General features: G+C 36.1%; 4 protein-coding genes and 1 long non-coding RNA gene across 9 annotated transcripts in view; 3 read left to right on the forward strand and 2 right to left on the reverse strand.

Moving 5' to 3' along the window:
• The first annotated feature begins 8,351 nt into the window (after window positions 1-8,351).
• Window positions 8,352-96,830, forward strand: LOC142874877 (uncharacterized). 2 transcript variants are annotated; one of them, XM_076009445.1, is made up of 6 exons: window positions 8,352-26,445; window positions 33,828-33,894; window positions 45,341-49,062; window positions 67,521-67,721; window positions 87,524-87,692; window positions 93,757-96,830. In XM_076009445.1, exons 5-6 carry the CDS (start codon window positions 87,672-87,674, stop codon window positions 94,240-94,242), a joined length of 507 nt encoding a protein of 168 aa, XP_075865560.1. In that variant the 5' UTR covers window positions 8,352-26,445; window positions 33,828-33,894; window positions 45,341-49,062; window positions 67,521-67,721; window positions 87,524-87,671; the 3' UTR covers window positions 94,243-96,830. The 2 variants fall into 2 exon arrangements, 1 of the variants encoding a protein (XP_075865560.1); XR_012922459.1 differs by lacking the exon at window positions 87,524-87,692.
• KCNRG (potassium channel regulator) lies at window positions 75,553-80,478 on the reverse strand. Of its 2 annotated transcripts, none has more exons than XM_012737331.3 (2): window positions 79,901-80,478; window positions 75,553-75,803 (listed from the first exon to the last, which is right to left on the reverse strand). In XM_012737331.3, exons 1-2 carry the CDS (start codon window positions 80,476-80,478, stop codon window positions 75,566-75,568), a joined length of 816 nt encoding a protein of 271 aa, XP_012592785.1. In that variant the 3' UTR covers window positions 75,553-75,565. The 2 variants fall into 2 exon arrangements, with proteins under 2 accessions (XP_012592785.1, XP_075865558.1); XM_076009443.1 differs by lacking the exon at window positions 75,553-75,803 and adding an exon at window positions 77,307-77,477 and having other exon boundaries at window positions 79,894-80,478.
• Window positions 82,193-83,431, reverse strand: TRIM13 (tripartite motif containing 13). Its single transcript, XM_012737321.2, has one exon. The coding sequence runs from the start codon at window positions 83,429-83,431 to the stop codon at window positions 82,208-82,210; it is 1,224 nt and encodes a 407-aa protein (XP_012592775.2). The 3' UTR covers window positions 82,193-82,207.
• A 3,966-nt stretch (window positions 96,831-100,796) lies between the features above and the next one.
• On the forward strand, window positions 100,797-117,660 carry LOC105855996 (uncharacterized). 2 transcript variants are annotated; one of them, XR_001146877.3, is made up of 4 exons: window positions 100,797-106,912; window positions 107,853-108,101; window positions 115,251-115,509; window positions 116,903-117,660. It is a non-coding gene; the product is annotated as an uncharacterized LOC105855996 (long non-coding RNA). The 2 variants fall into 2 exon arrangements; XR_012922460.1 differs by lacking the exons at window positions 100,797-106,912; window positions 107,853-108,101 and adding an exon at window positions 114,764-114,850.
• A 15,656-nt stretch (window positions 117,661-133,316) lies between these two features.
• The window catches only part of SPRYD7 (SPRY domain containing 7), a 17,418-nt gene continuing 6,555 nt past the window's right edge, over window positions 133,317-144,179 (forward strand). Inside the window, exons 1-3 of one of the 2 annotated variants that reach the window (XM_076009444.1) lie at window positions 133,317-133,593; window positions 140,243-140,359; window positions 142,512-142,678. In XM_076009444.1, the coding sequence (XP_075865559.1) occupies window positions 133,488-133,593; window positions 140,243-140,359; window positions 142,512-142,678 (390 nt within the window). In that variant the 5' untranslated portion in view covers window positions 133,317-133,487. The remainder of the gene's footprint in view (window positions 133,594-140,242; window positions 140,360-142,511; window positions 142,679-144,179) is intronic. The other variant, XM_012737320.3, reaches the window with a different exon arrangement.

Raw genomic sequence — 144,179 nt, forward strand, 5'->3', positions numbered from 1 at the left:
AATTTCAGTTTCATGAGGGAAACTAGCCAGTAGTTTTCTTTTCTTGTAATGTCTTCATGTAGTCTGGGTATCAGGGTAATGCTGGCCTAAAAGAATAATCCTTCTTACTCAGTTTTGTGGAAGAGTTTGTGTACAATTGGTATATTTTTTTCCTAAATACTTGGAAGAATCTGCCAGTGTTTCCTTTGTGGTAATGTTTTTAACTACTATAAATAATTTAATTATTAAAAAATAGATATATAGCTATTCAGGTTATTTCTTCTTGAGTAAGCTTTGGTAGCTCATGATTTTCAAGGAATTTGACCATTTTATCTAAGTTGATGAATATATTTGCTAAAAGTTTTTTATAATATTTCCTTATTTTCTTTTAAATATCTGTGGGATTTGCAATATGTCACCTCTCTCATTCGTGATACTGTGCTCTCTCTCACACATTTTTTCCTGATCAGTCTGGCTAAAGGTTTATCAATGTTACTGATCTCAAAGATCCAAGTTTTTGGTTTCACTGATAGTGTCAATTGATTTTCTATTTTCCATTTCATTGATTTCTACTTTGTTCTTTATTATTTCCTTTCTTTTGCTTCTTTGTATTTAATTTGCTCTTCTAGTTTCTTAAAGTGGAAGCTGAGGTCATTGATTTGAGACCTTTTATTTATATTTTCTAATGTGACATTTTGTTTATAAATTTCTCCCTACATACTGCTTTAGTAGCATGCCGTAAAATTTTATATCCTTATGGCTGGGCGCAGTGGCTCACGCCTGTAATCCTAGCACTCTGGGAGGCCGAAGTGGGTGGATCGCTCAAGGTCTTGAAACCAGCCTGAGCAAGAATGAAACCCGTCTCTACTAAAAATAGAAAGAAATTCATTGGCCAACTAAAAATACATAGAAAAACTTAGCCAGGCATGGTGGTGCATGCCTGTAGTCCCAGCTACTCGGGAGGCTGAGGCAGAAGGATTGCTTGAGCTCAGGAGTTTGAGGTTGCTGTGAGCTAGGCTGACACCACGGCACTCTAGCCCAGGCAACACAATGAGACACTGTCTCAAAATAAATAAATAAACAAACAAAATAAAATAAAAATTTCATATGCTTAGTTTTTGTTTTCATTCAGTTCAAAATACTTTCTAATTTTACCATATGTTCCTTCTTTAATCAGTGAGCTATTTAGAAGCATGTTATTTTGTTTCCAAATATTTGGGATTTTCCAGACAGCTTTCTATTATTGATTTCTGATTTAATTCCATTGTGGTCAGAGAACATACTTTGCATGACTTGAATCCTTTAAAATTTATTGAAACATGTTTTATGGCCTAGAACAGGAGTTGGCAAACTTCTACATAAAGGGTCAAATAGTAAATATTTAAGTTTTGTGGGCCACATGTAGTATCTGTCACATATTTTCTTTCTTTTTTAAAGAAATCTTTCAAAATGTGAAAACCATTCTTAGTTCATAGGCTATATAAAACAGAATAGATTTGGCCCTCAGGGATATAGTTTGTTAACCACTGGCCTAGAATATGGTCTATCTGGGTAAAGTTTTTATGTACACTTTAAAGAGAATGTGTATTCTACTATAGTTGAATATCCCTTATCTGAAATGCAGGGAACCAGAGGTGTTTCAGGTTTCAGATTTTTTTGCTTTGTAGAATATCTGCATATACATGAGATTGGACTTAAGTCTAAACATGAAATTCATTTGCTTTACATACACCTTATACACATAACCTGAAGATAATTTTATACATATTTTTAATAATTTTATGCATGAAACAAAGTTTGTGTTAAGTACTTAAGTGTGGAATTTTCCACTTGTAGCATTATGTCGGTACTCAAAAAGTTTTGGATTTTGGAACATTTCAGATTTCGGATTTTTGGATTAGGGATGGTCAACCTGCATTATTAGTGGAATATTATAGAAAAGTCAAATACATAATATTGGTTACAGTGTTGTTTGAGTTTACTATATCCTTGGTAAGTTTCTACTTGTTCTAGCAATTATGGAAAGAGGAATATTGAAATCTCTGACTATAATTGTAGATTTGTCTGTTTCTCCTGTAGTTCCATCAGTTTTTGCCTCACATATTTTGAAACTCTATTATTTGGGCCAGAAACATTTAGAATTATTATATCCTTCTGATTAACTGGTTCCTTAATAATGAAAAAATTACCTTCTTTATCCCTGATAATACTCTTTACTCTGAAATCTTATTTCATGTTAATATAGCCATATCAGTTTTCTTTTGACTACTGCCATCATTTTCCATTCTTTTACTCTCAATGTTTTTGTGTCTTTGTATGTAGTGTATTTCTTATTGACAGCATGTAGTTGGGCCTTGCTTTTTATCCAATCTGACAATCTTTGCCTTTTAGCTGGGATGTTTAGATAATTTACATTTAATGCAATTGTTAATATGATTATAGTCTGTCATCTGCTACTTTCTATTTGTTCCACCTGTTATTTGTTCCTTTTCTCCTCTTTTTCTGCCTTCTTTTGGATTGCATATTTTTTATGATTCTATTTTATCTTCTTTGTTGGCTTATTAGCTATAACTGTTTTGTTAGTCTACTGGTTGCTTTATGGTTTATAGTATAGTTCTTCAACTTACTACAGTCTACCTTCAAGTGATGTAACACCACTTTACATGTAACAAAAGAATCGTATATACTCATGCAGTTACCATTTCTAGTGCTCTTTAATCCTTTGTGTGGAGCTGTATAGTTCTATCAATATCATTTTCCTTCTGCCTAAAGGATTTTAACATTTCTTGTAGTATGGTCTAATGGTGAAGAGTTATTTCTATTTTTATATATCTAAAAACATCTTTATTTTGCCTTTTATTTTTTGAATTTTTTTTTTCTGAGTATAGCATCCTAGGTTAACAGGTTTCTTTGCTATCAGCACTTTAAATATGTTCCATTGTCTCTTCACTTGCAATGTTTCTGATGAGAAATCTGTCATCCTTATCTTTGTTCCTCTATAAACACATATATTTTCTCTGGCTGCATTCCAGATTTTTTCTTTACCACTGGTTTTAAGCAATGTGATTATGATATGCCTTGGTGTGTTTTCTTCTTGTTGAGCTTCTTGGATCTGTAGGTTAATAGTTTTCACCCAACTTGAAAATTTTTGCCATTATTTTTTCAAATATCTATCATATCTGTCTCTCTCCTCTCCTTTGGTGCCTCCAATAACATGCATATAAGGCCTCTATATGCATAGATTCTTCCCACAGCTCACTGATGCTCTTGTCATTTTAAAAAATTCTTTTTTCTCTCTTTCATTTTTAATAGTTTCTTTGGCTATGTATTCAAGTTCACTATTCTTTTCTAGTGACAAGTCTAATCTGCCATGAATCCAATTTAGTAGATATTTCATCTCAGATATTATAGCTTTCATCTCTAGAACTGTACCTTGGATTTTTTAAAATGTCTTTCATGTCTATACTTTCTGAACACATTATGGGCCATTTTTCCAGCTTCTTTATGTGCTTGGTAATCTTTGATTGATGCAAGGCATTGTGAATTTTATCTTTTTGGTGCTGGATAGTCTTCTATTCCTACCAATGTTCCTGAATTTTGTTCTGGGATGCAATTAAGTTACTTGGAAAAGTTTGATCCTTTGAGTCTTACTCTTATCATTAAGGATTTGATCCTTTGAGTCTTACTCTTATCATTAAGGAGTGCTCAGTCTATAGCTCACTATTCAAGAAACAATAATGCAATAGCTGAATAATACACTGCAGGACAGTCTTTTAAGTTTAGGATTTAGTTTTGCGAAAGACTTCCTAAATGGCTTTAGCAACATATTTAATTCTCTTTCTAGTAAAAAAAAATGAAGATAATAATTTCAGAAAAAATACTCACTTTCATTAAAAACTACAAAGCACTCTGAAAAAAAAAAGAGAGTGAGGAGAGAAATTGAGGATAATGGGCATCCCACGTATTCTTTTTGTGAATAAAGGTGACTTATGTTTAAGAATTGGTCTATAATATTAATATATGAATGTGTTTCATTCTGAAGAGAGTGGTTAAAAACATAGACATTTGGGAAAGACATACTTGTATACACATCAGACTACTCCTGTCATTGTAACTCAACCCATCTGAGCCTCAGTTTTCTCACCTGTAAAATGCCAGATTCATTTACAAAGCTATCTAGAAGAGAGAAAACTGTTAATTAAAAGTAATTTTAACATTCCCTGGCAACAAAGTAAGTTATACATCTAAATTGGATATTTCCCCCTTTCCTGTCAAATGGTTTTAAATGAATCAACTGAAACATTCACAATTTTAAAAAACACATCCCTACTGGGGTTATATAATTCAAACCCTACACACTTATTTATGATCCTTGCTGGTTCCTTATAATATAGCCATTATTCTGCTTGTATCAGCTTATTAACACTTAATTCGAGAGCTCCATATTTTTCTTTCTTTTTTTTATTTTTCTTACCCCTGTGATTCCCTTCTAGCCCCCACTTACTCAGTATCTCCATTACCCTTATTTCTAGCACCATAGATTAATTTTCCCTGTTTGGAACCTTATGTAAATAGAATCATGTAATATGTGCTATTAATACTTGTGTCTCACTTCTTTTAATTTTTTTCAGCATATTATGGGGGTACAAATGTTAAGGTTACGTATATTGCCCTTGCGTCCCCTCCCCCCTCGAGTCAGAGCTTCAAGTGTGTCCATCTCCCAGTTGGTGCACATCGCACTCATTATGTATGTATATACCCATCCCCTCCCCCCACCTGCCTGACACCCGATAAATGTTATTCCTATATGTCCACTTAGGTGTTGATCAGTTAATACCAATTTGCTGGTGAGTACATGTGGTGCTTATTTTTCCATTCTTGGGATACTTCACTTAATAGAATGGGTTCCAGCTCTATCCAGGAAATACAAGAGGTGCTATATCCCCATTGTTTCTTATAGCTGAATAATACTCCATGGTGTACATATACCACATTTTATTAATCCACTCATGTATTGATGGGCACTTGGGTTGTTTCCACATCTTTACAATTGTGAATTGTGCTGCTGAGAGCTCCATATTTTTCAACTGAATATGAAAGATAGTGCTATCTCAAACAGATACCAAGCTAAAATTAAATTCCATGTAACTCCTTTATATACAGACACCAAACTATTGAACAGAAGCAATCTAAAGTGAATTAATGTTTGAACCTATAACTGACACGTCTGTTATTCTTGAACAAACCTCATTAGACAAGATCAGATCAAATCTTTTCTATCCCTAAAGTATATATTAACTTTAATGGCCAATTATGTCCTTTTCAAGAAGACAGTACAAAAGTTCATGAATCTCTTTTGTTTTATTCTACCAAACACTGTTTTAACGTTGTTAGAGATTAGCAATGTTTGTTTTGCCTAATAACAGGAACTGAATAAAATAGGGTCACTCTACACCCAGCCCTTTAACTTATTTTTAGATGTTAAAAAAATAATAAAACTCCTAATTCAGTAAATATTTTAGAATACCACTAGAAAGGAATCCTCAAGAATCAGAACCTCTGATAACTCATTTTGTGACCTTTCTTTTACCAATGAAAGGCTTCTACCAATGAAAGGCTTCTACCAATAAAGGTTTAGTAAGTACTGATTTGCTTATTTTTATTCCAGTCTTTTCATGTTCTAGCAGCCTCTTACATGTATCCTATATATTCCTTTCTAAAGTTACTGTTCTGAGCTCTGTGCCTTGTGTGCTAAGTTTGAGAAACAGGAAAATTCTAATAGTCTAATTTTTTTAACCTATTAATTTTGAGAACTAGGGGGTTTATGAGTTACCCAAAAAAAGAGGTAAGAAGGAAGAAGAAAGGAAAGATGAAAGGAAGGAGAGAAAAATTCTTCTTTAAGGATAGGTTAAATTTTTTTTTTTAAGCCAGGAAGAAGCAAGCACTACTCTTGTTATATGTAACTTTTTCCTTTTGGTTAAATTTGACAGACCCTTAACTGGGAGTTAAGAAACCCAAATTTTAGTTCCAATTTTGCCAGTATTCTCCAATGTGGTGTCCAGTCTCCTGAAACTGGAGCCAGACATGAAGAATATTACACCTAAAAGACTTCCAATTCTCAGTAGTCATAATGCATAAATAGTTGAAAAGTAGGCCCTCTTTGGAAAGGTGGGCTATGACCCTAGCTGGAACATTAAATCATTCACTTTATTTACACAATAAGACTGTCTCATGGCATTAATAATGGTGAACTATGACTATTAGGGCAAATATAATATGAAAGAATTCTTTTGAATTTTCATTATGTGAATTTTCAGTTTCTTTGATACTCTTATGTTCAAAGGAGGTGAGCATCAATTAGTCTGCTCTCTGCCATATACTACTATAAATAGCCTTGGCTAAACTGTAAAAGAAAACTGAAAAGAAACATGATCTACAACCATAAAATAGCCTAGAACCTTGCCTCTGAAAGTCCAGCTTGGGCAAGAGGGACTTTTGGTGTGCCCAGGGGGTTAAAAATAACTAAATAAACCTGGGGCATCTTCATAGATATCAGCTTTACTCAGAGATTTTGAAAAAATATATAATCATCATATAATATTTATGCTAAATATAGTAATATTATAGTATATAATGTAACATATATATTAATTTTAAGACAAAACATGAAACTAAAGAAAACTCTAGCTTGAGACCAGCCTTTTAATACACTTGTTCATTCTTTTCTGCTATTAACCTTACTTCCGTGGAAAATTTTGAGGTATAGTGACATTGACAATTATTCAAGATTGGTACATTAAAACTTCTAATAGTTATGGAGATGGATGGTGGTGATGGTTACAACATTATGAATGTATTCAGTACCACTGTACTATACACTTAAAAATGGTTCAGTTGATAAATTTTATGAGTGTTTTAGCACAATTTTAAGATTTTGGGGGGAAAAACCTCTATTAAAGTTGAATATTATCAACAAATATATATTATTCCAAAAGGTTTTTTATTTAATTTGAATATACATTTCTGAATTGACCACTGTAGCCTGTTGTTCAGCTCATGAATCATCTTTTTCTGTGCTCATGAAAAGTATACTTGATTCAAGTTTTAAAAACACCCATCATTCTTCTTGTGAAGAAGGACCTTTACTTACCAGTTCTCACTTTTGTGGCTATCATTGTCCCTGCATCAGTCAGTACCTGCAACACTGTTCAATTTTCTGATTCCAATCCAGGATGGTATAAAAATACACATAAACAAGGATGTTAGAAATAGTCCTAAAATAAAGAAAAATAGGCTGTCTATGAAGACCTTACCAAAAAATGTACTTAAGACTGCATCCTAGGGCAAAAATCTAGCTATTAGATTTTCCTTTTACCAGTAGAAAAAATTTGGTTGGAATCAATATAAAGGCCCCCAAATAAAGAGTTGCTTGAATTATGGTGCAGCCTTACATCCTATAATAGAATATTCATTCAGCCATTAAAGTATATAACTCAGCTGGGTGTGGTGCCGCAAGCCTATAGTCCCAGCTACTCAGCAGGCTGAGGTGGGAGGATTGCTGGAGCCCAGGAATTCAAGACTAGCCTGGGCAACAAAGCAAGACCCCATCTCTATATAAAATAAATAAAAATAAAGTATATAACCAAATATTTACCACTAGGAAAAAATATATATGTGTATATAAACAACAAACAGGTATGAAAGTTTAATACAAGGAGTTGATAGTAATTATTTTGGGGTGATGGGATTATTAATTTTTTTCTACATCCTGCCTATTTGTATTTTCTTTAATATCAATTGTTTGTCATAAGAAAAAAAACCAAAGTTTTCAGAAATACTTATTCAATATGTGGTTATCATTGCTTATTCATTAATCCAACAAATATTTTCATTTGTTGAATTGGTTAAAACCTTGTCCTTGCCCTCATGGCTCTTAATTTATGAGGGGGAAAAAAGGCATGATGAAACAATCTTGGAATTCCTCTCTTTTATTATCATTACTTAATTGTCCAGTCATTCCCTTCCTTCTTCAGAGGGCCAAGCACTTTGGTCCTCTGCTTACAGTTTCTGCCTTCCCTGCATTTTCTGCCATCCTCATCTGCCATTTCCGTGTTCATAACCATGAACTCTGTCTGACTCCACCAGCTTCTACAGCCACTTCACTCAGCAATCCATACCCAGATCCACACCCTGTACTTCTGATCACCAAAAAATTACTCCACAGCCTTAGAGTCCAATATATTGATCTTTGACTACAACCACTTATCCTTCCAGTTTTTCATTCCATTACTCCCTAAACACCTTGCTTTCTTACCTAATTTTGACCTCCATTCCTCAACTATTCCCCCTTCTTTTAAACCACAATCTTCCCCCTTCTTTTAAACCACAATCTCCCACGTAGCTTTGTATCTTCTCCTATGCAGCTTATACCATTCTCAGGTATATAAGCTTCTCCTGCTAATAACCTTTCTCCCTCTCCCATTACCTAGCGTATATGTTTTATACCATTTTACTTCAACTCAAACTTGCTACTTCACCTTAGCCCTTATTTTTTTTTATGCTTCCTTTATCAGAAAAAAATCAGAACTATCAGCTATGAACTCCCTCAACTTCCTGCTCTATGTTGCTATTACTATCTTCACCTCTTTCCTTCTAGTCTCAGAAGTGTCCTTTCTCTCTTTCCAGGTGAATTCCTTTACCTTCACTCTTGATCCCATACTCCCTCATTGCCTATAGAATCTTGCTTTACCTTTATTTCTTCTCTTTTTAATGTCTCCTTTCTGCTAACTTTGTCCCCACATTTTATAAATTAAAATTAAAACTTTTTAAAAATTAAACTCTCTTCTATGTAGGGTCTTCTCTATTCTGCAAACCCCTCCCTACAATTATCATCCTTTATTTCTGTCTTGAAGAAGAAATGAAGAGCCTTGAAATAATATACCTTTATTGTAACCTTTCTCTATTTTAATATATTCTTCAACACAAACAAAATTCTGCCACCATCAATCCATTGAAAATGTTCTTACAAACCTTACCAATGATACAACTGCCAATCCCATGATATTTTTCAGCTTACTTAACCTGTCTTTACCTTCTGACACTGGTAACTTCTTTCCTTTTGAAACCTCTCTCCTACTGGCTCCTTGAACACTGAGCTCTGGTGGTGCCCTTCCTTCCCTCTGTCATTCCTTCTCAACTCTTTTGTTGCTTCCTCTTACTTTGCCTGTTTACTAATTTTGGTTCTCGTTTCCTCTCACTATATTTAGTCTCTATGAGCAATGGCATCCATTTCCCCTATAATCTCAACTACCACCTATTTTGTGATGGCTATTTCCAGCCTAGGTCTTTCTCCTAAGCCTCAGTCGCATATATTGAGCTACCTACTGAACTTCTCTACTTAGATTCCAGTTGGCTTTTTTTTTTTTTTTTTGAGACAGGCTCTTGCTTTGTTGCCCTGACATGAGGGCAGTGGAATAATCATAGCTCACTGCAACCTCAAACTCCTGGGCTCAAATGATCCTCCCATCTTAGCCTCCTAATTAGCTGGGAATACAGCCATACGCCACCATGTCAAGTTTTTTTTCTAATTTTTGTAGAGATGGGGTCTCACTGTGTTGGTTCAGCTACTCTTGAACTCCTGACCTTAAACAATCCTCCTGCCTGTACCTCCCAAAGTGCTAGAATTACAGGCATTAGCCACCATGCCTGGTCACACATTGGCATTTAATCTTCCATATTTAATATGTCCTCCCTGAGCTTATCTCCCTCCCCTTTCCCAGTCCTCCATGCCACACCCTTAGACACATACACACACACACACACACATACTCTCAGACTCACAAAAGCCCTGATCCTCCACTTGTCCCTATCCTGGTTAATAATACCACCACTGTACTGTACAACCAGGCCAGGGACCAAGGAGTCATTCTAGACATTTCCCTCATTTTATCCCAACCATCACTGCCCTAGTCTAAGATGACTGTAAAACCACACAAAAATACTTCCATTTATTTAAAAAATAATAAATCAAAGAGCACGTTTACATTTCCCCTAGTATTTAAGTTATGAAACAACATATTACCTTATTAGTACACCATGAAGGTTATACAAAAACATATATAGTTTGCACTATTCTAAGAGTTCAGAAACCTTGTGTATACCCAATACCTAACAGTGTTCAGCTTATAGCAGCTGCTGCTTAACTATCTGTTCATATTTGAATAAAGTGAATGTGGCATACTTAAAAATATCTATAATAATTATTAAACAGCATATTGAACAGTTTAATAAATAATAGCATTTATAACAAAATACAGTTTTCACACCTTGTTAGTTCATCAGAATTTATTTAAAACACATACCACCCACATGCCTACACATACACACACACATCAGGAATTAGATTCCCTATAAACTTGAGTTTCCTTTTCACTCCCCTTCTCCTGTCATGGACAACAGTTAGCCTATCTGTGCTCCCTCAGTTTCTAACCATTCCTCACTCCCAAAATGATTAAAGTAAATGCACCCTCATAGCCACCCTTAAAATAAGAATAGTGTATCCTTAGGTGAATCAGAGGGACTTTGCTCTCTGGTGCCCGAAAGGTAAAACCTTCTATCCCACAAGATACCACACTACAGTTTTCTTGAAGAAGAGAAACAAAGTACACTAGTTAGTAATGCTAAATAGATGAAATTCAATAATGTTAGTAACTAATATAGGGCCTTCCTTGGTCAACTGGGAAAGGAGATGAGGAGAGAGGTATATTGTTAAGGGGCCTTAAGAAGTAATGCTGCCATAAGTCATCCTGTTTAATTTAAAAATAAAAAAAATAAAAAAAAAAAAGAAGTAATGCCTTCCAGTCAACCCTGATTTTTTTCTCAGTTTTCTTTAATGCACATGTATTTTATAAGTAAGGGGAAAATGTTCAGAATCAAGTCCCCAGGTCTAGTTTTAAGAGCAAATAAAAGCTATGTACAAAGTATTTTTACATTAAGTGGTTTAGAAGAAACCTTGAACTTTAAGTTAACAACTGTATGTACTAACATTTTTTACATCTAGAACTTTAAACTTTAGGAATTTCAACTTTATATAAAAGGAAGGTAAATCTGAGCATAAATAAAAGTAGGAGGGGAACTGTTAGATTTAGTCACATGCTATAAAAATTCTTGTCAGGAAGAGGTTTTATATCTATTAGTAGTCTTGCAACTTATTAAAAGAATTACAGGCCTGGCATGGTGGCTCACTCCTGTAATCCTTGCACTCTAGGAGGCCGAGTCAGGCACATCACTCAAGGTCAGGAGTTTGAAACTAGCCTGAGCAAGAACGAGACCCCATCTCTACTAAAAATAGAAAGAAATTAATTGGCCAACTAAAAATACATAGAAGAAATATCAGCCGGGCATAGTGGTGCATGCCTGTAGTTCCAGCTACTTGGGAGGCTGAGGCAGAAGGATTGCTTGAGCCCAGGAGTTTGAGGTTGCTGAGAGGTAGGCTGACACCACAGCACTCTAGCCTGGGTGACAGAGCGAGACTCTGTCTCAAAAAAAACAAAAAAATTATAGTTAGGTCATATTGTTTTGCCAATGGCATAAACATCTAATTGCTTTAAAAGAAAAACCTCTGTGCTTATAAAAATACATCTGCCAATAAGGGGGGAAAGTTCTTTGATTAAGTATGCATGATATTTTCTACATGGACAGTTGAAATGAATTTAATCTTCTGCTTTACATTAAACGTATCTTTTTTTTTTTAAGAGTTTCTTTAAAATTAGGTATACAGTCTGTATATACTGTCCTGAGTTCACTGGGTCAAAAGTTAATAGTATGGAGTCATTAAGTAAATTAAATGTTAATAGCAAAAATTAAAGGTCTTAAATTAAAAACATAGGGCCTAATCCTATGATGAAAAAAGTAAGTAAAAAGAATTCCCATAAGAACTATAAACTGCTCACCTATTTAAAATAAATTACTTCTTCAGAGCTGCCTTGAAAGGTTAATTTGTTTTAAACATGTAAGCATTTCTTAGTCAAAAGGGAATGTGATGTATTTTATCCTCCTTATTTCCCCATAGATTTGTTCTGTAAGAAATAAATTGTATATATTAAGAATAGATGTAGCATGAAGCTCAACTATCTTAAAGAACTGATCATACATCCTCAGTCATATCTCCTAGAGACCAGTGTCTCAATTTTACTTCTGTTAAGTAAAATAAATAAGAATGATGGCCGGGCGCGGTGCCTCATGCCTGTAATCCTAGCACTCTGGGAGGCCAAGGTGGGCCGATTGCTCAAGGTCAGGAGTTCAAAACCAGTCTGAGCAAGAGCGAGACCCCTGTCTCTACTATAAATGGAAAGAAATTAATTGGCCAACTAATATATATAGAAAAGATTAGCTGGGCATGGTGGTGCATGCCTGTAGTCCCAGCAACTGGGGAGGCTGAGGCAGCAGGATTGCTTGAGCCCAGGAGTTTGAGGTTGCTGTGAGCTAGGCTGATGCCATGGCACTCACTCTAGCCTAGGCAACAAAGTGAGACTCTGTCTCAAAAAAAAAAAAAAAAAAAGAATGAATGTTAATAGATTCCTGGTTCCCTATCTTCCACAACTTCCAGGACAAGTTTCATCTCAAGTCAATAAAGCTTCTGAGAAAGTCACAAGTTATAATTTTTTTTTAACTTTTTTATTCAGTGTAGTTTATTTTTAAAGTTCTTCAATTTTCTTTTGACAAATTGTCAAGAATAGATCCATTTCTATTATTTATCAGTCTTTTTTATTATCTAAAATTGTTCTCAAATACAAGAATTTTAATGGACAAGACAAAAAGTTAATACCAACACTTGGTATATTTCAGATTATATATAGTATATGATATACCATTCTAGATGTCACTGTTTGAGAAGGACCCTGTTAAAGTGGAGATTAACCAGAAGAAGGAAGCCAGAATGGTGAAGGGTTTAAAATCATAAAACCATTAAAGAAGCCATTAAAGGATATTTGGGGTTGGTGATTCAGTTGTTATCATGACTGAAAATAACAGTGGTCTTATGTAAAGGGTTATAACAAGTAGGTGGGAATAAATTTATTCTCAGAAACTTCAGGGGACACTTAGATAATGGGTGGCACTAAGAAACAGGCCTATTTTAACTCTTAAGATTCTGATTTCAAACTTGAATAGGCTAAATTTCCTTTTTTAAGCTCTTAAGTTGTATTATTTTAAAAACAATGCTTCAAAACACTATACTTAATATTTATCTTAGGCCAGCATTTTCACACTGATCTTAGTGTGAAAACAAACAGGTCTGTCCCTTTCCAGGAATCCTTATTGGCAGATGAAAAAAAAGTTCATACTTCTTCAATAAATCGTAACCATTATTAATTGTAAATGGATTTTAGTTCAGTCCCGTGATTTCTGGCCAAGAATATGGAAGCAAAGTAACTCCTCATACAGGAAAAAAAACCCTGTAATCATAAGAGAATCAACAGAGTTGAAAATGCTATTATATATATATGAATCCGTTTTAACCATTTCTAGAAATAGGAGCTCTAAACTATGCAATGTAAATTTCCCCAAACAGAAGTACATTTCCTAATACATGTATAAATTTTCCCCCATGGAACTAATATTGATATCCTCTAAAAATCACAAAGACAAAGTTTCTTGTTCATAAAACATCTATGGATAATAAAGTACTTATATTGATCTTTCATATAAGAATCTACCCAACTGCAAAGTAAATCTAGGTTTCTAAACAGTATGTTCTCTTAAGCTTATACCTAATTAATTATAGCATGTAGTTATTTAAAGTATCCTCTGAGGAGGATTTTCTAATTGTTTTTTAATGTGTCAATTAGCTACAGGGAAGAGAAATTATCTAAGACAATTGACAGAAAAATGATATCAACATATACAATAAGTCGAAATGTTGCATTTTATTTGTCTTTTTTTTGTTGTTGTTGTTTGTTTCTTTTTGAGACAGAGTCTCACTCTGTTGCTTGGGCTAGAGTGCCATCCCTTCAGCCTAGCTCACAGCAACCTCAAATTCCTGGGCTCAAGCAATCCTCCTGCCTCAGCCTCCCAAGTAGCGGAACTACAGGCATACGCCACCATGCCTGGCTAATTTTTTATATATATTTTTAGTTGTCCAGCTAATTTCTTTCTATATTTCTTTTAGTAGAGATGGGTCTCGCTCTTGTTCAAGCTGGTCTCAAACTCCTGAGCTCAAAGGATCCTCCCACGTCAGCCTCCCAGAGTGCTAGGATTACCACACCAGGCTAAAATGTTGCATTTTAAAAAGGGAATGTAGATGGGTAAATTTGTAGGAAAAGCTCATCACATTTCTACCAACAAATTTCAGTAAATCTTGTGTAGGTATATAATTTCCGTAGTAGACAAGATGCTAATTAAACAGTTGTACATCTTGAAGTCTGACACTTCACATACTTTTAAAGAAAGAAAAAAAAAGTACTTTTTATGGATGTTAAATAAAAAAGTACAGAAAAATATCTACGTGGTATTAAAAATATAAAATATATACTTATTACTACCATAGCTATACATCATCAGTACACATACAAAATGACTGTTCACATATTATATTAGTTTCCTAACACTATAAAATCACCACTTAAAAAAATCACCATAAACAAATTACGATAAACCTAGTAGCTTAAAACAACAGAAATTTATTCTCTTACAGTTCTGGAGGTCAGAAGTACAAAATGGGTCTCAGTGACCTAAAATCAAGATGTAGGCAGGTGGGTGTGGTAGCGCATGTCTATAGTCAAAGCTACGTACGTGGTCAGAGAGGCTGAGGCGTGAGCATTCTTTGAGCCCAGGAGTACTGAGCTGCAGTGAGCTGTGATCACGCCACTGCACTATAACCTGGGTGACACAGCAAGACTTCTTCTCTAAAAAATTAATTAAAGAAAAGATGTAGGCAGAACTGTGTTCCTTTCTAGAGGCTCTAGAAGAGTCTGTTTTCTTGTCTTTTTCAGCTTCTAGATCTCATGAACCTCATGAACCTTTGGCTCATGGTCTCCTTTCATCTTCAAAGTCAGCAATAGCTGGTTGAGTCTCACATTTCATCACTGACTCTTCTGCTTCCCCTTTCCACACTTAAAAAAGACTATATAATTACATTGAGCATCCTCAAATAATCAATCCAGGATAATATATTCTTAGGTCATTGGAGTAGCAACCTTAATTTCTATGTGCAACTTGAATTCCCTCTCACCATGTAACATAATATATTCATAGATTCCAGAAAGACAGGACATGGACATCTTTGCTAGGCCATTATTCTGCCCTACCATATGTATGAATAATTTTTTCTTCAGTTTCCTTCAGGAACTCTGTGGACTGTCATCCATCTCTGAAATTATATGCAAACTGTTTGTATATATGCATTATTTTAGAAGGAGGGTCTGTAGCTTTCAACAGATTTACAAAGGTTTAAAAATCATTGGATTAGATCCAATGATGATGGTCATGATTCAATGATGGTCAGATCCAATGATGAAGAACACAAATGTTACCTAGCATAGTTTGGCAGTGTCAACAATGCAGAATTTCAGAATAGCTTTTTATCATGTATATGTTTAACTATAATCATAAAACCTTGATATGAATTGAAAGTGTTTATTATAGTGTTTTTCCTGTGTGTTTTTATAAGGACTATATATGGGGTGGGGAGGGAAAGAGAGAGAGAGAGGACTCACCCATGCACAAGAGCAAGCAAATGATATGGATGTTCCTAGAACCATTTTTAGTTTTGTAACTTTTTATAAATATGAAATCATTTCCAAATAAAAAGGTTTTTTAAAAAAGTCGTAAGTCGGCCGGGTGTGGTGGCTCACGCCTGTAATCCTAGCACTCTGGGAGGCCAACGTGGGCGGATTGCTCGAGGTCAGGAGTTTGAAACCAGCCTGAGCAAGAGCGAGACTCCCATCTCTACTATAAATAGAAAGAAATTAATTGGCCAACTAATATATATATTTAAAAAAAAAAATTAGCCGGGCATGGTGGCACATGCCTGTAGTCCCAGCAACTCGGGAGGCTGAGGCAGCAGGATTGCTTGAGCCCAGGAGTTTGAGGTTGCTGTGAGCTAGGCTGATGCCATGGCACTCACTCTAGCCTGGGCAACAAAGTGAGACTCTGTCTCAAAAAAAAAAAAAGAAAAAAGTTGTAAGTCCACTTCAGAGAAACAAGACCAACAGGAAAATAGAAAGAACTTGAAAACCAGTGGCTCATGCCTGTAATCCTAGCACTCTGGGAGGCCCAGGCAGGAGGATTGCTTGAGCTCAAGAGTTCAAGACCAGCTTGAGCAAGAGCGAGACCCCATCTCTACTATAAATAGAAAGAAAATTAGCCAAACAACTAAAAATAGAAAAAATTAACCAGGCACAGTGGTGTGTGGCTGTAGTCCCAGCTACTCAGGAGGCTGAGGCAGGAGGATAGCTTGAGTCCAGGAGTTGGAGGTTGCTGTGAGCTAGGCTGACGCCATGGCACTCTAGCCCAGGCTACAGAGTGAGACTGTCTCAAAAAAACAAAGAACTTGAAAACCCTACTAAGTAAATTGTTTTTAAAACATTCACTAATATATACTGTTTTCAAGTTACTATCCAAAATGTTTTCCTCTTTAAAAGTCTGCATTCTTTCTTGAAAGATGAACAGACCTATAGCTTTCACAGTTTTATCTAAATAAGTTAATATGTTGAAGCCAACATTCCATCAGTTGTAGCTTACTCATTAGCAACAGCAGGAGGGGAAAAAGCATTGAAATTACAAAACCTTGGTTCTCCATACTACCCATATTTACCATTCATTTGCTAGTGACTGCATTCCAGTTTCCAAAAGCAAAATCCCACATTTTAAATTATAATTTCAGTTCTACTCTTATGAGAAGTAAAGAGGAGTTATGCAGAGACACAAACTGGCTGGGTAGAAAGGAGTGGGGGAGGGATGATTAACTTTTTACCATAAAGAAGAAGGGTGAAAACTTCTGCCCTAATTTAGTACCTAAATAATTTAGTTCTTTTTTCTTATAAAGTACATCACTCTGTGGAATATTAAAGTTCTAGGCAAGAATTCTTACTAGTTTTTCACCTATGAATTGGATGGTCTGAAGTAAAAGCACTTTTTCTTTTTCTTTCAAATTTAACTCAGGAATTTGCACCCTCTTGTGGTCAAATATAAAATTCTTAGTTTTCAAAAGATCATTTTTTTCCAATTGGGCTTTCTGTACAGGCATAGGAACTACTGTACATTACTTGATTTTGTTTTCTTCTGTTTTAGAGAAATCAAGAAATTTTCACGAAGGATTTTAGGCTTATTAAATAAAATTTTAAATAAAATGGGACTTAAATCTTCTAAAAGTGACCTCCACATACACTTTAGCCTGTGCAAAATGGAGATGATAATTGCACCCACTTCATAAATTATATGAGGGTTCAATGGAAAAATGCACATACATGCTTAGCACAATGCCTGAAATAGTAGGTCCTTAAGAAATATTATTCTTTATAAACATCATCATCACTTAGAATTCTTTTGACAGAGTAGATCTAAAAGGACACTAGATCAAAAATTCTAGGCCGGGTGAGGTGGCTCACACCTGTAATCCTAGCACTCTGGGAAGCCAAGGCGGACGGATCGCTCAAGGTCAGGAGTTCGAAACCAACCTGAGCAAGAGCGAGACCTGGTCTCTACTAAATAGAAATTAATTGGCCCAAACTAAAAATACATAGAGAAAAAAAATGAGCCGGGCATGGTGGTGCATGCTGCAGTCCCAGCTACTCAGGAGGCTGAGGCAGAAGGATTGCTTGATCCCAGGAGTTTGAGGTTGCTGTGAGCTAGGCTGATGCCATGGCACTCTAGCCCAGGCAACTGAGTAAGACTCTGTCTCAAAAAAAAAAAAAAAAAATTCTACCGTGAGGAAACCAGGTTGTGTTATTTACCTATGCATGAAGTTCTAGTACAATCTTGCACATAAGTTCCCCAAATATACCACTTATCCAGACTTTGCCTGATTCTTCCCACAGGAGGCACATTATATTTTTAAAGTACAAAGAATTTGTGATTATCTCTGGAAGGTAGAAATTTGGATGGTTCTTACTTTCTTTATATATTTTAGATTGCCCTAGGGGGGTTTTTTTGAACTATAATAATCAGAAAGAGCAGTAAAAGTATTCTATTTCCACATATTACTCTTATGAAATGGTAAAACTAATTAACATCCTTATTCACCTAACAGGAATCTTTACTCATGTTTGGCTAAAATCATTTGTCAGGCTGATTGTCATTTTAAAGGGCTCTTGAATAATAATGCTAACCCCTAATGGCACTAACTGTAGTAAGATTTTTTTAAACACCCATTAAAGAAGCCATTAAAAGATACATTAATGACTGACTCACAATAGCAAACATTTACTAAAATGCTAAACACTGTTGAAATGCCTTTAATATAAATGTATAGGCTTATGTACATCCTTTCAACAACCCAATGAGGTACTAATGTTAGTTGTTTTAGTAAAGGTCCCACAGATAAAGTAACTCACCTAAGATCACACAGTAAGTAAGTAGCAGAGCTAGGATTCAAACCCAGGCAGTTTGGTTCCAGAGTCCACCCACTTAAGCAGTGCACAAAAGTACCAGAGAGACTTAAGACAAATACATTGCTGTGCCATGTTACCTCTTGATCTCAAGGTGCTAAAATCCATTTCTTTTCCAGTGTACCTCAACAATGCAAACTATGCTACCCTTCTCCCATTTCCTAACTATTTTTTTTCTTTTTTCTTCTTCATCCCTCAGTACAGCCACCATTTCCTTACTTATTAATACTTGAGGCACTTTCATACCCATTATCTTATTTAACCTTCACAAGGAAGGTGTTAAAATACTGACAACTTTATCATTTATTGTCCTATCATAGCACCCAGTTTTTGAGAGTGGACACAGGTTTGCCTAGAACTTGTGCTTCTACTTACCAGTATAAGACTTTAAGGTGGGTTGCTTAATCTGAGCCTCAGGTGTTCTCATCTGTAAAATGAATATAATACCTACTTCACAGGGTTGTTGTAGGCAATAGACACGATTAGGCCATGAAGCATTTATTGAGCACAGTGCCCAGCACACAGTACACAGTCAATACGAGGTAGCCCTTGCTTGTTATTGTTAATAGTTTATCAATGTGTCACACAAACAAGGGGAAACCCGTCTTTGCTGGATTTAGTTCACTTACCACACCATTTAAAAAAAACAAAAATCACCCTATGTGACACCCAAAGACTGCCCATTCCTATCTCCAAAACCGAGCAGAAAGTTTAAAGATAAGACGGTAAGAGAAACTGGATTTGAAAGCGTCTTCACAGCAGGCAGCCTAGGACAGAGAATAAGTGCTCCCGCAAACTTAAGTAATCATTAACTCTAGGCAGGCGCGCGCGCTTGCACACACACACGCACACACACACGCACGAATATTTGACGAGAAAGGAGGAAAAGAAACCACGCCTCCTGTGTGTGCTCAGGTTAGATCGCAGAGCGAGGAAGAAAATGGCCCAGGCTGCAGAATCTGACAGATGTGGACTAGTCCACTGCCTTGCTACCTGTACTGCCTTAGGCAAATTACTTAACGTCTCTGAGCCTTGGTTTCCTAGTCTTCAAGCTGAGAATAATACTCGTTCCTACCTCGTAAAGTTATTCTCGGGCTTAAGAGCGAAAGCTCCCGTAGAGCGTTGGCGAACGGCAAGAGCCTTACGCGCTGGCGGGGCTGTTTTGAGTACACGTGTCTCACAGACACATTCCGTTGTTGGGAAATTAAGACCCTGGCTGTAAGACGTTTTCCTTTTCGCCTCAGCGGCGCCCTTATTTGTTTACCCCCAGAAGTATGGTAAATGCCTGCCGAATGATAGGCATCTGTGCACCCTTGGTCCCACAGTCTGTATGGTCACTCCACCTCCGCGGCTGTGCAAAGGCGCTACACGCACGCGCAAGAGAAAAGGCAAGCGGACTGAGACCGAAGAGGCGAAGGGAGAGCCGCGAACAGTGGTGATTCTGCGCATGTGCATGGCATGGGCCGAGGGGTGGGGGGAATTGAAGTTTGCGCCTGCGCAAAAATGTCAGGAAAGCAGGAGAAGGGAGGTTAAGAGGCGGTATTGACAGCTGCGGAGGCAGCCCGCGTTCCCGGCATGCCCTGGGGCGGCGGGGTTGGCTCTAACGAATTTGAATGAGGAGCCTCAGCGCTTTCGGCGCCATTTTCGAGTGATGCCTGATCTCATCAATCTAGCGGGAGAGACGGGATAACCTGTCCGAGAGTACAGTGCCACTAGGACTCCGCCAGAAAAAATCACTAAAAAATTCGCCAAAAATCGCTTGGAGTAAAGGGCAGTCGGCGGTGCTTCGCCAAGGTTGGCGCAGTCGGTAAGACCCTGGAGAAGTAGCAGAGCGGGACTCGGGAGGTGGCAGTGGTGGGACCCGCAGGCGGTGGGGGTGCAGGGAGCGGGCGCTGGGTCTGCCCTCACTTTAATCGCGAAAAAATCCCAGGAAATAGGGTTAGGGGTAACTTGGGCGTCTGCGAGTGGGCAGCGGCGGGCGGAATGTGGCGGGCGCGCTGAGAGACAGGGCTGTGGGGGGAGGGGAGCTGTAGTTTGAGCGGGACGCGGACCGGCTGCGGCGGAGCGGCCGCCGCCCAGCGGATCTGTCAGCAAGACCCCCCGCCCGGGGCCGGGGCCGGCGCGCAGCCGGGTCTCCGCAGGCCGCGGATCTTGACAGGAGCAGGGGGCGCGCGCTCCTCTCCCACATCCGAGCCGAGCCGCCTTTTTTCGCAGTTTTCCCGGCCGGCTGATGGCCGTCTTCGCATGACAAGAAACTTAAGGTCGACAGAAAATTCAGGACCTGGAGTAAAGGGTCCCTCCGGTCGGTTGTGGCAGACAGTGTACCCCTCGCCCGGCACCCAGCCATCTATAGTGGCGTCTCTTGTCGCCGAAGCGAGAGGTGTCCTAGGAATGAGAGGTTCCCAAGCCCTCGCCGCCCTCCCGCCTGCGCGCTTCGGTCCCAGTGAGGTCTTTTTAGGTAGGGTCGTAGGGACCGCGTCTGACGCTTCCAAGATGGGGCAGGGGCAGGCTTTTGAGGCTGTAACGGGCTCTTAGGAAAGATGCTGGACTTTCACTTCTTACTGGGGATTTTTGTCATTTGCTCTTTCAGCGTTGCGCTTTCTCAAGGGGGAGGGGTGTTCTTGAATGAGATGAAAGATGGGGCTTCGAGCTAGCGATTTCCTTCTCCTGGCTATTTCCTCCGAGTCGCACTTTTCTTAAAAGACTTTCTCCTTCTTCAGTCTTTGAAACACGTCGCAAGGAAAAAAGCAACCTGCGAAACTATTGATGTTTTCCTCCCGAAAAGTCTATACCCAAACAAAGTAACGGTAATTGGCAGTCACCTTTTCTTGGGAACTCTCGACGCTGAGGCAGAGGGGAGAAGGGGTGTTAAATTGTCTTTCCCTTTAGTGATTTTTTTTTTCTTAACTAGTACTATGAGTTCTTACTCGACAGCTCTTCAGTGATGTGAGCCAGTAACTGCTTAACTTTAGGTAATACTTTGTGGCCTTTGTAAAAAAAAAAAAAAAATCCGCATTAAAGGCATACTAGATCTTAAGACTTTTCCGCGCTGAAGGCACCACTAGATTAACCCTTTGCTGGTGATGTTTTGCGTGTGGAGCGCACTGCTCTGGGTTCCAAATATTCTGGAGATGCTTTTTGCAGCAGCTGTTCAATTGTTTGCAAATAGGAATAACGCTGCCTGGGAATCGCAGTGACACCCTTTTTAAGGACTGCCTGCAAACGTTGTTTTTCCGCCTACAATTGATATAAGGATTGATTGATTTCTTATATTTCTATGAAGACTGGGGGACCCGCCCTCACTTAGAATCTTTCTGGGAGGAGAATGGGAGAGCGCAATGTGATGTTTTTCAAATTGTGTCTAACGGAGCTTCCAAAACACTGGACTTGTTACCCCCTGATTGGCTGGAAGGAAGCGGGACTGGGGGGTTTGAATGTTGAACGCTAGATTATAATTCTCGACTTTCCGAAAAATTATACTTTTAGTCACAGAACCACGGAAATAGTTATGAAACGTTAAGACGGGAGTTTAAAAAAAAGTTGGTGTTTAATAGTTTTTTTTCTCCCATAAAGGACTTTCAGGTGGTTCTGAAATGTATATTAAAAGCAAAACTGACGAGGCTGTTTTTGCAAAATTCTATTTCTGCTGACTGAAATTACAAGACACATATTTGACGCTGTTCTTTATTGGTTAAAAACTGATTGAAGGAGTTTTTTTCTTTTGATAGGAATTTTTCTATCTTAAACTACATATATTTGTCGGATGCAGATTACGGGAGAATTATTTCTTTTATTTTGATTAAAAGAAACATTAATTTTCTAAATGTTAACAAATGATCTTTTCTATATTTTCCATGAAAATTTAATGTGTTTTTTAAACTTTTCACATCCAATCTAAAATATATAGATTTTGCTGATTCAGTCATTGCAGTGAACTTAAAACTTTATTATACAAGACATTTATATTTCTTAATTTAGACAATACAACAGGTAAGTAAGCTCAGGTGCGTATATATGGTTTCATTCTTTTGATAAATTCATTATGAAGAAATATATCGTATACCACAGTGTGGGTGTGTTGTGTTTTTAGTTGGTTTTTGTTTAATGTTGCTTAAGAAAGCCGTCAATATATTTCTATTTATTACCAAGCTTGTCATTCCATTAATTGCATCTTGATAAAAGGCGGGCGTGGTTTTCAAAGAAAAGCCATAAACTTACTGATAAACAGCTTTATATGCTTTAAGAAGGATAGTTTCATTTAATAGAAGTTTATGTCGTTTTTTGAATGTAGTTGAAATTTTGAAACTTATAGTTTATTTTCACACTAAGTCCAAAATCCATTGTTAGAAAATTTTCAAATGAAAAATCTTAATGACTTTTACAAATCTTTGTAGGGCTGTAAATATAATTTATATTAAATAGTGAAATAGCTGAGTTTATAATTGATACTATTTTGTATTGCCTTCATAACATGAATTGTGATCACACAACCCACGTTCCTTTTTTCAAAGCTGTGTATTTTGGACCAGCTCATGAAAATTTCATAAAAGGTGTAATTATCCTCTCTATAAAATTTGATTTAATGAAATTGTAGATCTCATTTCTATTTTAAATGTAATTATATCTAAAGTACCAGAACCAGTGGGTTTTGCTTTTTACTGTTGATTTTTGGTTTTGGTTTTGTATTTTAATTTTCATTCAAATTATATGACTCGGAGAATTTTGGGGGGTGTGGGGGCAGGCTTTAAATTCTACCAGTCTGGTTAAGTTTCACCATACTTTTTTAGCACTTTGGTTTATGGGATTTTTTTGTGTGTTTTGGAAATGATGAGTAAAGGATTGTTTTTGTTTAATAAGCCATTTTTAAAAGGATTTCTTTATTTAAAATGTTTTACTTAAAGCTTGAGAACACACTAGCACCTAAATAAAATCCACAGCATTAAAAATATTTTCCCTTTTGTGTGATACTACATAAGAGGAAGATTTTGGTTTTATCAGCATATAAGTTCCAACAAATATATATATTTTTAATGTTTATATGCATGTATCCATATTTTTCTGTAGAAATTGATAGTTCTAATTTATATTGTAATGACTAGAGAAGTCATTTATTATCACAGAAAAACAATGGTGGGGTATAATGTGGCTACAGTAGCTCACCTCTTTTTGAAGCTATATTTATATACTGTGGGGCTAGGGAATGAAAGAAGGTAAGGTATCAGTCTTTCTGGTAGCATTGATTTTCATTTTGTTTGCCCTTCATACTATTTTTAAAAATCCAAGTGAAAAGTGCAATTACAGGCTTTTTTTTTTTAATGCTGTTAACTTGTGTTAGTTGTACAGTGCGTTTTTTTCCTAATCAGATTTAATACCAGTTTTAATGTTTATCAAGAACTACAGCTAAGGATGAAAATGTCAAAGTAGCTTCCATATTCTCGATGCCTTGTTTCATCATGATTTATTTACTACATTTTGTTTTGTGCAAACGTGCATATTTTTGTTTGTTTATTGGTATGTAGTAACTATTCAGAATGTCAGGGAATACTTCAATCCAGAAATATTGGTCAGTTGATTTGGCTTACAAAATGAAAAAAAATTCCTAGAGACTATATTAGATATTTTTTCTACATGATACGTTAGCTTTCTTCAATTAAAAAATCAAGTAAAGTATAAATTTATACAGTTTTTTAAAATTGTCTTATAAAAATTTGTCTCTCTTTAAAATATTACTTAAAATTGGCTCTTCCCTTTTTTTTCTTTTGTCTAATGAAGCTTAATAATCCCATTGTGATTTCTTTTTAACCCCTTTTTAGAAGAAACAGATATTGGTCTGATTATAACTAGAAAACACATCTCAGAAAGAATTGTCATATAAGAGTATACATGTAGTTTTGTGGGGTTTTTTTTTCCATTCAGCAAACTTAGAAAATTGCGTGCCAGGCAACTAATTCTGGCACATAATTAGAACTCAAACTATGACTTGCTAAAATTTTGTAGCCCAAAATCTTGTAACACCAAAGGAAATCAGTAATAAAGTACCACTTTATTTCAAATAAGCATTGAAAATGAGATTAAGCATTTAATTTTTAGAAGTGACAATATTAGAACTTTAAAGTTGTGATTGTCTTAATAAGAGTAACAATATCGATTTTAGAATATCACATTACTAATATATGTTTATATATTTATCTGATTATTTGCATGTACAAATGACCGTGGATCCTTCATATAAATATTGTTTTCTGGTAGGGAACTGATTTTTTTTTTTTTGGCCTGGAGTTTTGGGGTTTTTTTGTTATTTTGGTCTGTATTATAGATGCTTTAAAGGATCTTCCTTTTAGAAAAACAAGTTTCAAATACTGGAATTGATATTAAATATATATATTTGAATTTTATCCTTAATATTTACTTAAAATTATGAGAAGTTTAATATATTTTTGTTTAATCCTGCCTTATTTTGCTAAAGAATGTTTGCACTGAAAGACTTATGATGGTTTCTAAGTATAAATAATAAGCTATATGTTAGATTTTAGATTGGAGTTTTACTATTTGAAGGTTTTTTTAATAATGTCATTTTTATCATGCACATTGGTTTAATATTTACTGTATTTATGTCCAAACCTCTTTTGCTTATTATAATCTAGTATTTTTTCTCCCTGCTATTTAAAAACTTAACATTTTTTACTATTTTCCTTCTATGATTTCTAAACTTAAGATACCTTAACTTTCAGAGTGCTCAAATGTAGAAAACTTATCTTTTGAGGAAGACTATATAGAAATTATTTTGATATTTTTACAGTGTTGTGGTATTTGGATTGGTATTTATGAATTATGTATGATTGTGTGGTTTTTGTTATTAAACAATCAAGTATTTGGTCGCAGAAGAATAAAGGTGCTTTTTTTGTTTATTTTCATGTTTAATTTTTCTAAGCCATTCTTTAAAAGTGGGCAGCTCATTCAGATCATTATAATTCATATGTAGTATATTATAAACCTTTGGTAATTTAATATTTTTATATAGTTGATTCCTACATTAAATCATTAAGATTCAGAAAGGTGAAACAAATGAAAAAGCCACTTATATACATTCAGTTATATCCTACCTCTACTTGGAAACATGAAAAAACTATTTGGTCCAGTAGTGGTCCACTTATTACTTGTAAGTATTTTAATTTATTCAAAAAATAAGTTCCACATTTTGTCTGTGAGAACTGTAATATATTAAAATATTTGGAAATGTTGGTATTATTCACTCAGGCTTCACAAAATGACTAAAGTTGAAAATAATAGTAATTTCTGTTATCATTAAAATGTTTGATAACTTGAAAAAGATAAGTTAAATTTTGTCCCTATACCTCCAGTAATCTTAAACTGTATGTATTTTATGAGTTTTAGAAGCACAAACTATATATCTGATATTTTCCTTATGAAGTCCCCTTCTACCAGTCCTCTAACAGCTAGCTACCTGCATACACACTCATCCATACACCTTTGAAAATGAATGCCCTAAAGAGAAATGAAAGCAGAAACATATTAACATGATTTGTTTGAAGAAGCTTCAGATGATAAAGCATATCACAGGTGTTTCTAATCAAGTTATTTCTATTTTTAAAACATTATTTTCAAGTTAGCTTCTTTGAACACTGGCAAGATTGGGGTCATTTTGAAGACCTAACCTCTATCTTCAGGGATCAACTATGAAACTACAAGAGATGAAAATCTGTTGAGTGTCTTCATGCTATAATACATGACATTTTTATTGCAGGTTTTGACCTTTAGGAGAGAGCCAATTCTGGAGAACAACCTAACTTCTTTGATTGAATATTCCACATAATATGCTGGAACATGATAGGAAATTAAGGTATGCTAATGAATTTTAAAAGCATATAATTTTATGTCTTTGCAATATAATTGGACTAGACAATTGGTAAAGCTGAAACTTTTAGACAAACTAAAATCAGTAAATAATTAACAGAAACCATCCTGTCAAGTGGCCAAAGCTAAGTTGTATTGCTTATTAAAACTCCAAATTTTATGTTATACAGTTAATGTTCTCATTGTCTAGTATTAGGTCCAACTCAAACTGAATTTATTTATAACAAAAATAAGTATATATAGTATTTTTTTCTTTTATGTCCTTAAGGTTGTTATTACAGTGTACTAAGTAAACAAATTAAATAGTGGACTTTTCATCTTATAAAATGGAGGTTTTAAATGAAATGGAATTTATTTGGCTATTTGACAGCAAGAATAGTAGGTAGAGCCTACAAAATTCGATAAGATTAATGAGACTATTTTAAGACAATGTAAAGTATTCCAAGTACCATCCTAACCAAAAGTGGCAATGTGGTTGAAACTGAAAAACCCACTTTCTTAAACAGAAACTACTAGTATCTTACTCATAGGTACTGAGAGTAAAATATTTAAGTTGTTCATATCAAAAGTTACAAATTCTAAAAATAAAATTATAGAATGCCTAAACTTCAGTGACTTTTATTGTCTTAACCTCCAAAATACTTTATCACAGAGCCACTTTTCTGGCATATTTATCTTTTTTGATTTTTATAGTTTTAGTTGAAAATTTCACATGGTATTTAACAACACAATTTTTGTTTTCTAAATGGTGATCTGGTATTGTGAAAATGAATTTATTGAACAGTATTACTAAATTTTACTTGACTAATTATCTTATAGTAAAGTATTAATCTCATGGTAAAGTATTAACCATAACACATTTTTTTAAATCTCTTTGCTAAAGTGAGGTTTATAAAATTTACTACAATTTAAAAATTTTTTTTCACCTAAAAATATTTACTTTATATATTTAAGATATAGGAAGTCCTAAAGGTCTGTTTTCATGAGAAAAGTGTAATTTAGTCCTAAGAGTGATGTGTAATTATCATCATGATCATAAAACTGCTTTTAACTTTAAACAATGTAAAATCTTTTAAAATAAATTCTTAGATGTTTTTAATAATGTTTGAATGTTAAGATATATATGTTTATATGTATTTTTAAAATTTTTTTAAACTGAAATTTGGTATTTCTATATTAAGGCATATTAAATAAATAATACAGGAATGTGAATCTATTAACAGTTGAGGTTATATAAAATGTTAAAATTTAATGGGAATCAGTTTAAGGGTGAAGTTCAGGTAGTTTTATATTGGTGTCATTGGTGGTTGAGATGAATACAAGGTATAGAATGTCTTTCTAACTTTGATTTGAGAATGTTATGGAAAAGCAGCTTAATTTGAATAGGATGAAAATACATACAGTTTTTCTCTTACTGACTTAACCAGTATTTTTCAGGTTACAAAACAGTAAGATGAAAAATGAAAAACATGGTTTACCTGAGTGTCTGAGGGAAAAAAATCCAGGTTCAGTTTATCACTTTTAATCCAGATATCTGTAGACACAGCCTTAATGAGTTAAGTGGGGGAAGAGAGACAGCATTTGAGTTTATATTGTAAATAAAGATGTAAATCCACAAAGTTTTTCCTAATTTAGAGAGTTTATGATTTGTGATTTTCGAAGGTGTCAAAACTTAGTGGTTGGACACAAATATTTAACATCATATAATTATCCTCTGTATGATATATACTGGCTTATAGATGTCTAAAAATTCACCTTAGTAAATATCTAAAACATCAGTACATATATTAACAGTTTTCTAGTATTTGGCTAATTATTACAGGATTGAAAACTTTAACCTAATTAGTAGTATGTATTATTTTAGGAGGCAGATTAATAATGGCTTTTACTGCTATGTATGATTGGCCCTCTTTTAACTACCTCTTAAAAGGCATTCTGTAAAGATTTTGACTATTTTAAATTTACAAACCTGATTTTTATATCTAACACCCTTGATAGGTAGATCATTGTGCAGAAGTTGCAGGAAGAGATTTATTTTAATTTTTATCTTTTTTCAGTGATTTGTATCTTATTTGTGTAAGTGCATCATCAAAGTTAAATAACATTCACTTTCAGGAAAAATTCTTAATGATCCCTAAAATACAGTTGTCACTGTTCCTGTCTAATTGAAATAGTTGTTTTTAGAGTAGAAAAAAATGTTTTAATAAACTAGAATAGAGGTACCTTAACATATCTACATATGAAGGAACTTGAATTATTCATTATTTATCAGTGGTGTATAATGCTAGTTTATAAGGACTACTTATATTTTAAGCAGTTTGTCAGCTATGACAATTTAACAGAGGTTTTAAAGTGTTACTGAGGGTTTGTTAAATAAGATACAATTAACTTTTTTAATAAAATTTTTAAATATTTACTGAAGCAGTTTTGTGCATGTGTGTATTTTGTTTTTATTTGAAATAGCAAATAACATCCTTAATCTATTTATATTGTTTTTCTAATGTATCAGAATTCAATTTTCTGGCAAGCATTTTTCAAAAGACTATTTAATAAATGTGAGCATTTTTAATTTTTATTAAATAAATTTTGAAGTGGAATTTCTGTTCGTAGCACCACAAACTACACTTTTGATATTCCATTAACATATATTATCTTTTTTAGTTTTACTTTCCTATTTTCATGGTTAGAGTCACTTGGAGGAAAAACGTGCAGCATTTTTCAAATGTGAGACTGATTAATCCCACTAGTTAATAGTTTATTAATCCATTACTATTTCTAAATGTCTTAATTTTTAAAAATCCTCCTTTAGTATTTGCTGTTAGTCTTTTTTATTGTATAGCTTTCATAATAAATATATTTAAAATTATCTTGTTATCCTGTGATCTTCAGAATTATTTATTTGTATTATTAACATGTGTTCCTCACTGAACTAATTACAAAAATTACTTTTTCAATTTTGATAAAAATAGCAGGTTGGGGTTTTCTTTTCTTTTTTTTTTTTTTTGATAAAATATGATATGAATTTAAAATATTGCTACTATTTCATAGTTTTATTTAAAAAATCTCAATCCTGGCCTTCTTGACTAGATATTATTATTTAAACTTAGCAGCCAATTCTATTCTATATATGGGTTTTTCTTTTTAATAATTTATAGATGTCCAAATTTTTATGACTTTTTATATCTTTTTGAATCAAAAATTGCTTAAGGTGCTGAAAGATGAATTGCATTTAAATTTAAAGTTGTAAATGTATCACATTACACTTAGAGGTAATTTACTAATATTTCTATTTCTGCTACTCATCAATTGATATTATTTGCTTACTATGTTTTTAGCCTTGTATTGTACATTTAAAGTGGGTAAATTGCACATAGAAATATTTTTAATAGCTGAGATTTTTCAGAAATGTTATGGACTAAAATAATTTCTTTGCTAATAGTGTCTGAAGTCAAACACATGGTGGTAATTAGATATGGGGTACCTAGGAGCCAGGGGCTCCTAGGTACCCCAAATATTGATATAAGTAAGTAAAATAAAGTGCCATTTCTTGACTGGAGTTTGACACTTATTTTTCCAGGAGGTTAAGTAGGGAAGATACTACCATTATGAATTCACCCTAACACTGGTTAAAACTCTTCAGAGAATTTTGATAATTGAGCAGTTCAATCTAATAACCTAAAGATTATTAAGTGTCATTAATTATTTTTCTTAGATACATTATAGGCTGTCTTTCTAATCAAAATGTATCAATTTTGTCTTCTCTCCCTACCCCACTTTTTAAAGAAAAATTCTTTCCTAAATAATTTTGTCATACAGTGATATAAGCAGACCTGATAGGTAGGTTAAGTTGAATATTTCCTCTGTGTTAGTTGCATATGCTTTTCTCAGCTTGCTGTTTAAGAAGCAGCAGCACCAGTGAATAAACAAGTTATCACCACAGTCCTTGTTCTTATCCCTTACAGCTGGGAGCAGGGACTGGGAGATCGCTGCTGCTTGTCAGCTGTTCTACAGAACATCAGTATGCAATAATGGTGGCCAAAGGAGCCTGCACCCATGAGTTTTTATAGACCAGGTGGGAAGGGCCCAAGTATCAGTGTAGTATATACAGTATAGAAAATATGTTCTTTGATAGAAAGATATTTTCTTCCCAGTGCAACATAAAGAGAAGAGTAGATGCTTGTAGCTCTTAGACTTTATTATTTTTTACTATTTACTCTGGTTTTAGTTTATTTAAATTTTATTCAGTTAATTCCATCTGTTAGAATGGAAAACTGTCTTGCTTCCGGAAGTATGTGTGGCATGTTTTATGTTTTTCACTTTCAAGCTGGTAGGCTGGAATAAATTATTAATAATTAGTTGCTGATACCACAAGTTAGGTAATATATTGAAGAAAGAAAGAAAAGTTGGCTATGGCCATACAGGAGTGTTTGTTTCACTTTTGGGCCATATTCTGAGCCCATATTGTTTTGTTTTATATCCCTGTCTAAACAAGGCCGAATTCTTACTGATTTCACTATAACAACAACAAGAAAGAAAACAATCTTTTATATTACATAGTGTTGTAAATAACTAAAAACAAAGCAGATCACAGATTAAAATTTAGATGTATTTTTTCTCACTACTTATTTCTATGATTTACTATACAAGAACAAATTCTAATTTTTTTTGGAAATAGGGCTTCGTAATTTCAAATAATACAGAAGAATGTTCTTTATTTTTACTATTTGAATTTGCACAGATTTGTATAACCTAAATATTGATATAATTTTCTTCTCTTTTATATCTAAATAATTGCAATAGGTTATAGTTAAAGGGAAGTGAATTTGGGGTTTCTATTAAAGCTCTGATTTCATTTGTAGAATTCTTGGTGGGAAACTACAAATGACATTTTGTTTTCTTGTATAAGCCTAATCTCCCATTAAAGTCTAATATTTGCAGTAGTATTCAAATACTGTTTTAAAAGATAACCATAGTTTCTTGTCATCTTCATTAAAATCACTCCTGAACATTGCCACTCTTAATGTTTTCCTTTACCAATCACAATAAACTCAGAATATTAGTTCCCTAGTAATATCACTTAAAAAAAAAAAACCTGTGTCATAGTATGTGCTTAGTTATCTGAAATAATAAATGACTCTATAACCTGTTCTGCCATTATGAAGTCAAGCATATTCAACCATAAATTGAGATCACTTTTTTGTTGTTGGCTAATGCTAGAGTGTTTTTAATATGTCAATGTAACTTAACAACTAACATTAATTACTGTTATAAAAAGTGAATTACATAATCCTTTCTGTTAAAAACACCTTGTTTTTACTATTAATTACTGCTTAGTGTCTGTAGACCACCTTTATTAAAATAACCTAAAATAGAACATTTTTTTAGATGTGCTAAGTCAAAATCTTTGGAGCGAAGACTCAGGAATAGGCGGTTTTTTATAAGCTCTAAAAGATTGTTTTTAGGAGCACCACATGTGAGAAACATTGCCTAAAATGAAATGAGGGGGGAGTGTTCATACCAATAAACCATTTACCTTTCCTGCATTTTTTTCCTCCTCTGTGGGCATCTTGGATCCAAGCTTAATATTTAATTAGGAATCTTATTTCTGTGACAATTCCAGATTAAGTCTTGGTATTTCTTCAATCATATGAGGAGCTATAATTTTGTGCTAGAGCCTTGGGGCAAATTTTAGTCTAGTCTATTTGTTTGGACATTTAGTATACCTATGTTAGACCTACACTTGATGAAAACAGAAGGAATTAATCATGTTCGAATTTTTTAAATTTTCATCTAGACAGTGGCTGTTTTTTTTTAAAATATACTTCCAAATGTTGGAGAAAATATAAAAAGGGGAAATTTTCATATGCTGCTTGTGGGAACATTTAGCAATATCCTAGTAAAATTGAAGATACAATAGGCTTGAACCCAACAATTTCATTTCTAAGTGCTCTAGATAAACTCAGACATGTAAAAAAGTCTTGTTTATTTTTAATAGGAAAAATTGAATACAATGTAAATGTTAAGCAACAGGATAATGACAAACTGTGACATAGTCTTATGAACTGTAGCTATTATAATGAGAGCTGAGTGTATCATTATGGGTAAATATTCTACTTCAAACAAAAAACAAGTTGCAGACATGTTATAATCAATATAACATTTACATAAAAGATATATATGATATGAAACCATTTATATAAAGTTTGAAAGCAATGACATTGTTTTAAAGTCTTAAATTTGTAGTAAAAAATGAATAGGAAATGTCAAATTCAAGATTGTGATTGCATTTTAGGCAAGTGGAATAGTATCGGTATGGCACACAAGAAACTTTATATATGTAATCGTTTTTCTTTAAAATAAATAAATAAAAGAAAACAAGCATGGCAGAATATTAGAATTCAGAAGAGCTCTATTGAGGGTCCAGGCTTAGGATGTGGAGATTTTGGTGGTCTCTTGATTTTTCTATGGGTTTTGAAACAAATGATTTTGAAATTTTAAAAATATACTGTTCTTTTTTGTGCTAAAGATATTCTACAATAAAATGTACACTTGGAGTGCTCCATTAAGAGCATAGATGGGTTTGTTGGATTCTTTCTATACTGTATCTTGTAGTAAGTGCTTAACCATTAGTTGGTGCAACTTATAATCATGGCCCCCAGGAATCAAACATTATAATCAACTCAAGTTACTCTAGGATATCTCTAAAAAATATTTCATTTTTGAAGATGAGCTGTAAATATGTTTCCTGCTTTAGTATACTGGCTTTTAATCCTTCCTACTCTTATAAATAAAGAACAACTGTGGAAACAATTTCTCTTTTTTTGTCACTATTTCACTTATTTTATTTTGGCCATAACATCATGTTGTACTATTTCCAGAGATTGTTTTATGCATTTTAAGCTCCAGCTTAAGCTTTGTATTTATATTCTGTTAATATTGTTACCATAGAATTCTTGGGATTGAGGAATATATGGATTTTAGATTTTGCAAGTGTGTATGTGTGTGTAAGAAAGAGACTGATTGATCAATCTTGACATGTAATCTTAAATTTATCTTAAAATATCTACAGTTACACATAGTCCTCCAGAAACTTAGTATGCTCCAATTTAGACAGTGAAGTATGAGTTTTTGTTATACTTAACGTATTTCTCTTAAACGTCAAGAAGGTAATAGTAATAGAAAAGCAAATTTTAAAAACTAATGATATACTGGACTGAAATTTATAAATGCTTCTGCTGAGTGTTTATAATCTGTGATTGTTCTGCGTTGTGTAAAGATCAAAAAACAATTATTTTCAACTTCAGTTGAAAATGTTCTAACTTATGTAATGTGAAGAAAAATTTAAAGTCTTTTTTATCTTTTTCCTAGGTTTCATAATGATAAAATGAAGACCATAATAAAACAGCCCCCCACTTAGCCCAGTAGTTCTTACCTTGTAAGTATTAACTCTCAGTCTCCCTACCATTGCTATAAAAAGTTACTATGTGGTGTCAGTGTTTTGGTTTACTTCTGAATTATTTTTTCTACCCATCCTAGTATGGTAACTTTCGAACTTCCCCCTACCCCACTGCACATTGAGGTTTGATATTTAATGTAGTTTAGTGCAAGAATAATGCCATTGGTTTGGGTACATTTTCTATTTTGGGAAATATTTTATAGCCAGCACCTATTATCTCTAAGTCTAAGAATCACAATTTTGAGTCCCTTTCCTTCAAAGGAATTTATAAATAAGTAATGGTCTTTTTTATTACCATCATTATTCAATTTATTGATCTTACAGTTTTATAAATTGAGAGTATCCTCTTCTCTTGAAAAATAGTTTGTTTTTACATTTTATTAGATTACACTTGAGACTTTGTGAGGAGCTTAACATTTAGCTGTTAAAACTTCAGGAGGTGGAAAAAACAGGAAGGCAATCCCTTTTCCTTCCTTTTATATATACACGTGCACACCTCTTTTTTAGAATAAGAAACATTTTTCCCCTGATTCATTTAACTTTTGAGAAATTTGTAAATTCTGAAGGATTAATTCTAACAGGTTAGCTAAAATGAATATCATACCCCTAGAAAAACTCACAAATCCAGGTCATGTGAAGTTCCCAACATACTTACTTCCCTAAAAGTTTTTGAGACCCTAAAATCAGTTACCAAAAAGCTTTCTTTTCATCTGTTTCTTCAACTAATTCTATTATCTCTGAAGTAAAGAAACTCAAGTGCAAGACTGTTTCTGTTCTTAATGATATTGAGGCATTACTCTACTGAAATGAAACTAGTGCTTCAAATATTTTCTTTACATTATTTCACAATGACTCAAATAATGTATATGTGTTGAGGGATGACCTTATGATCATAGATGATCAGCCATTGAACTCAGTAAGTCGTGAGAATTTTTAGGGAAGGGGAGAATCAATTAAATATTAAAAACTGTTAATAAGCCAGTTTGTAAAGTAGTAACCAAATGCCACAGGTCACTTTCTTTTTCTAATTTTTTCCTGTTATATTTTCGTTTCTGGAAAATTAGAATGGAAACATTTTTAAATCCCTAAAGAATCCTATATAGTCCAGGCTTGGGTTCCTTAATTGGTCCCTCAGAAGCCGGTCCAGTCTTTCTTCAACTTAACTCTTAGAAAAAGAAATCTTTTCAATTGATATTATACTCCTGCTATAGACTGGAGAGTAGTCGACTTTTTAAAAGAAAAAATAGATATCATTTAATTTTTAACAGATTTATAAGCACAGATAACATCACATTCTTAAATTCATTTCATCTCCTTTATAAATTTCTAAGCAAACAGTCTTTCTTGGATACTGTCCAGCATCTTTTAAACATAGGCCATTTGCCATATTTCATAGTTGGAATGCTTTCTGTTGTCTGTTTAGGTAGTATGCCTGGAGTTACCCTTAATCTTAGGTACTAAAGTGATAATGTTTCCAATTAATGCCCAGAAAAATAGGAACATAGTAACAATAATGATCCTTTGTGATTATGTACATGTCTTCCACTCTTTTATTTTTTTTTTATGTTTGTTTAATGCCATTGTTTCTTTAAGATGAGGATTTATTTTTAAGCCATTCATTGGTGGAATGTGGATGTTCCAGAAGTTGTGGAATACTGATCTTCCTATATTCAATGCTGTCAAAATTAAATAATTGCAGTGTTTGGGGGGGGGGGGTTCATTTTTACAAATTAAGTAAAGAGATGCAGTATTTTTCAAGTTGTTCTTTTTTTTTCCCAGTTTAAAAATCTTAAACTCTGTTGCCTGACAGAAAATTCAGAAATAATCATATGTCTTTCCTTTTTTTCCCTCATTTTCTTTTTTGAACTGTTTTGATTTTTCATTTATATGTTTTTTGGATACATATGGTTAAATTATATATTTCTGTTATGCGAGTTTAAAATATTTGGTGCTTAAAAACATCTTCAGGTGCATTGTAAGCAGTTAGAGTGTTACATTTATCTTTTTAATAATCTACAACAACAAAAATCTTAAGACATTGACTTGATAAACAGGGAAACCAACAATGAAGCAGAAAATTTACTCTTCAGTACTGTCAGTGTTAGTCCTGTGAACAAAAGTGATAAAGACAAATTACTTCCTAATTCAGGATATTAAATTTGCCTGCTATCAGGAGCTAGGTTAGAAAAAAGAAATGACAAGAGCTATTGCTCACATAGGATGAGTTATCAAGATAAGTTTTTAGAAATGTTACCATGTTAGCAATAAAATAACAAAAGCATGTATCATATCAGCCTAGAAAAATATTGTCAGTTGTTGAATTATAAATAATATAAATGAAATACTGACTGAAAGTACTATAAAAATAATCAGAATGTTTTAATCAGTGGAGCAGTAAGTAATCAATGGTGTGGCAAATAATATAAATTCTGTTGTGCTTTCAATAAAACTATAATTATGTAATTATATCATGCCCTAAACATAGCTGATAATTGTCCTATTTTTAATTTATTTGTGATGGAAATTTACTCTTGTGCAAATTGCTACCTACCTGTGCCACTCAGGAGGAAATTCTGATTATCGTGGATAAATTTTTAAATGTGAATATTTCTGGGAGACAGGAGTGTGCCAAAATAGAAAAAATGAATTGCTTTTTTGGCAATTGGATTAGTGATGAAGGATGTGATGATCCAAAGCAGAAAAAATTCATAAGGGTACCAGCTACTGTCAGCATTTGGTGGTAAAGAGAATGTCTTAAACCTACTGACATGATGACTTGCCATTAACTTAGTAAATATATCAAATCTAGGCTCTTAAAATTGTATATTCTATCATTTATGAACATAAGGAGAGTTCACAATATGCTACAGCTGTTTTCTTTAGTCATTATTCAAATAACTGCTATTTTTGAGAATTAGAGAACATTTTATCAAAATGCCAGGTGTTCCTGTCCTCAGTCTTATATATTTGTCATATATATCTTTTAACAGAATGATAGAATTAACTCTGAACCATTTCTGTGTTTAAGCCATGGCTGTTTCTGCTTTCAACAAAATTGTAACCATAAAATTTAAATTTCAGTACCAAAATTATAAAAAGGGGTTGGACTTGTTTTCCCACACTGAATGACTTCTCAGCTTCAAGATGGATGATTAAGAGAAGAATAGAGAATTTCTTATTTGTGAAGTTACTTGGTTGTTTTCTTAAGAAAAACAGAAGGCAAAATTTAACAGGATGGGGCCTGATTTAAATAGAAAATAAACGTACAAATATAATAAACTGCGGTGTAAGAGGGATTTCATCCTTCCAGGCACAAAATGCTATAGGTAGCATTCCCAGAATATTCTGTGTAATCTTGCTCTTATCTACTATTAGTCTGAAACTTAAGTTTTTAAACTTAATATCCATGTAAAGATAGGAATAAATTGAATACAGAATTGAAATGTATATTTTCAGTGATCTCATATGACTTTTTGCCTAGACTAGTTTCATTCTTCCTGTTATATCCAGTAAATAAATTTATGCTTATTTTTATATTATTAAAACAAATTCCTTTAAAGTATCTCATTTTCTTATAGTAAAAAATATTTAAAGTTTATGAAAATGAAGTTTTGATATATTTAATAGTAAGTACTACAAAGAATGCCATCACTTTCAAGTACTCTACCACTGATCAAATTTCAGAACTTTAGTTTAAAGTGTTTAGGAAAATAATATGAAAGACTAGCTGAATTTTAATTCATTAAAATTGTTTTAGTTTTTATATCCGTAGTTTAGCTATTCAAGTTGTTTCATTATGCCCCTTCTATGGTGCCCTATAGTCAGAACTTAAAATTGGCAGTTTATCCTCCAAATCCTTACCGAGATAACTAATAAAGTACATGGAATTTTTCTAAGTCAATTTTATTTTAAATTGATCTTTATTCATTTTATTTTTAGCCTTAGAATATTAGAATTAAAACCATAAGAAATAAACTTTTTCCTTAATGTTATAAAGTACATTTATGTCAGTAATAATCAATACAAAATAAAATTCTCATAAGAGAGCAAGTTTCAGCTTAGTACAGTTGTCTTCACTCAACGTTGTCAGTAGATTCTTGGAACTGACTTTAAGCAAAATGACCTATAATGAAACCAGTTTTACCATAGGCTAATTGATACAAACAAGAGGTAAGTTCCTACAGCATATTTCTGGTCACAAAAAAAAAATCACCAAACTTCTAAAGAAAGGGGGAAAAACCATTGGTTAATATACAGTTTGTCCTTTTACTATATCTTTTATGATTTTTTAAATTCTGTGATCTAATGTAGAAAAAAAAAAAACTAACTTAAGATGTTTAAAGGTTCCCATATACTCAGATTTATATTCAAGTTGACTTCTTAAATAAGATATTTAATTTACTTATTTTTGTCTCTCCTTTGAAAATGACTGCTTTTTACTCTTGGAAGGGTGTAAGAGTGAAAAATTGTGGATATAATTAAAGACTCATAGCCTAGAATATAAATGACCATAGTTGGAATTATGACTGTTGTATAAAGATAAGAGACAAGAACTGATTGGTTTTGTTGTCTGAATTTTCTTTTCTTTTTCTTCTTCTTCTTTTTTTTTTTTTATTGGCACTTTCCTTTGGTTCTACATCTAGCCATTAGGGTTTTTTCCATATCTAGTTAGAGAAAGTGCTTTTCTTTTAGCCAGCAAACTCAAAAGCAGAGATTTAAGGTATGGAGGCACAGTAGTATTTCCAGTGCACTAAGATAGAGGGATAGAGAAATGGCATGGGCCATACTAGGAAAGATTGTCACATAGCTAGTCCAATTCGAATGAATGGAAGGATAGTTATGAAATAGGGAAACCAGTTATCTGCCTAGCACAGTACTCAATAGTGAGAATAATTGTATTCAAAAGTTATTAGTGAATGGACAATTCAGTATAACCTGCAAAAGTTAAGTCAGAACCCACTGGAGAAGACAGACTTAAGTTTCCTTAAAAGTAGGGATAAATGGAAAGGGCATTAGTAAATATTTTAGCCTCCAGCAGTAGCTGTCATGAAGATTCAAAGATCAGATAGGAATATACAGCTTAGGGGAGGAAAGAACTGGAAAAGATTTTGTTATAAGCCTCTCACTTCTTCAGGGGGCCTCAAAGAATTACTTAGTGTGAGAGAGGATCATCATTGTATTCAAATGATGAGTAAGTTTATTTGTACCACTTGCCAAGTAGCCACAGTGGCCTGATGGCCACAGGAGTATCACACTTGGCCAGTCTTTTGTCCACTCCTAACTACATCATTATGCTTCTCTGAGATAAGGACCTTTTCTTTCCCCTACATATATAACCACCATACTTATAAGACACTAACAAAATCGTTAATAATCTCCTACTATAAGGATATCTAGCTCCTGTTAAAATTCTTTATTGTTTAAAAAAGGTTTACATACTGCATTTGGTTGTCATGTCATATCTCTTAAAAGAGACCTTTTAAATGGAATGGAAATGTTTTCATTGGAGAGAAGTAGGAAATATTGGATAGATTTTGATTATATTAACCTTGATACTTAGGCAGAAAAGTAAAGACTATTTAGGAAACTAGATATATTCTTCAATATATGAGGTTTAGGAAGTTTTATTAATTGACTAAAGATAAAAAATCCAGCTAGACCCAGATTTAAGGTATGAAATTAATAATGGCAAAGCAGTTGATGAACTGAGATCTTAAAGAATCAATTGGGGTTTTTTGGACTAACTGAATGCACAAAGGATGATTGACACAGGTTAAAAATTGAATGTTGAGAGAGAATAACAATGGTCAAGTATACATAATTAAAAGGGAGCAAAAGAATATATCTAAGAAGAAAAGTGTTATGGTAAATAGCAAATTATGTTATCAAAATTTTATATTGCATTACTTGGCTAACATGGTATATTTATAATTCAGTCTTATCTAGAAAGTAACATCATCAAAAATAAAAAAATATATGAATGGCTTCTAAGAAGTTTAACTTTGCATGTGAGGACACTATCATCAGGGAATCTCCTATTGGTAATGCTTTTGAGGGGCTACTGTGTATTGACTGACTTTCTGGAATAAATTGTCCAGATTGAAATCTACTTCATACATAGTTTTTAAGCAATCATTCATTCATTCATTCATTCCTCTGTCAGAAGAGATCAAAGAAGTATAGACACAGTAAAACTTTATATTCACTTAAACTCAAAAGCTAGGGGTTTTTTGTATTATAAAACAGTCATTTTGGATTATACCTGAATATTATTTCATTGCATGCCTGCTCCCAACACTGAATTTTAAAAGAATCTTCTCTAGCTAATATATCCTTTTTGTTTTTATGCATTTATATCCAAGAAGCAAGAATCAAGCAAAAACAAATTTTAATCTGTTTTCCTATAAATTTTATAAATTTGGAAATTTCATAAAACTTTCAACTTCATAAGAATGAGAAAATTACCATGTTTGATAAAGTTGTCATTCAGTTTAGTCCCCATAATGTGGGTCTTTTCTTAAAGATATTAAAGAATAGCTATTTAAATTTTCCTCCATATGTAATATTGACATATCATTCCACTTGTGCATTATTCCATTGTGCTTGAGCAAGGATAGTCATTCTGTGGCCCAGGTGCTATATATAGCCAGTTCCTTAGAGCTTCAAGTGCAGAATTTGAAACATGTTTGAAGAAAGTAATTACTGTTATGAATTATATTGATGTTGGATTAAAAGTAAAATTAAGTATTTGAGAAACCTAAAATAATGTAGTGACATGTAAGGATATGTCTAAACACAAACCAGTAGAAATATTTTTATGTCGTGTATTAACATCTGAATTATATGAGTGGAAACAGTCTAAACTTACAGATTCAATGGAATGTTTAGTTTAAAATAGCTCATTCTTGAAGGCAAAATATAAAACCTACTTTGGTAGGTAGATAAGTGGAAAGGAAAAAACAAAACCTTACCACACTGGGAAGATATTATTATTGCTATTGAACATGAGTAAAAATATATGCCTTCTCTATGTGCCTGGAATTGCTCCACTGAATCTTTCAATTTGTTAATAATATGTTTAAATCAAGAATTTCCATATTTTTCTGAAGTATGAAAAAGTATTTTTCTAATAGTTTAAATTTATCAGGCTTTCAAATAGAAGTCAGTTCTTTTAACTAATATAGTTAAAAATAGAAATAAAATAAAAATAGTTAAGGAAAAAATCTTCCTTTGAGGTCTTTATCCTTGTCATCTTCATGTTGAGTACGCTGAGGAAGAGGAGGAAAAGGAAGGGTTCATCTTGCTGTTTCAAGGGTGGCATAGGCAGAAGAGATGGAAGAGAAGACAGGAGAGGCAGGTATAATACATTTGGTGTAACTTTATGGAAATGCATTGTAATCTGTTTGACTGTTTTGCTTTCTCATGTCTCTAAAAATGTTTCTGTATATTACAATCCTTCCACTGTTTGCTTTAGTTTCAGTGTCGATATTGTAGAAGAGTCCGTGTCTTAAAAGAGCTCAAAAGTAGTCTTGAATAATCAGAAGAACCCTTTTGCCAGATTGTCTAATGTCAATTTGTTTTCTGGCACTGCTTTGAAGCACTCATCCCCATCAAGTCATCTTCTATTCATTCCTCAGGTGTAGTGTCTATTAGCTCTTGAATTTCTCCAAGATCCATATCTTAAAACCCTTCACCTCCAACCTTTTTTGCCATATTCACAATCTGTTTTATGATTTCCTTGACTGGCTTTGTTGTAAATCCTGTGAAGTCATGCACAATATCCGGACACAATTGTCTCCAGCAGGAATTTGTTGGTTCTAGCTTGCTGGTTTTTACAGCTTTTTTATAGTGATGATTGCGTCTTCAATGGTGTAATCCTTCCACATTTTCATGATGTTCTCTCTATAGGGGTTCTCTCCCACAGCATTGACAATCCTTTCTATAGAGTACCGTGCATAATAAGCCTTAAAGGTCTTTATGACCCTCTCATCTAGAGGATGAATTTAGAGACATTGCGTTTGGGGGCAGACGTCAATGTTTGTGGTATAGAACTCATGGGGTTCTGAGCAGCTAGGGGCATTGTCCAATAGAAGAATTTTAAGAAGCAGTCCCTTACTGGCAAAGTATTTCCTGACTTCAGGAACAAAGCATCAATGGAACCAATCCAGAAAAAAGGTTCTTATTATCTAGGCCTTGTTATAAAAGCAGAAGACTGGCAGCTGATGTTTACTTTTCCCTTCAAAGTTTGGTGATTAGCAACTTTATAGATCAGGGCAGTCCTGATCATAAACATGACTGCATTTGCACAAAACAGTAGAGTTAGCCTGCCCCTTCCTGCTTTATATCCTGGTGCTCCCTTCTCCTCCTAATAATTGTCCTTTATGGCATTTTTTTCCCACAATCGGGCACTTTTGTCTACATTAAAAAACTATTTTGTGGACATTCTAGCCCAGGCAACAGAACAAGACTGTCCCCAAAAAATAAAAACCTATTTAGGCACATACTTTTTTTCCTCAGTGATTTTCTTAATGGTATCTGGGAACTTGTCTGCTGCCTCTTGGTTGGCAAAAGCTGCTGCTTGTTATCTCGATATTTTTTAAGCCTAACTTCTTTCTAAAATCATCAAACTGTCCTTTGCTGGCATCAAATTCTTTAGCTTATGATCTTTAACCTTCATTTTTCTTTAAGATATATAATGACTTTGCTTTTTCTTGAATCTTATTAGAATCTATAGGTATTCCTTTCTTACAGCAATCTTATACCCATATAAGAGCTGCGTTTTCAATGAGGTAAAAAAGTATTTCCCAAGAAGTGCAAGGTTTTCATGCTAGCAGTTGTAGCTACAGCAACCCTTACATTGGATTTATTAATCTTGAAGTGGCAGGCAACCACAACCACAGACCTCTCTCTACAGTACATACAATTCAGTCAAGCAATTCAGCTTTTTCTTATAATGTCATGACTTTTCTCTGCTTCTTAGGAACACTTCTCACATCACTAGTGGCACTTCATATGGGTTTCATGGTGTTATTCAGAGTTTACAGTATTGCACTAAGCACAATGTAAATATGTGGGAGAACCATGAGAGGTCACTTTTTATTGTGATACACATTTTACTGAAGAGACTAACTGCTCATATGGAGATTATTAGCTAGCTTCACAGTGATTTAAGTGGATACTCAAAACACTTGAGCTCACTGTAATAGCAACGGGGTAACTACAAAATTATAGTAGTACAGTGTGCACTACATTTAATTTTATACAGTTATGATTTAATATGTCTTCACATTTACATTTCTCTCTAATGCAAATTTTAACTATGTGTGTGTAATTTTGATAAATTTTAACTTTTTATAATTTGCATATAGTTTATGGTAGTAAATGATAAAATAGTATCTACATGCATGTCACATGCATTTGTGACATACTTTTTTCTTAATTTTTTAGATATTTCTAGGCTAGTTTTTGAGTTTTTTCAAATTGTCCCAAATCTCCAAAAAAAATTCTAATTGAAAAAAACCAGCATATAAGCACAATTCATAATTGCAAGGCTGTGGAAACAGCTCAAGTGCCCATAAATCCAAGAATGGATTAATAAAATGTATATGTATACCATGGAATACTATTCAGCTCCAAGAAACAACGGTGATATAGCACATCTTATATTTTCCTGGTTAGAGCTGGAACCCATACTACTAAGTGAAGTATCCCAAGAATGGAGAAACAAGCACCACATATACTCACCAGCAAACTGGTATTAACTGAGCAGCACCTAAGTGGACACATAGGTACTACAGTAATAGGGTATTGGGCAGGGGGGAGAGGGAAGGGGGGTGGGTATATACATACATAATGAGTGAGATGTGTACCATCTGGGGGATGGTCATGCTGGAAACTCAGACGTGAGGGGGGAGAGGGCATTTATTGAAACCTTAAAATCTGTACCCCCATAATATGCCAAAATAAAAAAAAATCAGCATATAAGTGGACCTGTGCATTTCTAATCCTTATTGTTCAAAGGTCAACTGTAATAATAAATGAGAACATTCTTGCTATGAAAATGTTTTTAAGACATTGTTATAAAACATTGACATAAATGGGAATTGCTATTCAAGTTGGACACTCTTAGCCTAGTTGAAAATATATGGACTTTGTACAAAAAAGAAAACAGAAGAATTGGAAATGAAATTAACTCAATTGTTTCCTTCTTTAGTCATTTAATGTTTGGAATAATCATTTGATGTTCATGTCTGTTGTGCAGGAAGAAAGAACAGTATGTAGTCTTGAACAGTTATTTACTTATTTTGTGATTTTATGTCTTATATTTAAATGATTTTAAATTCTTTCCAAGAAGGGGCTGGTATTTGGTATACTAGTGTACCAACTGGTGTAGTAACTAAGACAGTACCTGGCACATAGTAGGTGTTCAATAAAATATTTGTTAAATGAAAAAATTTACATATATAGCCTTTTATATTTAGAAATATATTTAAATTTTTATCTGAAAAGTGGGAGTAAGAGAGCCTAAAGGATAGTTCCTTAATGTAATTGATAAATACAAATATGTATTTCTCGAGTTATTGCAAATTTATCTTGGTTACATGTTAAAAATTGTGCAAAAACTTGAGACAATAGTAATATATGAAACACAGTTTGCTTAGAGCATTAGCTACATATAGTTTATTATATAGTTTATTATCATGGGGAAAATACTCAGAAATATTGTGGAATACATGACAATGTGCTTCGTATAAATAATTAGATAGTAGAATGGAGAGGCAAATTTCATTGTTTGGGTTGTGTACATCACCTTATTCTCTATTAGAAGTATTATAGCTTTAGCCCAGTCATTTTAATGTTGAGAAAACTGGAACAAAGTAGGTTGTCAAGGCTTGAGCTAGAGTGGTGGCAGTTTCCTGGTATCTTTTAAAGAGAGAGTAATTTCATTCCTACATCTGAGTAAGTGGAAACTATTTAGGAGTATACTTTCTTGCCTGGTAAATGGAGTGGAGATAGGTAGGGCATAGGAAAATGAAGAGCTACTGGATTCCTGTTTTATTTTTTGTCTCAAGGTACCAAATTAATTCATGTTCCAAGGCTCCATATTTTATAATCACCTATTATATCCAATGTTATCATACTCTAACTAAGATAATAACCACTCTAATATAGAGATGAATGTTGAAAGTAAAATAATATTTGGATTTTTTATAACAAATTACCTAAAAATTGGTTTGTTTGGAGATTTGTGTGTTTTTACAAATTGGTTTGTTTGGAGATTTGTATGTTTTTACTATATTTAGAATTAAAATATTTCCTGCAACTTCTAATCTTTCTCTTTAAAAGTATATCTGCATTTTGACAGCTTGAGTTTATTGAAACTGAGCTCTTCTATGTCATTTCATGTTTTTCCCTTGACATGAAGTCTGACCTACTTGATGAAGATGTCTTTTGAAAGACGTACTGCCAGGAACAAAATGTTTGTAAATTCAGCTTTTACCAAGGTAAACACTAAATTTTGTGAATTCACTTTCTTTGCTTGTATACAGGGAAAAATAACTATATATTGAATACATTCAAAAGTTTAAATATTCAACTGCTTTGCCATATTAAGTTGGCACAGGAAAAAAAATGCTTATCTTTTCCTCATATTCTTTATGTTTTCTAACATAAAGCATGATGCTGGACACTCGGTAGACTTCATAAATTTTTGGTGTAAAAACAAATTTTATTATGCTACCTAAAGTATTCTAAAAAGTAACTAATTGTGCATATTATATCAATGTTATGATCTTAAAACACAGATTTTTTTCATGCATTCCCTTTTATCTAAAAGAAAATATTTTTTGTATTCTTTAGGTGCTAATGTGTGTTTAAAAAAAACAAAACCTTGGAGTAAAGTAGCAGCACATAATGGTTTGTGGATTTTGAAAAGGTGCAGGCCATATTGTGCTGCCTCAAAAATACAAGGATCTGGTCTTCTGAAGAAAATATACTTCTTTTTATTCATAGCTCTTATGACAGCAATGTCAGCAGTGCCTTAGCAGCACGTAAATATTGGCGTTAAGATTCTAAAATTATCTCCAGTATTAACTGTGCTGCTGAAGTAAGGTTGGCCATACTCTACAGTTGTATTTTAATGTATAGTAAAGTTACTGGTGTGTTTTCAGTTGTATTGATAATGTGTTTTCAGTGTATCATTGATAATCTTACGATTAGTATCATCCTGTAAAAATAAGTTAATACTAACTGTTCAGATGTATGTGTCTCTTAAAATAGTATAATTGCAATTTAATAATACTTGTGTTAAATGCGATCAAGTTTCTGGAAAGAGCTTATGCAGCATCAGAGGAATTGTTTTAATGTACATTTATATTCAATATAAATATTAGTTCAGATTTTAAGATAAAACATACTAGTTTCTCTTTGTTTTGAAATTACTTTTAAAACTTTGCATATCTCAGATAAAATGTAAGATTACACATTTTGAAGAGAACTTAGAAGATAATTTTTAGTAATGTTTCTAAATATTTATAAGTGAAGGGGGGAAAGCATCAAAATACACTGGGACTCAGGATGAACTTAATCATAATTTTATAGGTAAGAAAAACCTTACAGATAACCAACCTATGTTGGGAGCTGAGGAAACAGAAACTCAAGTAGTTTACTACAGATAAATGATTAGGGTCTTAATTTTATGTCTTCTAACTTTATAATGATATACTGTTTTTTCTTGTTTTTATTAAAATGTTTTCTTAAATCCTTAGCCAAAGATTTTTATTTGACGAGTCAAAAATATAAAGGTCTGGTTTACTTTTTTATTTTCAATATTTAACTTTAGAAAAAGAACAAATTGCGATTGTAGTTATTAATTTTATACATATAAATATAGTCAACGTATTTTAATTTAATTAAAATTTGAAGGAAAATGCTTGCTTTATTTTTCTTATTTGTGGTATTTTAACTCATTAAATTAAAAAATGATGTTCGGGATGGGTATGTTTGTGTAGTGTACCATAACTCTAGTGTTATTTTGTACAAGGAGTATCTTATCCTTTTCAATTGTAACCAAGCGGAAAATCTCCAAAATAAAAGCAGTTCTTAATGAATCCTTCTCAGTCATAACAGTCTATTTTGGAAACCCCCAAAGTATTTCAGATGTAATTTAAGAAATTGTATTCAGGGGGTAAAGGACTTTCTGTTTAAATTCTAATTGAAGGTAAAATATTATACAAAACAAAGCTCTCATTTTTAATAACAATTTCAGTTTTTTCCCTGCAGAAGTTTTTCCCCAAAATAAGAACGTAATATGTTATCTGTATGGTGGCTAGAATTAAATGTCAGCTTTTACATGGAAATAATATTGCCTTTGTGCTTTTAAAAATCATTTATCAAGTTCTTGTTTCCTTTATTTCAGCCATTGCATGAAAGACTGACAAACATAATTTTTGATTCCACTAAAAACATTGCAGAGCCTAACACACAGATGCTTAGAACTATTTATTGAGTGAATTACAAAGTTTATTCAAACATTTTTTTTATTTTTTAGTAGAGATAGGGTCTCACTCTTGCTCAGGCTGGTTAACTCCTGACCTCAAGCCATCCTCCCGCTTCAGCCTCCCAGAATGCTAGGATTATAGGCGTGAGCTGCCGCTCCCAGCCCTATTTGTTCAATATATTATCCAATACTTTTCAGAACAACTGAGGAGTTAGGTTGTTTTGTTGTTGTTCTACTGTTCCTAAATGTATCTGGTCAGGTTTTAGAACGTTATATTTAATCTGTCTTCTAAACGACAAGGAAAAAACCTATATTTTACATTTATCAGGTGAATCTTTATCGCTAAGTGCTCCAGATGGATCCTTTGGAGCTGTTATAGCTAAATGAAAAATTTTCTTGTTTTTAATCCTGGCAGTAGATTAAAGAAAAATTTAAATATTTGAGGAGTAAGAAAATATAGAAAAAATGTTGTATTAAAATTTATAATAGTATGCAATTTTTTTCTAGCCTCTTAGAGAAGAGGAAACAATATCAATGAAGCATACATTTAGGAAACTTTTAACAGGACTGGATGTTTTATCCATAGAGTTAAAACACATCTTTGTAAGTAAATTTGAAACCTGTGAAGAGCCAATAGTAAAATCATATCTTTTACTGTTAATCTTTTTTTTTTCTTAGTCAGAGTCTCAATCTTTTGCCCCAGCTAGAGTGCAGTGGCATCATCATAGGTCACTGCAACCTCAAACTCCTAGGCACAAACAATCCTCTTACCTCAGCCTTCTGAGTAGCTGGGACTACAGGTGCAGCTACCTGCCTGGCTAATTTTTCTATTTTTTGTAGAGATAGGGGTCTCTCTCTCACTCAGGCTGATCTCCAACTCCTGACCTCAGGTGATCTTCCCACCTCAGCATCCCAGATTGCTACGATTACAGGTGTGAGCCACTGCACCTGGCCAATATTAATCTTAATTTGGCATTTTATTTTGCAAAAAAATAGAAATACGTAGTTATATATGGGTGTATTTTAAGTACTTGTTTTTTCCATCTTCTTCGGGGAAAAAATGCCTAAACTTTTTCATTTAGGTTTCATTTTAAATTGATGCCAAATAATTCCAATGTTGAGCATCTTGAATCTGTTACTTAGAGTATGGATTGAGTTTGGAGCCAACTCAGGACTTCAGAAGAGTATTCAGGAAGTAGTGAGAAGAGTATTTCAATAATTCAGTGTGCATCGTATATTCAAATACAAACTCTCAAGATCACACATATTAATATGTAATAGTAGATTTGAAAACTTAGCCATAGGCTAAATTCCATATTTAACATTAAAAGATATTCTTCATCATTTATATATTCTTTTGGTTATTATAGAGTTATAGGAAATGTCATTACTGATACTTGCACAGGTTAGCCACATTTGAATTAGCAAAATTATGCTTTCAGAAACCATGATCTCTCCCTAAGTTAGTATATTCATTTATTTATTTAGAAGTGAACATTCTAAATCAAATTGTATTGTTTTCCTTTTGCAGGTGGATATTACTATTCCTTCCTCATGGAAAAAGTTTTTTCTAAATGTTATTTTTCATTGAATATTATGAAAAAGGAGAAAAATTAATGTTCTAAACTTTTGAGATAGATTTGTCTCTAGTAAGTATAAAGATATATCACTTGCATATCTGGGAGGAGAAATAAGAGACCATCATTAGTACATTTCCATTTACTAAAAAATTTTATTCTTACTCTTGTCAAGGAATTACTTACAACTTCTGTTTTATACTAATAGCTTGAGTCCCTTTAATGCAGAACTGACTCCGTCACCAGAAATTCAAGAGTTTTTGTTCTTACTTATTTATTTATAAAATACATCCGAAGTATTTCTGAAGTCCTTTTTAAAGTCTACATGCAATGAAAAATACATTAACAAAATAAACTTTTAAAACTTTTATGTTAAACTTACTGTGCAAGATGACAAGTTACTTGCTGTTTTTTGTCTTTATTATACTGAAATTAAATTCAGCATTTATAATTTCTATGTGCATTTCTTGATTTTTAAAACATGGAATTTGTGTAAAAACCATATGAATAATGACTTAGGTTACTATATTGATAAGTACAGATCCTACTTTCATTCTGTAGGACTTGAAATAACCTGATATTTTTTCTTGTGATTGGATCTTTGTGTTTTGAAGAAATGTAACTGTCTGAAGAATCTTGTTATTATTTTTATTTGTCATATGCTATAAGGTTAGCTTTTTGTTTGAGAAATTCTGACAAAAGAAAATTTTAAGCTGTTTTCACACTAATATTCCTCTGTATAATTAATTTATTATTGAATATATTCTATATGTCTTTTTTTACCAATTTAAGTTTCTTTTATCTGCTTAGCATGGATGATTCTATTAAAGAATATCTTGAAGAAATGATGGAAACTTTTAAATTGCCCCATAGTTTTCTTGTTTCCACATTTTATAATTTTGGGGAATGCTTATACTTATAGATCTAACATTTTCAGAAATACAAGTTCTTATAGTACTATAAACCTTTTTTTCTCTTTCGACTTAATACAATACCTATGATAGTAACTATAGGGTAATATTTTTAAGTTTTCATATGATTTGTTAAAAATCCCATTTTGGTGTGAAACAATGAAGTCTAGTACTTGTCCCAAGTTGAGACAGTTTAAGTACATCATTTATTAAAAGAAATTGTAAATTCTAGATTAGTCTATGCAGATTTTTATATCAATTTGTTTATATTTCTTTGTCTTTTCTGACAGTGTAAAAATGTAAATATTTGACAAGCAGCATTAAAAATAGATCTCAAACATTTATACAGAAAAGAAAGAAGTACAAATTTATTTATTCTACTGTTTAGGTGCTGAAGATCATCACTGAATAAAACATAAAACCTAGGCCCCATGGAGCTCACAGTCTGGGGTTGGGGAGTGAGTAAGGAATGGACAAAAAACTGATATGTACTATATATGGTATGTCAGATAGTGGTAAGTTCTATGGAGAAAATAAAGTAGGGAAGATGGGAGTGCTGCAATAAAGGTGTTTGAAAAGCAGGAGAGACATATTTTTAAATAGTATGGTCGGGATATGGATCACAGAGAAGACATTTGAACAAAGACCTAAAATCAATAAGGAGCAAACCATGTAGGTATCTGGGAGAAGATCCTCTCAAGTGGATATTAGCAAATACAAAGCCCATGAGGCTGAAGCATTTTTTGTGTGTACAAGGAACAGCAAGGAAGTGTGTGTGACTGCGATCAAATGTACAAGAGGAAGAATAGTAACTAATAGGATCAGAATTTATAGGGACCAGATCTTGTAGCTGTTTAAGCTCTTAGTTTAATCTATAGTTTCAGTTTTCCATACTTGTTTTTTTTTTCTTTGAGACAGAGTCTCACTCTGTTGCCTGGGCTAGAGTGCCATGGCATCAGCCTAGCTCACAGCAACCTCAAATTCCTGGGCTCCAGCAATCCTCCTGCCTCAGCCTTCCGAGTAGCTGGGACTACAGGCATGCTCCACCATGCCCGGCTAATTTTTCTATGTATTTTTAGTTCTCCAGCTAATTTCTTTCTTTCTCTTTTTAGTAGAGACGGGGTCTCGCTCTTGCTCAGGCTGGTTTCAAACTCTTGAGCCCAAACAACCCACCCGCCTCGGCCTCCCAGAGTGCTAGGATTACAGGCATGAGCCACCTCGCCCGGCCAGTTTTCCATACTCCTTTAAAACAACCTTGACAATTATATATTCCTCCACCTACTTGACCTTTACAGATAGGACAGAATATTTTTATGAATCTGATTCAAGTTTAGAACCTCCATCTGAGACCATTTAGAATAAAAATAAAATGTTTAAATGCATGGTTAATAGATATTTTTGTGATGATCAGGTTTTTATGAATTGTGCTTTGTTGCCTCTGAAATTGTTTTCCACTTGATCAATTTGGCTATAATCAAAAATAATAGCTCTAAGAGACACTTTGAATTTGTTCATATTTGTCATTTAAGCAAATGAACCAAAATCATCTTTGATTCCTCCATCCTTGAAATTTCTGCCATGATTAAGTACTTCATTTTTTCTCACATACTCCTTTTCAGCAGCATCTTAGGCTGAGGAGTTGTTTGCCTGTAATTGTTTCAGACTAATAATTTAATCATCTGTATACCATGAAGTTAATCTTCCTAAAATGCTGTTTTTTCCTATAGTATAAAATACAAACTCCTTACCTTGGTACCTCATGATTGTGTCCCAGCCTTTTCTAAATTGTTTGATTTTCTTGAAATGAACTAGAAAAATCCATGCATTTTTCTATTGTCTGTCTTTATGCCATTTCTTCACCTTAGTTCTCCCTCAGCTAATTCCTGTACATGTTTAAAAATTAGGCCACATTTCTCACGTGTTAAGTGTTTCTTGACTTTAAGAGTCTGGCATTAACCATTCTTCCCATGGTAAGAAGACATTACTTCTATAGTTCTCGACCTTTTTCTCTACCTTGATACACCTGAGGTATGTAACACTTCTTTCATTAATTGTGCCTCATTTATCCATACATATTAATATTTTTAATGTATTAGCAATATGAATAAAAATTTAAGAAACAAAATGAAGAAAAGCAGGTAGACTAAAACATCCAGAACTTCAAAACAGCAACCATGTCCCAAAGTTCAAATATTAATTTGATGCCAACAAATTATATAGTTGGGTTTTTTATTTCTCAAATAGTTATATGTGAACCAGCTATAGTATATTTCTAGGATTTAAGCACATTAGAAGAATAATTATTACAGTTTTCCAATATTTTATTTATTTATTTTTGAGACAGAGTCTCGCTTTGTTGCTCAGGCTAGAGTGAGTGCCATCACGTCAGCCTAGCTCACAGCAACCTCAATCTCCTGGGCTCAAGTGATTCTACTGCCTCAGCCTCCCAAGTAGCTGGGACTATATAGGCATGTGCCACCATGCCCGACTCATTTTTTGTATATATATTTTTAGTATACATGATCTCAGTTTCTTTCTATTTTTATTGGAGATGGGATGGGGTCTCGCTCAGGCTGGTTTCGAACTCCTGACCTTGAGCGATCCACCCACCTCGGCCTCCCAGAGTGCTAGGATTACAGGCGTGAGCCACCGTGCCCGGCCCAATATTTTCAAGTCAGTTAATAAACACACTCTTTTAGGAAGTAATCCATGATTTTATTACAGTATTTATAATATTTAAAAGATTGGAAGAATTTTTAAAGTGTCCAGTAGTAAAAGGCTGATAAAATAACATGCTCAGTAGAATACTATACAACTATTTAAAATAATGCAGGTGACTATTTAATGAGCCAAAATGTTTATGATTAAGTGATTAAAAGGTTGTCAAATAGTATGAACAGATTCACTAGAACAATACATGTACAAAACTGTTATCACTGGTTTACTCTGGGTAAGAGATAAATCTTACTAAGGTGGGAGAGATCTTATTTTCTTATTATCAATAAGCATGTATGATTTTTCTGATGGAGAAAACTTTGTTTTTTCAAAAGGAGAAAGAAATCTTTGAAAAATAAAAATGATTTTTTTAAGTAACCTTACCACCTAATCACCCCCTTTGGAAATCTGATGGGAATCCTCCTGTGTTCAAGAACTTTAGAAATGATAAAGAAGAATTAACTATCATAGAAAGAACTAAACATATAGTTTAGTTTTCAAATCTCAAAATCAGATAATTTTAAAAACAGCTTCAGAAAAACAATTTACTCTAAGTTCTTAAAGCAATATTGAAACAATTCAAGAATCACTTCTAGAATTCTTGGTTGAGAGGTTTCACTGTCATTTCCCAACTCTTCTAGCCCCCAAAACCTCGAAAGGTAAATATAAGAAAAGGGGTAGGTAAATCTATTTTAATTTTGAAACTGTATTAATAAACTAAGTAGTGCAAATTTGATATATTTTAGAATTATAATGTAACAAAACTGACTTTCAGACCTAAAAAGGAAGAATTTTTCTGTCTTAAAAAGAGGTTTGTTTTATGTTTCTTATCATAAAACTAATATGTAGGTATAGAAACCTCAGAAAAGGCAAAAGATTCTATTTTAACAATCACATATTTTTCATCCAAAGGCAACTACTATTAGCCTAATATTCCTTTTCAGTTGCACGTTTGGATTAGTGAACTGTTTCTTAATCCAATGCATTACTATTCCAGGGACTAGAAAGAACACCTACTTCTAAAGAAGAGATATGGTGATATGCTTCAGACATTTTTTTTTTTTAATTTGAGTTTTATCCTAAAAAATACCACTTAACTTTATAATCTATTTCATAATCTTATACTTTAAAAGTACATAAAATTAGAAATTTTTTGTTCTCAAGACTGAGGATACAAGAAGGTGCACCTTGGGCTGCTGCTTCTGCTGTCACTGCATGCCATCCCCAAGGGTACCTTTCCATAATAAGAAAAACATTTTGAGGCAAAGGAAGTCACTGCAAATGTTTAGAGCAGGAAAGTAAGAAAACTACTACAGAAATATGTGTGCTGCTCAATATATGCTCAAAGAGAAATATAAGACCAGTGTATTAAATTGTGAGTTTGTTTCTTTTGTACCTCAACAATCACATTAAATGTATCAAAAAGCTGTGCTGTTCTAAATTGTGGAATTCACACTTGATATTCAAAAAAACATTTCTTACCGTTAATGACAGCTAATAATTTTGGTTATTTCCAATTAAGCATATTTACGGTTATAAATGTAAACATGACACTAGTAAATGAACTCAGTGTTTGGCCTATCTATTACAATGACTATTTTTTTCAGAATTTGATCCATTCAGAATGTAAATAAAAATGGTATGTCTCAACTCATTTTTCTCATACATTAATTTTTTAATCTAGCTAAACTTTTAAGAGCAATAGTAATTTAATTTAGAAAGGTAGGTTTGGAACCTGAGAAACAACTGGGCTAATAGAATAAAGAAACTATTATTTTTGAGGTCTATTTTGGGGAAATGAGTTGATCACCAAAACAGGTCTATAGTACAGATTTCTAGTGAAACCTTCTGTTATGCCACTTTTGTTAACATTTTAGTGGGTATTGCATCCTTTGAAAAGTTAAAATAGGAAATAGACTTAACAGTAAAGCTTCAGGTCCTAGTAGTTATACCATCATTCCATTTTTGAATTAATGAGTCTTAGATGTGTTTAGATACCGCCAAAGCCCAAGGAGTTTGGAGCTTTAAGAATTGATAACTTGTTCTTTTTAGAAAGTTCTACCTAGGTATAACTTCAGGAAAATTTTGTAATGATTTTAAAAATACTTCCTATGTTCTGTTCATTAAGAAACTACATTTTTTCAATGTAATCTTTATTACCAACAATACCAGATGGTCTTGGTTTCTGTTTAATTTAGAATCTATAGGTAAGGGTTCAATAAATTTCAAAACTAGCATGCACGTTCTTCATCTGTTTAGCTTAAACTCTTGCAATTTTTTGTTTGTTTTTTGGAAACCAGGACTCAATATGTTACCCAGGCTGGTCTTGAACTCCTGGGCTCAAGCATTCCTCCTACCTCAGCCTCTTGGCTAGCTGGGATTATAAATGTGCACCACTGCATTTAGCTAAACTATTGCTATTTACTAATTAAATTTAGTATGTGGTTCATGTAAGGCCACATGTATAGATGTGATCCAACTAGAGTGAATTCAGAGAATGGAAAAAATATGAGGTGTTTGAATATCATGAGGAGTGGCTGGAGGTACTCAGAAGCTTGCTTTAAAAAAACTTAAGATTCATTTGTTTATTGCACTGCAGGACAAAATTGGGGGGATCGAATTTCAGGGAGGCAAATATAAAGTCTAATATAAGAGCTTTCTGCTAATTATGGATGTGTGCATTATAGAAATGACTGCCATAAAAGGACCTTAAAATTGATGAAACAACACTTATTAAGATTTAAAAAACATCTTTTGAAATGAAAATCAACACATCAGCTTGAACAAATCCTTTAAAAAATGTAAGGCATTTGTGCTTCTTAGCACAATGAGGACAATTTTTGACTAAAAATAGGGAAATTTCTGTATTTTATTTCAGAACAGTTTTTACTGGAAATGAGTATTGTTTTAACAGAACTGACATTTACCTAAGAAAGGTACTCTGAGAAGCTCAAAAATCGAGGTTCCTATTAATAGAAGCATATGTCATTTGCCTGAAACCTATGAAATAACAATGTTAATGAAAATACTAGAGCTAGGAACATAATTTTTAAATTTTTTTTTTTTTTTTAGAACATAATAGTGTTTTGGAAGATTTGCAAACACTATTTCAGAAACAGCATAAGATAAAAAATTGTTTCCAAAATATTTACGTAAGTCACTGAATATTTCTGTAAAAAAATTTCAAAGAAAATTTGCTTTTTCAGAGGCCACAGCCTTTATGGTGACATCAGGGAGCACAACAAGTTGTGCCATGATACTTGGCACTGCCAACCCAAATGAATTATAAGGATTGTCACTGTAAATTCTCATGTTTGTATCCTGACCAGGCATAATGCAGAGGCACACACACACACTCAACACAATCTGGAGTAAAGAGAAAATGAACAAATCAATAAAAGCAAAAGGTAGAAATTGAAGAGAAAAAAAGTCTGAAGACTAAATAATTTCACCATCCTATACGTAATTTAAAGTATAGAAATGACTTAAACATATCAAGTGTATAGTTTGCAGGTATTTTCTCCCAATCCATGGGTTGGATCTTCACTTTGTTAATTGTTTCCTTTGCTATGCAGGTTTTCAGTTTGAGGCAATCCCATTTGTCTATTTTTGCTTTTGTTGCCTGTGCTTTTAGAGTCCTATCCACGAAATGGTTGTCCAGACTGATGTTGTGGAGCTTTTCCACTGTGTTTTCTTTTAGTAGCTTTAGAATGAATTTCAGTCTTACATTTCAGTCATTTATCCATTTGGAGTTGATTTCTTGTGTAGATAAGGGTCCAATTTCATTCTTCTGCATGTGGATAACCATTTATTGAAGAGACTAACTGTTCTTTCCCCAGTGTGTATTCTTGACACCTTTGTAGAAAATAAATTGGCCATAAATGCCTGGGTTTATTTCTGGGTTTCTATCTGTTTTTATGCCAATACCATGCTGCATTTATTACAATAGCCTTATAACACATTTTAAAATCAGGAAGTGTTATTCCTCCAGACTTGTTCTTTTTCTTTAAGATTTCTTTGGCTATTTGGGGTCTTTTCTGGTCTGATGAAAATTTTATTTTATTTATTGTTTTTTTTTATTTCAGCATATTATGGGGGTACAAATGTTAAAGTTACATAATATTACCCATGCCCCCCCCTCCCCACCGACACCCGATAAATGTTATTCCTGTATGTCCACTTAAGTGTTGATCCGTTAATACCAATTTGCTAGTGGGTACATGTGGTGCTTAATTTTTAAATATTTCTGGAAGCTTTTATAAGTTAGCATTTGTCTTGAAGAATTTCTTGAAGTTGGTTAGAAATCCAATATAGAGCTGGATCATTACATAGTTATTTCCCTCTTAAGACTTCAAAGGAGAATAAAGGTGAAGAATTTGGATAAACTAGCAGGAAGGAATCACTTCCACAAAAATGTTTAATCATACAGTTTTGATTTGGGGACAACTGAGTTGTAGTGTCCACAGGGCATTCTTTGATTGTATTCTAGGATGCTTGGACATTATCAAGACTACAGAGTCATAGTGTGGATTTAGAATTACCACTCTTGGAATTCTCTTTCTGTAGTTAAATATGGAGGAATTTAGCTTCAATTGGAGCTTTTCCACCAAACTATGTACATAATAGGTGTTCAGTTATTTGTTAAATGGAGTGTTCCCAGAAAGGTCAATCGCACTCTGAAGTTGCCAGTGGGTCTAGTTGATTGTGGTATCAGATATGCAGGAAATACTCAATTCTGTATTATCTTTGCCAGTCTTTTGAGCCTAGATCATTGTTGATACTTGATTAAACTATTATAACTTAGTTGGGATTATTTTCGTGATGTCTTTTAATGTAGGCTCCTTAGTTTTTATAGTTCATGTACTTTTTAAAGTACCCTGGCTCTCTTCCAAAGTATGACATTCTTGATATGAGGGAAAATTGTAAAAAACAATAATGAACATGAGCCCCGGCACATTTGTTAATATTTGGCCCTCTGGGAAAGGTGAATAAATTTTTAGTGTTTATTTTAGGTGGTTATTTTAGTGAAAATGAGCACAATCAATCAAATCAAAACATTTTAATACCTACCTGATAGAGCTATTGATTTTTCTAAAGTATATATGGAAACCACTTAAGTTTTAGGTGCTACTATTATCGGTAGAAATAATAACTGCTAAAACATTTTTACATTTATAAACTCATTTAATCCTTACAACTACCCTATGAGAGAGGTACATTATTATCTCCAAGTTATGGTAAGGAAACTGAGTCACAGAGAAATAGCATGCCTAATTGTCACATAACTAGCAAGTGGAGGAGTCAGGAGTCAAGCTCAGATGGTTTGATTACAAAGTTCGTGGTCATAGACATTATATCTAATGGCTCTTCCTATAGCCAACAGGAGGCTACAGAGATAAAACTACAGAAATAGTAAGCCATACAATGCTTGAATGATAGTGATACTTTCCTTTTAGGTAGCACTTTTAGTCTTACATCATTGTGTTGTTATGCTCATAACCATGATAGGCCCAGATCTTTACACACTGTACTAACTACTTCCATTGCAATAGGAATCAGGGACATGGTAAGATTGGCTTTCCAGAACTTATTTTAGAAGGGAAAATATTAAAGTGCAACAACAGACCAACATTTTTACATCTTATTTTTTTTAATGTCTTAAAGATAAGTTTGTATGCGGAAATACAATACTAAGCACAAATTATCTTCTCGAATAATTCATGATGGTACTCCTGTCTTCCAAGGAGGTGTGCACTTAGAAGTGTGTTTCATTAACAATGGAGGTGGGGTATGTATATTGTCCATGTCCTGCATATATTGTGGTCCGTGGATATACATGCAAATAGATGAATTTGATCAGAGTCTTTAAGATAATAGCATAATATTCCCCTTAAGAAAACTTTTGCCTACCTGTCCAGAAGAAGTCAATATATAGGTCATACTTGGTTGTTTGTAAGAAATTAAAGCACCAAGTATCAGCGCCATCTGACATAAAGATACTGTCCCTCTGGATGCTCATCAAAATATAGGTAAAAGGCTGTAGACCAACCACATTAATAATACATCCAAATTGTAAACTTATTTTAGACATACCATTAGAATTTTATGTCAGTTTAAAGATTTGGACTTCTGGCAAAGTTTAATAATCACTAATTTCGTTTTGCCTATTATAGAGCAATTGTAAGTGGCAGAGTAAATTCCTTTTCAGCCATCAGAAATTTTCTTATGTGTCACTTCAGAAGGGCAACACCCTCCCCTTCATACACACGTGAAAAATTAGTAACTCCTTTTTCTGTGTTATTGCTTATGTTACATCATACTGTGATTATGTGCTTCTGTATTTCTCTACTATTAGCCTATAAGCTTAAAAGCCTTGAGCCCAGAGACTGTCTTAGTGAACGCAGCTCATTTGTTGACTAGTGTGGTAAATAGACCTGGTGACCTCACATGCCACTCAGTAATATGTTAATTCCCTTATTAAATAGAATACATTATGCATGTGTCTGCTCGGTGTTGCAAAATAAAAAAAAATAAAATAAAATAAAAAAAAAATAAAATACATTGATATCAATATTAGTATGGCTGCTCAATTAAAAGCAACTCATTGGTCAGATATCTAGAAATTCTATCTTTTCAGTGGGCTTCTCCTGGGCTCAGGTCAAATTTACTTATATGTCACCATCAGCACAATTTCATTGAAGGATCAGAAAGAAGGAAAGAAATGAGAAGCATGAAAACAGTACTTGGCCAAGCACAGAATGTAGTTTTATGTGTGAAGTCTTTGTAAGGGTTCTTTATTTCTCATTGAAATGACTTGCTAGATGAGGAATAAATTTGATGAAGCTTATTTTACCTCCTAGGTAATATGGACTAGAAACATTGACAGTATATCTGATGTTAATCTTAAAAGTCTCTTTAGCATAGTAAAGCTTGATCCCCAGATGTTCTTTCTGAAAATTTACAAGAAAGCACCATAGAGGTCAGGAATTCCAGTTAGTTTTGCTACTAGTTCGAGATTTAGAGGTTTTAAAAATATTAAGTTCTTTAAAAAGTATTTAATGACTATTTTTTCCATTTTGTCATTCATCTGATTGACCTTATTGTCTGATTACTTTAAGACAACTTCAAAATTCAAGACAATCTTGCTTTGCCTGATGAATTTATATTGGCTTATATGTTGAAATCCAGCTAGAACAGCAGTCTATAACTTGCTGTCTGTTTCTACTTCATGAAAAAGTGTTTTCACTTGTATCTCTCCCATCGAGATCATAGAGTGCGACCTCTCTTCCTAGTACTACATTTGTGTTCTTGCTGATTTCCCAAACTCAGCTCTACCTGCCCACCCACAGCCATGGTACTCAATCCTCTAGATCCTGCCTGCCTAAATCCGTAGCATTCAGAAGCTTTGCCCTGCATTAGGAAATCATCTGGACTCTACTTTCGTTTGGGGACTTAAGTATATTTCCAAATTAGACTTTCCATAGAGAGGTCTAAAGTTGAGAATTCCTTTTTTCTTTTTTTTTTTTTTAGCTAAGTTTACTTTTCATCTTGTTTTATTTCCTCAGTATTATAATCTTTTTATATAAAATTGTGCTGCTAAAATTTTCATAATTTATTAAATAAGAATGTATAATTTTGTAATGTATGATCTCTAACATATTTTAAGTTAACATAATCTTGCATATATAAGGAAAACATTAAAAACATACCTGATACATAATAGATGTCCAATATCCATTAGAATTAATACTTAATTATTTAATAAATCTGATTTAATTAACATGGTGATGTTAAAAGGTAAATCAGAATTTTTAAAATTCTTTTATCAATAAACAACTTTATAATTTAAAGCCTTCTGTTTTCAGTATTTGCTTTTAATATTCTTTTTTTTTTTCTTTGAGATAGAGTTTCACTGTGTTGCCCGGGCTAGAGTACCATGGCATCAGCCTAGCTCACAGCAACCTCAAACTCCTGGGCTCAAGTGATCCTGCTGCCTCAGTCTCCCGAGTAGCTGGGACTACAGGCATGCGCCACCATGCCCAGCTAATTTTTTCTATATATTTTTAGTTAGCCAATTAATTTCTATTTTTAGAGAGACAGGGTGTCACTCTTGCTCAGGCTGGTTCCGAACTCCTGACCTTGAGTGATCTTCCCAGAGTGCTAGGATGCTTTTAATATTCAATATTTTCATATTTACTTTCAGTTCAAAAGATAAAAGTTCTCAAAAATAAATCTTTTAGATTATTTTATACTATTTTGATTCTGTTTCTTGCTCCTGTGAGAGAAAAATGCTCTAATACAGAGATGTCTAAAGAAAACTTAAAATTAGGATTCTTTCAAAAATTCATAAAATAAATAACATGCAAAATGAAATAAATAATATAAATTAGAAGTTAAAGTGTTCAATAGATTAATTTGGTCATTCTACAATCTGGAAGTTATTATCTGCTGCTTTGTCCTCATTTTTAAAATCTCAGACATTGAAACCTCCTCTACTTCTCATTCAGTAATGTGTGTACAGCTATTAATTCAACAAGTCACTTTGTTCACGGGCACTTTCCTCTGTTACTAGTCTCTTCAGTGTTATCAGGATACATTTTACTAATAATTAAGCATGTATGAAAAGCTCAAGCTTTTCCACAGCTTTAGAAGGCCATGAAATAAAGCAGAATAAAAGATTATATGGCATAAAATTCATATTTGTGAATACTGTGCTAAAGAAGTATGTAGGTATCTTGGTAACTTTGCCAAAGGAATGACAATGTAAACGGAATCTTAAATGTTCCTATCTCAGAGAAGTTAAGTGTGGTCATATTCAAATACTTGAAAGTTGGCTCTACTATAGGTTAGATGTAAGGCCTTAAGCAAGCAAGTTGCTGTCTCTCTCCAAGCCTTTAAATTTTAATTAAGACCTTGAACTTGATGTCTTGTCTCAAATTATTAACATCCTCAAAGAGGCAACCTCCAGAATCCATTTTGTGAATATTTGGCACACTGGCATATTACTTAAAAAAGCAGAGGGGAAAAGTTAAATAATCTTGTTAACTGGAAAATCACCTTATGATTCTGGAAATTATATGTTTAATTTTGCCATTATAGAAAAAGTCTGAGCTTTGTTTCTCTTATCCTTTGCCAGATCAACACCTTGACTGTATGAAACATGGTTAACAAAAAGGAAAACTAGCCCCCCCCCCTGGAATGTGGAAAAGCAAAGCACCATAAATGAAGAAAATAAGAAAATTTTAAAAGTATTATTAGACAAAACATTTAACTGAATCAGTAGAGCAATGTGGAATACTGATTTTGTTAACTGAAGTTTACAATCATTTTAAACCTTGTTTAAATATTTCCTAACATGTTTTTAATAAAAAAATGCAATATTTTAATATTTACTTGCCTTAATAAAGAATATACAGGATATTGTTAAATTTTATGAATAACGATCTTATTTTTAAGTCTTATAAAGTATAGAAGTCCCCTCTTATATACAATTTTGCCTTCCACGTTTTCAGTTACATGCAGTCAACTGTGATCCAAAAATATTAAGTGGAAAATTCTATAAGTGATTTTAGCATATTATGGGGGTACAAATGTTTAGGTTACATATTGCCTTTGCCGCACCTGAGTCAGAGCTTCAAGCATGTCCATCCCCCAAACAGTGTGCACTACACTCATTAGGTATGAATATACCCATCCCCTAATCCCCCTGCCATGTGCCTGACACCCAAAGAATGTTACTACTATATATGCACATAAGTGTTGATCAATTACTACCAATTTGATGGTGGGTACACATGGTGCTTGTTTTTCCAATCTTGTGATACTTTGCTTAGGAGAATGGGCTCCAGCTCTATCCAGGATAATATAAGAGGTGCTAGGTCACCATTGTTTTTTGTGGCTGAGTAGTACTCCATGGTATACAGATACCACATTATTAATCCATTCATGTATTGATGGGCACTTGAGTTGTTTCCACATCTTTGCAATTATGTGAACTGTGCTGCTATAAACATTCTAGTGCAAATGTCTTTTTTACAGAATGTCTTTTTTTCCTTTGGGTAGATGCCCAGTAATGGGATTGTTGGATCAACTGGTAGTTCTACTTTGGGTTCTTTGAGGTATCTCCATATTACTTTCCAGAGAGGTTGTACTAGCTTGCAGTCCCACCAGCAGTGTATGAGTGTTCCTGTCTCTCTACATCCACACCAACATTTATTGTTTTGGGGCTTTTTGATAAAAGCCATTCTCTCTGGAGTTAAGTGATATCTCATTGTAGTTTTGATTTATAGTTCCCTGATGACTAGATATGTTGAACATTTTTTTATATGGTTGTTAGCCATTAGTCTATCTTCTTGTGATAAGTTTCTGTTTATGTCCTGTGTCCACTTTTTAATGGAGCTGATTTTTTCTTGTGGATTTTCCTGAGTTCTATATAGATTCTAGTTATCAGTCCTTTATCAGATGTGTAACATGCAAATATTTCTCCCATTCTGTAGGTTGTCTTTTGCTCTAAGGACAGTTTCCTTGGCTGTGCAGAAGCTTTTTAATTTGATCAGGTCCCATTTGTTTATTTTTGTTGTTGTTGTGATTGCCTTTGGGGTCTTCTTCATAAATTCTTTCCCTACGCCAATATTTATAAGAGTTTTTCCAATATGTTCTTTTAGAATTCTTATAGTTTTATGCCTTAGGTTTAAGTCTGTTACCTACCGTGAGTTGATTTTTGTGAGAGGTGAGAGGTGCGGATCCTATTTCAGTCTTCTACATGTGGCTATCCAATTTTCCTAGCACCATTCATTGAATAAGGATTCTTTTCCCCAGTGTATGTTTTTGTTTGCTTTGTCAAAGATTAGATGACTATATGAGGATGGTTTTATATCTGGGTTCTCAGTTCTGTTCCATTGGTCTGTGTCTCTATTCTTGTGCCAATACCATGCTGTTTTAGTTACTGTAGCCTTGTAGGATAGCTTAAAGTCTGGTAAATTGATGCCTCCCAATTTGTTTGTTTTGCTGAAGATTGCTTTTGCTATACAGGATCTTCTCTGGTTCCATACAAAGCATAGAATTATATTTTCTAGATTTGCAGAATATGGTATTTTAACAGTGATTGCATTGAATCTGTAGATCACTTTGGGTAGTATAGACATTTTAACAATGTTGATTCTTCTGACCCATGAGCATGGTATGGTTTTTCACCTGTTTACATCCTCTGCTATTTCCTTTCTCACTGTTTCATAATTCTTCCTGTAGAGGTCTTTCACTTCCTTAAATATTCATAGGTATTTTATTTTCTTTGTTGCTATTGTGAAGGGCATTTAGTCTTTGATTTAGTTCTGAGTTAGTCAGCATACAGGAATGCTACTGATTTGTGTACATTGATTTTATAACCTGAGACTTTGCTGAATTTATCAATTCCAGTAATCTCACAGCAGTATCTTTGGGGTTCTCTCGACATAAAATCATATTGTCAGCAAAGATTGATGATAGTTTGACCTCTTCTGCCCCCCCATTTGGATGCCCTTGATTTCCTTCTCTTGTCCGATTGCTCTGGCTAGGACTTCCAGCACTATATTGAATAGAAGTGATAGAGGGGAACCTTGTCTGGTTCCAGTTCTAAGCATGAATGCTTTCAATTGTTCCCCGTTCAGTATGATGTTGACTACAGGTTTGTCATATATGGCTTTTATCATTTTCAAGTAAGTCCCATGTATGCCTATTTTGTTAAGCATTCTTATAAAAGGGTGCTGAATTTTGTCGAATGCTTTTTGAAATATGTGATTCTTAAGTTTTAAATTGTGAGCCATTCTGACGAAATCTTGCACCATCCTTTCCAGAACATGAATCTTCCCTTTGTCTAGTATATCTATGCTGTAGATGTTACCTGCCTGTTACTTAGTAGCCATTGTGGTTATTAAATAAGATCCCCTGCTATGGGACCACAGTGCTTTTGTTGAAGTAGCCCTTATTTTACTTCATAATAGCCCCAAAGCCCGGAGCAATGATGCCATCATGTTACAGTTATTCTCTTTTGTTATTATTGTTAATATCTTACTCTGCTAAATTTCTCAATTAAGCTTTATGATAGGCATATATATAAAAGAAAAAACATAACATATATAGGACTTGGTACTGTCCATGGTTTTAGGCATTCACTAGCAGTCTTGGAATGTATCCCATATGGATAAGGGGGGACTACTATATATAAGTATAGAATTTTTAAGAATTGTTCTGTTTTAAGCCATATACCTGGAGAGTGATTACAATTTTTCTTAAGATTGCCTTTTTTTTTAAAGTAGAGTGCAAGTAACTAATTCAGGTTAATTAAAGATTCAACTAGGAGAATTCTAGTTTCCTTTATGAAAAATTTTACTTTATTCCAAAGTGAACAGAAATATATTGTTATTCATAATTTCACTACCCATTTGAAAGATATATACTTCAAAGCCATGGTCCCCAACTTTTTGGCACCAGAGGCCAGTTTCATGGAAGACAATTTTTCCATGGACAGGGGAGGAGGAGTGGGTTGTGAGGGAGGGGTCTGGAAGTCAGGAGGTGATGAAACTCAGGAAGTGATGTGAGGCCATTTCCTAACAGGCCACGCCTGGGGGTTGGGACCGCAGCTAAAAGATTCAAATTACAGACTTTTCAGTAGTGATCTATTAGTTATAAGCAAGGCCATATACTTATATAAGTCTCTCCTATGCCAAAAATGTTCCGGTTCAGAGGGGATTGGGTTGCTTTTGATCATGGCTATGTTATTAATATAAGTGATAGAGTATGACAGTTTTATTCTTATGAAAATCCAATTTTTAATAGTGTGATCATCTGGGGTTATGATAATTTGAGGTTTCAAATTCTGTAAATGAGAATGAATATAGCTTTGTTTCATAAAAAATAGTCATTATTAAAATATAATTTTAAATACCTTAAGAGTTTTCTGTTTGCATTTTTTAAATTAGATAATCTTTATTATTAGGGGCCTACTCTAAGCCTAGTACTTCACTATAGTCTATAAAAGATAGTCCCTGCCAGCAAAGAACTTTTAGCCTAGATGGGAATATTATACTAATATATAAGAACAACTAGAGAATAATGGAATGTAAACTCTGTCTTGCTAACCTAAAGTATGGTAGAAGCTCAAAGGATAGGTGTATTTAAACTCATCAAAGACCTCTAAGAGGAAGTGGAAGATGAGCTGGTCTTAAAAATGGATAAGATTGATTAGGTGAAATGAAAGAATGATAACTTTCAAATGCAGAAAACAATGTAAACTAAGTCATGATCAAATAGGAAGGAGTAAAGTAGCTACAGTAGAATGAAGGCAGAGAGTAGATACTAGGGAATAGGGAGGAAAATGAGTATAATCCTGTTTGAGATTATTTTCCTTTTGCATAAGTTACCTTCACAATCTAAACAAGAATATTCATATTGCCTATAGCCCTTCAATAGGCAAGGTGTGATGCTTTGGGAAAAAAAAGAAAACTTGTAAGAAATATTAGAAGGAAATCTAGGCTTTAAATAACACAAGTTCACTCTAAACAATTAAGGGATCTGTGGCTTTTAACTCAGCAAATTAGGTGAGCAATCTTGAGAGGAAATGGTTGCATAGACAAAATTTTGTACTATGTGAGATATTTTTTACCCTAGGTAAGATTGTCTTTACCACTATGGGAATGATTGTGAATTAATACCATAATACTACAGTTAAGCCAAAGAGAAATAATCCTCCAAACCTCTGATTTTCATCCAAGCCTTAGCCCAAGTTATTTACTCGTAGAATGTTCTTTCATCTTCAGTCTCTCAACTCAATCTTATGCTCTCTACCCCCTACAAGAAATTTTTCCAGTTTACTTTTCCTTTTAGCCAAAAATACTATTTTTCTTTTTTGTGCTTCCATACCTGACTTAGAACAATTAATGCATTCTGCCTTATGGGAAGGAGCTGTCTTATTTTTTGTTATATATTTTGCAAACCTAGCATAGTGTCTTAAGCATAGCTTGATAAATGACCATTGATTGCTGAAAATTAGCAGCAATACCTTTATAATAAAATAGTATATTCTGGCAAGGCTGATTACCAGCTAGATAAATATAAAAATGCACAGCTTTTTTCATACTACCTGTCAGGGCTCCTCTTAGTCTATGCTTCAAGTCTTAGGTACCTTAAAATGTCATTTTTTTTAAATCAAAGCCAGAAACATGTGGCTGATGGGTATGAATAGTCAGGCTTGTGAAATTTTGATATATTTTTGAGAGCCATTAATGATCTAATTGATCATTTCTAAGCTTTCCAGTGAAGTCTGAAATACTATAAACGTTATTTTTTGGCCTTTATTTGTGTATCTCTGAGGAGATGGGAGATGGTAGTGAATGTAATCACAAATACAAGTAATCACAAAAACAAGTACTAAGCATCTACTATAATTCTTTAAGGTAACTCTAATGCTTTTGAATGCCTAAGCTTTACTGAAGCAACCTTACTGAGTGAAATAGGCTTTCCCATAAACTTTCTTGAACAATTTTATGAGAGACCAAGGCCCACCAAAACTTTCAGAAATCTAAGAGGGCAAAGACAATTGTGCATTAAATATGTAGCATTTGTTCATTGCTAGGATATTTGTTTTAAGTCATATTTGTAATAGGATAAAGATTCATTTTTATATACCCTTAGGGCATTTATACAAAATCTATACAACATTTATGTCTGTTTTCTAGAACTTGATGTATAAATTATATTTTTTGAAAAGTCTGTTGTTGTTCTTGGTTTTGTCTTGGTTTTGAGGGTGGTTGACATATTCATTATATTTAGCACGTAGCCAAAAGTCAGGAATTCAACTAGCAATTAAATGTTTCCTATGGTGAAGCACTTTTCCTTCTATATTGATTTGCTTTATGACCTGTTTTCCAGGTGTGAATTTTGTCACCACCACTGCCTTCCCCCTAAAAAATGAGGACTGATTAAACCACAGGTTCTTAGACCATGTGGAGAAGGGACTGAGACTGGAAGCAGAAAACAGATGATGCCTGTACAAAGCAGAGTGCCTGACAACAGCTCATTTTAGTAAGGGGCACTAAATGCCCCTTGAGATGATCTCCTCAGCACAAAACTGTAAGTAACTTTGGAAACTTACAAGGGAATTGGACAGTTGTTTCTGCTGACTCAATAAAAACGTCTTCATTTTATAATTTGTGGCCTACTGCTTGTAAATTAAGATGCACTGTCAAGTAGTGGGCTTTCTTGGTTTGTAGGTAAGAATTTGAGCTAAAACTGAATGCAACATTCCCCAAAAAGTAACCTGGGATCTGTGCCATATGACCTGAGGCAAAGGTTAGATGAATTTGGACAACTAGTTAGAACTAAGTTATTTTGCCTATGCCTAGAAAACCAATTAGAGGACTTTAGTCTTGATATAGCAAGGAATAAGGAGACATTATAGCCTCTTGAAACAAAATAATAGAAGTTGACTTTCTGGAAGTTAAATGTGGCAATGCTATATATAGAAATTTCTAAGAAATAAAGTCTGGTGGCAAGGAAACTGGGCTTGTGACTACTGTAATAATTGATCTAAGGGTGAAGAGAACCTGAGCAGAATAGTGACATGAGAATGGAAGTGAAAGAATGAGACATTTCAAAGGAAAATTATGTAGAATACCATGATGGGTTGAATAAAAGGGAAGTGTAAAAAATTACACATTTTCTATACTGGAAGACAATGGTGATATCACTGAAAGAAAGAATTAAGAAGCCAGTTTAAGAGAGAAAGATGTTGCATCTCATTTTTGTAATATTGTATGTAAGGTGATATTTAGGCAATCAGTTTGAAATGCCTTTATTTAAGGTCACTGGATATACAGAACTGGAATTCTATGTAAAAGGCTGGAGAGCTGGGAGGCCGAGGCAGGCGGATTGCTTGAGGTCAGGAATTCAAAACCAGCCTGAGCAAGAGTGAGACTCCATCTCTACTATAAATAGAAAGAAATTAATTGGCCAACTAATATATATAGAAAAAATTAGCCGGGCATGGTGGCGCATACCTATAGTCCCAGCTACTCAGGAGGCTGAGGCAGGAGGATTGCTTGAGCCCAGGAGTTTGAGGTTGCTGTGAGCTAGGCTGACGCCACGGCACTCACTGTAGCCTGGGCAACAAAGTGAGACTCTGTCTCAAAAAAAAATTAAAAAATTAAAAAGGCTGGAGGGAGATTTGGCAGTTATTTACATAAAGAGGACAAAGGTAGAAAAGCTCACTGAAGCTCTTTTTGAAGGACAGTGGATCACTTTTTAAAAATAATATATATATATATATAAACACATGCACATTTATGTAATAAGCTATTTCATTAGGTATATAATCTTAAACATTTCCAAAATTGAATTAAAACTCTTCTCTTTTTCCCTAGTGTTGTATCTCAAGCTTGTGTCTATAAGAAAATCCCTACACTTGTATCAATTATTAGGGTCAGGGACTAAAATGTGTTAATACTCTTGAACCTTACCTTTCCTTTTAATAAAACAAAGCTCTTTCCTAGCATTAAACTAAGGGAATGAAATTGAGAACTGAAAACCCAAATAATTCAATCAATTAAAACTTTATAAAATTGACAAGGCTTTAGTTTCTCAAATGGAAAGGCAAGTAATTGAATTGAGGGAAGTGTGCTAGTCTCCAGTTTCAAGAAACAGTACAGCACAAAGAGCTGGCATTCTAGCTAAAGAGTTGAAATAATAAACAGAAATTTGAAAACCAGGAAGACAAGTTTTCCAAGAGTGCAACTGTGGCATTTCAAAGGAGATTTAACAAGAAATTCCGGAAGATGGCCAAAAATAGGTTTAGATAATTGAGATTCCTTATTTGAATACTTGGTTTTGATGGAGAAATACACTTAGGAGGAAATGAAGGTTCTGTCTAAAGTCTGAAACTTTTTCTCACCCTAAATTGGGTTTGCTTGTAAAGAAAACTATGAGCCAAAAAAAAAGAGAGAGGGAGGAATTCAGCACTGCTTAAATTGTAGAAATTTTAAAAGTGACAAAGACAACAATTTTTAAAAAATTAATCACAAGCAAAATATTTTGGTTTTCTAGGAGCAAAACCTTGTTTTGTAGGATTCCTATTTATAAGTAAAAATATTTTGCTGTTTAATCAGTTATTACTTGCCATGAAAAATAGCCTCCCATCATTAGACAGAAATACCACACTATTCTACATCTTGGATTTTTAATATATTTTATTTTGATGATATGTAAAAGAACGTAAAATGTTAATCTGCACTTCCAAAATAGCCTTTAAAAACCTCAGTAATATGTCTTCTGGATATATCAGAATCTTTTGGACCATTTCACCTTAATTCTTAAATCACTTGATTAGTCCAAGTTCAGTGAACCTCAAGTGGGGTTATCTAGAACTGGGAACATTTCTATCAATATTTCCATCCTAGTTACATCTGACTTACATGTCTGGTCTGCTAACTTCTACTTTTTTCATGACTCCTATAATATAGAGGTAAGTGAAGATTTAATATCAATTATAATTACATGATATTCATTCGGAACTTGTATTCCCAATATTATCTTAACTGCCAAGCAGTCTTGTAGCATTACATTTTTATTAGCAAATTATGTATATTCCAATTTTGGCTGGGCTATTTTTACTGAGCTTAAATGTGTAATTTGCGAAGAGTTTATATTCCTATATACATCTACATTTTCATCTTACTTCTGTATAGCATTACCCAAATAAACTTCTAATAGAAAATACCATGCCGTATTTTCTGTAGTCTATAACTTGAATTAACTCTTTCAGACTGGATTATATAAAAGTACCCTCAACCATCTTTGATCTACTATAAATCTTGTTTTTCCAGTGTCTCCATTCACTGAGACTATAGCTTTCCTAATGTTTCAGTTTGCTTGAGCCTGTTAGATGCCCAGCACTGTGGGGGAATATAAAGAACACTATGCAGCACAATACCAGTCCTCATCTTAAAAGAATTCATGGAACCTCAGACATTGTGGTAAAAAAAAGGGTAGGACAAATCTCTCCTATTTGTCTATTTGGGAACTGAAAAATTTCACATTCTTTCCAGAAGTGTTGTAAAATGATGAAAGTTACATGAAATAGAAACAGTTGGTATTTGGCATGTTTTGCCCAACTAATATGGTAAAAAGTCATTGAAACAAATGATTTTTGTTTTAATGATTTCTGGATTTGAGGTGTTAGTGTGAAATCTAAAGGTGCAGAAGACTGCCTGCCTAAAAGTCCTGTGTGGTTAGATAAGTCTTAGGCACATTTTAGTTTGAGGAGCAACGTCCTATTTATTTTGCTGTATGTTTAGTTCCTTTTTAATTCTGTGCTATGCCTAATTTTCATTTCCCATTTTCACTCATGTAAGATTTTAGCTTTTTATCCATGAAAACACTTTTGTGATTGGATCTGTCTCATAGTTTAGATAAATACTAAGGTATTTTAGATGGTGAGTTTTTTGATGAAGTTTGTACTTAACTTTTTATCTCTAATAGACCCAATAAAAGGCCTAATAACTGTTGAGGTGTAGTTCTATAGTAAAGCTGGTGGATAATTGTGTATTTTATTAGGTTGTTGATATTCCAGAATTCAAAATATTTTTAGTAATATATTTTCATCTCTTCTCTTATTTCTTGAGCATTTTGTTCAAAAAAAGTAAGTTTTTTAACATTGCTCTCTCCTGTGGGTTCTTTCGCTGAAGGAAGGTAATAAAATTTCTTAAATTTCTTTTGGAAAATTCTTCTTAGTGGCTTCTACATTGCTAAACTTGCTGCTTTAGACTTTGTCAACTTCCCTAACACAGATGAAAAATAGCTATAGAATATAGGAGGTTTAGAGTGCTCTTAGCAAATCTTTTTTTGGTAAGAGCAAAACCCCAGCACTGGTGATATACCACTTTAGCGATAGGATAGTAATATCACCATTCCTATTATTTGATCGAGTATCAGTACAGAAGCTTATAAAGCAAAGCTGAAGTTTGTCAGTTGTAAATAGTATACAAGACAAATTTGAAACAGATTATGATCCCTAAACCATATATTTATCAAGGTGCTTTCTTATGACTATCTTATGACTCCAGACTCTAGATTTCAAACACATTTTAAAAGCAGTCCAAATTAATTCTGACTTTACCATAACCTTAGAACTCTTTGTACTTATTATTTATATATTAAATCCAAGAGTAAAATTTAACACTAGAGTTTTTTTTAGAAAATCTTTGTGGGGAGAACTTCTAGTCACTTGTAAGGTAAATTATGAGATGCAAGAATCATAAGCTAAAATCTCTGGTGCCTTATCAGAAATGAAACTGTGAATGATGGAAAGAAACTGAAACAAACATAACAGAAGTGGGAGAATAGGGGAGGCCCAACTGGTTTTTATTAATACATAATATTTGTACATATTAATGGGGTACATATGATTTTTTTTACATACATATAGAGTATATAATGATCAAGTCAGGGTATTTAGGATATCTATCACCTCAGTCAACTAGTGATGGTACCATTAGGCTGACAAACCTTAAGATGCCACTGCGATGATTCATACCTATGTGTATAATTTATTAGAACAAGATTTTCAGTGTGGTTGGCCAAGACAAGCTTCTGCCATGAAATTTTCTTATAATTTAAAATAATATTGACAAATTAATTTAGTCAAGATGTTAAAGAGTTTAAGTTGTGCCCATATGAAAATGTTGAAGTCGTTTGTTTTTTTTCCTAAAGCTGGCAAGAGATTTTAATTTGCCTGTGGTGCATCTAACCCACCCCCATTTACTTCATTGCATTTGCCTGCCTCCTTTTCTAAAACAACATTCAATTCTTTTCGCATGTCTTGATATCCTACTTACAGTGTCCCACTCTATTTTGGAGTGAACACAAGAGGCTTACGGAGATAATAGTGACAGATATGTCTCCAGATGAGATAATCTCTGAAATATTTACTAAAATAAGAAACCCACTCTGAAAGTAACCTTTCCCTAAAGAATAATATATTTTCTTAAATTGTGGTAATCTATCTCCTAAAAACCTACATATTGTGGACTCATGACTTTTGAGAAACTATTTGAAAGGCTTAAGTTATTTTAATTTATGTTATGAAATGTATTTGTGGTAAGCTCTAAAAGGAAAGGAATTTTTTTGTTCTTTGTTCTAAGAATCTCCAATATTGACATTAGTATTTGGCACATAGATATCAAAAATATTTGTTGAACAAATGTATGTTATGTGTATTATGTTTCCATAGGCAATATATTTCTATTAGTTCATTGCAAAAAACATGTTATTTCTAATCTCAAAATTGTTTCCTGCAAATGTGAATGACTGAAAACACATTAATAGCAGTTTAAACATTTCCTGTCTTATTCTTCCCCACACTATAATTACAATATTTTTTTGTTTCAGTGCTTTTTAAAGTTATCAGTTTTAATAATCTTAATTAGCAAAGCACTATACAGAATTAAGCAGTGTTACATGTATACCATGCCAATTATACCCAAACAGTTAAATCACATGCCAAAAATTTAGAATAGAAATACTATGCTCTAGTATACTGCTAACAAGGAAACCAGACCAGACACATCATCATGAAAACTTTACACTAAAACAACTATGTTGTTGGCTGGGAGAAGTGGTTCATGCTTGTAATCATAGCACTCTGGGAGGCCAATGCAGGAGTATCACTTGAGGTCAGGAGTTCAAGACCAGCCTGACCAAGAGCAAGACCCCATCTCTACCAAAAACAGAAAAATTAGCTGGGTGCAATGACATGCACCTGTAGTTCTAGCTACTGGGGAGGCTGAGGCAGGAGGATGACTTGAGCTCAGGACTTTGAGATTGCAGTGAGCTATAATGATGCCACTGCACTTTATCCAGGGCAACAGAGTGAGACTCTGTCTCAAAAAAAACCCCTATGTTGGCTTTTCTGCAGAAAATAGAAGATGAGCGGTGCCAAAAACAAAAAACTTATGGGATTTTTTTTTTTTGCTTGGACCATGATTTTCAGTTGCTAACATTAACATTACTGATCTTGAAATATTCTGCACTTTTAAGTTATACATAACCTTTTGAGGTACTCTTAGAAAAAAATGTTGTAATCTTGCCCACAAGCTAGTACACAAATTTATAAGTAACTACTAGAAATTTCAACTTCTATAATAAGTGAAAGTGTTTCACAGGAAGGGTGGTAGAGTAAAATTTGTGTCAGAGAAGATATGAAAGTAAGCCATACTATACCATAATAGTATCTCCAACATACATACACACACAATATTTCAAATATGGCTTCTTCCTTTTTTAAAAATTAGATAATACATCCACATAGTCTGATGAAAAGTTAAGTCTTCCTACCACCACACCTAAACCCTTCTTACCCAGTTCCTTCTCCACAGGCGACCTGTATCTTTGCTGAAAATTCTATGCATTTGTAAGAAACTGTATATATATTTTTCCAGAAATGGAGATTGCATATATATTTTCCACTTTATTCATTGTTCTGTACCTTTTTCCTCATTGTAACATATCTTGACAGTCCTTCAAGTTACCTGTTCGGTATTGATGAACTTTGAGCTTATTTCTAATCTTTTGCTGTTATGATGATGCATTTTCTCACCTGAATATAAGCTCCTTGAAAATAAAGATTTTTGTCTTACTCATTTCGTAATCCTGAAACTTTAGTATACTGTCCAACAGATGTTTAACATGTATTTTAATGAATTGTAATTTTAAAAATGGTGCTTAACTGCTTTTACTCAACAGCTTTTAACCCTACTATGTGCAAAATCTTGGTGCTCTTTGATTTAGTGATTACTCCTCTAGTATTTAAAATGACACATATATAACACCTACAAGAGGAACCACTAGGTCAAAGTATGTATGTAGTTTAAATGTTGGCAGAGGTTATTTGAAAGCTTTTCACCAGATTTAGGTACTAATTAGTAACAGAGGTGGTATTGCCCTCACCAAGTGTTTAGCACAGTACTTCACACATAATAGTGTTAAAAACTGTTAAGATCAAGGAGTTAACATTCAGTTGAGGAAAAAAATATCTTATGATGGTGTATAAATCTACATAGAAGAAATGCCTAGGAATTAATACGCCTAGGAAAGGAAGAAAGCAATGCCTTACAGAATAGGTGCATTTGAAAGTGGGCCATCCATCATTTTCATCAATATCACCACCATCATCACTAACAGTTACTGAGTGCCTACCATGTGCCAGCCAATGCATTGAATACTTTATCTCCTTTACTCCTCACATATCCTATGAAAAGGTATCTTTATTATCCCCATTTGTTAGATGAGGAAGTTGAAGCACAGAGAGGTTAAATGACTTACCCAAGTCATATAGCTAATACATGACTTAGCTGAGATTAGAAATAAGCAGTCTGATTACAGAGACCATTTTTGGAAGCTGCATAGGTGTTCATGAAAAAGAGAAGAGGAAAGATGTATTGAAGGTACAAGGAACAGGTGCAAGCACCAAGCGCACAGAATTGTTTAAAGAACAACAGTTTAGTGTAGCTTAACACATTGACTGCCACACTAGGAAAAAAAATTTTTCCCTGGGGCCATGGTGCTTTATTAAAACAAAATGATCCTTTTTTTTTATTTGTTATTTTTTATTGTTTTCTGTGCATGAGTTATAGGCAACCTAATCCATGTTTTTAGAATTAAATTATCAATATTAATTGTAACAATAAGAACATCAACAAGTAAGATTTTCATGAACCAACTGCAGGGTTTTGTTCACAAGGTCCTGGGCTCAAAACTAGCCTGAGTTAAATAGAGCACACATGGCAGTCAATGTGTTAAACACTGTTATTGCCCAGAGGTGGCATGGTAGGAGATAAAATCAAACAGTTAGGCTAACATGTATGCCCTAAGTATGGAATTTCCAAACAAGAAAATGGCAATTTCCTTAAAAGGAACAGACAACTTCATTTCATTTTCTGAGATTGCTTTGGGATGATGGTAGTCTCTGGTTGCAGTGTTTTATTCATGGTGAGTGCTTCAGGGCTTTTTATCCTTTCAAAGCTATAGCATTCAGTTTTGTCTTCAGAGGATACTGTTCTGGTGACCAAATGAAAGCCTTCTTTTAATAAAGTGTCAATCAGTAAGCCGAGGACATTTGTTCCATTAGCCAATTTTCGGTTATCAGGTTTTATAGAAACATACCTGAGACACACAAAAAGAAGCTTGATTATAAGGCATCCCATTAATAGCTGACAAAACTACGCACATAAATTTGACGTATAACCTCAAAAGCATCATACCATTTGTAGGATTTTTTCTTGAAACTTCATTTATAAATCTAAATCAGTAATTGTGGATACTGAAAATAGAGACCTTGCTGTGATTTCCAAAGTCATTTTGATTCTACATTTAGAAATATAACCAACATTGATGAATTTCATTGAGAAATTATTTTCTGGAGCAAACAATTTGATCAAAATTGTCTTAGTTTTTATATAGTATAATTTATTTTTGTTTTGAATTTATTACTTTTGAATTTATTACTCAATTAATTCATTTGATTGTTTTCATGAACACTATACATTTAAATTTTTCCCCCAAATTTTACCAACTATTAGCAACTGACATTATTAATTTTCTTTTGTGACTTATTCCTATCAAATACATTTTTAGGTTAAATTTTAAAGACATAAAATGTCAAGATTTTATTGTCATCTTTTACTCTATAACTTTCCATTGTCAGAAGAATAAAACTTGGTCAAAAATCTCTGGAATGGAAAAAGCAAAATCTTCTATTCCCTGGGCAACTCTACAGAACCAATATACATAATTCAAAAAATATACCTGGGAACTTTTCAGACTGGCTATACGTTGGTTTTAATAATTTCAACATAACACATCTACATAGATATAACTATATTACTCCTTCCTTATTTGCCATCAAGGATGTTTTTATCTCGTGTCCTTCCACCATTTATAAGATGTGAAGAAAAGGCTAACTTAGATTAGTTCCAGTCAGAAACCTAAACTATCTGTAGTTTTATGGGATAAAAAGATGTTTGGAGACATCCCTAACCTCCTTTTAATGATCATGACTGAAATAGAGTGGTTATTGTTGCTCACATTTAGAAACTCATTCTAGGCAAAGAAAACAATTGAATAGTAAAATCTAAGAACTATCAAACTACAAAGCACATCTAAAAAATGTTTATTATGTTACAGCAGATTTTTAACATTAGTAAATCATTCCATTTACCCCCAAATCCCAGATCTTGATTGTATAGCCTAGAAACATTTGTCAAAGAGAAAAAAAATTATGTAACATTTCATAAAAGAAATAAGATACATATAGTACATATGTACAGGTACATAGGTACAGGTACATGGTAACAAAGTATAATGCACTTACAAGAAATCACTGAGCTAATTAAGGTACTTGCTTCCATGAGGCTAAATTGAAAAATAAAAGATCTCAAGGCACAAGAAAAGAATGAAATAGAAAAAACTACTGAGAAATAGAAAATCTAAAGTTATTTTAAAAATTTAAAAGCAGCTACACTTTTTCATTTGAGCCAATTTAAAAAGAAGTCAGATAGGCCGGGTGCGGTGGCTCACACTAGTAATCCTAGCACTCTGGGAGGCCGAGGCGGGCGGATTGCTCAAGGTCAGGAGTTCAAAACCAGCCTGAGCGAGACCCCATCTCTACTATAAAAAATAGAAAGAAATTAATTGGCCAACTAACATACATATATATAAAAAAATTAGCCGGGCATGGTGGCACATGCCTGTAGTCCCAGCTACTCGGGAGGCTGAGGCAGTAGGATCGCTTAAGCCCAGGAGTTTGAGGTTGCTGTGAGCTAGGCTGATGCCACGGCACTCACTCTAGCCTGGGCAACAAAGTGAGACTCTGTCTCAAAAAAAAAAAAAGAAGTCAGATAGAATAACAGATTCTAAAATTCTGTGACCGTAACTTGAGCTTGATAACATGGTATCACATGAATGGCCATCTGAAGGATGCAAGCCCAGTATTTCTAGTACTATAAATTTAAGAGATAGTATCTGAGCAACCTGCTAGGTTAACAAAATTTTAGAGTGGTAAAACATACTGATGGAATATACTGAATAAGCTGAATGATACACCAGACTATTAGGAGTCATTCGGGCTTACTTCTCCACTTTCCACCTTCCAAAAACATCTAAATACACAGATTCAGATCAGGGAGCATGCAAAAAATAAAAATGATTGCTAATTGGGCAGTTATATACTCAAGGTGGGCCACTTAAGGACGCAGTTTTCATCCCAGTCACCAGAGATCCCCATAATGTCACTTTATTCAGATTATCTATCTCTACTTTGAAATTGGCACTATATAAAAAATCACAGGTATGGGATGGAAAAAATTCTGAACTTCAACTGAAAAGAATACAATTTGGTGATGCCAAAAACAGTTAATTTTAAAAATAGTTCTGATTTTGGAATTATCTATTGCAGAATTTTAAATATAATACTTTCTGCACATTCAGATAAAGGAAATTTTCTGTGCTGTTTAAAACACAAATACTTAATTTTTAAAAGGGGAAACCATTTGGCACCATATATACAGAGGAATATCCCAATTTTAGTTTCTAATCCTTTTTTTCAAGATTACAATTACTTTCTCCAACTGCATGGTTTTTAAGAAGTATTTAGTAGGTCAGGCATGGTGGCTTACTCCTGTAATCCTAGCATCTGGAAGGCCAAGGCAGGAGGATTGCTTGAGCTCAGGAGTTTGGGACCAGCCTGAGCAACAGCAAGACCCTCTCTCTACTAAAAATGGAAAAATTATCTACCTCCTTAGCACAGTGGGCAGCGCATCAGTCTCATAAAAATGGAAAAATCAGCTGGGTGTTGTAGCGCATGCCTATAGTCCCAGCTACTCAGGAGGCTGAAGAAAGAGGATCTCTTGAGCCCAGAAGTTTGAGGTTGCAGTACGCTATGATGACACCAGGACGACAGACTGAGACTCTGTCTCAAGAATAAAAAAGTATTCCCACGACATCTTTTTAACAAGTATGTTTCTTCTTAAATCAACACCATTTTTCCTTGGGTTTCTATCTTTTTAAAAAGTGATCCCCAAAGAGGTCATAATTAATCAAATTTTAAAAACAAAAAAATCAATCATTGCCTTCTATTTAAGCATTCCACCAATAAAAATAAAGTTGTGCCCTGAGGTATCTTAGAACAGTTGATATAAAGACAAGGTCTTAGGTTTTCTTTACAATCACCCTATTAATTTGACTGGCTGTTTTCCCAAAATGACATTTCTCTTTGGAAAGACAGGAAATTATAAAGTATAAAAAGTTAAGAATTGTCATACTCAGTTAAACTGCCCAGTGATCTCCAGTTGGTAAGCCAGACCAAGGGGAATGTTGTGAGAGAGGCAGATGCTGGTATCCTTCCTGATGGTTACTGCTTAAGTTAAAGTATCCTAAAGTTTGTCTACCTTAACCAAAAAGTATATTTTATTTTACATGCTATCAATAAAGAACACATGCAGGTTTTTTTTTCTCCTCCTAAAAATTAAAGCCAGCTTCACGGTCGATAAAATAATGGTAGGACAGCATTAAGACATTTTTAAAGGGGAAAAAAATGTCTGTGACAGCAGAGTGGAAATCAGCCTTAGGATCCAGCCAAGAACAACAGAGGGAGAAAGTGAATAATTGACTCAGGAGCAACTGTCCTTAATATTCTGACAGCCTACTCCAATACTATGAATTGTGTAAGAGCCAAGGATGTAACAGAATACCAAATTTGTCACGAGGTATATCTGCCTTTAATGGTGTTTAAAAATAAAGTCGGATGAAGAAAAATCAGTAGTCAGTCATAAGGACTGAAAGAACAAATACAAATAATGTGTAAGGAAATCAGGAGAAACTATTGAGCAAGCCTTTACTATATTCAAGTCACTAAAAGAATTTCTTGAAAAAATAATGCAATTCTTTTCTAAGTCAAATTTATTAGCAATGGAATGTAATCTATAAAATTATTTCTTCCTATAATAGCCATTGTCCTAGTTTTCCCTAGACAGTCTTGGTTTATTCCTATTGGTCCACATAACAATATCCTTCTTCACTTTGAAAAGTGAATATCCCAGTTTGGAAAATATTTGGTCATTCTACCCAACTCCACTGATTACCCCAAAACATAATTTTGAGTAATAATTTTTTCCAAGAAAAGTTTCAAGCATGAGGAACTTTCAATTTTGAGGGAAAACTTCAGGAACTAGTATAGAAGAGAGATACTTCAAAGTACAAAGTACCTGACTGCAGTTTGGTTATCAGTAGCACTGTCAGAGCCGCACTGGAAAACCAGGTCGTGGTAAGAAGGTCTTTGTGGAGGCAGTGGAAGTAAAGTCATCTGAGAAGGGAAAGAGTTACTACTCCAGGCTGGTACTGAAGGTTGCTCTATAAACACTGTAATCCTCCCAGTTAGCATCTCAATTGTTTTGCTGCAAGAGCCAAATACCCTGAAAAAAGCTTGAGTGTTCCGGCTTAGGAAATGTACCTCCACAAGAGCAGGTCTTGGTTGTAGCAGGTGTTGGTTTAAGAGATCAACCAGAGAATCAATTTCATAAAAAAGAGCCTCTCTCTGAAGCCTAAGATAGTCTGAAAAGTTAGTGGGTAATAAAAGCTGGTGAGTTCTCAAAAAATCTAAGATAAAACTAAATAGAACACCATCTCTGTCCACAAAAATATGGCCACCAACCATCTTGAATTCTTGGTCTCTGCCATCTAACATTCGTGCCAACCGAGAGGCAGGAAACTGCTTCATGGTAGAAAACCTTGTTGTAAATATCTTCCCTCCCACATTCAAAGTGATCAGTTCTTCACCATTCATTCTTCCCTAGCTTCAAACTATCACCCACAAACTTACAAAGAACTTGTAAATCGACCTATAACCATGTTGCTAGTTATATATGATCAAACAATGTAGAGGAGGGAAGAATAACAAAAACCAGAGACTTAGATTCCCAGGTGACAACTGTAAGGCAAATAGTGTATCCATAGCTGTGTTTGCAAATTTGAGTTGCTTGGGAACCTGCAGTATATAAAATGTAAAAGCAACAGATGAGGAACTGAATAGTTAAAGGAAAACTGCCAGTATATCTGAGGATAGACATCAAATAGATCCCTTTTCCATATTCCATAAAAAATCTCTATGAAAACCTGATGTAAATCTGTATTTTAAAAAAAATCACTGGGAGCAGAAAAGCACTCCCCATCCCCGACCTCTTATCTACCATGACCTGTCATGGCAGGTTTACAGGCATACATTGTCTTAATTTCTTATGATCCTCTTAGCAAGTTGGTGGCCAAATCATGAATTTTGTTAGAAATGAGGCAGCCACTACTTCACCTAGCAAGCTTTATTTTACTTGACTGTTCTCATAGCTAGAAGGTAATGATTTCTTCTGTAAATTTAGTTGCCACCTTTTTTCCTGTCCCCACTTTGATCACCTCTTCTCAACCAAATTAAAGAAGGACTGGAATAAAAACAATATTCTCTGAGAGTTTATTTCACTTATCGGACTTTCAAAGGAATGTCTTGATTCCCTGACACAAATAAGGCAGAGTAGAGAACAACTGTAAGATAAGGTTTTCATCTGAATTCTAAGCAAGGTGGGAAAATTTTAAGTATTAAATTTAAGTATTTAATACTTAAGTATTTTTATTCTGTGATAGGGTGTCTTTATCTCATATGAGCAGATAGGACACCAATAGTGTTCAGCTGATTACTCTGTACTTTATAGTAACTGACAGATTGTTTTATCTATTGTCAAATTAGCCTTACTACACTTAAAATTCTGTAAGCAAGTGGACTGGTTTGGTTGTACAGTTGCTATGATACTTTGGAACAACACAACACTCAGCTGCCAGAAAAAAGGTGGCTTTCCCATTTCCTGTTCTTTCCATGTGTTCAATTTCTTTTTTTACCTATGCCTTTGCTTGCTCAGCCACCTAACATTTCTGTAATTAACACCTTTGATGAAAAATTTTAAACAACAACGGAGAAAAGGACCAGGCTGAAATTTCCACCCTCTTAAAAATATAAACTTACCACAAGGAAACTGCCAGTTTTTGTTTACATAAGATTTACATTTTAGTGATAAAGGAATCAACTGTCTATAGAAAAATTTGGAAATCCATCTATATCTTCAAACCATCTTTCCTTCTTCAAAAGAATATTCATTGTTAAAAAAAGTTCCTTTACAAGAGTAATCTTTACTGCATACTTGATTAATACCACTCTACACCTCATCGATACAGTTATTAGATCATATGATCTCTCACCTCTGTTTTTATCACAGCATAAACTTAATACCAGGAGGAGGATGCTTATTTCAAAAAGCATTCTTTAAAAAGGAAAGAGAGTTCAGGACTACACTACTAAATTTCATTTTTATCTTTATAAACTACCTAATTTGAACAACACAAATAGGACATTATTTTTGAAAGGAACTTTTGGAGGAAAATATATGACTAGAATCTTGACCAAGTCTGATTTACTACTCTGTTCTCTAACAATCTCTAACAAAAGACAGAGAACTGCATACTGGAAAGAGATTTTATAATAGTTTATATTTGCACACAAATTCTGCCACATTATTCAGCACCACCAAAGTAAAATTCTTGAATCTTTCACTGAAAATGAAAAACCCGTCTGTCACCTGTTCCCAGTAAACAACTGATTGTTCTACAAAATTGGCTGATTTCGTTAGATAGGAAACGAAGTTTGAAAGGTAGTCTTTCCAAGTTGCCAATTCATCAAATAAAGACCATTCTAGGAATATGGTAGGACCAAAGAAAATGACAAGACCAAGCAGAAGGACTACCAAAAATGACTGGTAAAAACTCCAGGGAATCTTGCTAATGAATGTGCCAGTGTCTTGAGGCAAAGAAAGTTTATCCACATCTACTAGTTTTATGTCCTCCCACTGACTGGTATCAAAGTTCTTCATTAAAGGGCTTGTGGGCAAATTAGAGGGAGGTAAAGGAGTTTCCTTGATTACTTTGATTTTTTCTCTGAATTCTTGCATCTGTTGCAGAAATATGATGGGTTCTGACACATCTTTGAAAGCCTCAGCAATGTTAAAGGCCATTCGTTGCTCCTGCAAAATTGTGTTGAGTTTGTTGATCTCTGGGTCATATGCCTGCATAACTGCAAGTTTCATGGTCTCAAAGTCAGAGAGGATTTCATTCTTCTTTTGATCTAGGGTGTGCTGTAACTTCTCAAAAAACTCCTTCACTTTATCTGAATCTTTAGTCAGTAACTGTAGGGATTTCCTCTTGCTAGTTTCCAAGGTATCCAAGCGAGAAAGAGCATCTCCTCGACGCCAGGTCTCAAAGCTCTGGAAGAGGGTCTCAAAGGCATCCCTTTCCTGAGTATAGGCATCTTCAATAGAACAGAAGACATGCTTGGTGTGATCACCACAAGTAGCACAAATCCCACAAATCAGCTGCATATCAGTGAGGCAGAAAATGTTGAGAGGCTGCCCCAAGTGTCCTTTGCATACTGGCATTTTGGGAGAGATCTTGATCTTGTTATACTTTTCCACAATACCCTTCAGGGAGTAATTAACCTGCAGGCTGTTAACACCAGTTGCTGAAGTTTCCTTACGGCATGTGGGGCACTTGAATGGAGATGGTCTCCACAATGAATTCCGTACATTCCCCTCTAATATACCTTCTAAGCATTTTTTGCAGAAGTTGTGTGAGCAAGGCAAAACTCGAGGATCATCAAACAGACTGCAACAAATTGGGCAAGTGAGATCTTCTTCAAGTAGCTCCATCACATCCTACTATAGAGAAAAAATAAAACATTTTATTTTACTTAAATAATCCCCTCCACTAGGACTATATAATAATTAGAAGAAACGATCTTAGCTGGGCAAGTTGGCTCATGCCTATAATCCTAGCACTCTGGGAGGCCAAGGCAGGAGGATTGCTTGAGCTCAGGAGTTTGAGACCAGCCTGATCAAGAGCGAGACACCGTCTCTACTAAAAATGGAAAAATTAGGCTTCATGCGCTCGCCTGTAGTCCCAGCTACTCGGGAGGCTAAGGCAAGAGGATCACTTGAGCCCAGGAGTTTGAGGTTGCAGTGAGCTATGATGACGCCACTGCACCACTCAATCCAGGGTGACAGAGTGAGACACTGTCTCAAAAAAAAAAAAAAAAAGAAACTATCCTCACATTAAAATGATCTTTCACTGAAATAAGCAGCAAAACAAAGGAAATAAATGAAAAATTTGGGAAGAGAATGCACACAAAAGCAGATATAATCCACTGGGACTAGAACACACTCCTTAATAGTAGGGCACCCTGTACACAAGGCCTTTGTGTGGGCTTTCCAACAACAGTCTTTGGCTGAGACAGGGTTAGGACTAGGACAACTGCAAGTTGAGCCAGCAGGGCCCAATTGATTGTTTTAAAACAGAGCGCTGACTACTAGCTGTCAGAAACAAAGCTATTCAGTGTCTATAATAGAATGAGCTCTTTACTTTGGGCCCACAAATATAAAATGGTATGCTATTTAAAAGAAAGAAGCACAGAAATATAAATCCACACATGTACTCTTATGCAGACTTTTATTAGGAATTGGCGTATTTTTCTATTTCAAAAGCAAGATTACACTTTTTAAAATCATAAGTAAAAGCATAAGATGAGAGAGCTAAAATTCACTTTCTTAGAGAATTAAATGAGTTTTTTTGTTTTTAAACCATAAGAACAATCAGAGTCCTTGACCATCAATTCTCACAATGTGATGGGCAGAAACCTGGATGTCTTTCTTTCAGGGCATCTGAGAGGTCAAAACTAGTTTCATAGTTTCAAGATGTTTAATTTTTGCACCATGTTGACATCTTTGCCAATAGTGTAAAAGTGAGGGTAGGTAGACGCTACTAGATCCTTGGCAGGAATCAAGCAAGGCAGTAAGGAGCACTGAATTTTACCACTAGTCATTGTGTTTTTACCAACACACATTCTAGGTAGGGTGAGGATGGGGGAGGGAGTTTCATTTAAGAATGTTCTTGGTGAAGCAGTAAAAATGATTCATTTTATTAAATCTTGATCCTTGTATACACATCTTTTTAATATTTTGTGTGACAAAATAGGAAGTACACACAAAGCACCTCTGCTATATACCAGCAGATGTTGTCTGGAGAAAAAGCACTTATGTGATTCAGTTGCAAGCTGAACCAGATGCTTTTTTTCATGGAATACCATATTTACTTGAAAGAATCAGTGACAAACTATGACTTTTAAGACTTAGATACCTGACAGATATTTTTTTGAAAATGAACAAAATGAGCTTGTTACTTCAAGGAAAACAAATAATAGTATTTCTTTCCAATAAAAAGTGTTAAGTGAAAATTAGAATTTTAGACAACATATTTGCCATTTGTGAGACTGACAGCTTCCCATTAATTAAAGGCTTTTCTGATAAGATAGGTGATGCAATTAACGAATATGAGATTTTCCTGAGGGGGAAGGAGTATTATATGATGAAATATGTCAATATTTGGAGATCTGCATAATATAATGAACTAGTATTTTTTCAGGTCACCAATGCATAATGTTATAAATCATGCAGGGGTAAAAGATCACTTGAAGTCTTAAATAATGAACAGGTTCATAAATATTTCAGGTTCCATATTCCAACAAAGAAACTAACACTTGCTGAGTTTTGGGATAGTATCAAAAGAAGATCCACGATTATTTGAAAAGGCTATTAAAATAGTCCTCCTTTTACCAACTACATAACTGTGGACAGCTAGGTTTTTCTGTGTGTGTGTGTGTGTGTGTGTGTGTGTGTGTGTGTGTGTGTGTATTTCTCTTTTTTTAAGAGAGAGGGCCTACTCTGTTGCCCTAGCTGGAGTGCAGTGGCGTGATCATAGCTCAGTGCAGCTTCCAACTCCTGGGCTCAAGTGCTCCTCCTGCCTCAGCCTCCCAAGTAGCTGGGACTACAGGCATGCACCATCATACCAGGGTAATTTTTCTTATTTTTTGTAGAGATGTGGTCTCACTACATTGCCCAGGCTGTTCTCAAACTCCTGGCCTTGAGCAATCCTCCCGCCTCAGCTTCCCAAAATGCTGAGACTACAGGTGTGAGCCACTGCTCCCAGCCTACTTTGTATATTTTGACCAAAATAATTATTGCAACAGGTCAAATGGAGAAGCAGACAAAAGACTCCAGCTGTCTTCTATTGAGTAGCCATCCATTAAAGAGATCTATAAATAAATAAAGCAATGCCACACTTCTTCATAATTTTATTTTGAAAAACTTCTTTTTCCTAAATTATTTGTTAACATGTAACGGGTTTATCATTGTTATTTTAAATGAATTAATATACTTTTAAATTCTCAGTTTTTAAATCAGTAAATATCTATAGACACTACACACATAACTGCTCTGGGGATCCTCAATTTTTAAGAGTGTAAAGGTGTTCTAAGACCAAAATATTTGAGATCCCTTATCTACAGAATACCATTTCTCAATGCAAGTATATTATTTTGAAATGTACATTTATCCCTAAGGTTCTAAAATCAAAAACAGTGCTATATATTTCTACATTTTGTTTACTCAGGGATACATACGTACACAAATACACATATATATCACATTACCACCAAAGTAATAAATAAAATGGGACCTAGTAATTTATAGGTCACCTTACAATAAACAATAAGTAATTTTTTAACAGTAATTTCAAGAGTCATACATAAGTGGAGCTACATCTACAAGGTAAAAATCATTTAAGAATAAGCTGAGAATCAGGTGCAGTAGTTCGTCCCCATAATCCCAGCTACTCAGAGGCTGAGGTGGAAAGATTGCTTGAGCCCAAGAGCCTGGGCATCAGAGCAAGATTCAGAGCAAGATTCTGATTTCAGACCAGATTCTGTCTCTGAAAAATAAATAAATAAAATGAATTAAGCTGAGCTTGCAGGGCTCATTAGTTTATGATTTTATATGAGATTGTGAGATAATATATATTTATAATAAATAATATATATGTAGAATTAGCACAGATTATTTGGTCTTTAATTTAGTGTCATAATGAAAAACATATAATTAGCTGATTTTTCTGAAAAATCTTTTTGATATGAGAAATCATATAACCTTTGAAAAGCACTGGGAAGAGAATGGCTACAGAGACTGAGGTTAGTGTGCGGAGGTTGCCACACAACTATAAAACCTTCTGACCCTTACGTTTAGAACAATAGAGATAAACTTTTGATGATCCTCCAACCCTCCTACTGTTCCACATTTTATCACCTCCATTACTCTCTCTCATCTTTCACCTAAGAATTATACACAAAGGCCAGATTTAGAAACAGCAAAGTGGTGAGGGTAGCACTCAGTAAAATAAACCTAATTTCCTCATCCTTGTAAGGTTACCATTTCCAGGGAATCCTATCCAAGTATACCAAGTACATAAGAGGAAAACAAAAGATACACCAAGTGGTTGGGATGAGGAGGATAAAAAGGGCACCCAAGGCAAAGAGAAACTTTGAGGAAAATTGAGAAGGATACTGTGATGGGGGCCAAGAAGGATTTTAAGGCAATCAAGTATGATCAAATTTGAAAAGAAAATGTTACACACAGGAAAATTTAGAAATAATAAACAGTCATTCCAAGGCCATGATCAACTTACACCTCTTACAATGAACCAAAAAAAACCATACTTGGAACGTCTCTTTTTCAAAAAATTTGCGATCAAAATTCCAATAGATCCTCTTCTTGTTCCATTTTTACTGATAAAGCTTACTAATTTTAGTTTATAATTTAAAGAGTCTGTATTTTCATTCACTTTAAAAGCTAAATACTATTTTCTTCTCCTCCCTTAACTTTATGCCTTCTCTTTATACTCAAAACTTTCTCTAGGACAAAACTGTGACCACTTCTACAGCTCACTCTACTGATGTACGTGATCCAAGAAACCATGGCAGGCTTCTATGTTGCCTCAAAAGTTTTAAAGAAAAATACATCATAATTAATATATAGACTAACATATCTGTCTGGCTCTCAGTCTATGACCTTTGACAAACCACTTGTAAGTATTATAGTTTTTCTCCTCATTTGTACAACTGTTTTTGAAAGATATAATATATGAAGGTTACTTATAAAGTTCTTATTTTAAATACTCTATCAATGTGTTATTATGGCTTTTAGAGACTGTTCCATGACTTAAATAATCAAAACAGGAAAAAGAGGGGACAAAATCTCAGATATAATCTCAAAAAAGGAGTATTAAATATATTGCTTATAGTATCTAAAATACCAAATTGTTATGTGGCTCTTGCAAACAATATAAAAGTTACCTATGTGTCCATGTAAGACAGTAAGTATCTAAACCTTTCTGGCACTGACTTAGAATGAGTGGTAGTTAAAACTCTCTCCAAGAAATTTCTTGCAGAGTTCCTGATAGGTAGGGCAAAACAGAGCTAAGACAGAAGGTCCACCAACTTAGAAAGCTCACTCATTCAGAATGTTCACAAAGGCTTGTTGGACTAAGGTGACATTCTCAAAAATATAAAACAAGGTCAGGCTGGGCGCGGTGGCTCACGCCTGTAATCCTAGCACTCTGGGAGGCCAAGGCGGGCAGATTGCTGGAGGTCAGGAGTTCAAAACCAGCCTGAGCAAGAGTGAGACCCTGTCTCTACTATAAATAGAAAGAAACTTAATTGGCCAACTGATATATATAGAAAAAATTAGCCGGGCATGGTGGCACATGCCTGTAGTCCCAGCTACTTGGGAGGCTGAGGCAGCAGGATTGCTTGAGCTCAGGAGTTTGAGGTTGCTGAGTTAGGCTGACACCACGGCACTCACTCTAGCCTGGGCAACAAAGTGAGACTCTGTCTCAAAAAAAAAAAAAAAAAAGGTCATTATCTTATTAGCTCAGACCACTCAGAAAAACTATTTTGTTTCCTTTCCTTCACTCTCTTCTCTGTACCACTATTTGGCCTTGACTCATTCCTGTTTTTCTTTTAACTCATCTTCTCTATACAGTTTCAATGAGTACACTCTTGATTTCCTCTCATTATCCTTATCCCCACCCTTCTCTTTACCTTACTTTCCTTTCCCTTTTTTCTTGTGTCACTTGATGATCACCCAAGATATTATTCTGTAATTCATGATTAAATCAATAGGGTTTTAGGATACTAGTTAGATCAGCTATCACTATCCCATTTACATATGACTACTGAGAAATCCAGGTAGGCCCCCAATGGTGTTGAACCCCATTCTCCCCCACCCAGATGAAATCAATTTGAATAAAATGAGTATTTGAATTTGAGGTAAACACACATATAGACTAAATTATTCCTAGTCTGATACCAACCAGACACAGATATTTATCTTAACCTGTTAAGAATTTGAGTTAAGAGTAAGAATTAACTACTAAGTGTTAAATAAGTTGGAATCACTGACTTCTGAAAAGGTTTTATGAACCAAAAATGTCTGGTTCTCTCAAGTAAATGTAAATGGGTTTACATGAAGGTGACAAATTTTTATCCCTAAAACAAAATGTCTTCTTTTACAACCATTTACTTGGCAAACATTTACCTATTAAGTTATTGTCTCCAATGGGTTGGTAGCTATCAAAAAGCTTCTGTCATCTAACTTTGTATGTCAGGTTAATTTTCTGCTTTCAGAAAGTACTGTCAAAGCTTCACATTTAGTAGATATGTTTATCTAGATAAGTGAGATTATTTACATACTATCTAGATGAGATTACATTATTTACATACTATCTAGATGAGATTTTATTTACACAGTATCTAATAATGTGTCAAGTGAAAACAGGCATTATGAGATGTTTATTAGAAATGTAATTAGAGGCTGGGCACAGTGAGTGGTTCCTACCTGTAATACTAACATCTTGGGAGGCTGAGGTGGAAGGATTGCTTAAGACCAGGAGTTCAAGACCAGGCTGAGCAACAGAACAAGACCCTGTCTCTACAAAAAAATAGAAAAATTAGCTGAGCATGGTGGTATACACCTACAGTCCCAGCTACTCAGAAGGCAAAGGCAGGAGGATCACTTGAGCCCAGGAGTTTGAGATTGCAGTTAGCCTCAATGATGCCACTGTACTCTAGCCTGTGCATCAGAGTGAGGCTCTGTCTAAAAAAAAAAAAAGTAATTGAAGCTAAGTGTGGTGGTACATGCATTTAGACCCAGCTACTCCAGAGGCTGAGGTGGGACAATCAGCACAGAAGTTCAAGACCAGCCTGGAAAACAGAGCAAGACCCAACTCTATTTAAAAAAAGGAAAAAAAAAAACAAACAAAAAAGAAATGTAATTGGTAAGAACGAAGTTCTTTTTGCTCAGTGTAGAATTATACACTTATCTTACTCTAAGTAAAACTGACTTACAGAATATATGAAGTAGCAAGTTAATTATGCTTGACCTTAAGAAGTTATTAGGTTGGCTATATTACATATGCTATATTGGCACTGCTCGGGTCATGTCTATATTGCAGATGTGGAGGGGATAAAAGGAAGAGTTGCTCTGAGAGTTTAAATTGGGAGCTAGGCTGAGTGTGGTGGCTCACACCTGTAATCCTAGCACTCTAGGAGTCCGAGGTGGGAGGATGGCTTAAGGTCAGGAGTTAGAGACCAGCCTGAGCAAGAGCGAGACCCCTCTCTACTAAAATAGAAAAATTAGCTGGGCATGGTGGTGAGTATCTGTAGTCCCAGTTACTTAGGAGGCTGAAGCAGGAGGATTGCCTGAGCCCAGGACTTTGAGGTTCCTATGAGCTAAGCTGAGGCCACAGCACTCTAGCCTGGGCAACAGAGTGAGACTCTGTCTCAAAAAAAATAAAATAAAATAAAATAATAAAATGGGAGCTAGGCTGCTGTCAAATAGGATGTAGTTGTGGGGCTTTATACCACAAGGAGACATAATAATTTAAACTGTCAGAAAAATTTTTTAATTCAACTTTTCCTTAGAAAGATATCTACATCAATAAGAGAAATGAAGTAAAAACAGAGTTCGCATTATGGGAACTTCCTTTATAGGAGCCTTGACTGGAATGTAATTCTGTATACCAAAGGACACCTATTAATATATTTGGTCAACTGTTTGTTATTAGAGGAGGGCATAGCACTCTATTCTTTTACTATAATTCTAGTAGCTAGAGTACCAGGTCAAGGTAGTGACAATGGCAGTATCTTTCATGAATAACAAAAATGGATAATCCAATTATCTAAGATACTTAAAAGATGAAATATAAGCCAAAAGGCAATTCCTGACCTAAATTCAGAAATATACACCATTTACAGAGATACTGTTATTCTAAAAAGTATGATAAATGCTTTATTTTAAAAAGGACATAAAAATAAGTTCTAGAGATCTGCTGTACACCACTGTGTCTATAGTTAACAATATTGTGGTGTACACCTAAAAATTTAAGGTAACTTGGCCAGGCGTGGTGGCTCACGCCTATAATCCTAGCACTCTGGGAGGCCAAGGCGGGAAGATCGCTCAAGGTCAGGAATCTGAAACCAACCTGAGCAAGTGCAAGACCCTGTCTCTACTAAAAATAGAAAGAAATTAATTGGCCAACTAAAAAACAAAACAAAACAAAACTTAAGGGAACTCTCATGTTAAATGTCCTTACTACACTAAAAAAAAAAAGCTTCTTAACCACAATGAAAAAATAAAAGACATTTTAAAAAGTTGACACTATACTGAAATTATAGAGGTTATACATGCAGTTAGTTAGCTTTTGTGTTTTCCTAAATTATAAAAGTAATTTGTACTTATTATGGGATGTTCAAAAAATATAGGGAAAAAGCCACCCATAATCACATCAGCAAGGAATAACCACTACTCTTTTTTTGGTATATTCCAATCCCATGTCTGTGTGCACACACACACACACATATTTTAACAAAAGGAATAGCATTAATACAATTTTGTATCTTTTTTCACTCTTTTAATAGATGCATTTCTCCTATCATAAATGTTTTTCAAAAACATGATAGTCCATCTTATGGATATGCTTTCTTATTGCTCATTTTGGTTTCTTTTTAAAAATATTATAACATTTAAATGAATACCTTGTATGGGAAAGTCTTGGTCCACAGCTCTGATTATTTCCTTAGACAATTACTTCTCAGTGTATTGATGGGTCAAAAAGTAAGGATATTCTTAAGACTCATGAAAAGATTGACAAGTTTCTCTCTTGAAAGGGTATATTCTACTCTATGAACTCTAACCAATGACGTGTGAGAGTGCCCACCTCTCCATGCAGTTCCTGACCTTACAAGAGAATTATATTTTTATGAAGCTTAGTAAAAAAACAAGAACAAGACACACTTGTTACCTTACCCACCTGAGTTTAAAATATAAAAGCTTAAGGCAATTAATAGTAGTATGCATCTATGCATTACCAATACATATTTTGAGAATGGTAATAAAATTTACAGGGTAGAAATAAAATAAACATACTGGCCTTAGAAGCATCTTAGAAATCATCTAGCTAAACACCTAATTTTGTGAGTGAAAAAAACAGATGCCCCTCACCTCAAATGGAGACTTCTCAATTGTACACAGCAAGCTAGATTCTGAGTTTTCTAATTCTTAGACTATGCAGAAGATAACTCACGAATTCAATGTCCTTATTCATAAATGAAGACATTTAATCATTATGATTAATCATTTACAGATTTTTAATCTCTAAATCCCTTCTAAAATTCTACAATGCTTACAAATTAGGTTGTAAGAGGCTCTCCAGCAAAGGTGAAAGCACAGAACCTGGTTCTGAATATCTAGGTTCAAGGACCAATTTTACCTTTCATAAAATAAAGACTTTTTAAGTACCTACCTCATAATGTTGCTGGAAAGATTAATATGTGGGAATTTTGTAAACTGGTAAACTATATAAATGAAAGGTATTTTAATTACATGTGTGTGCAAATACTGTGAAAACTGTAAATACACATTTAAAGTGTTATGGTAGAGCATAAGTATTAACCCAGAAAGGTCCCAAAGAGAGTTGGACTCTATTGAACTGTGATTTCAAGGAAATGCAAAACAAATATTACATAGGTTAGCAGGTACAACGCACTTTCATGAAAATGGGCATATTTGAACAAAAGCTGTGGCTGAAGTATGGCCAGATAACTTATCATAAATGTATAGAATGAACAGAACAGCCTGGTGTTATGGAAGAACATACCAGGGTGGTTTATTAAGTCAGCTGCTACAAAAAAAAATGGTATTTTTAGGTAAGGATAGGAGAGCCTGAAGAAATGTATATTCCCATTGTTTAAGAAAGAAGTATAACCAGTTAATCAACAGCTACATCAAGTTCTACTAGAGGGAGTGCCTATGTAAATGAAATTCTGCTTTTAAAATGTCTATCATATAAAGGTCTCCAGAGTCAGAGAAAACTCAAGCCCTGTTCTGCACACGCTAGCAGCCTAACAATTCACTAGGCACAAAAGAAAAAAAAAAAACTTAAAAAAAAAAAAATGCTGAAGTCTTTCTTTGCAGCATAAATCCTTGAATACATTTTAAACAATTGCTACATAAAGAATTGCCAAATATGGATCCTATTTTTCTGAGTTTTCACAAAATATGAAAAGAACAAAGACCACTAATGAAAAGAAGTGGATGGGAACATCTATATTCTAAATATAGCTCTATTTCAAAAGGTTCTGCCGGGCCTATTGAAATTGGATGCTTTTTTTTTTAATGTGGGAATAACATAGGGAAAGGTGTTATAGTTTACCTCTGTCCCCTACAAGCAGGTGTATTCGGTGGGTTACTATTCCCAGGGCAAAGCAATCAGGGTTTTGGGGTTTTTTTTTTCACGTTTTCACTGACTAGAGGCTACTGCAAAAAAGAAGAAAGAGAACGGTGTTATGCATTTATTTGCACAGGATCCGCCGTCTTGACCCCCAATTTTATCAATCGGCCCCCACAAATAAAGCCAGCCTGTTCGGTCCTGGGAAGAGGCAGGAGCCTGAGAGCCTACAGCTCTTTGTACTAAGCAGCTTCTCGATTAGGGCGCCCCCGGTCGGCACCATGCACTCTCCAGGTTCAGCGCCAGACGGCGGCGGCGGCGTGCTCTAACCACTGGTTCATCACACTCGCCTTTTCTTTTCTAGGAGATACCAAGACGCAGGCATGCTCCGGCTAGGCATGCTCCGGACAGAACAGGTTTTCTCCAGCGCCCACCCGCACGCCGCTCCTCCCACGCCCTGTCACAGCGCCTCGCCCGCTTCCGCCGTGCAGCCGGCACTGAAGCTCAGGCTGAGCTGTCGCCAGCCCCCACCCACGCAGGTCCCTGCCGGCCTGGGCCAGTCCCCACCCTCGCAGCAGGCTCGGGGACCACCCCCTCCCCCGAGAGGAGCCGGCCGGCGGGTACTTATCTCCGACCTCTGGTGACGCGGGAGGAACCCCAGATGGAAGCCGCGCAGCCGCCGGTCCTCCCGCCGCGGGGACGGAACGGTACGCGCTGGGCACCGCGGCAAAATGGACTCGCGGCGCCAAGCGTGCCCCGCCCCGCCCCGCCCCGCCCCCCAGGCTCCGCCTCCGCGGCCCGCTTCGCCTTTGTCCCGCCTCCCTGTCGCGCCTCTCCCCAGAGGTGGTGAGGCGGCGGTCTTTCCGGGTCTGCGCCCGCCACTCCCCGCCGCCGCACCCCCGCGGGCTGCCTGCGATGGGGGAGGGTCGCGGGCTGCTCGCTTTTCTCCCTTCCAGGGCGCTCCCCGCGGCCCTGGGAAGCGGACGCCATTCTCCTAGACGAGGCGGTCGCCCTGGAGGGAGCGCAGGCGGCCGGACGCGGCGCGGTCCCCGGTGGAGCCACCCGGGAAGAAAGTCTCCCAGTTAAGCCGACGCGCAATCAGATGGTTGGGTTTGGATTGTTGTACTTTTTTTTTTGTTCGTTGCATTTTTAGGAACAAAAAAAAAAGCCCAACCCTTCACACCACTTCATTTGCATCTCTCAGGACCAGAAACCGGCCGCAGCGGCGAGGGGAACGGAAACCACTGCCCCGCACCCCACAACGGGGAGGGCGGGGCGGGCCCATCTGCGCCGCGCGCCCCGCCGAGTCGCCGTCTTGCGGTGGGACAGCGCCGAGGCTGTAGCCGGGGGCTCTGGCCAGAGCGAGGTTGACAGTCACCCCCCAGGCCACACCCCCAACCGTGCACCTATTTATTTGCGGGCTTTAGGCAGAACACCAGCGATCCAATTTGTTTTTAAATTCTCTTTCAAGAACAAGAACACCACTGCTTTTTCCCTTTAAGGGAAGAAAGAACTTTAAAATTGGCCGCTAACAGTTATTCATTCAGTCGCTAACCTGACTTTCTCGGTGCTGACGTCCACCCCAGTATGGGAACCTTGTCCCATAGCAGTCGCATTAAGCACTTATCAATGAGCAGTCTGGGAAGGATACAAAGATGAATGGAGAAGGAATAGCACCTCTTCAAAACTTACAATCTTGGGAAGAGTGAGACAAGTACAAAATCACAGATTATGCTCGAGGGAGTTTGTTCTGAGTTGGGAAAGTCTGGGCTTTGGGAGGAGGTAAGAGGTTACTTTGGAGAAAGGGCAGTCAAAACCTACCATACACAGTATTTGGGGCCCTTAACTAATAGCCCAAATCCCATACAAAGCCCTTGGCCACACCCTTCTACTGAGAAGCCCACGTCCTTGTACGCATCTACCTTGCTACAACAAGGTAATAAACCTAACTCTGCCTTTGTAGAACAACAGTTCCTATAATTTCTGACATTTAGGCTTCATAAGAATACTGTGGAATGGAAATTATGATCCTCACAGGTGATGTGACTTCTCTAAGGTAAAAAAGAAGAGGCAGAGCTGAGGCTAAGATCAGATACCAGGTACAGGTTCTTTCTACAGCTGTCAATGTCAGTGACAGTGAAAACTGCACCCAAGTTCCCTACTAAACTAGTGTTTTTTTAAAAAATAGAGTGATTTATAGAAACATTTCAAATACTCTAATATTAAAATGATACAAGAGTGAAAGGTGATTAACTCAAAACCACAAATTATCCCTAATATAATTATAATTATATAATACATATATATGTAGTTAGATCTGACTGGTGGAAGATACTAATTAATAAACTGCCCAATTAAATGAAAAACACTCATTAAATCTGCACAGCAATCCCTAGATTGTTAAACAAAATGACTAACGTACTTGGTATATTAAACTCTCTTAAGTGTGGAAAAATGGGGAAGGAAGAATAACATCTCTCTTCCCATGGTCCTAATACACAAAACACCAGCCAGGGAACTGCCACATGAGGTATGACTAGAAAAAGAGAGTAACTGCCTAATAAAAACCTGCATACACAGCTACATCCTTCCTGGAGGAGCACAGTACAACTAGATCCTGGTAGAGATAACACAGGGATTGTCCACATTCTCCTTGCACTGGAATTTCCTTCTATTTACTATTCTTCAAATAAGTAAACTAACAGCTGAAGCTTGGAATTCATATATCAGCACAGCAATAAGACAATAGATATAGGTAACCTTATGTAAGTTTCTGTCTTTTGGGATAAATATATTTTACAAGGTAAAATTTCTAGTATTATATATATCTAAATATATAGCAAACACATATATAAAAGAATATGTTAATATATATTCTTATTGTTGTATAGATTTATTTCATGATGTTGTTTTTGTCTTGGCCCTTGAAAAGGTAAAAATTTCTCCACTCTTCTCCCCACCCACCAAGACATAAGTGATCAGATGTTCCATAACAAAAGGGACAGTGCCAAATTTAGTGTACACTGAAATGTAAATTATCAAAGTGAGGAAGCCTAATAACTAGGCCTGGAGCAACTGTGTGTGGGAGAGGAGGGCTGGCGGGCCTCTCCAGATACACTGGAACATTTTATTATTATCCTATCCTTCCCTATAGCTGCCAGAGTTATGAATTCCCTAATGAGAATTCCTGCCAATAAAAAGCACTGGCATTGCAAGGTGGTGTATCAAAAAGAACATAGGCTTTGGAATCAGTTTTGCATCTAAACTCTAGCTCTGCCACTTACTAGTTATTCAAGTTATCATCTCTAAGCCTCAGTTTTCTCCTCCGTAAAATGGGAATCATGGTACACTTGATTATGATAATTAGGTAATATATAAAGCAACCAACACTGTATCTGACATATAGTAGGAGTTTAATAAATGCCTGTTGCTGTTATATGCAAGAAGAAAATCATGCTTGTTTGGATTGCATTTGCCCTAGATTTGTAAAGTGGGAGCTCAGGCACAATAGTCTCAAACAGAGCTAAACTGCCTATGCAGTAGAGGAAGCTGGCACCATAATTCCTTTTCTCCATCTAGCCCAGGGTGACCTTGTAAAAGCATATATTCTTCCACTTCTATACCTCTTCCCTTGTGCTTGGGAAAGAAGAGAAAAAGGAAAAACATCAAACTCAACAAAAGGAAGACTTTACTGGGTTTTTTTTAAAGCTCTATATTTTCAGAGAAATTGAAAAATCAAAATATTCCACTAAAAGACAGGCAAAAATACATTTTTTATATCTACCTGTAAAAACACACTTATCATAAAAGAAACTTACCTAAGGCCAGGCGCTGTGGCTCACGCCTGTAATCCTAGCTCTTGGGAGGCCGAGGCGGGCGGATTGCTCAAGGTCAGGAGTTCAAAACCAGCCTGAGCAAGAGCGAGACCCCGTCTCTACTATAAATAGAAAGAAATCAATTGGCCAACTGATATATATATATATAAAAAAAAAAAAAAAAAAAAGAAACTTACCTAAGACTTGATGAGATTAAAAGGGATTAGTCCCCAATTTGAAGAAAATTCCAGACTCTATATTTCAGTTGCATGGTGAAAATCATGCATTAAACAAAGCCAACAGTAAGATCAGTTAGCTTTGGAAGAGAATGAGAGACACTTGAGTAACAGTAAACGTGGGCTTTAGTTATGCTCTTTCTGTAGATGGAAGGAAAAATTGTAAGAATAAAGTAAAATCAGTTTTAGGTAATTAAGGTGATATGGTAAAGACAAGGCCAGAGACAACTGGGAAGATTTCACCAGGGAGATAGAAGTTGAACTGCATCTTTAAACATCATAGGATTCAAAGAAGAGAGAGTATTCAAGATGAGGAACACAGCACAAGCTCAGGGTAGAAATGAGCTTTACTGATAAGTGAAAAGCATTACCTACTTTGGAAATAAAGTTTGAGGCCAAATTGTGGAATGTTTTGAATGTCAGAATAAAGAATTGAATTTCATTTTGTAGGAAATAATGTACATGTTGCACTAACCAGATGAAAATAGAATTTTAAGAAATTAAAATTAATCTGATAATAAGGTCCAAGATTTAATGGAAATTTCCTTTATTTTAATACTTTTAAGGTTTATTACTGAAAATTATAGATTTTTAAAAATTCAATAATACATGTAAACATATGGCATATATGGTTCAGTCCTATTGAACCATTTAATATATTGTCTATTGAAGTTCTCAATTGTAAAAAAGATGTAATATAGAAAGAATTAATTGTGGCCAATTTTCTCCTAAAATCCTTCAAAAGGAAGTTATATGTGTGTGTGTGTATATTTATATTTACATATTAATCATATGTATAATTTTTTACTAGAATGATCTTAATTGTATTGTGTGTGTAAATAACCAATGTTAATATGTTGCTTAGCTATGTTTTTGAGTATGTTTCACTAGAGCTTTAAAAATTATTACATACAGGCCGGGCATGGTGGCTCACGCCTGTAATCCTAGCACTCTGGGAGGCCGAGGCGGGTGGATTGCTTGAGGTCAGGAGTTCAAAACCAGCCTGAGCAAGAGCGATACCCCTTCTCTACTATAAATAGAAACAAATTAATTGGCCAACTAATATATATATAGAAAAAATTAGCCGGGCATGGTGGCGCATGCCGGTAGTCCCAGCTACTTGGGGGCTGAGGCAGTAGGATTGCTTGAGCCCAGGAGTTTGAGGTTGCTGTGAGCTAAGGTGACGCCAGGGCACTCACTCTAGCTTGGACAACAAAGTGAGACTCTGTCTCAAAAAAAAAAAAAAACAATTATTACATATATATTTTCTGAAATGTTACTGTTTTGATATTTTAACAATAACTAATTATACTAATTATGACAAATGTTTTTCTAAATTTAATTTCCAATCTGTAGAATTTTATTTTTGATGAACAGTAATTTTGTGAGGGCCTTAAGAAATAATTAATTCAGGTAAAAACCAACAGATATGGTAATTTTTGCAATTGTTTAAGAGAGCTTGATTTGTATAAACTATTTTGGAGTTTTCTGTTGAGTTCACTAATCATTGTGCTCACTTTTTATCTTGAAAAATGTCAGTTACGATGATAACGTTTTATCATCATGGTTTAGAAAACTACTTTCATCCTGTTCTGTGGGACATTTTTAGAGTATTTCTTCTGCAAATAATGGTAGTAATATAGGTAGGGGTTCTGCAGTTTTTAGTAGCTAGCAGATATGTGTACCTTAAGCACAGTCTTTTTTTCATAAATAAAGGCAATAAAACATCTCATAGAACTTTGCTTCTGAGGATTTACATTTATCAGATACTACCTATATAGCATTGCACAAGATATACATGCTAAATATATTTCCCAGTGGGTTCTCTCTGATATCAAAGCAGTAGGTAATAAATGACTGTCAAAATGTGTTTATCTTACAATGGTCTTGTTTATAACACCACACAGATTGTTGCTAGAATGCAGCCAGATCTCCAGAAGCTTGGAATCCATCTAAAGCAGCCCACACTCCTCCCAATCAGGCAAGACACACACAATTCAGAAAATACTTGAGACTGATTATACTATTATATATCAGCACATTTTGGGCATTTTGTGAAGATCATTGACCTCCATGTTACAAAATCCAATGGACATTTTTTCAGTTCTCATTTTCCTTGATCTCTTAGCAGCATTTTACTCTGAGTACCACTGCCTTCTTCTAAAAAGGCCCTCTTCCTCTTTTCCCCACCATTAGTAACACGAAACACACTCCTGGCTTTTCTTCTTAAAACTCAGGAATACTTTCTGGGTCAATCCTCTTCTACCCAGTGTTAGTGGAATTCCTCAATCACTAAATTTTAGGACACTCCCAGGACTTCAGTGATCATTTAACGACTCAGGATCCCCGTAAAGCAGGGATCACAAATTGTTCGCATATTTTTAAATGATGAAAACTGTTTGAATTTAAATACTTTAGGAGAGGCATGGTCCTACTCCCTCCTCTCCCATGGTTCTTGCTCCTTGCAGGCATTTCAGTTAGCCTTTGTGTTGCCCAAGGCATGTACTCCTTCCAGCCTCAGTGTTCCTGCACCCCTCGTTCCATTACTCCCCAGCGCAGCCCCTCCCCAACCACCTCCCATCCCTGTCCTCCACACACAGCACAACTGACACTCACAGGTGAGCTTTCCAGGATGTTTCAGGCCAAGAAATTATCCCTTATAATCATTTCATATCATCCTACCTATACTTTTCTTCCATCACACACAATGCACTTTGTTATTATATATTTGTGTAATTATTTCAATAATATTTGTCTGCCCACTTGACGGTCCCAGCTCCATCAGAGCAGGGATTGTGTGTGTGTGTGTGTGTGTTTTCTCAATATTGCATTCCCAACATGTAACCCAGTGATTTCATGAATGTTTTAAGGAAGTAAGAGTTCTCTATTTCAAAATTATTGATATATTTTAAACTTCTAAAAATTAGCTGTTTAGACCAGCTGAAATAGTAATGTGCTCTGAATTTTAATCCACTTGAAATAGGCACTTCAATACATTTTATCAGAACAAAGTATCTTTCCACCCTTCATTTACACATCAAATTTTATCATACTCCCCCTATGGTCAGATTCTTCCTATAGTTACACTATAAAGTATAGATGTTGGTAGTCTTCATTGTCACAGCATAGCATAGCACATCTCTTAAAAGAAAGGAGAATTTCCTGAATAGTCAATCAGAGAATTCACATAAAAACCTAAGAACCTTATTTCTAAGCATAAACATTAAGCAATATGCCATTTTAAAAGACTGAATGATATGACTAAATAAAAATGTAAAACTCTTTTGTATTAAAAAACATGTCATCCTCAGAGAAAGTCATCTTGTAAAAAGAAAAAAAAAAAAAAAAAAAAACATGTCATATAATAGTAATATAACTGTTAAAAAGAAGATAAAGCCAGGCACAGTGTCTGAGACCTATAGTCCCAGCTACTCGGGAGGCTAAGGCAGGAGGATCACTTAAGCCCAGGAGCTCAAGGTTACAGTGAGCGACAGTGATGCCACTGCACTCCTGCCTGGGCAAACAGAGCAAGATCCCATCTCTAAAAAGAAAAAAGAAGAAGAAGAAGATAAAGATACATGTATTGATATTGGAATATATATGATATAGTAAGTGAAGAATCTAGTTAAAAACAGTATGTGTACTATGATTCCAATTTTGAAAAGAAATGTAATTGGTAGAATATGGATAGGAAAAAAAATTTGTAGGAACATATACCAAATTCTCAATTTGAAAGGATAGACTATGGTATGTTTTATATTTTTATAATTTTTTGTATTTTTACATTGAGCATCTATTACTTTTGTAACGAACATAAAAAACATAAATTTGTCAAAAAAAGACAAACTTTATTGGAACTAGTAATAATATATGCAATATATACAACCATGTTACAAACTCTTCCAAATAAATAACTAGACAAATGCCAAGATAGAAAAATAGACCAAGTACATGAAAAAGAGTTCATAAATAAAAAAAATACAAATAATCAATAAGCATAAAAAAATTTAATTTTCTTTGATAATCCAATAAATGTCAAACATAACATGAATATGGCCTTTTTAAGTTCATTAAATTGGTAGATATTTAAAATATAATTACCAGTAGGCCACTGTCTAGTGGGCAGGCCATGTTGTTTGCTGCTAGAGACCAAAACAGATGGATACAACCTTTTGGAGGACAGTATGGTAATCTGTATCAAAAACACTCAAAATACATATACTTAATTAAAATTTTAGAAATTTATTCTAGGAAAATAATAAACACCACAATGTATATTCTAAGTATATTTGTTATAGAGTTGTCAGGGAAAAATTAAAAATACCTTCATTATTCATCAAAAGGATATGGCTTAAATGAATCTTGATACATTCACACAAAATAATAATGTGTAGCCACTGAAAAATCATGTTTTAGAAGACTACTTAACTTGAAAAATTCATTGTCTTTTATTAAGTAAAAAAAAATAACCAAATTTGATATGTACAGTATGATGCCAATTACTGGTGTTCCTCTATTTACCATGGGGTTAAGTTCTGATAAACTATAATAAGTTGAAAACACCATCAGTTAAAAATGCATTCAAAACCCCATTAAACCAATGGTAAAGTTGAAAAATCCTAAATCCAACCATTGTAAATCAGAGGCCATTTGTATTTGTGAGTGAGGGTGTGTATGTGCATGTGCACATATTAAAAAGACTGATCACGACGTTAACAATGGTTACCCGCAATGGTAAAAAATGAGAATGATTTTTATTCTGTCCTAATTCTTTTCTGGACTTTTCGAAATTTCTATAATTTTCTGAAATTTCCAAGGTTTTTATAATGTATTACTTGTACAATGATAAAATAATTATTTTATTAATAAAAGTTGTTGGCCTATTCTCTGTAAAAAGAATTTGGCAATTGCTCAAAAACTTAAAACACAGGGATGGGGCATGGTGGGGCATGGTGGGGCATGCCTGTAATCCAGCTACTCGGGAAGCTGAAGCAGGAGTACTGATTGAGCCCAGGAGTTGGAGACCAGCCTGGGCAACAACCCAATCTCTAAAAAAAATCTTAAACATAGAGTTACCAAATGATCCAACAAATCTATTCCTAGATATATCTCCAACGCATATAGTCACACAATAACTTGTACACAAATGTTCATGACAGTATTATTCAGAATAGCCAAAAATGGAAATAACCCAAATGGCTATCAACTGATGAACGAATAAACAAAACGTGTGTATCTATATCTCTATACAATAGATATATAATATTCAGCCATAAAAAGGAATGAAGTACTGATTCATACCACAACATAGATGAACCTTGAAAACATTATGCTAAGTGAAAGAAGCCTAACAAAAAGTCGCACATTGTATGATTCTATTCATATGAAATGTCCAGAATAAGAAAAACCACTTAGGTAGAAAGTTGATTAGTGGTTGCCGAGGACTGGGGAGAGGGAGAAATGATGAGTGATTGCTAATGGGTACAGGGGTTGTTTTCAGGTGATGAAAAAGTTCTGGATTGAGATAATGGTGACAGCAGTACAACCTGTGACTATATGGAAAATCATTGAATTATACTCTTTGAAAGGGTGAATTTTATGGTATGTGAGCTATATCTCAATTTTTAAAAGTGGAAAAGGATTGATGGCCTATTAAAGTTTCCAGGAAAAGAATAACATTTTTAAAGAATATGGGACTTTATAAATAAAACCTACAACATGATAGAGCCATGATGGGAGCACAAAGGAAAAATATCTAACAGTGCCTAGGGGTGATAAAAAGGCTCCTAAAACAAAGAGATTCTCAAACTTGTTGAGAATAATAAATAAAAATAACCTTTATTTATTAATTCATTTAACAATAATAATGCATTTCATCACTCAAGTCTCTCAGTGATGACATCCTATATAACTCTAGTACATTATCAAAACCAGGAAATTGATATTGGCACAATACAACTAATACGTTTCTTTTTGGTGGGGGGGAGACACAGTTTTGCTCTGTCTCCCCTCATTTGAGTGCAGTGGTATCATCATAGCTCACTGCAATCTCCAACTCCTGGGCTCAAGTGATCCTCCTGCCCCAGCCCCCTGAGTAGCTGGGACTACAGGTATGCCACCACAGCCAGCCAATTTTTTCTATTTTCTTTTAGAGATGGGGTCTTGCTCTTGCTAAGGCTGGCCTTGAACTCCTGGCTTCAAGCAATCCTGCCTTGGCCTCCCAGAGCGCTAGGATAATAGGCATGAGCTACTGTGCCTGGCCTGTTTTGGTTTGGTTTTGGTTTTGGTTTAAGATACAGAGTCTCACTTTTTCACCCAGGCTAGAGTGCAGTGGTGCCATCATACCTCACTGCAGCCTCAAACTCCTGAGTTCAAGGGATCCTCCTGCCTCAGCCTCCCAAATAGCTGGGACTACAGGCATGTACCACCACATCCAGCTGTTTTGTGTTTTTTTATTGAAAAGACAGTATAACACCAAGGTAAAAAGTTTTAAGTAAATGATCAGAACTACCTACAGTTTGACTTACAAAATTAGTCTGATTTTGATGTTGCCTGACATAGAAATACATTAAAATTTTATTATAAAATAGTTTAAACATACAACAATTGATAATCACAAAATCACTATGTATCTGCATTGCCTCCACGTATCTTTTAACACTTTACCACTTACATTATTACTCATAAAAATATGTAGTATTATTTGCAGGTTTGAAAGCCTTATGTAAAAATTGCATCATAATATATAAGGATGCACATTTTTATATATAAATGTTTCTATCATGGGACTCATGCTGTCAATTGCTAGTTGAGGAATAAACTTTGCTACTCTCTCTGCTAACCAACCTTTTTCAGGAAGGGATTGCCACGGAGGTTAGAGCTGAGACTCTAGAGAGGGCTTGCCTGGATTAGAATCCAGAATATTCTATTCACCAGCAGTGTAACATTGGACAAATTACTTGAGTGCTCTGATCCTCATGAGTTTTCTCACATGTAAAATAGAGATAGTGGCAATCCCTATTTCACAAAGTGGTTTGAGTATATATTAAGAGAACGTGTGTGAAGTACTTGGTCCAGTGAAGTAGGAAGTGCTCAATGTCTTTATTATTGTGAATCTGGACATTGCTCTGTCTTCCTACAATGAAACAGAGTGGTGCACATAACCAGGGCTAACTCACAGGTTGGGGAAGCTAGCATGTTTTCTACTGCTCTCTCAGGGTTGTGCTCATAAATATTATAGTTAACAATCAGCTTTGAACAGGGGAGGGGGTGGGGAGCTCTGCTTTGTGATGTTTGCCAATTTCCATGGTGTAAATACTCCCACGATGGCTGATTTTAAGGTACCAACTTGCCTTCAGTGAATGCAGAGCTGGGAAGCAGCTCTCCTGAGCCAATGTGAGCCAGCTCCAGCATACCCAAGAGAGTCTCTCATCCTTTTTTGCTGCCTCTTTGTTCACTGCTGAAACAGGATCTGTTCTCTCTCAGGCAGAGCACAAGGCATCCCTGTTTGATGTGCTCTTGCTGAGGTAAGAGTCTATTTATGCCTGGGAGAGAGAGGAAACCTACAGTTCTGAAGCCCAAAGCAGTGCTCAGGCCCAACTTATCAGAGCACTCATAGCAAAGTGGTACTTTCATTCTCATTTGCTAGGGTCCCTTATGTGTCTGTTTTTTCTTGGGGGTTCTGGGGTGTGGCTGTGGCTACCATCTAGGGTAAGATTCTATCAGATTTGCATCATGTGGCTATAATGCCTTCTTAAGACCAATAGCACCTCACCCTGATTTTTAACATAGAATATAATACATCTACTTAAGATATTGAAGTAATCATTTCTGCATCTTTCCATGGTCTTCAGAATAATACCTCGTAATGGTTGCATAATTTGGTCAACACACCTAAATGTAAGGTGTATGTAAGAAAAAAGCTAAATCCTCATGTGGCTCCTCGTACAAGTCCCTATTTGGGGAACAAATGATTGTGCTACCTTTGCATGGTCAGGATACCATGGCTGGTAACCATGTGTCCCTGGGCAGGCAGTACCTCTAATACTAGGTATGCCAGAGGTGATGTTTTTTAAACTGGAGAGTGGGGCAGGAGTAAAGGGGGAGAGAAATAGAAAAAGTAGCATAAACCTAGAAAAAGAATAAGAATTTCAAGAACTGAGTATAGTCTTAAATGTTGACCAAAAAAATAAATAAATAAATTGAACCCTGAAAAATTACAATAGAATCTTCCAATTAGGTTACTAATGATTTTAGGAAAATAAAGTTCATCTCTGTATTGGGGCCAGAGTAAGGTAGGAACAGTAAAAGGGTTACGATCAAGTGTTTATTATGTTCCAGGGACTGTGTTAGGTTCTTTTCTTGCTTTATCTTATTTTAGAAGTCACAGGGGGAAACTGAGGCTTGGAGTAGTTCATTAACCTGCCCATGGTCACACAGGGCAGGTCCCCCAGGTCGATCTTCACCCCACTGCAGTCAGGAGTGAAGGAGGATTAAGGAAGCGCAGACAGGAGTATGAACCATTCTTTCTGGAAGCATGATGGGGAAAAAAGAGAGAGAAAGAGCAGTAGATAAAGAATAGGGACATGAAATCACTGCTTTTATAATCAAAATAAGGCTCAGCTCCTCGAGGCTGACAGTGAAAAAGATTCCCCACGTGACTGCGGGGGCCAGAAGCAGAGAGACCACAAAATCCTGGCCCCTGGCCCAGGGAGTCATCTTTCTCTTGAGAATCACTCACTGATGATTTTGGCTCCATCAGAGCCTCCTTGGGTCATTTCTGCCTTTCATCTCCAAGGCACAACCATGAGATGACAAGGGGCATTTCTCAACATCCATGGCACAACCAAGCCAAAGCTGGAAAGTTAACAACTTTTCTAAAGGCAAGGATGATGTTTCCCAACCTTCTGAGGTCATAGAAACTGCCCTGGACACCAGTTTAAATATACAGAATCTCAAGGAACTTGGATTCAGGAGATGTGCAGGAGGCCTGGAAATAGGTATTTTAAACTAATGCCAGTTATCCTCAAATTCCTGCAAGTTCTAGTATCACTGTGTTGGCAAGTAACAAAGAGAAATAAACATAGTAGCATAAATCCATGTAGTCAGGCTCACAAGAAAAGGCCACTTTTAACCCTATGCTGCAGTCCTCACCCTACCTCTGTGTGTTTGATGCTATGGTGGCACATGTTTGCTATTTTTATCTCCTAGAAAATGCCTGGGCCCAAGAAAAAGAGGCCCTTTGCCAAATTATAAGATAGTAAAGGAGGAAGGGAAGGTGGCTAGAAGGCTTCTTCCATTCTTAACATTTTTCAAAGACTAGGGTTTTGTTGTTGTTGTTGTTTGAGACGGTGTCTCGCTCTGTTGCCCAGGGTAGAATGGAGTGACATCATCAAAGGTCCTTGCAACCTAGAATTTCTGGGCTCAAGTGATCCTCCTTTCTCAGCCTTCTGAGTAGCTGTGACTACAGGTATGCAACACCACACCCAGCTAATTTTTTGTAGAGACAGGATCTTGCTATGTTGCTCAGGTTGGACTCAAACTCCTGGCCTTAAGCGATCCTCCTGCCTCGGCCTTCCAAAGTGCTAGGATTACAGGCACCAGGCACAGCGCCCAGCTAGGCTATTAGTTCTTAACCAGCACACCATGTAAGCCATCTACCACACAGACAAGAACAGCTTTGCCTACCTGTCCACTTCTTTGTTGTCCCTCCAGCACTAGGTGGCAGTAGGATGGCAGCCAGCTTTCTCCTACAGGCTGCTCAGTCTAACCACACATTAGTCTTAGAGAGAGTGATCATATGTCCAGGTTTGCCTGGGTAGAGTCCTGACCTACTCCTTTGAGCCCAGGCTCCCCTCTGGTTCAGTGTCTTTCACATTCTCATTCATTCATTCCCAGTTTGGATGATAAATTATATAGTCACCCTGTCTGTGAACAACAGAGCTAGAACAAAAACACAACTCCACAAAAGCAAGACATAGACTGCCAGCAATTTAATAACTTCCATTTATCAGGCAAATCACTCTGTGACACCACACACATCAGTTCAACTAATCCCCACAGCACCCTCACAAGAGAGTCTTGGAAACGTGAATTCTGCAGATGAAGAAAGCAAAACAGGCTGAAGCGAATTTACCAGGGTCCACTATGAGGAGCAGAGCTAGGTTCCAATGTCCATCTGCATGACCCCAACTTCTGCTCTTACTGGGGCCCACTGTCTCCTGGGCATGTGGCCCCCCTACCCACCCACTTCTGACTGTGCTAAGAAATAGAATTTTACCAAGAAAGTTGATTGGTTTTAACACAAAAGGAATACTCTCAATCTTCACAGTTTTTCATCTCAAATTTGAAAGTAGAAATCTGCTTTCTGCAGCTGTGTCTCTGATTCAGCTCTTGTTTCTGTAACCTAGTTTGAAAGAAGAAACACTTCCAAAAGAAGCAACCAAGTCTACAAAGGCACAGTTTGATTCAAATGGATCCAACCGATTAGCAAATGGAAAATAACACTGAGGAACAAGTTTTGCATCACAAGCATAGCAGCTCCAAGTCACCCCTATGGAAGCTAAAGCTTTAAGTGCAACCCAGAGAAGGGATGGTCCAGAATCTCTGCTTTATATTTGCATAGCTTCACCGTCCAAGCCAGTTGCTCTCCACAAAAGGTGACTTAAAGTCATAGTCTTTGCTTTCATCACCATATTGTCCAGCGTTTTACAGATTTTTCCTTTCTTTTTAAAAAAAAGGGTAATTTTTAAAATTCTGATTGTTAATTCAAAATGTACTCTTCCTAATGCCTTCTCTTTGAAAAAAACAAAATTCACACATAGGCCTAAGTGGCCACTGCTCAATACCACAATCTCAGACCTGAGATGCACTGTCATTGGTTAGTTTGTTTGGTTTTTTGTCCTTCCAGATGTTTTTTTAACCAGGAAATCATTTTTCTACCTTATACCTTCTCTTCTTTCTACCTATAAAGCTTCCATTATGGGAGTATTTCATTCCTCTCTGCACACTCCATCGTAGGGAAGCTGCTAAAACCCCAGAGCTCCAAGGGGCCGGCAGCAGCCCCTCTCTCCTTCCAGGTCTTTGTTCAGCCAACAGAGTAGTTAAGCACAGGCCTCTGGAGTCAGAATGCTGCATGTGAATCTGGGCTTGTTAGCAGAGTGACCTTGGGCGAGTTTGTTCATTCACTATTCATGTGGCAACATTTGAGCTCTTCCCTCTTCCTCCACAGCCCTCATCCTAGCCTGTGCCACCATGATTTACTGCTCCTGTCTTTGATGAAGAGCCCGTTTGCAGCCACATCAGTCCTTCTACACCATCACATCACTGCTCTGCTCACATCCCTCCACCAGCTTCCCTCCCACTCTCAGAGTCCAAGGCCCTGGGCTGGGAGCCTACACGTTCCAATGCAGTCTGCCCTGCCCGCAGCTCCTGCCCATGGCCTCTCTGACTTCTGTGTACTCTCTCCGCCCTGGCCCCATCAGCCCCTTCATGCTCCTCAAACATGCCAAGCTCGCCTCTTCCTTAGCACCTTTGCATTTGCTGTTCCCTCTGTCTGGAATGTTCTTGCTCCAGAACCTACTTGGCTCACTCCTTCCTCTCCTTCAGCTTTCTGCTCAAATGTCACCTTCCCAGGAAGGCCTTCCTGGCCACCCTATCACAAAGAGTGGCCCGGCCCCTCACTGCCACGTGGTGCTCCCTAGTCTCCCTCCCCGCTTCATCTCTCTCCACACCATTTGTCGCCACCTGACATGCCACGTGTTTCTCTGATTACTGTCTCCTCCCCCTAGAATGTGAGCTCTGCACAAGAGCAATACGCCAACAGCTAGCAGCGTGCCTGGCACACAGCTGGCCCTCCATAAACACTGGCTGAGTGAATGGATGAAGCGTCCGCACACAGCACTCAGGAGCCAGATCACATAAGGCCTTGTAAGCTCTGGAAAGGACTTTGGGTTTTGTTTTAAACATGAAGGGAAGCCATTGGAAAGTACATAATCTGATGCACAGTTTAAAAAGATCACTCTGGCCACTGTTTGGGGGGAAATCTGTACTAAGGGTAAGAGTGGCTCTGGGGGCAGTTTGGAGGCTAATGCAACATCCAAGCAAGAGAGATAATAAGGACTTCAACTAGGATGGAAGAAAAAGGTCATATTAAAGAATATATTTTGGGCCAGGCGCGGTGGCTCACACCTGTAATCCTAGTACTCTGGGAGGCCAAGGCAAGAGGATCACTTGAGCTCAGGAGTTCGAGACCAGCCTGAGCAAGCGTGAGAACCCATCTTTAAAATAAATAAATCTATATCCATAGATATAGATAGATAGATATTAGAATTATAGCTGACAGAACTTGTTACTAAATTGGATGAAGGGTCTAAGAGGAATTGAGGATAACTTCCAGGTTTGGGGCCTCAATACTTAGTCTTTCTGAGTCTGTCTCCTCTTCTGTAAAATGGGGATGGTTAGAGCACCACCCTCATGGGACTGTTACGAGGAAGTGGCCAGAGGAAGCACAGGGCTCACACTGTGTTGGCACGTGGCAAACCCTCAGTACATGTTAGCTCTTATCATTGCCTCAAAGATAACAGTGTTTTTATAAACAAAATTATAAAAATATCCACCCCACTGAGACTGAGGGTAAAAAACTTTTTGTAGAGTGTACCCCACCCTCCTAAGGGATAGACTTTTGCTTTTTTTAACAGAATATTTAACGGTCATGTTGGAACATTTTACTTTACATGGATAAATAAAAAGGATTCCTCACATTTCAAAATAATCATAAGGCTCTTTTAAGTAGTGCTTGTCCATTCAATACTTAGTAGAAAGAGTAACTAAAAGCTGAAATTACAAACCTCTGCTGATTAAAAATCAATCAAAACGTCAGATAAGGCCGGGCGCTGTGGCTCACGCCTGTAATCCTAGCTCTTAGGAGGCCGAGGCGGGCGGATTGCTCAAGGTCAGGAGTTCAAAACCAGCCTGAGCAAGAGCGAGACCCCGTCTCTACTATAAATAGAAAGAAATCAATTGGCCAACTGATATATATATAAAAAAAAAAATTAGCCGGGCATGGTGGCACATGCCTGTAGTCCCAGCTACCAGGGAGGCTGAGGCAGAAGGATTGCTCGAGCCCAGGAGTTTGAGGTTGCTGTGAGCTAGGCTGACGCCACGGCACTCACTCTAGCCTGGGCAACAAAGCGAGACTCTGTCTCAAAAAAAAAAAAAAAAAAAAAAAAAACGTCAGATAAGGCACATCTGAAATAATAATGATTTAAAAAACAACAACAACAGGCATTTACTGCATTTTAACACAACAGTAGTTAAAATACCACGCTGTCCAGTTCAATACAGGACACCTGGCAACCCTACTTGTAAGTGTAGCTCAGCTTTCTGCAAAGCCAACGCCTGGCCCTTTTTGGCTACACTGGCCTGTCCTCATTTCCCCCTGGAAAACTTTTAAACTTAGTACAGATAACATTCTGCCTCTATTACAATTAGCAGCTTCTCTCAATAGGCCATCTAGTTTGGCAAGTGCTTGTGTGGAGTAACCCAGTACCTTCTTTCAAAACCTCCCAATGGTTACTGCAGGTAGCACGGGAGAAGCTGCCTGTGGGGAATTTAGCAGCTGCTTCAGGCCCTCAAGCAACTTTCTTGCTAGCATCTTCCTCTGCCTCTCCAGATCTCCCTAATTATTGGTGATCTGGGCACCCTACCTAACTGAAAACCAGCCATTCTTCTTCCTAGATCCCAGGGAGATTGATGAGAGGTCCCTAAATCTGGGATCCCTTTCCCTCCTTGCCCCATAATTGAACTCCTCCTTAAATCCTTTTACTACCTAGGAACCTGCAAAGGCAACCTTCAATTTCAGCTGGAGCTGGAAGGATTCCTACCAAACCATTTGCCCCATGCGTGAGTCTCTGCTACACCACCTCTACTGTTCAGCTTTTTCTATTCTCAAGTCTGGAAGACATCCTTGCTTCTGAACCTGGGGTCTAAGAACCAGCTCACGAGGGAGCTTGTTAGAAATGCAGAATCTGAAGCGGTATTGTGGACCTATTGAATCAGATTCTGCATTTTAACAAAATCCCCAGGTGATTCCCAGACATCTGCAAGTTTGAGAAGCCAGAAAAGTGCTCAGGCCCTTCTCTTCCCATTGGCTGGGGGGAATTCTTGTAACTTGTCCTGTTTAAGAGCCCTCAATATTTAACCTCACTTTGTTGTCCTCACTTTCCAAAAAAATCCTGAGAGCTTCCTTACAACACAACACCATCCCTGTCCTGTCCCCTCAAAGCTGGGGCTTCCTTTTTGCACCCCCTTCCTTTCTGCAAGACCGCCCCCCCCCAATTCCTCCTCTCAGGAGGAGTTTTTCTGCCTTGCTTCTCCACCAGAAGGGCCTCTGATATTAGTGAAGGTGCCACCTCGCCAGCACCTCTCAGAGCTGCTCTAGCATGTCCAGTGATAGCCCCTGACTCTGGTCCTCGCCCAAGGTCTGAGTGGGCCTCTCACTGGGCTACGGGACTCCCTTTCCCACGGCTCCCCCTTAAGTCGAGACTTCCCACACCACATGAACATGCTGTTCCTCTTTCCTGCCCACCCCGGCAGACAACAGACAACGAGAATACAGCCCAGGAACAGCTGCTTTCAAATGGGAAGCTCCCAAGGAAAAGGAGTGGGTGCCCATTGAGACCTAGCCTTGAAGAAGGTCGTGTTTTCCCTGAAACAAGGTGAAGGCTGATGGGGGAGATACATTAGAAATGCTTTAAGCATTTGATTCTTCGAGGGTTTGGGGATTTGTGTTTGAGGTAGTTTTTTTTAAGCTTTCCAAAGTGAGAAAGGTATCAGATAGCTTTTCTGAACTGTGGAAATCAGAGTCTTTTTCTGGAGTCATAACATAAGGCTTTTGGGCTCCCAGTCTGGTGGTCTGGGAGCCCAAAACAGTCTTAAACCGTTTGTGCCAGTTTAAGTTCATTAATCAACATTTCTTCTTACTCCTTTATCATGTATTACACAATTGATTTCTCCCCAGAAAAAGACATATTAAAAGCCTACTGGCTGGGCGCAGTGGTGGCTCACACCTATAATCCTGGATCCTAGCGCTCTGGGAGGCCGAGGCAGGAGGCTCATTTGAGCTCAAGAGTTTGAGACCAGCCTGAGCAAGAGTGAGACGCCACCTCTACTAAAAAAATAGAAAGAAATGAGCTGGATAACTAAAAATATATGGAAAAAATTAACCAGGCATGGTGGTGTATGCCTGTAGTCCCAGCTACTTGGGAGGCTGAGGCAGTAGGATTTCTTGAGCCCAGGAGTTTGAGGTTGCTGTGACCTAGGCTGATGTCATGGCACTCTAGGCCAGGCAACAGAATGAGACTCTGTCTCAAAAAAAAAAAGCCTACTTCCAACCTTCAACCTTTTAAAAAGTACCCTTGGAATGTTATTCATATTCACTATTAAAATAGTGTCTTTACAAAGTGTTATGTATTTTATTTAGCAGACAGTTATTATCCAGTTATTATCATACTTTTCACATACCAAGGACTCTCCTACAGGCTTTACAAAGATTAACTCATTTAATCCTTAAAATAATCCAATGAAACAGGTACTATTATTAACTTCATTTGTAAATGAGGAAATGAAGGCACAGAGAGCTTAAGTAATTTCCACAAGGTTACACAGCTAGTAAGTAATGACCAGAATTCAAACCTAGATAGTATGGATGGGTCACAGCCATATACTGAACCACAGACTATGTGGTTCATACTGAACCACTCAATCATAGACTTAATTTCAACTTAAGTGCTGCCTCTCTAAAGAGCCTGAAAAAGATATGTATATTTATTATATATTAAAATATTTTTATTTTTATATTTTTTAATTTTTTTAATATTTCTACTTAAATGTGTGTATGTATATATACACACACACAAACATATATACATATATAGGGAGAGAAAGAGAGAGACAAAAAGAGAAAGAATGAGAAGGATCTAGGTGCATTTCTCCAAATGGCTTCCTTTCCACATGTTTTCAACACACACCTAAAGTCCAATTTTGAGAGAAGTGTAATTATTCTACAGATACAGCCTCTTGAGTCTAAAGGCTCAGTTTTATAAACCTCAGTTTCCAGGCCGGGCGCTGTGGCTCACGCCTGTAATCCTAGCTCTTGGGAGGCCGAGGCGGGCGGATTGCTCAAGGTCAGGAGTTCAAAACCAGCCTGAGCAAGAGCGAGACCCCGTCTCTACTATAAATAGAAAGAAATTAATTGGCCAACTGATATATATATAAAAAAATTAGCCGGGCATGGTGGCGCATGCCTGTAGTCCCAGCTACTCGGGAGGCTGAGGCAGAAGGATCACTCAAGCCCAGGAGTTTGAGGTTGCTGTGAGCTAGGCTGACGCCACGGCACTCACTCTAGCCTGGACAACAAAGTGAGACTCTGTCTCAAAAAAAAAAAAAAAAAAAAAAAAAACCTCAGTTTCCTCGTGTGAGAAATGAGGTAGTTGGAGTAGATGAACTAGCCCATCAAGTTCAGTGTTAAGGGGCCTTGCAATTTAAAAATTATTAAAATTTCCAGAAGACTGACCAGGCAGCATTTCTTTTTTAGGTTTGACTAGATGAGATGTCATGGCTTAGTATTCTAATTTAAGCTAACTCTGGACCGTTCTTGTGCCTTTTAGACTAATCTTAATGAGGATTTTTTTTCTGTGCAACCGATGACATCCTAATGTGTTTATGCCAGTTTAAGTTTAAATTTCTAGGCGGTCTTGGGCCTGCCGGTTTACCGAAAACATAACGCAAGTAAACAAGCGATGGCAAAGGAAACACAGCGCAGCTACTGATGCAGGAGCGCCCTCTTCCGGCCATAGGAATGTGACCTGTCTCAGGGTAGCTCTTCTGCTCTTGGTGTACAGCACACACTTGGGCCACTCCCTTCTGTAGCATTCCAATCAAGCGACATTTATCAGTGACCTGGAGCTAGATACAGTGTACTTAGGGCTGGGATACAAAGATAAATAAAAGCATCCCAGCCTTAAAGGATCTCAGTCTAATGGGACACACCCACATCAGATCGTTATAATGCAACTTGAGAGGTGTGTCACTGGAGCTGTGCCTCATGTCCCTCTTAGTTTGCGACCACAAGTTACACATAAGAGCCCAAATCAAACAGCACAGCACAATGCTCTTTTGTTAGGAAAGGAGTGACTCACCCTAGCATTTTCTCTGTGCACAGAAACAGATGACCTGCACAGAAGCAACAAGGCTAATGGGTGCTGTCCTGGCAACCCAGGCACCCTGGGAGCAGTCCTGGCAGCCAGCTCTCCAGGGTGGACATGAGGACCTGCAGAAAATGGTCAGGATTAAACAGGCAAATGGCATAGGTTAAGAACAGCAGTCTGGAGGATATCTATGCATTTTGGTATGAAATTAATAAGCACACTTAAAATATACAACCAAGATCTCTGACACTTTTTGTAACAAGATTCTAGCTTATCTTTCCACTAGATCTTGTTGGATTTCTTTCTAATGGAATTTCATCTGGTTGGTCGCAGTTTTCAAACTAGGCCAGGAGCTCCCTCAATTTCTAAAATACAAAAGTTCTTTCTACCCCTCTTCTCAAATCTTAGATTCTGGACATACCCAGAAATTCCCTGGGCCTTTTAACTCCATTAATTTGTTAACACTTTGTCTCTTCTAGCAACAATTTCCTTTCACTTTAGAGAAATTTCTGCTGGTAATGCACCACTATAAGCCAGGAGAAAAAAAGAACTTGAAAGAAGAGGAAGAACATGTTTTTCTTACTTTTTTTTCCAAAACAGGTGAGGGGAGAAAATAAAGCAGGTGGAGAAATACACTACTTAATGCAGTTCAGTAACTGGGAACCAATTTCTTGGAAACATGGCCTACAGGAATACCCATCTTAACATCAGAAGGTGGATATAATTACCACTGAAGGCGTTTAACAAACCTCTAAAACAGTTCCTATGAAGAGTACACTTCAGAAAAATCTATGCAAAGAAGTAAAAAACGAAAGAAAGACAAAACTTGAACCTCATGAGAGTGGAGAGAATGCAAAAGGTAAGAAGGGGGAAAGGAGGTCAGGGAAGCAGAAAGGAACAGGAAAAGAATATGGATGGTCACGGGGCAGGAATTTGCAACATTGTGAACATCTTAAATTTACCATTAAAATTTAAGAAATATATGTCTTTGAAAAATGCAGGCAATTCAGAAGTACACCAGGTAAAACGTGGAAACACTTTTTTCACAACCTACACACAACATCCCCACTACAGAGGTGGGAGAGGTTAGGGTGAAGCTGGAGGCAGTATTCTGATAGGCTTCATATATCTGTACCAGTGAGAGTAGTCATAATGTTAGATGAATATATTTGAATGGTACTAAGTACACAAAACTCATGGTAACTGATATAGTTTTCCCACAATTTTGGTCTTACCAACTTGCAGTTGAAACATTTTTATATTCCTTTTGTAATCATCTGAAGATAATGAACTAAATGCTAGCCATTGTTTTCCAGAGTAGAATTTTTGGAGTTACTGGTAGTTTGGAGAATTTCCATCTTATGATGTATCTTTTTATATAGCTTTGTGTGTGTACATATGTATATGTATGTATGTGTATACATATAATAATAAAATATTTACATTACCATATTTGATCTTCACTTAACAGGAGTGTAGCATTTCAGATGCAGCTTCTGACTTTAGAATATGGAACTTTAGTCTCATCTGTGCAGTACCTGGACATTGTGATGTCATTAAAATACAATATTAAAATACCCTTTAAAACTTTTATTATAGAAATTTTCAATCATACACTAAAATAGAGCAATACAGAATCCCCAGGTACCTATCACCCAGCCCCAACAATGTTCTTCTGAGTAAAATGCATTTAAGATTCACCCATGGTGTTGTACAAATCAATAATCTGTTCCTTTTTATTGCTGAGTAGTATTCCATTGTATGGATTACCAGAGTTTATTCATACTAAATAATATTCCATTATCTAGATGTACCACAGTTATTTATCATTCACTTGCAGAAGGACATCTTGGTTGCTTCCAACTCTTCCAATTATAAATAAAGCTGCTATGAACACCCATGTGCAGGTTTTCACATAGACACAAATTTTCAGTTCATTTGGGTAAGTATCAAGGAGCACATTTCTGGATTATACAGGAAGAATATGTTTAGTTTCATAAGAAACTGCTAAACTGTCTTCCAAAGTGGCTGTATCATTTTGCATTTCACCAATAATGTATGAGAGTTAAAGAGACATAATCTCAGGTTTGCCACTTACAGTGATACTAAGCTTATTTAGGTTATAGTTTTAGCACTCATTAATGATTCATTATGTCATTATCACATTTAGCCACTTGAATTCTTCAGTAAAGGAGAACTTTCTATCATCAACTACTTGGTTGCCCTAAAATGACTTTAGCTCTTCAATCTAGGCAGCAGGGACTGTTGGAGACTAAGACCCTCCACATTCCTACCACTTGTCCTACACACGGGCCTCACCCGGAAAATAGCCTAAGACGAAAATAGCACCCAGCCCTCCAGCTATAGTTCCGAGAAGAATGCATTCCATGACGTGCTTGCTCCAGGGCATGCTACCTGCAATTGTTCCCGACCCCCTGCCAGGTTGGGGTTGAGTGATCAATCACAAACAGCTTCGGGTGCCATTGGGATGCTGATTGGGGCTGATTAGCCCACACCCAAGCCTCATCATCCCCCCACTCTATTTTTCTGTTTCTACTTCCTTGTTTCTGTATATAAAACCTACTAAAAATCCAAGTAAAGTAGACCTTGACAACCATTTGCTTGGTCTCGTTCCTTTCTCTGGCCCATCTCTTTCAGGCACGGTCCCCCTCGCCCACCGCAAGTAACAAAAGGTCCCGAGTAACAAAAGGTCCCTCGGGCCAGGACAAGGGACCTCTCTCCTGAGCTCCTTGCTTCAGAGGCCTTGCATTTTGGAGTGCCTTCCTCAGAATGTCGAGTCTCGCTCTGGTGCCAGGCACTAACCAGGGCTATCAGGGCTATCCAGGTGATGTGTCCCAAGCCCAGGCTGGGACTTGTGTATGTCCCAGTTTCTGTTTTTCCCCTTCAGGGTATTCCACAATCCTCTACCTCACACTTGGGGTGGACCAGATGCCCTGAGAAGAGACAAGAATCAGAGCCATAGGGTCCAAAAAGGTGACCTGGTAACAAATTGACCCTGTTGGCACAGTATTTCTTTCCAGAGATTGTGCAAGATTGGGTTGTCAGATGGTGCTGGCAAGCTGATTTTGAGTAACTCTTGGCTCTGGGCTACCTGCTGTCTACTATCAATCCTTGGGCTTGAGCCATGCATGTGACCTCTGTGTCCTACAGCACCCCATGAACCTCATGTCTCTGGCACACAGGGCTCTGTAGCACGTCAGACAGTCCTCCAGGAGTGGCAGAGCCTATCTTCCTTGAGAGCTTTTGAGACCATACCTCTGCAAGGTCACTGGGCCCTTCTAATTAATATCCTGTCCTGCTTCCTATTAACATGGTGACATCATGCTCTCCCTGAAGTTCTCCTGGACAAAGGAGGGACATTCCTCATGTAAACAGGATGGCGCTCCTCACTCGCCCCATGGGCCTCTCACCTATCCCCCCTACTGGTGGTGGGTATATGAAAGGCAGGAATGCGGTCAACACAGAAACATTCTAGGAATATAAAGATTACTGTCTAAAGAGTTCAAGAGAAGACATAGTTAAAAGATGAGTTGCTCTACATTATGCTAAAAAATTCCAAATAGTAAATTTAGCATGACAAGAAAACAAAGATTGTTCATATTTTTCTACATAATCTGGGTAAAACTTGTGTTTGTGGTCATGACCAATGAAGCACACTACCAACCTATGAGAGAGTCACAGGAATCCAGCATTCTTGGGCAGCACAATGAAGGATGCAGCCCCATGAGTTATGTGATCAGCATCAAATAAATGTAGAGCAAGAAGATCTATATTGTTTCAACATAAAAACATTATGAAGAACCATGGCATTGTGAGTAATTACAAGTGCTACTTGTTTCTCACAGTGAGAGATATGAAATTAACCAGAAATGGCGCATTGACAACAAAGAACACGAAGAGATGGTTCCTAGACATTACAAGAAATCTTTAAATGCACTAATTGGACAATAAACAAATATGTAACTACCTCTTACCTACCAACTACTCTAAATCTTTATCAATAAATTACTATATTTCATATGGGCCCATGAATTTTGTAATCCATTTTCTAAATGAATTGTTATATAGACAGGGGCCCCATAAAAATATTTACCAATTTTACCAAGAGCCATACACACCCTAGGGCCAGACCTGCCTGAAATACAGTTTGTATGGAAAGGCAGGAGAAATGCCTTCTTACAAAGGAATGAGTTGATGCCCTAGCAATTTCCTTTGGTGACCAATAAATTTCTTTCTCAGTATCATTATAAACTCACTAATTATCTGTAGGATTTTTAAAAATTTGATGTTTCCATCAATTCCTTTTGATGTTCAAATAGTTCCATCTTAGGTCAGTGGGAACCTGTGTTCTTTTGAAATGTTCCTATTAGTCTTTGATAGCTTCCTTGCTTTCAGTCCAATTCCAGATTTATCTTGTTATCCTTCCTGCCCTATACCTGGAACCAGCCATTTCTCCAAGGTTGCATGATTCCTTTTAGCAGGAAATTTTATTAGAGACCAAAATCTGAGTGCTGGGCACACTCACTGCAATTGAATTGTTATTTATTATAAGCCTTTTCATTGAAGAAGCTAGAATTTTTATTTATTTTGAGACAGAGTCTCACTTTGTTGCCCAGGCTAGAGTGAGTGCCATGGTGTCAGCCTAGCTCACAGCAACCTCAAACTCCTGGGCTCAAGCAATCCTCCTGCTTCAGCCTCCCGTGTAGCTGGGACTACAGGCATGTGCCACCATGCCTGGCTAATTTTTTAAATATATATTATGTGGCCAATTAATTTATTTCTAGTTTTAGTAGAGACGGAGTCTCGCTCTTGCTCAGGCTGGTTTCAAACTCCTGACCTGGAGCAATCCGCCCGCCTCAGCCTCCCAGAGTGCTAGGATTATAGGCGTGAGCCACCACACCCAGCCTAGGAGCTAGAATTTTTAAAAGAAAAAAAATCATGTACAGTCATGGCCTTACTCTGAATAATCTAATCCCTATTCTATACACCCTCTTGCACTGAAAGATAACACTGAAAGATTGCCTGTTTTAGAATCAGATAGTCCTCATTTCTGGTTGTTGCAGCATTTATTAGTTGTGTACCTTTGGTTAAATTACTTGACCTTTCTAAATCTCAGGTGTCCACATCTTTTAAATGAGGATCATAATCTCTACCGTGTTGTTATGAAGCTCTAATAAGGTGACACATGATAAACCTTGCCCCGACTGATGAGCATTGGTACCCATCCAATCGTATTAGCCAAGATCTCAGGACCTTATGCTTGATACGCTTCTCTTCCTTACTCCTCATATTCAATGCGGCTCCTAGTTCCATGGATTTTACCTTCTAAATATCCCTTGAATGTGGGGAATTTACATGTTAAATACCTCAAGAATCTGTCCTTTCCTTCACCACTACCCCCTCCTGATGAGCACGCACATGCACACACACAAACACACACACACACACACACACAACTTAATGTTGCTTTATAATAGCGATTTCTGATACAGTGGGTATGCACAGAACAGGGTTCATCTGAACTTGACTAATGGTGAAAAATGAGAGTCCCTATCTCTATAAAAAAAAATTTTTTTTTAATTAACCCAGTCTAGTGGTGTGCCTGTAGTTCTAGTTACACATGAGGCTGAAGCAAGAAAATTGCTTGAGCCCAAGAATTCAAAGTTACAAATTTCAAACCTCCTCTTAGTACAATAAGTGAAGATATAATGATTTGGGATTTTTGCCCCCATCAGATCAAAATTTTAATTTCCATAATTTGAAATCATGAAAATTATCGAGTTCCTGATATTAATGCCAAATGACGTTGTTCCCACTCAATTGAGGATAATCAAAACTATAAACTTTCTTTCAGCTTTGGTCCTACTCTCTTTCCCAGCAACGAGCCATGTAGATCATACAAGGTAGGGAACTGTTATAATAGGACACAGACTAAACACCTGGTCTTCCTTTCTATCAGAGAAGACAGCAATTGTACAGAGGGGAGTGATTGGGAAAATATAAAATTTATGTAGAAAGATAAATACAGTAGTCCAAAAGCAGGTTGCTGATTCAAGAATTAGGAGAGTAGTTTTCAACTGGAATGGTAGCAGTCTCAGGGACATTTTGCTTGTCTCAATGATTTGGGCAGTAGGGTGCAATAGTGGCATTTAATGGATGGGGGCCAGGTGGGACTGTCCTGCCCAGTGAAGCATTTTCCTATATTGTGTTGGAAATGTCACACTAGAAATTCAGGAAAGTGAAAACCCTCTTTATCATAATCTGAGCCTAGAAGCCAACCCTTTTTACATATAAATACACAATAAAAAATTGTGTATGGAATTTTTCAAGAAAGCAGCAACCATATAAGTCAAGAGAAAGTAGTTGCCCACTATTTTGGAAAATCCCTTCTCCAATTAAAAAGCTGTTCATGATATCTGTATTACTAATGCATGATTAAATCGCCACTATCAGTTTACATTTGTGCTATCACATTTATGGTGAATAGATAAGTAGGTAGATAATCTATTATTTAATATAGATATATGATAAATATATAATATGCACATATATGAATATTCTTATTTAGCTCATATTTCAAAAATGTCCAATATAAAAAGGAGATGGTAATATTTAGTTGAATATTTGAAATTGTGTTTCATAACTATGCTCACAAATAAAGTACTCATTCTGCCAATATGTTTTCTAGTGAAGCAATGAAACCATCATGATTAAGCGCACATTTTACAGAGAAATAGTAGATCCTCTGATATGTGTGGGGGTTGCCTGGGCTGGGATAAAGGGAACCTTCTGGGATGCTGGAAATGTACTATTTATTGATGCGGACGATGGTAATGTGACCTCTATGTCTATAAAAACCCATCAAGCTGTATGCTTCATATTAGTGTACTTCATGTACTTTACTGTGTTATTTTTTTCCTATTGTTGCTGTCACAAATAACCACAAACTTAGTTACTTAAAACAACACAAATGTATTATCTTATAGTTCTAAAAGTCTAAAATGTGTCTGGGAGGCTACATTCCCTCTGGAGGTTCTAGGGCAGAATTCTTTCCCCTGCATTTTCTAGCTTCTAGAAACTGGCCACATTCCTTGGTCCATCTGTTTCCATCATCACATCTCCTTCTCTGACTCTGACCCTCCGGTCTCCCCCTTATAAGGATCCTGGTGATTACATTGGGCACACCTGGAATAATCCAGGATGCTCTCCCTATCTCAAGATCCTTAACTTAATCATATCTGCAAAGTCCCTTTTGCCATGTATTCACAGATTCTGAGGTTTAACATGTGGAGATTTGTAAGAACCATTATTCTACCTAACAGGTATGAATAATGGTATTTTGCCTCAATTTTTAAATAAGAAAAAAGAAAAATAATTCCATGAATGATAGATGATAGATTGTTTCACAAACTGTGCAATAATAATGAAAAAGAATTTGAAATTTGAATGCCTTCTCCAAGCTTGCCAAAGAAAGACTTTGTTCACTGCTTAATACTATTATAAAATTTTCATTAAAATTCTACAATGAAAAATTAAAGATTGAAGTTAAAATATTTCAATATTACATGACATATCTTTTCAATATATTTGAAAAGTTAAATGGTTCCTTTTCTAAGCTGCCAGGAAATGAGAACACTCTCATTAAAGTGAAGGATATTATAGAATTAATTAGCAAACTTACTTTATTCTAAAATAATCTTTTTCTTCAAGATTTTCCATCTCCATCCTTGCAATAAATACACAGAAATATGCTTAATGATATTGATTTGGAAATGTATTTCTCTCACTTAGACATTATTTATTTATTTATCTTTGAGACAGAGTCTTACTCTGTTGCCCAGGCTAGAGTGCCATGGTGTCAGCCTAGCTCACAGTAACCTCAAACTCCTCGACTCAAGCGATCCTCCTGCCTCAGCCTCCCAAGTAGCTGGGACTATAGGCATGCATCACCATGTCTGGCTAATTTTTTTCTATATATTTTTAGTTTGCCAATTAATTTCTTTCTATTTTTGGTAGAGACGGGGTCTCACTCTTGCTTGGGCTGGTCTTGAACTCCTGAGCTTAAACAATTCACCCGCCTCAGCCTCCCAGAGTGCTAGATTACAGGTGTGAGCCAAAGTGCCCGGCCTACACTTAGACATTATTTTTAAAAGGCATAATAGTCAAATTTAAAGATTTTTATGAACTTAAAATACCAAATTGGGTGATTTATACATTTGAAATGAACATGGATCATGTTAGCCAACTTTGCTGGAGTCATTAAAACAAAATAAAATATTGAAAAAACAAATCAGAAATTTCGAGGCCACAGAACAATTTAATTAGTCACCTTACAAAAGGCTTCAGATCCAGTGAAAATGTTCATACCTACTTCCTTGAAAAGAAGGTAAAGTAACAGTATTTCTAACTATATTACTAGTTGAAATGGGGGTCAGTGCAGTAGTGCAGGTACTGCAAAAGCAAAAACACACTGAAAACATATAAGAGACTGGAGAATCATATTAATAGGCTCAAAGCCAATACTAGAAAATTAGTTAAGATGCATAAGTGTAGGGATTTTAATGAGTTTCATTAACAAAGTTGTTTTGAAAATATTTCATATTATCATGATATACACATATATTTAAATTTTTTGTGTCATAACATTATTTATAGAAAATATTTATTTGGGGGTATTATTTGATTTGTTTTTCACTCTTAATCTAATACTGTCCTGGAAAGGCTACCATAAAACTTCTTTTTACTCTTTTGTACTAGTTTATATGCCATACCCTATTCTCCAACAGTTATCAAAGGATATGATCTTCAAGATATTGTTGAGCACTAAGAACTAAATGTATGCCTCTTTATAGTAAAGGCATTCTATTGATTTCATAGAAATTCTCTATGTAGATACATTACATTATCTATGAATTGCATTTCAGGATAGTAAAGGAACATTACAAAATGTTAGTTATATAAAAGGAGGCATTAGGTCTGATAAAGATGAGAACCAATGGCTTAATGTAAGAGTTCCTAGCAAGTTAAGCCCTAAAATAGGGTGAAGAAACTAGAGAATTGAGCAGAGATTGCATGGAAAATATTAAGACTGATAAACTGAAGGCTCACCTGAAAGTTCAGTAAGAGAATATGGTATTGCTACTCACTTTTACAAAAGTAACTATAAAATGAATAGTCAATACAAAAACTTCCAGTAGTCTTTAGAACCATAAACCATGTACACAGGTATTTTCAAAATCTTGGTATTTGATTTCAGACTACCACGATTTACAAAGATTAAACCAAGAATGATTATTCTTTGTAGTCAAATAAAATCTTTGTTACTCTGTGTTATAAAGCCTTGTGTAATTTTTAACACGGGTGTCAAAGACAATCAAGTGGGGGAAAGAAGAGTCCTTTCAACAAATAGTGCAGAGACAACTGGATATCTATTTGTAAAAACATGAAGTTGAAAACAAAGAAAAAAAAAAAAAAAAAAGAAAAACATGAAGTTGAACCCCTACTTCATGTCATATACAAAAATTAACTCAAAATGTATCAGACTTAAATATAAGAACTAAAAATATATAACTCTTAGAAGTAAACATAGGAGGCTGTAAAAGAACATGGTCTAGAAGAGGGAGAGAGAATTTACTCTTCCTCCACCTTTTTGTTCTATTTGGGCCCTCAACATATTGAATAATGCCCACTCACATGGATGAGGGCAGATCATCTTTACTCAGTCTACTGATTCAGATGCTAATCTTTTCCAGAAACACCCTCATAGACACCCTCAGAAATAATGTTTTACCAGCTATCTAGGCATCCCTTAACCCAGTCAAGTCGATACATAAAACTAACCATCACAAACACCAAAAAGCACAGGTGACAAAAGAAAAAATACATTAATAAGGCTTTGTCAAAATTAATTTTATGCTTCAAAGAACATCCTAAAGAGAGTAAAAAGACAATCCACAGAATAGAAAAAAAAATCCTCTCAAATTATATATCTGATAAGGGGCTTACATCTAGAATATATCAAGAACTGTTCCAACTTAAGAACAACAATAAACAATGAATTTTAAAATGGGCAAAGGATCTGAATAGATATTACTCCAAAGAAGATATGCAAATAGCCAATAACCACATGAAAAGATACTCGGCATCACTGGCCAATATAGAAATGTAAATCAAACTCACAATGACCAGGCTGGCTAAAATAAAAAAGACAGATGATAACAAGTATTGGCAAGGATGTAGAGAAATTGGAGCCCTTGTATATTGCTGGTAGGATTGTAAAATGGCCACTTTGGAAAACAGTTTGGCAGTTCTTCAAACATTTAATCCTAGAGTTACCATATATGATCCAGCAATTTCACCCCTAGGTATATGACCAAGAAAATTTAAAACATACATTCACTCAAAAACCTATGCATGAATGTTCATGGCAGCATTATTCATAATTGCCAAATAGCAGAAACAACCCAAATGTTCATCAACTAATACACAGAAAAACAATATATGGTATATTCATACAGTGGAATGTTATTTGACCATAAAAAGGAATGAAGTACTGATACATACTCAGTATGTATGCACCTTGAAAACATCATGCTAAGTAAAAGAAGCCAGATATTAAAGAAGACCACATATTGTATGATCCCATTTATATGAAATCTAGGCAAAACCATAGAGTCAGAAAGTAAATCAGTGGTTTCTAGGGGTTGGGGTAGGGAGAAATGGGAAGTAGCTGCTAATGGGTATGGGGTTTCTTTTTGGGGTGATGGCAATTGTTGTACAACTCTGTGGATATAGATACTAAAAGCCACTGAGTCACATGCTTTATTTTTTTCTGTTTTCTTTTTTAAAAAAGTTATTTTTATAGATTTAGAAGATACACGTGCAGTTTTGTTACATGAACTGAACCATATACTGTAATAGATTGAATTCCATGGTATGTGAATTGTATTTCAATAAAAGCTATTATTTTTAAAAGATTCTGTATATAGGATTCCTTAATATAACAACCTGACCCAGTGCTTTTTAAAAAATTATTAAGAGACAGGGTCTCACTCTGTCACCCAGGCTGGAGTGCAGTGGCCCAATCATAGCTACCTCAGCCTCAAACTCCTGGGTTTAAGTTATCCTCTTGCCTTAGCCTCCCAAGTGGCTAGGATTAGAAACGCATGCCACTATACCCAGCTAATTATTTTTTTATTTTTTTGTAGAGACAGAGTCTTGCTGTATTGCCCAAGCTGGTCTCAAATTCCTGGCCTCAAGCAATCCTCCCACCTCGGCCTCCCAAAGTACTGGGATTATAGACATCAGCCAACATGCCTGGCCTGTCCTAGTGCATTTAATGTACAAATCTTTTTCTAAGAATTCAGTTTACAGCCTACTTTCGGGGTTTTAGATGAAAAGAGATATAATTATAATGTATTTACTTATTTTGAGGACTTCACTCATTTGTTGTTTTTATAAATATTTTCTGAGTACTTACAATGTGATAGGCATCAATGAATTAAGAACATATAAAATGGAATTTTCCTTTTTTCCTAAAAAATTAGAAAAATTCAAGTATCTCCCTAACTTTTTCCTTCCCCTCATTTTCAAGGCTTCACATCTTCTTTTTTTTTGAGACAGGGTCTTGCTCTGTTGCCAGGGCTAGAATGCAGTGGTATCATCACAGCTCACTGCAGCCTCCAACTCCTGGGGTCAAGCAATCCTCCTGCCTTAGCCTCCCAAGTAGCTGGGACTACAGGAACGCATCATTATACCGGCTAATTTTTCTATTTATTGTAGAGACAGGGGTCTCACTATTGCCCAGGCTGATCTCAAACTCCTGGCCTCAAGCAATCCTCCTGCCTCAGCCTTCCAAAGTGGTAGGATTACAGGTATGAGCCACTGTGCCCAGTCCACATCTCTTTTTTTTTTTTTTTTTTTTTTTTTTTTTTTTTTGAGACAGAGTCTTGCTTTGTTTCCCAGGCTAGAGTGAGTGCCGTGGCGTCAGCCTAGCTCACAGCAACCTCAAACTCCTGGGCTCAAGCAATCCTCCTGCCTCAGCCTCCCAAGTAGCTGGGACTACAGGCATGTGCCACCATGCCCGGCTAAGTTTTTCTATATATATTAGTTGGCCAATTAATTTCTTTCTGTTTATAGTAGAGACGGGGTCTCACTCTTGCTCAGGCTGGTTTCGAACTCCTGACCTCGAGCAATCCGCCCGCCTCAGCCTCCCAGAGTGCTAGGATTACAGGCGTGAGCCACTGCGCCCGGCTCACATCTCTTTTTATAGAATGTATTAGATGTTTGATGTGGACTTATATCTGCATTAGATGTTAGACATGATACCTACAAACAGGAAGTTTACTTTCTTAAGAAGAGATAAAAAAAAATAATTCTTAAAGCATTTGGTTAAAAGTTTGGAATAGTTACGCATAATTCTTTGCAGGTCTATTCTCCTACATTAAAGTTCTCTTGGCCATAACATATCTCTAGAGCAGCTTCTTCTCTCTATTGGTATTTCAACGTTATTTCATGGTTTGTTTGTTTGTTTGTTTGTTTTTAAGAGACAGGGTCTTGCTATGTTGGCCAGAATGGAGTGCAGTGGCTACTCACAGGCACAATCATCACATGCTACAGCCTCAAACTCCTGGGCTCAAGTGATCCTCCTACCTCAGCCTTCTGAGTGGCTGGGCCTACAGGCACAAAGAATTCTTTTTTTTTTATGTCTTGTCCATTCTGCAAATGTTGAGTGCTTTTTGATTTTATATAATCTGGAGATGGTGACTTCTTACTTCCAGGCCCTACTGTAGTCCAAAGAAACAGAAGCACTTGGATGTTTGAAATGCTTTGAAAAGTTTTTATTTGAACTATTTGGCACAGCTAAGTGTTTTCCAACCTTCTCCCCTTAATACCATGTTATGTAGCCTTATCTTTGTCCATGAACAATTTGTACAAAACACTTCTCATCAGCCCTTTCTGCAGAGTCCCAGGTTTGAGTGTCCTCCCTACTAGGAAGTAGTTTAGATCCAAGAACTCACTTTACTTAAACTCATCTTCCTTTATTTCTTCTGATAATGCAATTGGTACTGACCTTAGCTTTGCCTTCCTTTTGTATCTCTTTTTCCTAACTACTGCAACAGTAGTACTTAGAATCTAAATTGGTAAAGCAAAGGTACTTAGAAGTAGACTAGGATTACCTGCATTTTGACTAAGGGAACTTGAGCTTGGGCAGAGATCACAGAGATCCCCTTGGCTTATGACAACCTGCTTTATCTTCCATGGAAGAGAAACAGAATAAGGTACAGTTCTTCTAGGCTGAAAGTTTTTGGTAAATCACATTTTTTATTCCCCATGATCTTTGTATAAAGCACTCACTATTGGTTTCTTTTTCAATATTAAAAAAAAATTGTTCTGCTTTATCTCCTACTATTGTTATTTTTCTGTACCTTTTTCAAATTCCTTTACTTTACCCCATCTTTTCTCTTCTTCCAAGTGCTCAGTCTTTGTATTTTCCAAGTCTCCAATCTGACTTACCTGTCTTAGCAATTAAAAGTACTAAATAGCCTTTTCTCTGAATAGTTAGATACTCTGTAAAGGACGTTCCTAGGCTGGATGTGGTAGCTCATGCCTGTAATCGCAGCATTTTGGGAGGCCAAGTTGGGAGAATGCTTGAGCCCAGGAGTTCGAGACCAGCCTGGGCAACATAGTAAGAACTCATCCCTACAAAGAAAAAAAATTAACCAGGTGTGGTGGCAGGCACCTATAGTCCCTGCTACTCAGGAGGTTGAAGCAGGAGGATTACTTGAGCCTGGGACTTGGAAGCTGCAGTGAGCTGTGAATGCACCATGGCACATCAGCCAGCCTGGGCAACACAGTAAGACCCCATCTCTGAAAAAAAAAAAAAATTCTGGCCGGGCGCTGTGGCTCACGCCTGTAATCCTAGCTCTTGGGAGGCCGAGGCAGGCGGATTGCTCAAGGTCAGGAGTTCAAAACCAGCCTGAGCAAGAGCGAGACCCCGTCTCTACTATAAATAGAAAGAAATTAATTGGCCAACTGATATATATATAAAAAATTAGCCGGGCATGGTGGTGCATGCCTGTAGTCCCAGCTACTCAGGAGGCTGAGGCAGGAGGATCGCTTGAGCCCAGGAGTTTGAGGTTGCTGTGAGCTAGGCTGACGCCACGGCACTCACTCTAGCCTGGACAACAAAGCGAGACTCTGTCTCAAAAAAAAAAAATTAAAAAAAAAAATTCTTTTTAAAAAAGGACACTCCAGGCCGGGCGCTGTGGCTCACGCCTGTAATCCTAGCTCTTGGGAGGCCGAGGCGGGCGGATTGCTCAAGGTCAGGAGTTCGAAACCAGCCTGAGCAAGAGCGAGACCCCGTCTCTACTATAAATACAAAGAAATTAATTGGCCAACTGATATATATATAAAAAAAAATTAGCCGGGCATGGTGGCGCATGCCTGTAGTCCCAGCTACCCGGGAGGCTGAGGCAGAAGGATCACTCGAGCCCAGGAATTTGAGGTTGCTGTGAGCTAGGCTGACGCCACGGCACTCACTCTAGCCTGGGCAACAAAGTGAGACTCTGTCTCAAAAAAAAAAAAAAAAAAGGACACTCCTTCAAATGTTCATATGTGCTGCTAACAGAGCAGAAATACAAGCCGGCTAATGAAAGTCTGTTGCAATACAAGGTTCTCATGTTTCTTATTTATTTTTGTTAGTTGAATGCAGGTAATATACTTTATAATTTAGGAAATCCAGATTAAATGAGTACAATTAATGCCAGGTAAATTTAAATGTCAACTTCTGAGGTAAGGGGATAGAAGAAAACAAATAAAAATTAGGAATGTATTCTTAAATGTAACACCATAGAGAGGCAGTTTGCAGAGTAGTTAAGAACACAGACCCTAGAGCCAGAATGTCTGAGTTTGAATTGAGCTTCATCCCTCATTAACTGCAGCTTTGAGTACATTTCTTATCTTTTTTTTGCTTCAGCTTTCTCACCCATAAAGTAGAAGATAGTTTTTCTCTCATATAGTTGTTATAAGGATTAAATTAGTTTATAAAAAACACTTAAGGCTGGGTACAGTGGCTCATGCCTATAATCTTAGCACTCTGGGAGACCAAGGCAGGAGGATCACCTGAGCTCACGGGTTAGAGACCAGCCTGACCAACAGTGAGAGCCCATATCTACTAAAATAGAAAAGTTTCTTGGGAGGCTGAGGCAGGAGGATTGCTTCAGCCCAGAGTTGGAGGTTGCTATGAGCTAGGCTGTATGCCACAGCACTCTAGCCTGGGGGACAGAGTGAGACTTTGTCTCAAAAACAAACAAATAAACAAACACTTAGAACAGTGCCTGGAAATAGTAAGCATTACATAAATGTCAGTTACTATCACTCAAAATTATAATAATGAATAGACCAAGGCTTCAGAAATATCTCAGTTTTTAGAATTATGGATTTTTTTTAATGTTTTTGATTTTTAAAAGATCGAAAATGTGGTTTGCATTCGTCCAAAAAAATGTTTGGCTTAATAACTGATTAATAAATATTTAAGAAATAAATCATTTTTGTAAGACCCAGTACAGAGTGAGAAATTCACTAAAAGGAGATGTCTGGCTGGCGTAAAAACCATTAAAGGAATCCTAAGCATAATGTTAAACTCAACTCTGAAACACAAGCTTTACATTATTGTCCTATCAGTTCTCAAGTTCCTGGCATGTCACAGAAGCAGACAGACTTGTTTTTTTTCAAGTAGTCATTCTTTGTTATTGCTTTTGACTTAGATAAGCTACCTTGAGAAACTTTTTGTAGGCTTTGTGGTTGTTATTTAAAGTGATAGCTGTGAAACACTGTCAGAATATCTTTAACATTGTGCTTTTCAAAAACAAAGGATAATTCCTTTGAAAGCAATGAGTGGATAATAGAATCCCAGGTATCAGAAAGAAAAGTCTGTGAGCTCAAGGATGGTATTCATCTACCAAGACAGGGAAGTCTGTTTCAGGGGCTAACAGGTTTTGCTTGCTTCATTCTGCTCAGTAGACTCAAGTTGCTACAATGAAGGCAAAATACATTGGGCAGTGCCCCAGCAATTACTTTTCCAGCCAGGAAAGACCATGGCCCTTCTGCCTCTCTATAGTAATGGCCAATTCACAGCCATCTAAGAGTCTGGCTTTTCACTGAAGATGTGACTGACTTGAATGGCCTAAATGTTTATTACATATTTAATGCATGTTAGGTAGATAGCAAGGGATACTGGGTCTCCTAGGAATGAAAGTGGGTGCTGTGGCCCCCATCTTGGTCCTGCCCCTCCCTAATCTCCCAAGCGACTGCCATACCTGGGAAGGAAGGAATACCCTACAAATCTGCCAACCATAACTTAGCATGCCAGCTGCAAAAGAATGCAGAGGACACTCTAGCCCATGGGCCAAGCAGCATAGGTACCACAGAGTCTGGAAATTAACCTAGAACAACCACATGTATAGTAATGTAACTCCCAACTGTCCAAAGTGATTCCATGGTGATATCTGAGCCACAGAGAGGTACCAATCCCAGCACTATAAAACAAGACACAGACCACAATCAGGCTCTTTTTGCGCCCTTCCTTTTACTCTCCCTTTAATGCCACAATGGGTCCAGTCATCATCTGTGCCGTATGTATCATGCTCTGTAAACCTATATCTTGCTCTTGCCCTATAATCCTCTCTCTCTCCTCAATAAACCTTGTTTTCGTGTTTACCTAACTTTGGTGCATGTGGTTGTTCTTTGGCCATGGGCATGCCGAAAACCAACATGTTCACACTGAAACCTGAAACATGTACTTGTTTTAATAGTACTTTTGAACAAAAAATTTTACCTTATAATTTTATTTCATTATCTATACATGAGTTATGGCAGCTTACAGCCAATGTGGAGATTAATGATATATACAAAAATTTAAAAATAAAAAATAAATATATATTGATATAAAAAATAATATATACAAAAATTAAGTGCAAATCTGCATTTTGAACTGAGAGCACGTTTAAGAGGATTCTAGCATTAATCACAAGAGTTAGAATTTCAGAATTTGAGAGACAGCATGATTTGGTGGAGCAAATATAGGCTTAAGAGACTGGTGAGCTTTGAATTCTACCTTGTGTATTCCCACTCATTGGAAACTGCAGAAGTTATTTAATCCCTCTATGTCTATTAATTCATCTATAAAATGGGGACAATATTGACCTTGCAAGAATTCAATTAGATATATATGTGAAAAGCAGAAAAATTTTATCTCTCCAGCATTCTATTCAACTACTCCCCCTCTCATGGGGGGGTGGGCGGGAAGGTGGGGGGAAATACCAGAACACTAAATTTCCAGAATAATGGTCAAAGTTTTCAGTAAAAGAATATTTAATGTGTTTCATGTGTAAAATGATTACCAAGAAAGTACCTTATAGGGAGTGGCGGAGGGAAGTCAACACTCAATCAGTTTAATAATCACCTTAGTTATTAACTCTGTGGTAACTAAATCTCAAAGTACAAAAAGGGGAGATTTTCCTTAGTATTGCAATGAAAACACCATTTGCATAGACAGCAAAGAGACCCAGGATCCTCAAAATTTTCCCTCATTCTATGGATAGGAATCAAGGATATTTGTACTCAGGTCACTAGAAAGTTGTGTATGGGAACCCATTACTTAAGCAGTGGGCATTTTATGTCCGGTTTCTCAGGACTTGATGAACCAGGGTGAAGCCATCAGGATGGTAACTGATCTGGAAACAGAGGCTTGAGCCGGGTTAATTCTAGAGGTCATCCCAGACCATCTCCGCACACCAAGTGGTATCTTTCACTTACATTTGAAAATGTAAAATCTTTCACAGAAGGATGATCTAAGCGGGGAAGGAGATGACAGGTGATCACCTCCTACGTGGGCTCCTATGTGGCAGCAGGAAGGAGTGGAAGGTAAGAACCTAGGACTTCCCTCAGGAACTCGACAGCCTTCCTGCAGCCTCCGGAGTTCCCTTCACACTCCTCAGAATCCTCAGTGCACCAGACAGAGTGAGCCTGAGAGGCCAGTCAAGAATCGCCTCCCGCCCCGCCTCCTTGGTCCCCTCCCAAGGTGGCCCCTGCCCGCCCCGGACCGCGAAGCACCAACGGCCAGGCAATGAGCGTCTCTGGACCTAAAGTGCAGCAGGGACCACGCGAGTCCCGGATGCACAACCCCAGTGCGAGCACTAACAGGCATTACTCTCGGGGCCCGAGTGCGTCTATCAAGGATGTGAGGAAATTCTCCGGAAACCAGCCACAGTGGGAACACAGGCTCTCTGTGGAAGCAAAGCTCGCTCAGCCTGGGCGCGCGGCGGGAAACCTCGGCAGTCGTTTTTATATTTCCTTTTCCCCAAACTAATCTGCTGTCGATCTGTCTCTAAAAATAACGTTGGGGGCGGAGTTTTAAAAACAGCTTTTGAGAACCCTTAAGAGTGCACAGGGACATACAGACCCACTCACCTGTCGGCGTTGGGAGCGAGCGCGAGGCTAACGACCTGACGCGCAGGCGCACGCCGTCTCCCGCCCGCCACGCCCCCGTCACGCCACTAGTCCCACCCCCTCCCTAGCCCCGCCCCGCCGCTCGCCCCGCCCGCCGATCCTCCGCATCTTCCTCCCAAGCCGGCGACTCCTCAGCCTGCGCTGCGCCCTCCCGGCCTGGGACGTCGCTGTACTGGCCTCCGAGCTCCACACTGACACTCCCAGTGTCCGGGCGGGGGAGGGAGGCGGAGCGAGCGGTGGGGGTCAGTGTCGCCGCGGTCCAGGGACGGCGGCGGTGGCGGCAGCGGAGTCAGTGGTCCCTGCGCGATGGCCGCCTCGGTGTTGTGCTGCCTGCGGTGCTGCAGAGACGGCGGGACCGGCCACATCCCTCTGAAGGAGATGCCGGCCGTGCAGCTGGACACGCAGCACATGGGTAAGGGCCTTCCCTTCCCCAGACCCAACGGCCCACCCGGACGGGGCGCGGCGGGCTGGGGGCCCTGCGGGGGTCGGAAGGACCACACGCCGCCAGGCTCTTCTGGCCCCGCCCCCGCCCCCGACGCTGCCCCTGACACCATTTGGTCTCGCGGATCGCTCCGGACGCCGGCCGACTCCGCCTGGGCTGGGTTCTGCGTTCAAGGCTGCGCAGCCCTGTCTGTGCTTGTCATCAGTGGGTGTGTTGACCTCCTTCTTCTCACTGGAATCTCCCCGCTGCCTCCTCCTGAGAGGTTAAATGTTCCCAGGTGAGGGGAGCGGGGAGTGCTGTGGTGACCCTCCCACAGTGCCCTCCTGTCGCGCTCCAATCAAAACCTACACATTTTCCGGTCTTGACCCTTCTGCCCTGACTGTCGGTTGTTCCTCTTTAGCCCCGTCATTTATAGGTTGAAGCTTGTTTTATTGGAGGTAATTTTCCTCTCACCTCCTAAAACCAAAACAAGTCAGATTGCAGAAGCCTGAAGTCGAACCTCAGGTCAGAACCTGCCATTTCCACTAAAACCTCCCATTGCCCGACTCTTCCTTAGTCATTGTGCTGTAATTTCATCTGACTGGCCTCTTCCCAATAGTCAGGCTATTGCAAAATAAAATAGCACTTTGCTCCTCTGCATCTATGTTTTTTCCTTCCACTTCCAAGTGGCCACATAACTTACCTAACATTCTTCCTCTTTCTCCATATCCTCTTTCACCATCTTATTTCTGTTGTTATATTTTTCCTGTATAGTTCCATGCTTCTGGAATATGGCTCTAGAAGGAGAGATTTCCTAATATAATTATTTCAGCTAGAGTACTGTCTTTGTGGATTATTTTATTCTAACTATACTTCTCTGCACTTTTGATGTTTCCCACATCTTTCATTGTCTCAAAGACAGTGTATTGAAATAACAAAGGCAATTCTTAATATTTATAGCAAAACCCTCTCCCACCCAGATTCTTTGTAAATCTGAAAACACTCTACCCATTATATCATATTGCTATATTTCTGTAGCACATACTAAATGTGATAATTATTTACCACCTTGTGCGTGGGTATTAACTTTTAATTCCTAGATCTCCCAAGAGTAGTACAGAACCTTAATAAATAAATAAATACATATATTTAAATTATTTCTTATCCATCATCATTTACAGACAGTGGACGTTCTAATCCTGGAATTTCCCTCAGAAAATGTTTCCATTTCATTTATTCATTCAGATATTAAGCAACTGAACAGATATTAAGCAACTATTAATAGCAGGTGGCAAGCATTGTTGTAAGGTCTGAAAATACACTGCGGGACAACAATCCCTAGCTCCTGGAGCATATCAGCTTTAGCTCTTCTTCCTGTCTCTACTGCCAGATTCTTGAATTACTGCAGTCTGCTCTTTAAAGCATTCCTTTTCTCTGGCCTGTTTTCTCTAGGAAGAAAGAACAATCAGTTGTACTCATTCCACTATATTTTTCTTTTTCCAAAGCTGTCCAGTAACTTTCAGCTACTAATGAGATGAAGCAGATTAATGTCATCTCCAAATTTTTTACCTGCATGAAATTTTTATTCTTAACCCGTTTCTTTCTTTTTTTTTTTTTTTTTTTTTGAGACAGAGTCTCACTTTGTTGCCCAGGCTAGAGTTAGTGCCGTGGCATCAGCCTAACTCACAGCAACCTCAAACTCCTGGGCTCAAGCAATCCTACTGCCTCAGCCTCCCAAGTAGCTGGGACTACAGGCATGCGCCACCATCCCCAGCTAATTTTTTCTATATATATTAGTCGGCCAATTAATTTCTTTCTATTTATAGTAGAGACGGGTCTCACTCTTGCTCAGGCTGGTTTTGAACTCCTGACCTCGAGCAATCTACCCGCCTTGGCCTCCCAGAGTGCTAGGATTACAGGTGTGAGCCACGCACCCAGCCTATAGTAGATAATTTATATCTTAGTTATCATGCTAAGGTGCTAAGTTAATGGAAATAGCAAAAGACTCTAAATACAATACAGTCTGCTCTTTAAGCTGGAACCACAGAAACAAATCTGAAAATGGTATATATTCTTTTACTTCAACATCATTTCTAGTCTCCAAAGCATTCTAGTCTCCACTGCACCCAGGCAACCCATTTCTAGTAAATTAAAATTCTTCAATCACAGAGGAACCTGAAGCAAGCACCTGAATAAAATGAGAGGAAAAGGTTATTGAGCTAGGAGAGCATGTTTCAAGCATGAATTGATCTTAACATGAATGTTTGAGAAGCATATGTATTTGGATATGTAAAAGGTTATATTAGATAACCTAAAGAATGTGATTTTTTTTAAAAAAAATTATATATTTCATATCCAAATGATATCTCTTTCAAGGTTGTCACTTATTCTGGTGATGTTGCATTACTTAAAACCATTTTGGATTTCCTTTTTTGGAATTTTCTGCCACATAGTTTTTGTAAATATCTTCATTGATGCCATATTGAATTGACTTTTTAGATACAAATGACTTCCATGGTAGCTATTTTCAAAGGGATGCCACTCATTTGGAAATTTCTAATGTTTCTTAAAACATACGCTGTGACTATGTTTATAAGGTATTCTGGCTGTAGTCAAATTTGCCTTCACTTTCTAAGCCATACCAATGACTAATAAAACTATACAAATCATGTAGATCTAAATACAGATATACTTAATAAATAAAAATGACATAAGCTTAAAGTGATTCCCTAATGATTCACAACTACCCCAGAATGTTCTCCGAATATATTCATTTTTCTATATAAAACTTCTCAATACCTAACAGAATGCTTTGGAGACTAGAAATGATGTTGAAGTAAAGGAATATATACCATTTTCAGATTTGTTTCTGTGGTTCCAGCTTAAAGAGCAGACTGTATTGTATTTAGAATCTTTTGCTATTTCCATTAACTTAGCACCTTAGCATGATATCTAAGATATAAATTATCTACTATAGGCCGGGCGGTGGCTCATGCCTGTAATCCTAGCTCTCTGGGAGGCCAAGGCGGGCGGATTGCTCGAGGTCAGGAGTTAGAAACCAGCCTGAGCAAGAGCGAGACCCCGTCTCTACTATAAATAGAAAGAAATTAATTGGCCAACTAATATATATACAAAAAATTAGCCGGGCATGGTGGCGCATGCCTGTAGTCCCAGCTACTTGGGAGGCTGAAGCAGGAGGATTGCTTGAGCCAGGAGTTTGAGGTTGCTGTGAGCTAGGCTGACGCCACGGCACTCACTCTAGCCTGGGCAACAAAGTGAGACTCTGTCTCAAAAAAAAAAAAAATTATCTACTATAGGCTGGGTGTGTGGCTCATACCTGTAATCCTAGCACTCTGGGAGGCTGAGGCGGGTAGATTGCTCGAGGTCAGGAGTTCAAAACCAGTGTGAGCAAGAGCGAGACCCCGTCTCTACTATAAATAGAAAGAAATTTTTTTTTTTTTTTTTTTTGAGACAGAGTCTCACTTTGTTGCCCAGGCTAGAGTGAGTGCCGTGGCGTCAGCCTAGCTCACAGCAACCTCAAACTCCTGGGCTCAAGCAATCCTGCTGCCTCAGCCTCCCGAGTATCTGGGACTACAGGCATGCACCACCATGCCCGGCTAATTTTTTCTATATCTATTAGTTGGCCAATTAATTTCTTTGTATTTATAGTAGAGACGGGGTCTTGCTCTTGCTCAGGCTGGTTTCTAACTCCTGACCTCGAGCAATCCACCCGCCTTGGCCTCCCAGAGTGCTAGGATTACAGGCGTGAGCCACCGCGCCCGGCCTATAGAAAGAAATTAATTGGCCAACTAATATATATAGAAAAACATTAGCCGGACATGGTGGCACATGCCTGTAGTCCCAGCTACTCGGGAGGCTGAGGCAGCAGGATTGCTTGAGCCCAAGAGTTTGAGGTTGCTGTGAGCTAGGCTGATGCCACAGCACTCACTCTATCCTGGGCAACAAAGTGAGACTCTGTCTCAAAAAAAAAAAATAAAGTAAAATAAAATAAGTTATCTACTATACAAGCTTATTACAGTTTTTAATATGTATGGGGGAACCATAAAGCATTAGCAATTAAGAAAAAAATACCATTTATTTGCATAATTCTTGGAAGTATGTTTCACTTAGGATGCTTTCAGTTGTAAGTAATAAAAACTACAACTCAGAATTGTTTAAGCAATGAAGGAAAAGTACAAAGGAAGCAGTGCCTTCAGGAAAGACTCAGTGCTGCCAAGAACTTGGTTTCTTTTCATTTGTTCCCTTTGCCTTCTGTTACTTATTCCTAAAGGTTAGTGTCCATGATCATGTGTAGCAGCTTCATGGGCTGTAGGCTTACTAATACAGGTACATCAAGAATGAGACAGTATCTTTATCTCACTGTTCTCTGCAAAGGTCCTGAGATCCTCTATTGTAGTTGGCTGGGTCATGTAACCATTCTTAACTCAATCACTGTGGCCAAGAAATGTGGAGTACACTGACTGACTTAAGGTAGATCAAATGCTGTACCCCTAAGGCAAGAGAGGGTTGACCCAACTACCTTGGAACTGTTTTGATCCCCAGAGGGAAGTCTGTTAGAAAAGGGCAAACAGATACTACATTTCCACTACAAAGTGCTTAGCACAACATATTCACTCATTCATTTATCAGTTATTTGATGAGCATCTGCCAGATGCCAAACACTGCGTGGTCTTTGCCATCAAGGAAGGTGCTCTCCAGTTGAAACTACTAGAGGAGCACAGGGCAGCCAGATGCAAATTATTTGTAAAGATACTTTCCCAGAATTTGAGGTTTCACATTTGTATTTAGAAAAAAAGTGGGTGATAATGAATCATACAATTTTTAATTTCATACAATTTTTAATTTTTAATAATCATACAATAGGATCTTAGTTTTACCTTATTTAAAAGAACATTTCTCTTAAATCAACCAGTTTATAATTGTGATAGAATCTGAAAATTTTACATTACTCTTATGTATTTGTTCTAAATAATTTTTTGTTTAAATATGAATTCAACCTTTTCTTACTATGCCCTCATTTTATTAAAGGCCCTCTGGAGGAGTCCCATTTAGTTCTAATATTCAGATCTGTTTTGCTTGTACACTTATTACCAGTGAAGTGGTAATATTGGCCACAGGTCTTGGAAGTTACATGCTTTAGTGTTATGGGCTATTTCTTACATATTAGAATTATGTTCTTCATATTTTCTGATATACATGCTTTCCTAAATCAATATTTGGAAACAAATTGGTAATGAGGTCATATATTAAGAAACAGTGTTTTTCTTACTGTCATCTATAAATATTGTTTGAGCTAAAACTAAAATTTTCTATGAGAGTAAAGTACCTTTGAGGATGTTAAAATCTTGTTTGCATATTTGCAATGTGATTGAAGTAGCTTAGTAAACATTTTAAGATCCTTAAATTAGCATTTTTCAGTGTCAGGTCTTTCAACATGGATGTATATTCCTTTCTATATTCTGTGTACTCTTCAGTTCTTACACACTAATGCACTAGTGTAGTACCTTGTACTTAGTAGATATTCAGCTGGTTGTTAGTAGACTGTTTTAATTCATTTATATAGAATTGAAAATTGTACTAATTTACTACAGTTCCTTTTAAGTGTTTATAGTTTTGGTTTAAATTAAGAGATTTATGGCCGGGCGCGCGGTGGCTCACGCCTATAATCCTAACACTCTGGGAGGCCAAGGTGGGCGGATTGCTCGAGGTCAGGAGTTCAAAACCACCCTGAGTGAGACCCCGTCTCTAATATAAATAGAAAGAAATTAATTGGCCAACTAATATATGTATATATATATACACACAAAAAATTAGCCGGGCATGGTGGTGCATGCCTGTAGTCCTAGCTACCTGGGAGGCTGAGGCAGGAGGATTGCTTGAGCCCAGGAGTTTGAGGTTGCTGTGAACTAGGCTGATGCCACGGCACTCACTCTAGCCTGGGCAACAAAGTGAGACTCTGTCTCAAAAAAAAAAAAAAAAAAAAGATTTATGAAATCATCAAATTGGTTTATTGGCTAAAACTTAAAGAGTTAGTCTGTTTCTACTTTAAAAGTGTTTTAAATATTCAGTATAATTCACCTATTCACAGTTTATTTGAAACTGCTTCGTTAAATAAGACTTATAGCTACAAATGAATGTTATATATAAGTGTTCTCTCAGGAGAAAATAGTGAATTAAAGTTTTTTAAATTTTCATTTGTTTATTTATTTATTGACTCAGGATCTTGCTCTGTAGCCCAGGCTGGAGTACAGCGGTATAATCATAGCTCACTGCAGCCTCAAACTCCTGAACTCAAGGGATTTTCCTGCCTTAGCCTCCCAAGTAGCTGGGACTACAGGTGCACACTACCACGCCCATCTAATTTTTCTGTTTTTTGTAGAGATGGGGGTCTCACAGTGTTCCCCAGGCTAGTCTCAAACTTCTGGGCTTCAGTGATCCTCCTACCTGGGCTTCCCAAAATGCTGTGGTTATAGGCATGAGCCACTCTGCAGAACAAATAATATCTGAAAATATAGAATCCCTATTTTTTGTGAACTAAGAGTTAGAAGTGAACAAATTAACCCTGATTGTTGGATATGAAAATATAAAACTTTACATAGTATTTGCATTTTTTATTTAGGAACAGATGTTGTCATTGTAAAAAATGGAAGAAGAATATGTGGAACAGGAGGTTGTTTAGCCAGTGCACCTTTACATCAAAACAAAAGCTACTTTGAATTCAAAATCCAGTCAACAGGTTGGTATAATGGTACTTTACAATAAAAGGTCCTAATTGTTCTAAATATTAAGAGTAATTTTAATATATAAAAATGATTCAGGAGGGGAATAAAAAAACTAGAAGACTTAGGTCCTAGGTCTTCCACCTCTTATTGTGCAATCCTGGTTAAATTAGTTAATTTAGTTAACTTAGGTTCAGTTTTCTCATTTCTAAAGTGAGTAGTAAAGAGCTGCCCTTTATGCCTTACAAGAGCTACATGTATAAAGACATGCTGGATAAATGTAAGAAACTAGCATTTTTAATGGATTCTAGATGCACTATCTTTCTTAGGCTTGTAAGATCAAGCATATAAATAGCATATACTCTGGCTATTGATCTTAGGATAAAATCAATCTTTTGATCCTCAGTTTTTCTCTTAGCTATTGTTAAGATATCCTAATTCAGTGTCTTGAAGCAATCTTCAGATTCAGAATTGAAATAGAAGTCTAAAGTCTTTATTTCTATTTTAAAACTTTATGGAGTTTCTTGAATTGTATAGCAATTCTACATGATTATTATAATAGGTTAGTTAACTTGTGTCAGTGTTATATGCAGGGAAATTTTTTCAATAAAAGGTGTGTTATACAGAAACTTCCAGTAAAATACTACATGAGTAATGTGGGTATAGATAAGAAAAAGAGTGTAAATGAATCCCATTACTCGACTAGCCTTGAATGATATAAAACATCCCTCTGAGGCTTATTTTCTAAATTAGTGTTAAGCACTGATTTTTTTTTAAGTGTGTGGAATAAATCTGAATTTGTCCCCCATTCCATTATAAATTAGCCCACTGGCTGCAAAATGTCCCTGGTTACTATGATTAATTCTCAAGTATAACATACTTTTCTATCAAGAGAAGCAAATATTTTCTTTAGCTTTAAATCTAATACAAATTTTTATGTGGATCTTCTGTGACAGATACTGTCCTCAGTGATATCCCTAGAATAAATGGATTGTTGGAGTCTGTAGCATTGATCCTGCAATGGAAGTTTGAGACAATTGTTCATGCACAATCTTTAGGAGTAAAGAGACTGTAGAACCCTGTTTGCAAGTGTTGTTCTGTGAAATTAGTATCCTAATACACCCCCTATCACTCTCCTTCTATAACTCTCACAGTTTTCCCACTTTGAAGGATAAAAGTACATGGCCAAATTATTTAGGAAGCCAAGACAGTGGAGTCCAAACACACAACTTTCTAATGGTCTCACTCAATCTAAAAAAATTAATTGATTGACAACATGGTCTTCAAACCTTCCATTTATAGAATTTCTCCTGATTTTGATAAAAAGTGCAAAGGAAACAGTTTGAGACAAAATCCAGAGCTTTAGGTTTTCTGTTTGGCGGGTTAAGAGGAAAGCTGCTTGCTGCATAAGTCAGCTTAGACCAAAAGGTTTTAATATTTTATTTTGTTTTTTTAGCCCTGCCTCAGTTTTGAGAAACCAAAAGGTTTTAAACTCGCCAATTTAGGCATTGGGTTAGAAAACGATTTATACTTTATCATTAATTTTCTGTTCTCCATGATACTGTTCAACAGGCGTATATTTGCTGTATTTGTTATAGATGCAAAAACTGAAGACAATATTTTCCCACTTCTAGGAGACAGAGCTTGAAATAGAACTCCAGGCCATTTAAATTCAGTGTGTAGATTTTGAAAAGGTCTTTTTTAGAGACTACTGATGATGATAGCTAGCATTTTTTGAACACTTACTGTACGCTTTACTTACCCGCTTTTTGGAATATTCATACTGTTCCAAGTGCTTTACTTGGATTATCTCATCATACATTTTTATAACCCTTGAGGTGAGTACTGTTAGAATCTCAGTTCACAAACAAGAGAACAGAGAGGGATTAAGTAATTTGCCCAAAATGACATAGCTAAATCAGGATTTAATCCTTGGCAACACAATTCCAGGGCCCACTCTCTTGTCAACTAGACTGTACTACATCCATAGAGAACATAGTATAGTTTGCAAACTACTTTTAAAAGAAGATTTTTAAAGAACATTAATAGAAAACAGTTTAGTGATAATACAACACTTCTTTTTAAAAAATTTACACCCACTTTTAAAATAACTCCATTTATAGTTGCATTCTTCAGATTTTGGGGGCATTTAAACTATTATATTTTTAGGAATCTGGGGTATTGGTGTTGCAACTCAGAAAGTTAACTTGAATCAGATTCCTCTTGGCCGAGATGTGCACAGTCTGGTGATGAGAAATGATGGAGCCCTGTACCATAACAATGAAGAGAAAAACAGGCTGCCAGCAAACAGCCTTCCACAGGAGGGAGACGTGGTGGTAAGTTCCCTGGTGGAGTTGCTTTCCGCTGTAAACTATTACACTTGAACAGCTTTAACATATACGGCTTTGCCTGGGAGTTTGTGGTTTGAATTCCAGAGCACTGTGATGTGTCTAATGAAGTTGTTGTGTGTTCCAGACAAACTAGATGTTGCAGCCTTACTTAAGTGCCCTCTCCTTTTTAGAACTGCTTCTCACACATTAGAGACACTTTGGCCCACAATTTTGGAAGTTTGCTGACCCTTATGAGAGAAAATGTTAGGTATTTTTGAAGCTAAATATCTCTTCAGAGAAAATTTTCACATTTATCTCTCAATTTGTTATGAACTTCTGTTAGAAAATTACATTACAGCATTTTATCAGAAGTCTTGGTCTTCATTAAACTTAATCTAATCAAACTTCTTTTACTTTCAGAACTCTTCAAAGAACAGGACTCAAAATCCTAAAGATGGATTATAGAAAAGTTTTTGTTTTTTTTTCAAGAAAGCAGAGGGTAGTTCAGAGTTAATATGTTAAAAGTTACATGTTCTTAAGACTTTTCTGTTTTTATTCCCTATCAGCTATATTTAACTTTTTATCAAAGCCACCATGTTGAAAATGTAATCCAAAGATCCGTCTGTCTTTTCCAAACACTTCCTTTCATGCTGTGTTATTGAAAACCCTATCCACTGAGTTAATGCTATTAGCTATTGATTGAGAACAGAGTCCTAGAGTCTCCTAGAGCCAGGTGCCCTTGTACACAGAACCTTCGGTTCCTGGCTCGATATCAAGTTGAAAGGAATCTGTGAAAGATAAGAGTAAGTTTCTAATAATAAGATGACCCAGACAAGATAAATCCAGGTTAATGAATTAAAAAAAGGTATAGTATTTTAGAAAGAATGAAGAAAGGTGTGGAAATTAAGATTTTTAATTGTGGTCTGATTTTTTTCTGCAGTTTTAAAAATATGAAAAATAGCACATTTTTGATTGTTAAAAGGTATTTTTCCCAAATTGACTAAAGAAAAAAATAGGTAAAAGACATAAACCATTTTTATTTTTTTTTTTGCTTTCACAGCTGAGCTACATAAACCATTTTTAAAATCTGCTTTCCCCTGTGCTTCTTTTTGAATAGTTGGTTCTGTATTGGTAGCTCATTGCCAGATGTCCATAATATGGAACATCCCAATAAAGTGGTTATTTCTTGAAAAAGAATCTGGAAGTCAAGTTGATGCTATCAACCTGTTTACACTAAAAGATGAAACTCAAACACAAGAAAGGATAATCAATAAGTGTTTTTCTTTGTTGATGTACTGACCTTCTACTGGGGGTTATTCTTGCCTTCCTATCTCATTCCTTGCAATGACAGTTATCACAATTTGACAGATTTAAGAATGCTATCTTTAGTCTGTCAGCATTATCAAATTAGACTTTGAGTTTTCATGCTCATTCTGATAAAAGGAGAGCTAAATATATGAAATATAGAGAGAGAGTCAATAAAAGTAAAATGTTACTCTGCAAATAT

This window comes from Microcebus murinus, chromosome 13, assembly GCF_040939455.1.
Source record: "Microcebus murinus isolate Inina chromosome 13, M.murinus_Inina_mat1.0, whole genome shotgun sequence".
Lineage (NCBI taxonomy): Eukaryota > Metazoa > Chordata > Mammalia > Primates > Cheirogaleidae > Microcebus > Microcebus murinus.

What these genes read in the sequence shown, in the direction of transcription:
- KCNRG (XM_012737331.3), bottom strand. Translation starts at nt 80,478, where the DNA reads ATGAATGGTGAAGAACTGATCACTTTGAATGTGGGAGGGAAGATATTT. An exon ending in GATAACCAAACTGCAGTCAG is followed by an intron (nt 75,804 to 79,900) that starts GTACTTTGTACT and finishes TGTGTGTCTCAG; the next exon opens with GTATGTTTCTATAAAACCTG.
- TRIM13 (XM_012737321.2), bottom strand. Translation starts at nt 83,431, where the DNA reads ATGGAGCTACTTGAAGAAGATCTCACTTGCCCAATTTGTTGCAGTCTG.
- LOC142874877 (XM_076009445.1), top strand. Translation starts at nt 87,672, where the DNA reads ATGACCTTTGACAAACCACTT. An exon ending in TGACCTTTGACAAACCACTT is followed by an intron (nt 87,693 to 93,756) that starts GTAAGTATTATA and finishes TTTCTTTTCTAG; the next exon opens with GAGATACCAAGACGCAGGCA.